The sequence below is a fragment of the Pygocentrus nattereri genome, chromosome 6, assembly GCF_015220715.1.
Source record: "Pygocentrus nattereri isolate fPygNat1 chromosome 6, fPygNat1.pri, whole genome shotgun sequence".
NCBI classification, from domain to species: Eukaryota; Metazoa; Chordata; class Actinopteri; order Characiformes; family Serrasalmidae; genus Pygocentrus; species Pygocentrus nattereri.
Window position 1 is genome coordinate 32602122 of NC_051216.1, and position 144179 is coordinate 32746300.

Here is a 144179-nt window from a genome sequence, read left to right on the forward strand (position 1 = left end):
AGAAGTTGTTTTGACTGAGTTCTCATTGAATATTCTTTCAACATGCTTGCAGATTCAGATTCATGCTTAGTGGGTCCGAAGCATGACTCAAATTACAAAATAATCTGCAAAATGTAATTGCGTGCAGGTACGCATTTCCACCACAGATGTCTCCAAATCCCCAAAGCTTACATAGTGCAGCTTTAAGTTCTGATTTGTGGCTGTGCCTGCATTTAGTTGTGGTCTGAACGGCACAGTTCTCTCAAGAGAACCTTTTTGAATAATTACAAAAAACTGTCCTCTATAAAGAATCCCTTCAGACGGATTGTTGTAGCGGTTCCTAATACAAAGCTGCTAATTTACAACGCGTATCAGGTAATTGACCATAGGAGTGAGTTGAACAAAGTGAGGGCATATCTTGTTGGACATTTCTGTTCCAGTAAATCCATATTAAAGGACATGCAAAGCCACACCCATTGCTAATAGGTGTATAAAATCAAGCTCATAGCCATGCAATCTCCATAAACAAACACAGAAATACAAGTTGAGAAGACCTCAATGGCTTTAAATGCACTATGATAGGTCACCTTCGGACAGTTTGTGAAATTTCTGCTCTGCTAGATCTGCCTTGGTCAACTGTAAGCGCTAAAAACAGCTCAGTCATGAAGCAGTTGTCTATTCAAATTCACAGAGTGGGCCACTGAATGCTTTAGCATGTACAAATCACCTATCCTCTGTTGCATCAGCCACTACAGACCTCTAAACTGCATCTGGGAGCAACATTAACACAAGAATTGTGCATGGGGATCTTCATGAAATGGAGCATGCCACCACTGGACTCTGGAGCATGTGTTTTCTGATATGAGATATGAGTCATGCTGGCACTCTGATGGACCAACCTGAGTTTGGAGGATGCCAGCAGAATGACACCTATTGAAGTCCATAGTGCCAGTAAAATTTGGTGGAGGAGGGATAATTATCTGGGACTGCTTTTCAGTGTTTTGGCCCGTCCCCTTAGCTCCAATGAAGGGTCATGTTAATATTACAGCATACAAAGACATTTTAGACAATTATACACTTCCAATTTTGTGTCAACAGTGTGGGGAAGCCACTTTTCTGTTCCAACATGATTGTGCCAATGTGCATGTAAGATGAATTCCATAAAGAGCCTGTTAAAAAAAAAAAAGTATCACTTAAAACCTCAAAGAGGGGCCAACTCCACATTAATGCCCATGGTTTTGGAATAGTATGTCCAACAAGCTCATGAAGATGTAATGGACAGGTGTTCACATACTTTTGGTCATACAGTGCACTTTACATTATAAGACTATCCAATGAGACATTAGATGTTGACCTGAGTCAATAGAACTTCAGTCAAGCAATTCTCTAAGAACAAGGATACTTGTACAATGAGCAATCTTTTTCACGTTATTTAAAGAGTGTGAGTTTCACTAGACTTTGCAGTGGCAGGTTAGAAGTTGACCTGTTATGATTAACTGCTGAGTTCAGAAATTATTTTGGCCAAAGTTCAGTTTTTCATGTTCACGTAAAAATAACATTTCTGAAAATATTAGAACTTCTTTCAGGCAATATTGTAGACTAAACCACAGCCGGTCTGTTGATCATTGTTAATGATGGTAACCATTTAGATCCAATCCTCTCTCATGGGCAACAAGAGAACAGCACTCAATGACAATTTGTCAGAAATAAACTCCAACATCAAAAACCAAAATACTTATGTGGTGCCTGTATCCAAATACTCAAATGATATAATTGATTTAGGCTCATATTCTGTCTAGTCTATCTTGGAATAATAATCATCATGAGTCTATCTGCTATAAATCGGATCCTGATTACAGTCTACAGAGTTTGTGTACAGGGTGAAATGTAGCCTTCAAATACAGCCTCATAAACTGATATTACAACAGACATTACAAACCAAGAAGTAGAGCTTAGAAACATGCAATCGCAGAAAAAAGTCAAGCAAAGCTAAAAGATAAAACAGCTAAAACATATTAATTGCCAAATGATTAAACCAACAATAATCCGGTTAAAGCACAGGCTACTTTTAGTTTTAACAGGAACCGCCATTAACAAATGTAAAAGTGTAAAAGTCTATTAATGGATTACAACTGAATAATACACACAGATAAAAATGGTCTTTTTTTTTACTCAAAAAAACAAACAAAACAAAAAAACAGTCTGCTTTCAGCTCAGTGTTTAGAAAGGATAGATATACTTTATTACATGTTAGCAAGTTTAAGCCTGCTGTAGCAGTATGACCTTTAAAGAAACAACAGAAATTGTTTTATAGTATTTTTATATTTATGCAGGGTTGAAGTACAGTATGTCCAGGATACGGTCTCTTTTTGAGACCTGAAAATTGCCGATATTTCCGAATTGCCAAAAAATGTCTGGGATTTGTCGTGCTCTGCCCTGCGCCACCCTACTGCCCCCAGTGTCTTCCTTTTTGAAAACCAAATTATGGTCAACCTACTACTTCTACTAATGCTGCTGCTACCAGCAGTGCTGCTACTACCCCTCTTATTTTCACTACTGTTACGATAACTACTGCTAGTAATACTGCTACTACTACTGCTGCCATTACCAACAATGCTGCTACAACTACTACAACTACTACTGCTACAAATATTGCTGTTACTGCAACAGACCAAAACAACTATTGTCTTAAGTGAATTTCGGCCATTGTATATCTTAACTGAATTCTGGTAGAAATGTCACATTTTTGAGTGTTTTGAAATGACTATTCATTTTCTTTAAATGTTGACTTATTATCTCTAAATAAAGTTTGAATCTGATGTCTCAAAATAGTGAATAATATTAAAATAATGACTTTCATTTTGAATTAAGGTGAAATTCCAACATCTCATGTCTAACCATTGAGCAGGTAATCATTTGGGGATAGATCACTTCAATGTAGTAAGTTTTATTTCTGAGAAAATAATTATTATTTCGATATTAGTTCGTTACACATTTGAAAACTGACTCTGCGGACAAGGCAAGTCAATATTAAGTCATTATTTCAAAATAATTGACAGAGTGGCCAGAAACAGAGAAGGGGAAAAGGCAGAGGTGGGAATGATCTTCAGAGAAATGCTTCATCTGAAAGTGAAAAAATCACAATCGTAACTGGATATGTAAATATAAATATACATAATATATTCAAATGCATCCCTTCAGCGCTCAGGGAGAATGTTTATGCTTTATTCAGGCGGCCGCTGTGTTTGAGCGAGTTCATTCAGAGGTGTTCGAGTGTGTGAAGTTCACAGGCAGAGTGTGTGGGTGTGTGTGTGTGTGTGTGTGTATACTGTGTGTACTGTGGTGTGTGTGTGTGTGTGTGTGTACGTACAGTGTGTGTGTGTGTGTGTGTGTGTGTGTTGTGCTGCTGTCTCCGTTGGGCTGGGATCTGAGCTTAAATATTCAAAATGGCGGACGGAGGAGCAGCGAGTCAAGATGAGAGTTCAGGAGCAGGTAATCATTACTGCATTTTACATATTCATATTCATATTCAAACGCTCTTTCTCTCAAGCCAGATAAGCGGAGCAGAGAGCGTAAACAAGCCGCTCTCCGGGCCGCGGCGGCGGCGGCGGGCCGGCGGCCGCTCGCTGCCTGTCGGCGGATCATTGAGCGGGTGTGAGGGGGAAAGCGGCGGTGCAGGGCGAGGGCACATTAAAGGCGAAAATGCCCTCCTCTTTGTGTGATCAGAGCGGCGCCGAGCGCCTTACATATTCATATCGCCGACTAGCAAACGCGGTTTAGCATATTTTATTAGTAATCGGCCGCATCGTGCCGGATTATTTATCCCCGTCTCCAGCCAGCGGTTTAGGATCGTTTTTTCCTCTTCAGTGTTGTGAGGAGCTGGGTGGCCGTAGCTAGCCGGGCTAATGCTAATGCAGCGGCGGCTTTGTGTTTTTGTATTGTGTGCTGGGAGCCTATGGCAGATAAAAGCTTTGCATATTCATTTCCTCGGTTGCGCGTAATGTTTACGGTCGTAAATGTGAGCCTGCCGAGCGGCGGAGGGCTGTTCGGGGTCAGCTGCATGGCTGGAAAGGCTTTACGGCTGGTTTTATGCCCATATTCCCTCTCTTGTGCCTTTGTGCCCCTCTGCAGCAGCAGCAGGCTTGTGGCCCCGTTGTGTGCGTTATTCATGCGGGCCTGTTGGAGAGCAGAGAAATGCGCCGTTCAGCATATTCACCATGAATCCGCCTCATTGTTGGAGCTCTGCACGAAATGTTTCGTGCTTATCTGCCTTAAAACGGCTCGGCTAACATTTCACCTAAACAAGCGCAGACATCGAAACGTTTCTCTTTGTGTCAGAGGATCTCGACGAGGCTGGAGTCAGCTTCTTGTTCGCAAGCTTCTTGATCTAATTTAGCCGTTCCACCTTAAATGGTGCAGCGGTTATTATTATAACGCCTCAGGCGCCAGAATGTAACTGCTGCCCCACTTAAGGTGGAACGGGGAAATTTGAACAAGAAGCTGGGATAGGTGGGCAACTTCAGCCTCGCAGGATCTTGGACGTCTTTTTCTCTATTAAAGCAGCAGTCCGTCTTACAGGACGGCCGTGTAACAGTCAAATAAACATGCATTATGCAGATTGTAGCCGCTGTGCTAGGCGTGTCCTCGGATACACTTGGGTTTTTAAGTTTGCTGCCGGCTTGTTGAATAGCTTGACTGTACTGTTTGACCGTATTGTAGCCGGACAGCAGCTGCTGATGCATATGTAGCAGGCCAGCTAGCGGCTGAATGCATTTCACTTCATTAGGCCAGACTAGCCGGGGCACGAAGCGGCTCCGCTCTCGGTTTCACAGCTATTGTCTTGTTATATCACTTTAGATAGAAGCCTTTTTAATCCAGAAATCATAGTTGGCCTGATTGGGCATTGTTTTTCACATAGTAGACTTGAACAGACTCCAGGCTGCTGAAACGCGTTGACGTCCGTCTGTAAAACGTTGTCTAGATGTTTTACTTTCACAGCGCGGACTACAATTCAACACTGAGCACAGCCGAATTTTCATTACCTCCTCTCTCGCCTTTTTAAAGGGACACTTCAGCCAAAATAAAACCATTGACAGTCACTACACCTGTTATAATCACGCCTCCTCTCCATATGCAGTGGTCCTTCAGCAGTTTCTACAGTAAGATTTTCCTGGTTTAAAGACTAGGACCCCCACCCCCTTCTGATGATGTATCTTGAAGGTGGGAATACAATTAAAAAAAAAGTGCTGGGGGGTAAATGTTAGGGGGTGGGTTAGCAGTGTGCATTACCAAAAGTTGTGGGATGTGTATGTATGCTGGGTACTGTAGTGAGCGAAAACTGAAATACAGAAATAGTGGTTTGTCAAACTGTTGAGGGGCAGAGCACTGCACTACTAATGATGGCTTTACACCGGAGCTTCCAATTACAGCCAGTATTTCTCTCCAACAGTAAATGTTTCATGTGCCATATGGGAGAGAGAAACTGATTTCACTGAGATCTCTCTCTCTCTCTCTCTCTCTCTCTCTCTCTCTCTCTCATATTTAAACTGGCTGCTTTAGCTGCATTGGGGGAGGTGTTGGTTTGTGATTAAAGAATGCACAGGCTTAGGCCCATTAGCCTGGGGCCTCATTAGAAAGTCTAATTTTGGGAGGTGTCGGGGGAAAAGAACCGCTGTCCTGAAGGTAACACGTAGATCAGCTCAGAGAGACATTATGTTGTGTTTGTATCGAGCTCGGCTCTCGAGAAGCTGTGGCAAGCTGCAGCACGTTTGTGTGCTCCGTTAATAACTTATTGCTGTTTGCACGACAGAGGCCGGTCTCATTCTTTATTTTTTTGTTGCATGCAACAGGGAGGGAGTATTTAAAGCTCCAAGGAGGAGTTGAAAACAAGTGGCAGGCCCAGCACTGAATGGTCTGAAACACTGAACAAAGGCCTCCTAAAATGAACAGACAGAGCCATGAATGCAACCAGTAGGCAGCAACAAAACCTCTAGCTTTTGTCAGTATGGGATAATGGCATAATAATGTACAGGCTTAGAAAACGGATTGCACTAAAGCAATTACTGTACTGTACTTGTGGTTTAACATTAGTTAGTAGAAAGTGTTTACATTTGATGCTCAATTAATGCTTATTTTCAACAAACATGCATGGAAACTTGGCTGTGTTTAATTAAAAATGTGCCTCACAGTTATAAATCTAGACTTTAATGGGGCGATTTATTACTTATTTAACAGGTTACATATGAGTTGCGCAAAGCTTTGGGCACAAACATATCCAAGCTCTGGTGCTGTTTGTTTGATATGTGGTAGACTTGGCCAAACGCATGTAGACACTTTCAGTTTGACCTGGATTATCCTACAACAAATTTCTTGACTTAGAAAGGATATTGTTCCTTATAATGCTAATCATATATATATAGGAGCTTCCCAAATAAAATATAGCCTTTAGAAGGCTGTTGAATGCCTTGGGATCCCTTTAGTGGCTAATGTAAAATAACTAGGAAGGCAGATGATATGGAAATTGGCCCCTGTCAATATCCTTTGTTTTTTTATGTACATATCTGCCAGTGCCCACACAAATATTTACAAAATGTAGATGTTGTAACTAAGTCAGCATTGCAGAGCAATGTAATAGTTATTTGTAGAGGATCACAAATGAAAATGGGCAAATAAAGTGCAGGCGTTTTAGCACAGTAGCCCAACATCACCTAAACATTCTGTTCTTCCAGATCACAATAAATACATAATAAGTATCAGTCAAATCTAAACATCTGTCTATTCAGCGTTTAGAATTTGCATGTCAGACTACTAAAACAAAGGTGTGTACCAACATGTCAAATTGACCTTTACATTATGTGCAGCCATCCTAAATAGATGCTAAATTATGTGAAATGCCAAAAATATAGCAATATTTGTTTTATGTATATTAGGCTTAAATGGTCTTGATGGCTATGATGTGCCCATCCTACCTTTTCCACTTGAAAGTGTCCTCTAAATTAATTCAAATGGAATTTGCATGTGATTAATATACTCTCAGCACTGTTTATCTTCTTTGTGGCATTCGTTCCTCCTTTCAGTAAAACACTCTGCTAATGAGTTTCATATTTAAAATTCCATATTTAAAATTCTATCAACCAAGACATTTGCATAACATCATTATGCTGATGGCTTGTGAAAGCGTGGCAGTTGGGAGGGTTATTTTCTGCTCGTTTCAATGTTGTTTTTCACTTTGGCTTTGGTACAGTTACTTACTTTGAAGCCTAACTAAAGATGTGTATTTGCTTGTCTTGCTGACGGTCTGCCCTTTCCCCCTATTTAGTCTCAGTCAGATATAGAGTGAGAAGTTAGTGTGTTGTTTAGATTTTAATCTGTGAGAAATCTGACACTTGGAGGGGATGAAGTCTCACATTTAGGGGTAAACGTAACATCTTTGAGACATCGAGGTTATCGTGGTACTCCAATTCACCCTTCGCACATTTTTTTTAAAGGCTCCAGTAATTTGCCTAATAAAGTCTATGAATAAACATACACTTACTGCGACACTCTGCTGGCAGAGTAAATTGCAAGAGTGAATTAACTTCTTAAAAGAACGTCTAATGGGATCTGAAGTTAATCTGGATATGCTAATCGCAATGCGTGTCCCATGATGGAATTATGCCTACAGAATTGGCTGGATTCGCTCGCTGGAGTGTTGAAGCCGTAGGGGGGCCGTGACGGCGGCGCGGAATGTCGACTCGTTGGACCAGCGCAGCGTTCCAAAGAGGTTCCTCTTGCGCTGTATGTGCCCTAATAGTTTTTATTTCCGAAATCTTCGCCTTTTAATGCTCGCAGGTACCTTGTTTACCTGTCCTGCTAATTGGAATGCCTGCACTCTGCAGGTAATTGGGCCTGCGTGGGCTCCGACTGCACTGTTGTGCTGAGCTGTAGAGGTTATTTCTTTCCCCCGTTCTTTTCCCTCCAAAGCCATCCAATTAATATGCTAATGAGCTGATAAATATTTATGAAAAATGTAAATTATGCAGAAAGCTTTCAGAGCGCTGTGTGAAATGAATTGCTTGCAGGACTTCAAAGTGTTCGCCGTGCTAACGAGGCAGAGGAGGATTTGCATACGACTTTAATCAGCTGAATACTGATTACACTTCATTATGGGCGCTGCCAGCTGCACTCTTTGTTTCTGTTCCATTCCAGGGGAAAAAAAAAAGAATAAAAAAAAAAAGTTTTTCACACTCGAGCTGTCGTGACGATCATGGCAGTAAGAGAGCGAGCGAGCGAGCGAGTGAGAGAAAAGGAGCGGCTGGGTGAGGAGAAGCGCTCTTCTCTGCAGGCTTTACTGTATGTTGGTGCGTTATGCAGCAGACCGTGCAGTAGTGCGCCTTTGTTGGTATTTCTTTCCTTTCGGGTTCTGTTGGCGTGAGTAACTCAAACGGAGAAGCCTTTGCTGTTCAGAGTGTGCGAGTGCGACTCTCTTTGCGGTGCGTGAGGTGAAAGTGTTGCTGTGGATGCTCATGGAGACCATGCTGGAGAGAGCAGGTGCAGCTGTGGCTGGTGAGTGGGACTGTAATGGTGCGTGTGTTCGTTCTGAATGAAATCTTTTGGTGAGGAGTACAGAAGGAAGAGTGCATCTTTGCTAAGTAACTTGAGCTCTTAAAAAAAAAAAAAAATTTTAATAATGGTGTTTGAGCTTCTCCGTGCAGAGGGATGCTGGAGGTGCTTTTATGCACGTATGCTGATGATCGTGTATAAAGCGGTACCAGTTTTGACTTTGATACCAAGTACAGTATTTCAGTACTTGATACCAAAATGATGTTGTGGCATTAGCGTAGGCGATAAAAGCTAAATGTAGGCTGCATGATACTAGAAAAAAACTGACATTGCAAAAAAAAAAAATTCTGTGATCTGAAAAAAATCCTGGAATTTTTTTACCAGGTGACTTGAATTTTATTTGAAATCAAATAAAAATGATAATTAAAAATTGCTTTTTACTCTGGAGTAAAGAACTTTAATGCTATACAGTTGGTTTCCATGCACCAAACAGAAAAGCAGAGCATTGTGACTACTTGTCTCCATGTTTCCTAAGAACCCTTCTATCGGAGTAAATTATGTTGTAGTAATGGAAAATGAGAACCATGTGAGTTTCCTTTTGTACCAAGCAGCGAAAAAGTTGTAGCATGATGTGTTTGATTTAATTTGCCTTAAATGCACGACCTGCAATGTGACTATAGTGCATGTACTCACATCGTGATCACGATGCTGAAACAATATATTGTGTCGCCTTGGCAAAAATACAACATTGTGATACTTGGAGACATTGATATTTCATGATATTTAGTTTTTCTCAGGTTGGATCAGTTCAAACAGACAAAGACACCAGTAGTGCCTCATTAAAAAAACTCTTAAGTACAATGTAAACAGTCAGGTTTTATTTGATGTTTCACTTGCTGTGCTGCACGAAATCCATTCAAACAGGACTAATTGTCCTCTGTGTAATGGCCAGTGTTCTTTAGTTACTCACTATACCCAGAAAAGCTTATTGTGATGTATTTTATCACCATATGATACAATATTGTCATATTGGCCACCTCTACCATGACAGACAATTCATCAATATCTGAATACTTAGTCTGTTGGACTTATTACAGTTTAATTTTCAAGTTCAGTGTTTTTGCCTCATTCAGCATTCTGAATGGTGGATTAAGTGAGGTGAGGATGTACAGCATCACCGTTTATATTATGTGTAAAACAAATATAAAATTGGTTATACGTAGTGTTGAGTTGCTGTTTCTGGGAGCATAAGGTCACGTGTGTTACTGAATACATCATGTTTTTAGTTGCACTAGTGGACATGTGTCTTGCCATCAGTGTCAAACTAGCACGCGCAGTGTGACTGTATGCACAATAAAACATCAATGCAGTGATGGCCTTCTATAAATAAAGACATGAAAGTATTGGGGGATATTGAAAGGGTTATGATTGAGCATTAGAGATGTATCAATACACTTAGCCTACGTATTCATTCATGACATTGGGCTCACTGTTTAGTGTGCTTATGAAAAAAACAATATTTATTATATAATGTTGCTGTCGAAATAAAAACTCATCTCCAAAAAGACTTTACATGAGGGGGAAAAAACTTTAACAGAAATGAATAGAGAAATGATTTATTCTTAATCATTTTGGACCATTTCCACCGGTCCCTTCATTAAGGAATTTTGACCAAATGTAAGAGGAAGCTGAGAATTTCAAATGTCTCGGAATGAAAAATGGCAAAAATGGAGATACAAGGTTTTGTTCTGACAGCTGTGATGATCATCTATGATCATGTTGTTGTTGTTAAGTGAATTGAAGCACTTCACTTAAGCTACTCCGACTTTGTGCAGAAAGAAATCACAGCCAACATCACATCACGCGTCACAGTGTGAGCGTGCTGTCTCAGGACAGGTTTGTTACAGAATTGATTGAAATTATTCACGTTCTCCCCTCTGAGATCTGATCCGGCATTTTCTTCTCACCAGTACAGAAATGACATCTTTATATTTGATACCTCTTGCAACACTGGTCATGTATGATGATGCATGATTCCTGTTAAATGTTTGTAAAAACAGGCAGCATCATAAACCTAAACTTAAGTAATGATATACTATTCTACATTAGCTAGAACGAGGTGATTAAGGACAGGTGATGGTCCAGTTCAAGTCTGTCTCTGTTTCTTCCAGATTCTAGAATGAGTAATCCGTCAGAAACGAGTAAATGTGCAATGGAGAGTGGGGACGGAAACACAGGTGAGTTACCTGGCCATTAGACTAGATCGCTGTTCACCTGGTTTTTCGCCTCTTGCTGTTTTAGTCAGTACAGGTAGCTTATTAGCTGCTGTTTTGATTAGAAAGGTTCTTCACACTCCTGCATCTCATTTACAAGATTGGGTCTTCAAAGAACCATGAAAGGTCCTTCAGAGAACCAAGGGTTGGTTCTTTTATGGCATCTCTCCGAAGGACTCACCTTTACTGAGAGTGTTGAACAGATTGTTCTGTATACGGTGTTGGTTGTGTTTGTCTGTTTAAATTCACATCACTGTTAACACAGAGCAGCTTTTCATGCTCATGAAGTCGCTACAGTAAAATCTCCTGTCATTAATGTATTATCTTCTGTGGATTGTGTGACGGTGTGATGTGGTTATTTGAGGATGTATGAAAGCAGGATGGGGGAATGCCTCTGAATATTTATCACAGAAAGCCTTTTGCTTCTGAAAGAGGGGCCACGAGGTGTTCCGTGTCAGTTGAAAGGGTTTTTTAAGGCTGTGATCTATTGAGCGGCTGCCTCTTTCTCTCCCTCCAGGTGCCCAAACAAACGGACTGGACTTTCAGAGGCAGACGGTGCAAACAACAAACGCAATCACCAACGCACACGCACAGGCCCTGCTCCAACAGGTACGCTTCATCTCTCTCTCGCTCCGTCTCTCTTTCACTTGCTCTTTCTCTCCGTCCGTACCTCTCACACTCTCTTTAGCATTGCTTTCTTTCTCTCTTTCTCTCTCTTTTCCTTTAACACTCAGACACTGTTCTGTCAGTTTAAGGAAACATGTATTCTATGAGATGTAACCTGAGGACTGAGCAGGGACTATAGGACTAAGCAGGACTAAAGATCGAGAGGAATGTAGCGATGTCCCCGGGGGTCATTGTTTTCCACTGACATGATGCATCCTGTCGGAGTGGCTAAACCGCTGTCTGACCTGCTCTATTATTATCATACCTGTGAATGATACAAAGTGCACATTAATAAGCTCTGTGTGTGTTTGGCACAAGGCTTGAACACTGTAAGATGAGTGTGTGTGTGTGTGTGTGTGTGTGTGTGTGTGTGTGTGTGTGTGTGTGTGTGTGTGTGTGTGTGTGATCAGTATGCTGGATTTGTTGAAAGTGTAAAGTCTACACAGACGTGCCAGTGAAAAAAGCAATGCTGCTATCTCCTTTTTACAAGGGAAATTAATTGTGCCCATATGCTAATTAGCTGCTCTGCAGTTGCTCGGAAACAGATGGTGGAGAATATGCAAATCTATGCAGAATTTGCATGCACTGCATAACCGTTTCTTTAATTAACATACCCCACCTCCCTCTCCCTTCACGTCTCGGAGGACCGCAGTGTATTTTTATCACCAGGGCCACTAGAGCATTTGGGGTTCACTCTTTTATTTCTCTCTCTTTCTCTCCCTCTCTCAGTCATTCTCTCACTCTTTATCTTGCTCTGATTTTTTCCCCTTGATCTCTTTCTCTCTCTGAACTTGTCCTTTCTCTCTCTTCTCCTCTCCCTGCTTCTCTCTCTCTCTCGCTATTTTTTCATCCCTTTCTTTTCATCCCTATTCTTTTTCTCTCTTTCTAATTTTTTTATCATTTTTATCTCTTTCTCTCTCTCTCTACTCTCCTCCCCCCTTCCTCTCTTTCTCTCACTTTCTCCCCTGCTTGTTTCTCTTCGTCTCCTCACTCTTTCTTGCTCTTTTCCCCTCTGATTTCTCTTCTTTTTCCTTCTATTTTCACCCCCTTACTTCTTCCCTCCTGTCCTTTTTCCTCTGTCTTCTTCTGTTTTTTTTTTTGCTTTCTTTGCAGCTTTTGAATATCTTATTAATCTCTCTCTCCCTCATTTCTCTTCCCCTCTCTCTTCTCTCTTTTTCTATTCTCTCTTAACTCCTGCTCTCTGCCCCCCCACACTTTTTCTCCCCACCCACCCCCCTCTTGTGCTCTCACCTCATTTCTCCCATCTCCTCTACCTGTAAGATGTGGAGGGTGGGTGTATATATGTATATAATGTACAGAATTTCTCTATTGTAAAAATACATATATTTTTGTTCATCGCTCTTTTGTTTTAACAGATCTTTGTCATGCAATATGACCACAAGCACGGTTCATTTATCAGTTCATTCGTTCCATTTCTCTGTCATACTGAAAGTTGCTTGGTTGCTTGCTGAAACCCGGCTGGTTATGGGCGTTAAAGCTTTTGCTCAATGCAGTTTTCTAGGCAGTTTTCGAATCCTCTTTCTGGAGTGTTTTCTGCTCTAGTCAGGATGTGAAAGCTGGGGGTCTGTGCTCCAGGCCTTGACCCTGCTCTATGTTCTGTCTTTAGTGTAAGTCAGAGGATTCGGCTGAGCTTCCAGCCTCCAGCCAGCAGGGTGCGCTGCCCCAGACTCAGATCATGTTGGCCGGGGGGCAGATAGCTGGAGTAAGTGGCACGCAGCCCGTACAGAGGGTGTTCATGCACGCTTGCTCGATCTCACCAACATGTCCCCTCATACCACACAGCCAGCTTCCCTTTTCATCAGAGCCTTTCTTTACTGTATGAAGTGATGGACTGCAGAGTCAGCACCTTGAGGATGCAGATCTTCTTTAGGCTGGGGGACAGTATAAGAGTTGCTCATGATTAGGACCTGACCAATATTTTTGTAAACAGTTCTGAATTTAAGGAGCTAAATTTATGTCATCAGTTGATTAAAGCAGACCCCATTAGTTTAGATTGATTAGTGTAGGCCTGTCACAATTACTATGATTGGCTGACAGCAGTTATTCTATAATTATTGCAATTATTTGAGAGAAATTATTTTTTGAGTGTGAGATGGGTATGTTTTCATTAGTTTGCTTGTTACGCAGGGTGCTGGGTATCGTCTCTTGTTAGCTGCAAAGTAAAGAGCTAGCAGAGCAAGATAAGCTAATAAGCCAGTTTAGTTGCTTTAAACTTCTATTTTATTAGTCACATTAAATGTACAAAACAGACAGCTGCATCGTGAATCAAGTTATTTATGCAACAAGTAATCATCAGCTAAAATTTCATGATCATGACAGGCCTAATAGTGAGTAACTGACTGAAATTGTCAGTTAACTGTGAGCTCTATTCATCCCTGACTGTTTTGTTACTGATATATGTACATGAGTGCTGTCATGATTGCTTGTCCTCTATTGTACTCCATCAAAAAGCAGTCCAAGCTGAAACACTCCTTATAACTTCAGTGTGTGTGGGTGGGCCTACACCGCTGTAAGCTGAATAGGCAGATATGTGTAAATGAGTTGGTTTTTATGACCACAAAAATAATGAATTCCAAATGTTTTTTCTGCTTCAACTTAAATATTGTGATGCATATTGTGTACATTATGTCTTCAAGCATTATAATATGTTTCTGCCATATTGCCCACCCCTAAGTGCACCACAGTATTGTCTGACATTATCAGCCTTCTGATGAACCACTGCTTGTAATGCATGTCCTGCACTGCAGTGTTGTACGGTCATGAGTCCTGAGAGGACTGTGTTGTTGATCTCCAGCATGCACTGTACAGTCTTTGTCGGTCGTTAGTTTGCTGACTTTCTGCATGCGTTCACCGAAGAATTACTCATGCATTCATTCTGTGTCGAACCTCTGAGTCCGTTACTGTCCTCCATAAAGGCTCAGTGTGCTGACCAGTGTAGATGAAGCTGTTTTGGGGCATTGGTGAAATACTGGTCACAGGTTTGAGGCTGTGTGGAGGAGTGCATGTTAGTGTGGAGTTGAGCATGTGGTTCTCAAGACCAGCATTGTGTCAAGGAAGTAGTGCAGTTCTGTTTTCATCCATGTGTTGAGCTTTTTTTTTTTTAATTAAGTGCGTCACCAGCTTTGAATATCATATTAATTATAAATGTGGTATGTGCTGTAGTCCGTGTAGTTTGACTGATTTGATTGTAACTAATAACTCTCTCTCTCTCTCTGTCTCTCTGTCTCTCTCTGTAGTTGACTCTGACCCCAGCGCAGCAGCAGCTGCTGTTGCAGCAGGCTCAGGCGCAGCTGTTGGCAGCTGTGCAGCAGCACTCGGCCAGCCAGCAGAGCAGCACCACGGGAGCCAGCATCTCCGCCTCCGCTGCCACACCGATCACGCAGATTCCCCTCTCCCAGCCTATCCAGATCACACCAGTAAGAGCCGCGTCAACTGTTGTTTTACTGGAACATCTAAATATTCTGTTTTCACATCTCTCTTTTGTATAGATGTGTATTAACATGCTAACGAATGGTGAAATAATAAATGATAAGCTATTACTCTGTATGGAGGTTGTGTTTAAAGGTCTGCTGGAAAAAAACACTCAGGAGAAGAAAATGCAAAGTTTTCCCCTAACTTCATCAGCCAAGACACGTTTGGTGTCCAATGTTTGCTTCTTTGGTTTTATGCTGGAGCGAATAGCTAATGTAATGCCTAATTCACCAATCTCAAATAGCATTGCTTATTTGTATATATATATATATATATATATATATATATATATATATATATATATTAGGCATCAACATCAGTCAGATTTGACCTAGTTTTAGACTGATTTTAATGACGTGGTTATTGTACTCTGAAAGAGAAGAATGTTTAGGTGACACTGACCCTGTGTGACTATAAATAAATGCTATAATTGTGTAATAATAATTGTGAGTTATAAATGACCAGTGAACCTACACGGACCTTCTGAGTTTTATAAAATGTTGATAGTGTTGTTTTTGTTTTTTTTTTTAACTTTTTGGTCTTTGTCTTATAACTCCCTTTATGTACCTTTTTCATGTGCATGTATTTAAAAAAAATACATCATAGGCCAAAAGCTTTCTATAAAACTATTTTCTGTAATAGTTTGTGTAATACGTTCAGGTAAGAGAGGTTTTACAGGCATTCAACATTTCAGACATCTGGTTCCCATATTCATTACTGTGAACAATTTTGAAGTTTCTCTACAATGGCCCATTTCCATCAAACCACACCGAATGACCATGATTTAAATTTTGTACAGAAATTAATTAAGGATTGCCCGGTAAAGATTTATAGCTATGCAGTGTACTTTTGACCTTTTCTGTGCCCAGACATTTGGAGTAAGGAAAAATAATTGAGAAAAAAATGACCAAGCTGTTGCTTGAAATGTAGAGACCGCAGCTTACAGTGTAAAGTGCAGTATACAGAGATCTCTAAAGCTGCCAATATGTTTAATGAGTGATGTGTTTCTCTTTGTTTGTCTGTATCTTGCAGCAGTTACAGCAGCTGCAGCAGCAGCAGCAGCAGAACCTCAACCTTCAGCAGTTTGTGCTGGTGCAGCCAGGCCACCCCATCGCCACTCAGCTGCAGCCAGCGCAGTTCATCATCTCGCAGACGCCGCAGGGCCAGCAGAGTGAGCACTCCATCCTTTCAGCCTCCACACAACACTGTGTACAGCCAGCCTTCTTCAACTTCTGCTGGCCTTTACTGATTTCCTTTTTTAATGTGTGTTTAACAGGCCTCTTGCAAGCCCAGAATCTTCTAACTCAACTACCTCAAAGCCAAGCCAACCTCCTGCAGACTCAGCCAAGCATCACCCTCACCACACAGGTTGGAAAACTTAAATTACATTTTACAAATTAAAGGCCTAAAATATTAACTTAAATTTACATGGTACAGACAGGTGTCCATAAAAAAAAAGTGGTTCTTCTATGGATTTTTCAAGCGTGCCTAATCTTGGTCTTGACTTTTTGTGCTGTTACTGTTTAGCCCGCAACACCGACACGCACGATAGCAGCTACCCCCATCCAGACCCTCCCCCACAGCCAGACAACGCCAAAGCGCTTGGACACCCCCAGCCTGGAGGAGCCCAGTGATCTGGAGGAGCTGGAGCAGTTTGCCAAAACCTTCAAACAGAGGAGAATCAAACTGGGCTTTACTCAGGTAAACCGCTACATACACACACATCACATGCGTACATATTGGCTTAACATGTCAAAGCGTGGAGCATTTAGTCTCTACTGGGATATGCACAGTCCTTGCCTTTTACCTTAAGTGTAGCTTAGAACTAAACTGTTATTGATTAGTAGCATAAATATACATAAAAATGTGAACAATAACCTATTAATCAAAGCGTTGGCTGAAGATTCTCTGGAAGGGAGGGACAACTTTTTAGCATTCACACAGCTTTTGTGTGTATCGTTAAAGAGAGGAAACCCACACCTACAGGATGTAGTGAAACTACATATATTTGCTGTCAAATTGTGTATGTAAAAACAACCTCTAAGTATACATAACACACCCTAATGCAGTTTTGTTTTCACAAGATAAATTTAGGCTGATCAACATACCAGATAGTGCCTGACTAACAGACTCCTCCCTTCCAATACTATATAATTAGGCTTTATAGCTTGGTTTTAAGTTGAAAAATTTACCAGAGCGTTCACTGTAAAACAAAGTAAAGAACGTGTTACTTGAAAATCTGCTACAACCGTCAAATGTCAGTATTTAAGGCAATAAATAAATAGCATTAAACCCGGTGTGGAAAGCATATTTATACTTGGAGCTGACAACATTGCAAATCTCCTATTATATATAATCTGCTGATTGTCTGATTAATAACATAATCAATACTGGTAGTAACAGCCCTGTTATCTTTCCCTTCACTACACTGTTTAGAGTTATTATGGATCTCTGTAATGAAATATCTCTTTGAAAGGGGGATGTCGGCCTTGCTATGGGAAAGCTTTATGGAAACGACTTCAGCCAAACCACCATTTCTCGCTTTGAGGCCTTGAACCTGAGCTTTAAAAACATGTGCAAGCTGAAGCCTTTGCTGGAGAAATGGCTTAATGATGCAGGTATGTCTCTACTCTCCCCCCCCCCCCCCCCCCCCTTCACCCCCCCCCCCCCCCCCTGTCTGTAGCTCCAGATTGACCTAGCATGATGTGAAGAATGTTGGATAGGATATGGAGCAGATTCCTGTCATAGCCATCTGTAGTTGAGAGTTTCCCGCAGGTCAGCTCACTGCTGAACTTGCATAACTGTTTCAAGTAAACACTAGAAATGCATTTCACTGCTTCAGTGCTCATTGCGGTGCATATATAGTCTGTGTCTAGTTTCAGCAGTTGGGTTTGGTTTCATATTATTTTTTAAATTTGTGGTGTATTAAATGCAGCGTTGAGTTGAGCTGTCTCAAACTACACATCCGGCCTGCAATACAGTTTTATACGACCTGTCACATATTTACAATTCATCCTTAAAAATATGTTTTTCCAGTTTTCTGAGGCTACAATATAATATTTACATGCCCAACAGGTAGATTTGCACCAGATACTGTGGCTGGTTATCAAACATAAGCTTTCAGGCTATTCAAATGAAACCTGAGCATGAATGCTGCACACTGAGTGAGGATGGATGTATTTAACCTCTAACTAACTTTAGTATAATTAGCAGTCGTGCATTCATTCAGGACACAGTAGTAAATACAATGAGGCAGAATTAAGAATTGAATGGAATTATCAATTGAATCCACTGGGAACACAATTTTAACCACTTCAACAATTTACTCATAAAAACTTCGCGAACATTTAGACCATTTAAGCTCCATATAATTCTACTGTTAAAATGAAATTTTCTGAAAACTAAAATATTTATTAGACTGTGTATTTGTACCACTGCTACTACGACTGCTAATAACAATAATATTGATAACAAACATGTAATTAAAACTCGAAAAATTATGCTACACTTTTTGTATCCCTTTTTTTTCTCCCAACCGACCCCTGTTAAGGAAGACTACCTGGTTACTGACCCCCATGTAATTTGAGTTTTAAGAGCCATGGAGGAATTTGCGCGACACCCCTGTGCATGATGAACTCAGCTTTCTTTCTTTCCAATGCATTGTAATGTCTCTTGCACCTCATGTCTACAGAAGCTCAGGATTGAACTGTAGCCTCAGGTACTTATATCCATCCTTGTGTGTGTTTGCGCGCGCTGTGTGTGCAGAGAACCAGACGTCGGACCAGGCCCTATCCAGTCCCAGCTCTTTGGGCTCCCCTGGGCTGGGCATGGAGGGCCTCAACCGGCGTCGCAAGAAAAGGACCAGCATTGAGACCAACATCAGAGTGGCCTTAGAAAAGAGCTTTCTGGAGGTGAGCGATATCTTCTATTAGAACCATTTGACTCAACAAAAGCTTTTACTTCATAATTTGATATGATACTTTTGTAGATGAATTCTGAAACTTTAGAGTAAGCCCTTAACATGGGAAAAGCCTTAAACTCGCAGTGACTGTCTCATATTGAAAGGGCATATCTGGTGTCTTTGCCCTCTTCAAGCAGAACCAAAAACCTACCTCTGAGGAGATCACCATGATCGCCGACCAGCTGAACATGGAGAAGGAGGTGATCCGTGTGTGGTTCTGCAACCGCCGGCAGAAGGAGAAGAGGATCAACCCGCCTAGCAGCGGCAGTGCCGGCAGCACCCCCATCAAAGCAATCTTCTCCCCCTCCACACCCCTGGTGCGTTAAACAGATAGATGCACATATATAATAAGTAGACATGTAATTACACATACTGTCAGTGTAAAAATATGACATGAAAAAGTGCAAAAAACTATATCATTAAACTGATGTTGGTATAGATGTCTTCATCTCATTCAGAAATTCTAAGTTTAACGTCTTCTGTTGCCTTTGTTTTCTCTAGGCGCCTTCCACAGCCAGTCTTGTGACCAGTACCACCCCGACTACACTGACTGTAAATCCTGTTTTGCCTCTCACCAGCACAAGTGTCTCCAGCATTGGCTTCACTGGTAAGCAACATCAGAGAACAGAAAAGTGCAGACTAGGACGCAGCTAATGTATAATTTGGCTGATAATATTGATCTGTATTGAAGTTCTGCACTTTTGTAGGCATCTAGGGAATCCCACCGATAAGTTGCTGAGTTTCTTTTTCTTTTTTTTTTAAATAACAGGTAATTTGTTTTGTGATTTAACTTGGAACATAACGGCATACTTTAAAGGGCCCATGTCCTAAATTTTCCTTGTATTTTTTTATTTATTATTTTTTTTTACCAAGGTCTTGTTTGTAATGTTTTTAATTCCTATTTAAATCACCATTTTCCAACCTTTCTATAACCTTTAGATTTCAACTGGCTGGTTTTTGTTCCTCTGCATTTAAGAAAGATATGTGTAAATGACTTCTTTTTTTGATTGGCTGCCCTGCATTGTGCCTTACAAAGCAGTCGAGGCTGAAACACTCCTTATAACTTATAACAGCATGAATGGGTTGCAAACTGCTATATGTTGACGGGTGCAAATGCATTGCTTTTTGTGATGATTCAAAAACAAAACAACAGATTTAGGATGTTTCCATATATGAAAAGGTACATTTTGAAGCTTTCAATTTTCCTTCAATGTTCCATGATATGGACCTTTTAAAATTGCTCGTTTGAGAGGTCAACATTGTGAGAATTCATTGTATCTACTTATTTTAAGGTTATTTAAAAGCAGATTCATTTTTCGTGTTTGTTTTATGTTACTCTGCCAATTTCTGCTGTTTTGACTTTAAGAAATTTGACAGTTGAGGCGTGACAGTCAGTAATTAAAACTGTTGGAATCTCTTAATTTTTAACCATATAAAGCTTTGATTGATTTTACTGGTTGTTGGAATTAGTGGTTCCTTAAAATCAGTATTTGGAACATTTTATAACTGCTTCCTATCAGTCAGGCCCTAGTGAACCCACTGCCTGCCCCGTTTTCCAGGCACGACTGTGGGCTCGGTCTCCTCCAACACTGCGTCAGTCATATCCTCTGTTCCCGTTGTTACGACTGCAGCCTCGTCTCCCTCACTCAGCCCCTCCCCCAGCACGATGCAGGCGTCCTCGGCTGAGTCTTCAACATCACAGGAGCCAGCGACTACAGTAACCCAGGCACCATCCTCGCTGGCCAATACACTGGGCACAGGGCAGGTGATGGTGGCGGCACCCAGCTTGTCAGCTGCACTGCAGGGGGCTGCCCAGCTTCCCACCAGCGCAAGTTTCGCCGCCATGGCTGCAGCTGCTGGCCTCAACCCGGGCCTCATGGCCTCCTCACAGTTCGCTCCTGGGTATGTAGCTGTGTGTATGTGTGGATCACAAATTAATACAATCACTTATATTACAGTGCTAATGTGGCCAGTAATACTCTATAATGTTGTCCATAAAAACACAATAGTATGTTAAAATTCAGACTTGAAGAGTGCTACTACTGTTTTAGCTATACATTGTTCATGTTTATAGATAAGAGTATGCATATAGTATAAAAAACATATATGAAAGTCTATTTGACATTACTTAACAACATGACACAGTTGCATACAGTGTTAATTGGTGGGGTATAAGCTTCTATTCTTTATATAACTGAAATTGCCTTTTGTCTTTTGTTTGTGCTGTGTAGTGGGGCTCTGCTGAGTCTGGCTCCTGGTGGTTTGGGCAGCGCGTTGAGTCCAGCACTGATGAGCAACAGCACCTTGGCCACTATCCAAGGTGTGTGGAGCGGCAAGTACACCTATCTTTTCCTTTCCAGAGTGCATGGCTTCAGCAGCTTAAGATTCACCTGTATCGCTAAGAGTTATGGTAATGATGCAGTTTGAAATGGGCCGTATTGATTAGTGCAATCTGAAATGCGTTCTGACATGGTGTTCAGGTCAAATTTACTCACATTTACTTTGCAGCAAATTAGTAAAATGTCTTTGAAAAACTGTACTTGCCTTTTGGCACATTTGGAAGATTAGGTCAGACCACCCTTGGCCTTTTTGTGTAGTATTTTCAAATCAAGAAGGGCTTGTTTATTGACCTATACATGCTCTGACCGCAATCAGAACAGAGCTCATTTACATCTATTTGACTTAAAGTCACAGTAACAAAAATAGCCTGTTCTATTCTAAGAAATAAAGAGATGTTGCAAAATGTTCAAGTCGAGAAGAATTACGATGGTTTTTAAAGCATAACTATTAGAAACACACAATAGAAACACAGTGTTGGGTAGCAACACTAGACCATTGTTGTTTCAAAAATATCCATGTGCTCATGAGTTTTTGACATAAAGCCTGTCGAACCTAGGAAAAGTCGCTATGTAGAAATGCTTTTGTGGACAAACCATAGATGAATTAGCTGATTAGTTGAATCAGGTGTGCTGAAGCAGTTTGAAATAAACATAGGTAATTTATAGTTGGTCAGTGAAGTAACTTTAATTACCTTCTACCGTAGCTCTGGCATCTAGCGGGACTCTGCCCATCACCTCTCTGGATGGCAGTGGTAACTTGCTGTTTGCCAACGCCAGTGCCGGGAGCACGCCCAACCTGGTGACGGCGCCCCTCTTCCTGAACCCACAGAACCTGTCTCTGCTTACCAGCAACCCGGTCAGTTTGGTGTCCGCTGGGGCGAGTGCAGGGGCCGCTGGAGCCCTCAACCTACATGTTGCCGCTGATACCCACCACAATGCTGTCACCACGGCAACCGTGCCCGCCTCCACAATCACCACCGCCTCTAAGGCCCAGTGAAGGCTCTGCCCATTCTCTTTCCTCTTTCTTCTTATTCCTTTCCCCTCTGCTTTTCCTCATCAATCATTATTTAATCCCTTTGCTACCACCAAAAAGAAACTCGAAAAGAGGTTTTTGTATTATTATTTTACTGTTTCTCCTTTTTCATACTTCCTTCATCCATTTTGTTTCAAACGATGTACTTTTTGGACCTAATTTCCTGCTTTGATTTTTCAGCAACAACCTTCACGAATGTTGGCATTACTAGAGAGCCTGGCGTAAAAGATAGCCGAAACATAACTGTCTCTGGACTGCACGCTTACTCGCTCGGTAATGCAAAGATGTGTTCGCTTTGAGTGAGCTCGCCTCACTCTTTTTTTTTTTTTTTGCATTTTTATATCTTCCGTTTTGGTCCTAAACACTCCTAACCAAAAATGTGTACTGATATTGTTTACTTGTCATATCATTGCTCCTCACTGATAGCGTTAATAGTCTTTGTTGTGATTGCCATCATCATCACCTGAGGAAGGTGTCTTGACACCTCACGATTTGAAATGTTTCCTTTTTAAAGGCGCTGCTTTGCAGGCCTTTTGGCGTTCATATCAAATCTTTCTAGAGCTTTTCCTTTGGCTTCCTGTGGTTTCTTTTTTATCTATTTCAGCTTTAGACTTATCATTCTCACTTGTGGTTACAAGGCTTTAAAGGAGTAATAAGTGGCTGCGATTACGGTTTCATTGCTTTAAGGAATCGTTTGACTGGTCTCTGGTCTGGAAACACTGATTTAACAAAGAAAAAAAATTCTCAATACTTAGTAGCAGAGTTTTTTAAGCATACTCTAGGGTGGGTCTGAAGCGTGGACCCTAAGTTGGGTGTATTTACAGAATACTAATAGCTTTAAAGGATTGCGCAAGCAGTCCATCAACAGAGGATGCTTTTTGAGCGGGTTACGGGTTGCCATGTAGATCACGCACTGAAAACTCCTGGAAACTGTTGTGCTACTGTATGTCATCGGTGCGACTGTGCGATGTCTAGACTGTGACCTGTATTCATCCAAAATCTGTCAGCCTCTTAAGGTCTTCCCAACAAAGGGTGTGCTTTCTGTGTGGTCTCCTGGGTTGGTCTAGGTGGTACAGGATGATGCCACCAATCACGTGGTGGGTGAATGTTCAGAAGGCAACCCGGCCCAGGAGAGAAGAGGATTTCCTCTGTCCAGGAGAATTTTTAAGGTGTTTGTTTTTCTACTTGTGCACAGTACCTGTACCAAAAAAAACTGGATTTGAGAACTGCAGTCTGCCTGTTATTTAAGGAAAAACTCATCACGCTTTTGAGGAAGAGGTTCTTTTTATTTTCGAGGCCTTTGGCAGGCCTCTCTGTCGAGATATACCAAAAATATTTGTTGAAAAACCTTGTTGCTGTATATTACCGTTGTAGCGTAGCGTAAGTCTAAATATTTATGAGTGGAGAGGCTCTTGACAGACCACAGGAAAATATGATAATGCAATATTTTGAAGATCATTTCCAAAGACAAAACTTTCCTTTTTGTTTTCTAGTTGAGATGGCTCTCCCTGCTCTCGTCAGTGCAGCTAACCAAAAAATAACCCGAGTGGATGGGGAGGGTGGAGTTTGTAAAAGGTTCGGAGGCGGTCAGGACACACATGCTGCAGCGACGACACCCCAAAGTAGCCTGTCCGCCTCCATGTGGTTGGTGAAAAGTCTTTGTGAGTGAGAGGGAGGAAACCGGAGCGGGTCGTCTCCCTCTCCCTAATAAAGTTAATATATTTGAAAGATGTTGGTGTGAGTGGATGGAAGCAATGCTAGTGCATTTGTTTGCCTTACAGGCTCTCTCTTGGTTTTCTTTTTTTAATCTTATTATTATTCGCTCCCCTGTGTAGCTGTGTTTTAATTGGTTTGATCCTTGGTAGACTGAAGTATCCACTATGGAGGCAGGTTGGGACCATTGTTTGGAGCTTTAGCAGGGCGGTCTTGTCGTCCCCTTCCCCCTTACCAATGTAATTCAGCCATGACGTAAAGCTTGAACCAAAGTCGTTTTCTCGCTAGCTGCTGTGCCTGTGGGGTCCAGCGAAGCGCTGGCCACACTATCACTACTCTACACTACTGATAAACTTCCTCATCTCTTACTTTTCACACCTACAGCTCATGGTGAGCATGGTAAAAATGAACTATGCGTTCAGCTTTAAAGTGAAATATATAGCATAGTGCAGTGCTGACTTGTTTTAGCCCTTGATATCAACGCATTTAGCGATCCAAAGACTAAGGAAGGGCCTTGTCTGTAAGTGCTATTCATTCTTATGTTCTAGGTTTGATGCAGTTATGCTGTAGTTGACAGGCTTTGCTGAATCTGCCCTCCAAATATCACACAGGTTTCACTGGATTCCACTCACGTTTTTAATGATCTTGCCACTGTAGCATCTGGAACCTGTGGAATGCAAGAAAACGCTCCACTATTTGCCTTCTGGGTATGTTGCTCTGAGCTTGGCACAGCACTGGCACACTCCCATAAGGCTGTAATGGTACATAATTGTGGTATACTGAAAGAGTAAACCACTCTCTTTTTAAGCATTCATATATAAAAGGTACAGTCAGGACATTTTATTTTGTATTTATTTTTTTAAACAGGCTGTTTTTAGGCTGCTGATACATCCTTGGTTCTGGTCTCCAAGCGCAATAGGCATATATGCGTCCGTTTCAGAGCACAAGTGCTGTCAACCAGACCATGTTAATAAAATTGAGCTATAAGCATGTACTGATTGTACCTCTAAAACCTCACTGGCCGAATCTGAATTTTTCCAGTGCTAGCTCCTTTTTATTTTGCCCCATTACTACCCTGAGTGCTATCCTCAAACTGTTCCTATTGACCTGTCGATTTCTCTCATTTTAAAACTTTTGTTATATATTTTTCTTTTTTTTTTTTTTAATTTGAATTACCTCATCAGCACTTAAAAGGAAGTTTCACTTTAAGCAAAATGGCACCAACAGACAACTCCAGAATGTAAAAGAGCTGTTAATTTTTCAACTGTCCTTTTTTTTTCTCTCAAAATTCTCAGCAATGCATTCTAGAAAAAAAAATACACATATAATAAATAACGTCGAGTCAAACTACTACTGCTATTTCAAGTACTACTACTTATAGGGTATCTCCAGGTTAACCAGTTCTTATTTTATTATCCTACTTGCCAAAGTAAATAGGCCTTTGTCTTTGCGGCTGGGTTGATGTCTTGTTGCTGCTCACTCCGCTGGTTCCGTTCCCGAGGCCTCAACATGGCCCTCACGGGACGTGTAGTTTTATGTGTAGGTAAAGTATCTCAGTTGTTTTAACGCAGTGATTTGGTGACCGGTGGTGCCGGGACCATGGGAAGTTACTGAAATATTTATCTGAGGAACGACTTCAAAGAATTAGAGAAAGAACTGTTGTTGTTTTTTTTTTCCCTTTCTTTTTTTCTAAATTCTATATATATATACGCATATGTAATATACTCATATTTTATATTTGAACTATTATCAGAATTGAATGTAGTGTTTTGTCATGCTTATTCACAAAAACTGAGAAAAAGGCAAAAAAAAAAAACCCTTCTTTTTATGATAGCAATTCTGAAAAACTCAAGACCAAAAATAAAGACCACACCCCTTGGAGGTGGGATGGCTGTTGTTTAGGCCCCTCCCACCCTGAGATACAGTCTGTTATTGGGAGGGGTTTGCTATGGTGCTCCCACCTTTTACTTTTGCTTAAGAAATGGACTCGAAAGCACCTGATCTTATTTTAGTTTATTTTTTTGTTGTTTTTAACAATCATTTGATCTTATTTACTTCTGTTGCCTTTAATTTGTTTTTTTTTTTTTTGTTTTGTTTTTTTGCATAGCATGAGGGAGCAACATCACTGGCTTTCTTAGTTTAATAAAATTAACTTATCCTTATCATTTATGCCTTACTGTAGTTTTTAGAAGATTGATGCATTGTAGCAAACTGTAGTGCGGGTGTGTCAATGTGAGTGGAGTTTATTTTCGCGTGAGCGTTTGTATGAGTGAACGAGGATACACCCTGGCATGCTTCTATGTCTAACTCACTCGGTGCATATTGACCGTTGAAATAACGCTGTGAGTATTGGACTCGTCGTTTTTTTATGTTTGGACATAGAAATGTTGCTACCTATTTAGGTGTGACTCAGGCAGGTTGGAGACCTGCTGAAAAAAGCTTTATTAATAACCCGACTCCAGCTGTTGTGAAGGCGAAGGGGTTATCTTAGTTCTTGGTGGTGGTGCACTTGCTTTCAAAGGTCATTCTGCAGAGTAGAACTGGTAACACTTTATTTAAAACTTGCTGCATAACACTGACGTAAACATGCCGTAAAAATGTCATATGCTGTTATGACAAATATAACTGCCACGTTACTACAATCGATAATTGTCATGAAGTGTCAATGTTTGACATCATGATGGCTAACTAGATTAAGCTACACTTTAACTAGAAATTTGCATGTGTGGAACCCAGTAATGTAATTTTCCAAATATTTATATTTACTATAATATTTTGTGCTCAACATGGTCAAAAAAGTACTGTTGTAAATGTAACAAAATGAATAATACTTTGTAAAAAAGTCTTACTTTGCAAAAGTAACACTCTGCTCATTTGTAGTCCATATTTACATTTTGCAGAATGCGTCAAACCATTGTAAAAGACCTTCAGGCTACTGCTGAAGTATTACATTATCCATTTTAGGGGAAAAAAAAATAAGACCAACTTGCGTAAAGGTCCAATAATGTAATTGGTAGAAAATATGATCAAGCTAAAAATGTTAAATTCCCAATAATGTAAGAAGATATTGCTTAAACATTCATTATATTATCAGTTTAGATATTGTATTATATTATTGGCTAAGTTGTTACATTATTGGGGTTTATTACATTTTTGACCAAGTTCAAAGTATTGTTACTTATCATTTATGGATGATATTACCATATTGGGGAATTACTACAATACTGGCTTCTACAACATGACATAAGCTGCCATGATGATGTCTGTGGGACTGTTATGTCGATGTTGTGTGTCAAGGTTCACGTAAAATGTTACCATGGAATTTCTTGATCAAACTGCTTGGAAGTAGAGTTCTAACAAAAGGCCAGCTGAAACATGTGGGACAAATGTGTCTTTTTTTTTAAAAAAAGAGCATTATAGCAGATTGATGCAATGGCAACCACTTGTATGCTTTTTAACCTGTGTGATTTAGGGTGGTATTCTGACGGATTGGATCGATAGCACTTCTGCAGCAGATCTGTTGCAGTGTTAGTTGCGGAGAAGTGGTCTGAGTGGGTGATTAGATGATTCCTTTGGCTTTCAGAATGACTGTTTGTAGCCGTGTAGTTTCTGGCTTGTGCTTTGCTGCAGTAGGCCTCGAGTCTGTTGCTAGGGGAAAAAAAAAAGACTGGCAGAAGTTGTCATGCACCAGATGGGAGGGCTAGCTGGTCTGGGTAAAGGAGCTGTTGTATACCTCATTTCTAACTCGAGACAGAGTGAAAAATTGCTTTAATCTACTTTGAAAAATGAACTAAAAAAAAAAAACAACCCTGTCCTAAAAGAGAAGCCTGCAGACGTCCATTTAGTGCACGGGGTGAGGATCTAGCTACGAAGACGACACGCGTGTACGCTCGTGAGCATTAGGACTCTTGGTTTGTTATGGTTGCAAGCCTCATATTTATTTTACCCCTGAACATATTTGTCTTTGTAGGTAACCTTGTAGTTTATTTTTTATGATTTGACAATCGTCTTGTTTAACGTCTTTCTTTTGTATGAATGTAGCTACAGGGTTTCTTTTGTATGTGAGCGAATATACATGCTGTCTGTCTCAGTCTGCTAGGCCTTCATCCTTTCTGTGGTAACCAAAGACTTCCAAAGTGATTGTATGGACTAAACTGTCTCTCCTCACTCCCTGCCTTTAGCAATGGATTCGACGTCACCTCTGTTACACCTTCAGCTGGGTATCGGTCAGGGCGTGAAGGACAGGGAGGGACAGGCTTCTCCAAAGGACTTGTAAAATTAACCCCTCATGGGCTGGGTAATGTTTGTTAGTACACACTGAAGGATGTCCTGTGCATACTGCAGCCTGCTCAGGATGAACTGTCTGTTCTCTGGACTTCATCGTCTTTATGGCTGTAATGAAAAGAAAAAAAAAAAGAAACATGTTTCTATACGTGTCGCTACCAAAAACACATCATTCTGAGGTCACTTTCACACTGTCCGGCGATTTCAGTGTGCTGTGTTTGTTTGTTTATCCTTCACAGTTTGTCTCTGTTTCCGTCATCTCGTTTTTCCTTGGTTTGACTGATCAGCTGTGCAACTATGCATCGTTGTCCTGTAGGCCACTGGGGCTGTGTCTGAGCGGCACAACTCTTTACCAAATGGGTCTTCGGCGTGTCAAGCGACAGCTTTACTCCGAGCGCAGGCTGTCGGCAGATGTTACAAGCTCTATCCCAAAGCAAAAATCCAAATATATGAAAACGTTTGACAAACGCAGATACCAAAGATTACTCTGTCTTTTGTCCTGTTTCTCTCTCGTCCTCTCCGAGTCCTTCAGCATGTGTATTAAGGAACAGAACCCAGCTCTGATGTTTTAGTCCTAACCTCAGTAATTCCAAAGCTTAGATGTATATTTTGGTATTTTTCTGAGATACTTAAAAGACGTAAAAAAAAAAAAAAAAAAGAAAAGAAAAGAAAAAAAAATCAAAAACAAGTTTGTCATTTTAAATTTCTCGTTCGTTGGATGTATTGCTCTTTTTCTGTCACAGCATGGAGTTAATTGCAGAAACTGTCTTACTCTTAGTAGGTTAAACAAATAGTATTTTTATATGTTTTGGGTGTGTCGATGTATGTGATATCAGTTTCACTGCCCAAGTTACCATTGTTTTTAAAGCAAAAGAGGAAAAAAATAGGAAAAGGTTTAAAAAAAAAAATCATGTACATACTGCTTCAGTCAAGCCGTTCTGTAAATGGTCATTTGCATTTCCTACAGCTAAAGCTCAAGGAATGTGTCTTGTTTTTTCTCCCCACCCTGTCACATACTGTAGATTGTACTCCTGTATTACAGTGATGCTGATTTGTTGGATAACTGGGTATCACTACGGACTCAGACTTCAATGACACTCGCTCTCTGTTACTTTATGAACACATGCCTATGACTGGACTCTAAAATGGCTACAACATGGTAGCTTAGAACTGAACGATTGTGTAGAAATATAAGTATGTGAATCAGGATACATGGTAGATTTGATGCATTTGTCTGCTGTATTTTTTTCCTTTTGTTTTTTTTTTTATAAATATATATATAAAGAATCTTTTACTGTAACTGTACAGTTCTCTTTTGTTGTAAACATCATTAAACCATTTTCCAAGTGTTTTAATATTGTAAGAGGTTTTCAGTCTTGCCATGTTTTGGGTGTATTTTACATTAACCTCTTTCAGCTGTTGGGGTGGAAATCACCCTGGCCTTAACAGTGTTGCTGGGTTAATGCAGGTGAAAATCCAATCAGGTGAACGATATAGCCTTCTGGCTTTTAGTCATGTTACAGTATGACCACCATCCAGACATGAGCTTTCCACAGTTCGGAACAGACCTGTTCGTGTCATGAAGCATATCATTTATGATTAAGGTACTGTCTGTCTATGAATTCTGTGGAAAACAAAACTAAGGCCCAATTCCAGTTTGTTTTTTTACCCCTACTCCTTGTTTTCGAGTGTCACCCTAACCCTTAGGAACTGAGTTACAAGGGGTGGTGGTTGAAATCTTGCCCTACGAAATGGGACGAAAGTCAAATGAAAAAAAAAACCCAAACATTACTTCAGTAACGGGCTACTAGCGGCGCTCTGCGGGCGACCCGGCCCGACTTCAGTGATCGCAGAGAAGGGCAAAGTTCAGCGACCTCACCGCTGGGTTTTAATTACATTTAGGGTAACATGCTTTCAAAGAGGGAATATAAGACAATTATTTATTATCGACCTCTTTCTTTGGTGATAGGAAGCTGAAGTTAGCTATTCTTGTTCGAATTTTCCCGTTGCACCTTAAATGGAATCCTTCAATACTGCTGGAATATTTAAGGTGGAACGGGAAAGTTAGCTAACCTAGCTATCTACCCAGATGTTAGCATACTATTAGCGTATTAAACTAAGACAATACTGTGTTTATCGTAATGTTTTAACGGAGAAAATACTCACATTTGTTGGTTTCTTTGGTCGCTCGCTCAGCCCTCTTGCTGGTTTTTCTTTATTTCCTCATAACAGTGTTTGGAGTGAATCCCTGAAAACCCTCCGTTTGGAGGGCGTGTAGCCCTACACTTTGCCCTACCCCTCACCCTACACTTCATCCTACCCTTCGGCCTACCCTTCGCCCTACCCCTCACCCTACCCTTCGTCCTACCCCTCACCCTACCCTTCGCCCTACCCTTCGCTCTACCCTTCGCTCTACCCTTCGCCCTACACTTCGCTCTACCCCTCACCCTACACTTCATCCTACCCTTCGCCCTACACTTCGCTCTACCCCTCACCCTACACTTCATCCTACCCTTCGCCCTACCCTTCGCCCTACCCTTCGCCCTACACTTCGCCCTACCCCTCACCCTACACTTCATCCTACCCTTCGCCCTACACTTCGCCCTACCCCTCACCCTACCCTTCGCTGTACCCTTCGCCCTACACTTCGCTCTACCCCTCGCCCTACACTTCATCCTACCCTTCACCCTACCCCTCACCCTACCCTTCGCCCTACCCCTCGCCCTACACTTCGTCCTACCCCTCGCCCTACACTTTGCCCTACCCCTCTATCTCAACTAAAATCGGGACACCCTAAACCTAGACATGATCGTGCAAAAAGAGGGCTTAGGAGCAAGTATTAAGTAAACAGAGAAAACATTTATTTTTATTACATTTATTAGCACAGCAAATATACATTTATGAAGATATATACCTAAGCGATTATGCAGCCTGCATTTAATAGACTGAGCAAGATTAATCAATAAAATCTTAGTGGTGAAATGTTTATAGAATAAGAATCAGCTGCAGAAATTCAGATGAATAAGAATAATCCTGGTCTATTTGCATGAAAAATTTCTATCTGCATATACAGCATTAATCACAAAACCAGATTCCTGAGCTGCTTTACATAAAATAGCCCTGAATTCAAAAGGCCTTTTAATGAGCAACCACCATGTGTATGTGTGTGTGTGTGTGTGTGTGTGTGTGTTGTGTGTGTGTGTGTGTGTGTGTGTGTGTGTATATATATGTATATATATATATATATATGTATATATATATATATATATATATACACTCACTGAGCACTTTATCAGGAGGACCTCCTTGGACCTACACTCATTGTCCATTTTATCAGTTCCTCTAACTACATAGGTGCACTTTGTAGTTGTACAATTACAGACTGTAGTCCATCTGTTTCTCTGCATACTTTGTTAGCCCCCTTTCACTCTATTCATTAATGGTCAGGACCCCCACAGGAACACCACAGCACTGGTATTATTAGGGTGGTGGATCATTCTCAGCTTTTGCTAGTGTGTGTTGCACTGGTATGAGTGGATCAGACACAGCAGTCCTGCTGGAGTTTTAAACAATGCCCAATTACTGACCACTCTGTTAGACACTTTCATCTTGTTGGTCCATTTTTAGATGTAAAAGTCAGAGACAGTATGATGCAGAGTTTGAGTTGGTCATCGTCTAGTCCTTCAACAGTGGTCACAGGACGCTGCTCACAGGACGCTGTTGGCTGGATATTTTTGGTTGGTGGACTATTCTCAGTCCAGCAGTGACACTGAGTTGTTAAAAAACTCAAGCGGCACTGCTGTGTCTGATCCACTCAGACCAGCACAACACACACAAACACACCACCACCACATCAGTGTCGGTGCGAAGAATTTGGGGGTGCGCCAAACAAATAATACCCGCTCCGTGGGTGTCCTGACCACGGAAAAACAGTGAAAGCCACTATCAAAGTATGCAGAGAAACAGATGGACTACAGTCTGTAATTGTGGTGAACCTATGTGGTAAGTGGAGCTCATAAAATGGACAATGAGTGTAGACACAAGGAGGTGTTTCCAATAAAGTGCTCAGTGAGTGTAAATGGTTCCTTGCAAATGTATTAATTCCCCTCAAAAGTCAAATTTACAAATGACCCTTTGATATTTTGTGCAGTCTTAAAAGACTGACCTTCAAAATTCATTGACTTAAAGTTGGTTTCATGTAAGAAAATTTACATGACAAAAAATTACTGACTAAAAGTGATGTCTGCATAAGTATTCAATCCCAGTGCTGTGGAAGCACCAAGTTAATTTTTTTAGAAAACGTACTTAATAAAAGCATCTTGGTTTGCAATATAAATACTGACTGGAACAATCTGTGTAAGTGTCTTTTACAATCCAGATAAATCTGATGACTTGTAAGGGGCTTAAAAACTTTTGCAAGGCAGTGTATATGTATGTACAACTCCATACTTACTGGTATCTTTTGTAAATATAAAAAAAGATCATGAAAAATGCTTTTGTGATTAATTAGCTCAACCTCACTGGAAATATGATGTGTACCCTTTACATCTGTACAGCTGAGCGTTCATTAACTCTTAAGTGGTTATCCACGACTTCCTGTTTCATTGGGGTCTAAATATGAGGTGACAAAATGGCCAAATTCGCTTCATCATTCATCAATATGGGGAAGATTAGAAAACAAAGGAGACAAAAGTTTGTAGTCGTTTGTAAATTAAGCTATGACCATATTCACTGTTAGGGCAACAACTAAGAAATTTAGAACCATCAGAGGAATAGTGAACCTAACTGAAAGGGAACACAGGTTTATTTTATCCACAACCATAGCAAGGAGAGGCAAAACATTTCTCCAAGTTGGAGATTTGCAGAAGATGGAAGCATTCTGGAGTCACAAAGCCTGTTTGTCACCTCCATAACAAAAAACTATCTGGAAATCATGCCAGAAGAGTCATGACATGAGTCATGAGAACGTAAGCGAATGAACTCAAATTTTCAACATGACATTAAATCCATCCACCTTCTGCCAAAAAACTACAACTATGAGGTATGGCTGGATCTCCTGGAAATCCAACATACATCTAAATCCACACAAAAATGGTCCTTTAACAGCACCATCCCATCTGTATTGTCTAAAAAAAAAAAAAATATATATATATATATATATATATATATATATATATATATATATATATATATATATACATACATATAAAATGCATGGGAGCCATTGTCTCTGAACAGCAGCACCATCTTCTGGACCAGCTGAGTAGTTTTAAATTTTAAGTCATATTCTTACAACTAAAATTCGTACACTTTATGAGAGAGCTAGATTTGTATATCCTGGATGACTGCTTGGTAAAGTGATTATGTTAACAAGTTACATGACTTTACAGATAAACCTTCACCAACACTGCCTGGCATCCTATCTGACTTTTTCCAATGCATGAAATGTGTGAAAAGGGTTGCATTGGATTGGTGCTGTGTGTACTGGCTTAGGCCCGTGATGGTAAAGGAGGAATGGGTTCCATCTCGATGGCCTCGGCTGCATCCTTCCTGCTCTCAGCGCTGGACTGAAGGGAGGAAGCAGTTAACAGATCAATGTTAAATTAAAACTAAGCCTATAGAATTCAAATACTGAGCTGGACTTCAGGGCTTTACTCTAGACTTTTTAGCTATACTGCAGCTACACTCTGGAATGTTGACTTTACAGTGTTGGACTGCAAAATATATATTGTGTGGACTCCCATGGGCACAGTGTATGTTCCACTGAAGGCAGCCCAAACTATCACTTTCTTCTGATTACCTGCTAAAATGACTTGCAGAGACCAAACCATAATAAAAATTACTAGAAGTAAACAATTATCCAAAAAATGTTGACTGGTCAGCACAGTTTTACTGGAAACTGTCAATCAGACCATGTTGGTGGTTTTTAAAAACTAATCTCAGCCACATTTTACCTAATCGAGACCAAATTTAACACAAAAGTACAAAATACAACTCTGAAGAAGCATGCCGATTGTGGTCTGAATCAGCCTCCAGGAGAAATTTACAAGCTGCAATCACATGTAAGCAAAGTAGAATTAACACTACTTCTTAATCAGTTCAAAATAAAGAAATATAAATGGTGTCTAGAGACTTAATTCCTCAGGCTTTACAAATATATGTGTTTTACCAAATTGTACTTCAAACTTGTAAATCTGGCATTTTTATTTATAGATAATTCCTCTGTGATGATGCAGTGACAGGAATACAATGTCCTGTGGGTTTCCAAAGGAAGAATACTTGCCCATTGTATCAGGCTGAAAGAACTTACAGAGCGTTGTATGCGGATGTATGTAAATAGGAGGCACTATAACGTTAATCTGAAAAGTTGGGCCTATTACGAAACTCCAAGGATTGCAACTTGAAGCTGTATTTATTATTTTGAACCTAAAAACTCAGGCATTATTATGCATTTAAAATATACAGTGAAGTCTAAAGCTTCTGTAAATACACTCTGGAAGCCATAATGCAATCAATGAACAAACCCAATATGATAAGCCTAAAAATGAATGTTTGCTTTACCTGTGACACACCAAAAAAACATTCACCTACTCCTACTACAGCTCAAAATGGATAAATTCACTGTTATTCACCTCTTTGGTTTTGCTCTTGCTTTTGCGGGGCTGTGGAGAGATACAGACATAAACACGGTGTTTATCAGCTGTGAATGAAGGTTCATTTTTAAATCTTATCAAGACTGAGAATAGTCAGGTATGTACCTTGCTTTTTGCTTTGATCTCTTGGTATTCGTCATTCGTTGGTGATCTCAGTGGCTGTGGAACAGAAACAAACTGGTGTCTCTTCTTGAAAGGACCATTGCATTGTCACAAACGACCACCAGAGGGCCCCTCTGTCTACACTATTTTACATTTATCAAACAGACGTCTAGTTTTACCTTGATGTTACGTGGAGCTTCTTTAGACCTTTTGTACAGTATTCATACATTTTTGGTGGTTCCTCAGTTTTCTCTGTAGTAGCATTGATGGAATATGTTTTGATGGAAATGTGTATGATGTAGAAAATTGAGCCACCAAGCCAACGTTTATAAAAGTGTTTTTAATGTGTTTAAAAGCCATTTTGTCATTGTGACAGTTCTGTATAGTTTTCTGATCTCATGACAGCTGCAGCTGTACTGACCCCCCTTTTATCTCAGCAAGGTTGTCTTTGTGGAGAGGTATGTATTGTTTTTACCACAAGGGGTTCTTACCCCACCATTTTTCACCCCTTTTTGCTCACTAGCAGCACAAACGCAGTCACATTTCACACACAGAGAGCTAACAGTGTTCTAGTTAACCCTCTGGGGTCAACGAACGCACTGAGCATCAAATTACAGGTTTCTCAGTGTTTCTATTAATATCTTGGTGATAATACAGCACAGAAATACAGTTCAAACTGTTCCTGAATTGTAGAGTCTGCCCTTTCCATTCCATTTTATCATGAGATCGTTGAAATACACCATCTGCCTCTCACTGTGGATTTATGTGTCCCATTTAAAACACTAAAAGGGTGTCCCATTTAAAGCACCATTACGGAGAGAGCTGAGATTGTTCTGAACATTTTGGTATATAATATGTGGGTATCATGTCATATGCAAGTGCCTTTAAAGGTGAATTTATGAACATATTTAAGAACATATGAAAAAATCAAGAAAATGACCCCAGAGGGTTTGTCTGATGACAGAGTTATGGGAGAAAATATTTTACTTGGTCATATTAGTTAAAAAGAGTTGATGGGGGGGGGGCAGCAAAAAGAGGTTACACCCCTTTGAAAAGGTTCTTCACACTCATGCAACTCAGTTACAAAGATGTACTTTAAAGAACTGTCACTGAAAGGCATCACTCTGACGGCATCACTCCAAAGAGTCCTTTTGGCACCTCTACTACTAAAAATGCACAGACTGCCATGGCTTTGTGAACTTTGTGAAGTTTTTGTACAGCTGAATGCATTGATACCAAAATAATGGAGATTAATGGATATTTAGGTCGGAAATAAGGCAGACTATGAATATGACGCTGAGTATCAGTGTTTCTGCACATTTGAACTTAATGAAGAGCACAAATACAGCACTTCTAATGATTAATTGTTAAATGAGGTTTCCTGTGTGATCTATTTAACCATACCAATCAATCAGTTTCAGGAAAAAAACTGATTTTTATAAAAGAAAAAAATAAAATCATAATAATACACTGGTGAATAAGTCATTGAATGTGTTTAGTTTGATTTTTAAAAGACTATTCATTACTCAAGAATGGAATTGTTGTGAAATCTCTTTTTTCCTGATGGTTATTTTTGCAGTTATACTGTTTACAGATTATACAGATTTCTATTTTCTCCAAGATAACAGTTACTAGCTGCACTCCAAAGCCTAGGCTGCAGCTGAGGTTGTGTGGGTCCTCAGTAGGACTGTCCTATGAAGACTCCTCCCTAGTAATCTATTGGTCACACAAATGGAAAAGTTCTAAAATTTGTGAGGGAACTAGTGAGAGAAAATGGCGGCCATTGCATTTTGTTTGTTGCTTTTTTATTTCTTCACAGAAATGAAGGAGATGTTCTTATGTACTTCGATAAATCCCAAGCATACAAATACTTCTAAATAAAATAAGATGTATGGACGATATACGATATAGTTGACTGCTTTAAGTAAGTGCCTAAGTCAAATTCAAGGACGTGAAGAAATTTTACTTTTAAAACAAGCTCTGCTCCAACGGTTTCGTTTTCCGTCATTTTTGTGGTTCTGTTTTGTGACTGAAGGCCTGGAAGAATATATCTGTTGCATCTTCGCAATCACTCCAACTGTAGGCTGCATTTCTAGGCTGTATATGAAGTGCTATGCTACTGCTATGACACAGAGGCCGAGATGTGCAGCCTAGGCTTTGGAACGCAGCTACTGTTTACATCAATAACAGCAAGTACAGGCCAGAACTATCAGTTCATCATTGCTGTTTGGAGACTGCAGACTAATGGGAGGCTTTGGCAAAGGAGACCTGATGCTTCATGCACTTTCCTTGGTGTAAACCAAACTGGCTTCTTGCTAAACCACATATTTCCACAGGCTGCTTTTGCAGCTTTATAAGTGAAGGTGAGGTTGAACCTGTGGTCACTGCCAAAATTTAATATGAGAGAGAATGTGCTTTCTCTACTGATCAGACAGACTGTGAGTACACTGTGTATAGTATATGCTAATCTCTGATAAAGCCTTTATCTGTATTATCATCATATTTTTGTATTTTGTAAACCAAATTCATGTCAAACCACAGCTCTGCATGGTTAGACTACTTCACAGGCCTGATAGAGAGAAGCTCCTATGTGAAGCTCTGTCAGGTAGCTGACTGAGCAAAGCTTTCTTAGTCTCACAGATTCTCAGCTTTTTCGCCAGTTAACTTTCCACAGCATACTAGGCCAAGATGAGTTGTGCTATTTATATTTAAGATACAAACTTCAACAGATCTAAAAGCGCTGATGGCACAGTTTTGGGCCCAGCTTAAATAGGCTGCTACACAGCATGACAACACGAAACTTCAACAGGCTCTGATGGAGGCCAGATTATAAAACAAGAAAAAGCATAACCATTAAAGAAAAGACTCAGATCAACATGAGGAATGATAAATGCCTGTCAGGGTAATGAATATGAATCCAGCATGACTGGTTTGTGCACGACTGCTCAGTGTATATGTTTGTTTTAATTTCTAAGTGAAAATAAGTATAAATCATCTACAGAAGATTTACAATTACTTTTTATTTGCAGGATTTAATATATTGGGGACAAGCACATAAATATGGGCTGTGCAAAAGTTATGACACATTTTAGTATATTTTGTACTTTATTTTATTTCCAATGTTAAATCTAGCAAACAAATTGAAATTGTGCACTAAAGTTTGTGGCATTTAAGTTTGTCCCTTGTAACTTATTTATGATGCAACTTATTTTCACCTAGAAAATTAATAAAACATGCAATTAAACCAATGTAATAAAACAAAACACGATGTAAAGGGGGCCATCAGATACTAGCAGAAATTAGTTTGATTTTCAAAAAATATTGATTAGGTATTTATAATTTATTAATTGATTGTTATTAGTATGCTATTTATTTATGCTATTTATTTTCTAATTTACTACAACAAATCCTGTGCAAAACTAATTGTAGAATACATAACCAGCAAAAATCATAGACATTTCTGTTTGTGTGATGTTTATGAAAACATAGTTGGAATGTTTTTCATGTGTTTCAAGAGTAAATGTAACTTGAGTGCTGTTTTCTTTTCAGTTCACTACTTCCCCAAGACTTCCCCAAAAGTCTTTTACATGTCAACATATGAAAATAGCTTTGATTATTGATAAATGTATGAACAAGCATTAGAACCAAATCACAAAGTAGAGGTTGTCTATTAGTCTGCAGCTCTGAATTTAAACTAATCGCTGAGTATTTGGTGATGGAGTTTTAGATGACATGTTAAAAATGTCGGTGTCGTGGCGTTGCTCTTCATTCACTTTGATATTGCTCCTTTTTTGCCGTACTACAGAGACAAGTTCTTTGTCTTTGTCACAACTGTAAAAGTGCATTTTATACAACTGTCTGTATAATGAAAACTGGCTTTTTTTGTTTGAAGCTAGACTATGAAAAGATAGGTATAACAGATTATGATAAGTTTTGCCCACACTCGCACTTATATTCACATTAAAGGAGGGGTGCTCCTGAGGCCGGTGCTCGGCACAGTTTGGTGAGTTACCTGTTAATTGCCTTATCTGTTAATTGCCAGGTTAAGAGATTGTGTTTGAGATGTGTATATCAAGTATTTGTTCTGGCCCTCCAGAACAAATACTTGATATATCGCTGCTGATGGAGCAAAACCTCGTAAATCCATTTTTGACATTTTTCCGTTTTTGACATAATTTGAAAACACTAGTTTCTCTACTCACCTCATACTGGCCTTCCTCCTGCTGTGCTCGATTCTATAATTAAAATTATACAGGAGTTAAATTTAACTACATGAATGATGTAAATGGAATTCTAACGAATATGGAACAGAGATCATACAGTATGTAGAGGTCATATATGATACCATGGGTGGTAATGTGTTCAACATATCAACAATTTTTAAACATATCCAATGTTTCAGAAGGAATTTAGACCAATGACTAGAATGAATAAATATGCAAAGCTAAAGAACTAACATTCCAATCCATAAAAAAGTTATGTGCAGTAAAGTGAATTGAGAGAGGAGAAAGGTATTGAACACTATTAGAAAAAGCACTAAACCAGCTGATGCTAATTTAAAACAGCTGGGTTAGTGCAAGTTTGATAGGTTAGTACTTCACTGTTAGAAAAACCTCTGAATGCAAGAAACAAACCATTTAGCACCAAGCTGTCAAGGCAAGGCAAGGAGTTCTCCCTTTGCAACAAGATAGAAGTGTCATGGACATAGAAGTGTCCAGTGTCATGCACTGGAGCTCCTTACAAGATTTCAACAGAGCAGTCAGAAAGTTAGTCAGAAGAGCAGCTCAAGTTTGCTACCGAGCATTCGGAGGAGCCTGTAGAGCACTAAGAGAAAGTAATACGGTCAGATGGGAGAAATATGCATATGCAGTCTCATGCCATGATGCTTCCACCTCCATATCAAGTTTTGATTTCTCTTTTCGTGGTACTGGTCAGAATCCATATCATGGTGTACGGAGCCATGTACCAAGAAATTCTTCAGAAGAATGAGGATGACATCTTCCAGCAGCGTGGTGATCCATACAGTGACATACTGTCAAAGGAGACAATCAATTCATTCACAAATAGGAAGAAAATAAAGGTGTTTGAATGGCCCAGTCAGTTACCAGATTTAACCCCAAAAGTAAACTGGTGGAAGGAACTGAAGACCAAGATTCGCCTTCGTGCCCTCAGGAATCTTCAAGATTTAAAGACTGAGTAAAAGACCGGGCCAAAATCCCACCTGAGCACTGTGCGATATCACATTCTTCATACAGGAGGCTTCTTCAAACAGTCACTGCAAACAACTTCTTCACCAAGTATTAAACAAATTTCAGTTAGTTCACTTTGTCATTCCACTTTACAGCACAGAATTTTTTTATGGATCGGAATGTTACGATTTGTTTAGCTGTGTCACTTTACTGAGTTAATAGCGATGTCTGGTCTAAATTTCATGTGAATAGCTGCAATTAATCTTTATTACAATTTTTTATAGTTATTTCACCCACTGTGTGATTTAAAATGCAATATATTTGCTAATGTTTATAGCAAGAGGTGCAAGTAATCAAGAGTCTTGTCATGCTTCATGATGACAGAGTCTGTATGGAATGCATAATCACTGAAGTGGAACTGATTCTATATAAAATAATATGTTGATCTTACAAGAAAAAAGTGATTACTGAATTTATGTGAATTTATACCGTATTTATGAATATTTAAGAAATGTTACATCAGCACAGCAAAAAATAAAGACAAAACTATGTATGTAATGATGTAATATACTGTACTGTGCAATAGTCAAAGACCACCCTTCATTTATTTACTTTCCTGTCAAATAGTCAGTAAGTTTTTCTGTCCACTTGTATATAGAAGGAAAAAGTCAGGTGAAAACACGTGAAAAGAAAAGAGAAAATGCAAATATACCAAAAGGAAGAAAACTTCAAAAAAACAAAGAAGTGTCATCTTGAACTGCCCACCTCAGGGTCTAGACTGTAACATCACTGAATATGTTTATGTGGATCCAGAGAAGCAGAAAATACAACCAAATTCTAAGACTGAACTTTGGAGGTGTGGGAAAATATCCCTGCACATTTCTTTGAAAAACTGATAGTCTCCTGAAAGAATGGATTGTTATGAAAGTAAAGAGTTGACACATTAAATAATGAAAAATAAATTTCATATTTAGTTATTGAAGCTTCTGTAGTGTAATTTGCTCTTAAATGTTTTCTACATATTAACTGGAAGTGTAATAAACAAAGCATGGTCTCTAACTTGTGCACAGTACTGTATTTTATTCATGCAGAGACGATGTACATCAAGTAAATTCAATGCATTCCTGTACAAACTAATACAATCTGTAGTGATGATGTGTTACATTCACTAAAGACATAAAAATCATCATATTCAGCTCACCCGTCTAACAGGCCCAGTAGCCTGGCTACTTTGAGGCTCCAGTGTTTGATACTCATCCGTAATTTCATCAGTTTTCAGACCCTGATGAGCACAGAGACAGAAAGTAGAATAACAAGAATAACACTCACACTCACACACACACACACTGCATATTGTCATAGCCTTATATTGTCAAAATGGTAACTTTATACAAGAAGGAAAACAGTTTTGTTATTTTAATATATGTTAATGTAACAAGACTTTATTTCATATCATTTTGGAACATTTCTTTTGGTCTGTCTGTTGTGAAACGTTCGCACAACGTAAAGCAGCTAGCAAAAACAGAAAATAATGAGGTTTCAGTGTGAAAGCAAAGGTATACAACTAAACATATGGCAGGGAATCTGAATGCACTGATAGCAAACTATTGTTTGAATATTAAACAAAAATATACAGCTTTGCAGAGCACCTGCTGCACCGAGAAAACCACATGAACAGAAACTCACCTCATAGAGAGGCTCGGCTGGTGCGGAGTTATCAGACTGTAGCCTTGAAAACTAAAATGTACAAGAGAAAAATGTTTTCGAACACATCACGATACATGCCGCTAATGTTTATCCTCTATCAGTGCAGGTATCCATATGACAGTCTCACTTTTATCCTGAAGTAGAGCGCAGTGAAAATGATGCAGTAAAGCAGCAGAACTGCATCCAGGACGTAGCAGGTGATGGGGTCACTCAAACTCATGGCTTCTACAGAGAGAGAAAACAGAGGACGCTATTGAGATAAACTAATTACCTAGACTAACTAAGTAGGCATGAATAAGATGAAAATTGTCTCTAGCTTCCTTTGGTAAGGGACAGTCTGTGCTCTGTTACTGTGTCAAAAATGATATCCAAGGGTGTCCAAGGCACTGACTGTACTTAAGTTAATGTATAATACTTACTCAGCTAAAAGTGGAAATATGAGACAAAAAGTTTTCTTTAGTGAAAGTCAAAAAGCAGCTACATTTAAACTTACACAATAGATAACAAGCGATGGCATTCTTTTGCCTTGTCAATCCTATTTATTTCCTTTGATTTTTCAAAATGTCCCTATAATTCAAAAGCAGAGTTGTAAACAAAGTATAATTCAAAAACAGAGTGGTCTGATGTCAAATGTTTAAGTGCAGAGAAATTTACTCACTCATATTTCTTAACAGGATTGTGATACGAACAAGATGTTGCTATGTCTATGCAACACAAATATAGCTATTAATTTACGATGAATAACAACCAGAGAACCTACATGTGTCTTCCTCTTGTATGTAGTATTAATGATGGTGAAACAGTAGTAAATCTAAATCTATTATATTACTATTTATATACTATTTATATAGTATAATATATACTATTTTGCCTTACAATAGTTTAAAAATATGTTTTAGGCCACATTTTATCTCAACACTATCGTTTCATGCATCAGGCAGCGCACCCCTAACCACTACATTTTGGTGAGCTAGCTTTTAGAGATCTTTTGATGTCTGGTTCTTTTCACCACCTCTGTGAACAGATAAGTTTCTCTAAAGAAGCACATTTCACATCAAACCATTATTAATGACTCTGTTCTACTGACGTTGTCTTAACAATTTATTTATAAAGAATATTATAACAACTGCTGGAATTCCCCATAATATTTTGTAAAATTCAAACACATTTATGTCCTAGGCTGAGCTTGGCATGCACGCATGTCCTACTGGATTGCACAACATTATGCTTCACTCAGTCTCCTGCAGTAACACTCTGCACTCCTGCTCCTCATCCTCCTCAGCAATGCAAGGCATGACTGTGCTCTGGTCACTAATGGGTAATACTGGTCCACAAAAGTGAATTAGCGCAGTTGTGGGTTTTATTTTACACTTTATTTTATGTGCATTTAATTGGATGTATTAAATAAAAACTGAGGAACTTGGCTGATTGGCGAAAGAAAAATACAGAAAATCTCTTGGCCTTTGAGATTCGTAATGAATGCTTTGAAGATCTGAATGAATGAATACTTAAGTGTAGTAACATACAGTTATACAGGCAAAATTTTAAACACTGTATTTACGTGTTTTGTTGATTTTCTAAGTAAAAATAAACACAATAATAAATAATAGTAAATCTTTTAATAGTATAATAATTCTTGTAATAGTAAGTCTTTTCCCACATTTCTGTTTATTTGAGTTTAACACATTGGGAAAAAACACAAATATTAAATGTGCACTATAATGAGCAGGAGTGTGTTCTCTGTGTGCTTACATATTTTTTCTTAGTAAATCAGCAAAATGTGTAATTTGACCAGGGGTGCCAAAACCTTTCATACAGCTGTATGTACTAATGTACAATTACTCAAGTAACTTCCAGTCCTGAGGAGGATCACACATATCAAATACCCACTTTTTACTTTATAAGACCAAAGCAATAATAAACCATAAATAGTTTAATAAAAACTATAACTGAAAAAGTTTACTCAAGCCACAAGAACCAGCTCACCTGGTGAAGCTCTGTCTAAAAACATTTTCTGATTTCAAACCATCAGCGCCACTTCAGCACTGGTTTTGAGAATGGCACAAAACTAGACGTCATTTATAAAAAATTATAGTCTTGCAATTTTAAGATAAAGTTTCTTTAGGAATTGGGTGGGAAATTATAACATCACAACATTTAAAGACATTTTTATGACACACGATATTTATCATGATGTTTAGTTTTTCTCATGTTCAAGTTAAATGAACAAAATGCAAAACAAAAGTGCAAAAATCCACTGGCAAGCTATGAATCCAATGACTTTCAAATACATTCAATATTTGCAAAAGGAGAAAATCAAACATGTGATAAAAAGTAGAACTGGCTGCTGATCTAAACTCTGCTTAATGATACATGCAGTTGTTTTGTATAGAAGTGGGGCGCAACCACAAGCGTGATAAAAAGTGGAATGTGCTTCTGATCACCTTCCTGTATTCACACATTTCTCAAAATCCTTAACACTGTTTTTATACCATGAAAGTAACGTTTTAGATTACAGATGTGTGTATCACTGAATTCACACCTTTGCTGCAATATAGGACCATGTGAAGCATGCCAAAGACTGAGTCACATGCCAGGGCTAGTTTTAATATGCTGTTACAACTAAGCCTCCCAGAGTAACCAATGGGAGCAGTCAACATCTCCCATGTAAATTCAGATTTAAAAAAATCAAAAACAAGAAAAAATAGAGATACAAAGTTTTGTTCCAACAGCAAGAATATATTTAAATGACTGCATTCAAATATTTACTCTTCTACTTTGTGAGGAATAATACATTTTCCAATGTTTGACGCAAACTCTTTCATGTTTCACCTAATCATGAACTAATAATGTTTATCTAATTGCATATCTATATTTAAACACTTAGTGTTTACTTATCTGGTTCAAACAACATAGAAATATCTTAAATTAATTTAGTTTGCAAAAATGAACTTTTTAGTGATGTTTGCTGCTAATAATCCCTCAGTGTGTTACAATTAACTCCTCCTGTGGTGTCAACTGTAACAAATGCATTCCTACTACTGTCAGATGAATTCTTTATGTACGTTCTTTATACTTCCATTTTTCGCAGAGATCTGCAGGTTGCTTGTATTGAATTGAATTGTATTAAAAATGCTGATCTTGATAAAACAATTAAAAATGGTGTGTTGTGGCTTTTTTTCCCCTCCCGATGAAACATGACGCTATTATGATAAGGATATTGCTCACTCTTGCTCAAAATACTGAAGTTCTTCATCTAAACCAATGTAAACCAGGGCAACCACACCCATTACACGGCACTCTTGAAATAACCGTTTCAACATTCCAAATCAACTTAATACTGAAAGATGTGCCCTGCAGAATTACAGCCAGTAGGATTTTGGGAAGAAAAAAACTGAGATGAGCAGAAAAAAGTGGTTGTTTTCTCTTAGTCACTAAGTGACAACAGCAGAGACAAAATCTCTTCCTGTTGTTATGAAAATCACACAATTACGCTGAGACTCCAAAAGCACCGGCAGTAGAGCACTTAGCACAAATTCTATCAGTTTTCGTATTAAAACTACACTGAAATTGAGAAGCAAAGGCTCAGTATGTGATGAGAAATAAATAACAGCAGTGAGAGAAAAGTCACTTTACTGGTAAGTGTGCGTGTCTTCCTGTCAGAGGCTTGGCTGGGGCATGTATCTCTGTGGTCAGAGCTTGAGTGCACTTCGGAATCTAGTTCAGTGGTTTCTCTGTATGAGGTGCGTGGTGCAGCGCTTAAGGGGAGGGGAGAAGATCCTGGGGGGTCCTAATCCGCTCAAAGTCAATTTTAATAGTGGCTGGAGGCTGGCGGTTACAAACTGGCCACATACTTATCAGTAACATAATAGAAGCACACAATTATGCTTTTCTCACATGCCATTAAAAACACAGATGACACAAAGTATCAAGTTTGGGAAAGTGCTGTCGCGCTTTGGTTCCATCGTTCTGAATGTAAGCGCAAAGGCAGGTTAGCAAAAAATGTTCTGAGAGGTTGTGCAGTAGTTCGCATTTAGATTAAAGAGGAATTCCACCAGTTCTTAAAATTTCTTCATAACTCAGACGTTATGATGTAAACAAAGGAATTCAGAATGGTTTGATATGTGAGATTTTTCACTGCAGAGAAACTTGCCTGCTCAATTTTCTTTACAATGGTAGTGGTAGAAACAATGTCCACAATGCCCACAATGCCCACAATGTCCACAATGTCCACCATGTAAACACAGACTTTTTTTTTTTTTTGCTATCAGTGGACCTACAGGTGTTACAGGTGGTACAGGTGGTACAGGTGGTCTTCTATGTTTTTACACATGATGTTAATAAATACAAACTTACTTTGGTCATTTTGGTACATCTTTGCTATGACTATTTAAAGCACTTAAGATATATGTCTTTCTGTTGTTTGTTGTGTTATTTGTTATTTATGGTTATTTGTTTTTTTAGTTAGTTAGTTTTGATATACAGGGATGCACTTTAATAAACATTTTTGTGCACATTTAGCCAACTTGGCTAATTTTCAACCCTAGCTCTTAACCAGGTACAAGAAAACGATTTTAAAAATTTATTAAATTATATACAAATTGTATACACTGTGGTGATACATGCAGTAATACATGACAACTTATAATTCAGACTCAATGACTGCTTTTAGCCATGATTTTAAATTAGCTGAAGAAGAGCAAAATCTCTTGTCTGTACAGGCAGCTTGTTCTAACTGTGAGCTGCTCTCACTGTCGTAAGGCTGTCCAAAGGTTGACTTCCTCACAGGTATCACTACATCTTTGTCACTGATCTAGTGAATCTATTTTCAGATATTTTAGCAAAAGCAGTGATGAGGTGCTCGAGAGGAGAGCGGGGCATAACCTAACACATTTTTTGCTGTTTTTTTGTTAAGAAAAATCAGTCATTTTATGTTCTACAGCAAAACATACACACCTCTGCTACAAATGATTTCATTTACAGCATCTACTATTTCTTGAACAATTTACCTGAAAGAAGCGTGAGTGCACACGTTACAGCTCCGCACAGATGGGATTAATTGTAACGGACAGCAGCTAGTCTTAAAAGTCTGGTAAAACGATGAACAACACAATTAATTCAACAAGACAATCTTTTGAACCTAAATGTACAAATAAATATACACATAAAAATAAATATGATGAGTGAAAAGAGGCTGTGTCAAACATAGCGAATCTATTGTTTAAAATTGATTTATTTAGCAAAATAAAATTGATCTACAGTGCGCTTTTGAGGAATGTGTGCATAAAACATCCAAAATATGTGTGTGTATATATATATAAAATGGACTGCTCACAGTGCACACTACTTAGCATCTTTCCATTACTACATTAACACAGAAAGCCACAATCCATCATACGTTGCATGAATGTATGGAGAAAATGCAGTCAGTGAAATGCCAATAGCCTGTTACCAGCGAGTCTGTGAAAAGGTAGTAACCTGATACCAAGTGTGTTAAGTGACACTGGAAGTTTTACGTCTTTAAAATTATACGAGTAGGGTGTAAGAATGAACTTAAGCCTGGTGTTTCATCAGCAGACTCTCTATACCACCTGCTCTGCTATGTGACACAATGCAACGCCGCACTGCATGTATAGTTGTAACACTTTGCTAAAAGTGTTAGGCTGCACTTTATCCTGGCTTAACTCTCTCTGAGTTATTTACATGCTTCAAAACAGTGCTGTACACAAACACCAACAAGAGTAATTACTTTTATGGTTCAGTCTTCAGGCCGAATCTTATCTATCACAGACATAGAAATTCCCAGATAAAGTTGCTAAGGGAACACAAGAAGGTGACCAAAAGCACATTCCACTGGAGATGGATTATCAAGATGATAAACTGAGTGTATAGGCCTAAACGTTGCGCTAAATGTTGCAAAGCTACAAAAGTACTAGTCAGCAGCAAGAAGCCAGAGAATGAGAACTATGGCTAGTGATGCAGGACAACATCTGAAGCCGAAATCAGAAAGATATTTAAAGCAAATAAATGAGTAAATGAGAGGCAAGTGAGTGTGTTACCTGTGTGGTTGATCTGAGCAGAGAAATTGCAAAAAGCTGCTAGGGAGGGTTTTATTAAATGGAAAGACGCACACACTGTCAGTGCATTAGACCACAGACTTGTGGTTAGAAGACACTGCTGTGAACATAGTTAATGAGTTTAGTTTAAAAGTTAAATTTGACATTTATTATATATTATCATAGACTATACAACACATTTATAATGAGAAATGAGTGTGATTACTTTTATTCAATCTGTTTCAGAATAAAATCCCTTATTTATTCAATACATGGTTGTAATAAAAAAGTTTTTGGCGCTATGCATAAAGACACTTTTTTCTTTTTAAATGAAATACTATTGGAAATTTCAATTTAACGGAACGAGGAACTGAAAAACACTGGTTTACACTGTTTTTGAGGCACGCTTGAATTATAAGTCATATTTGTATTTGTTTTGGACCTCCCCAGACAGCCACACCCTTTTTACAGCACCTTAAACAACACATTAAAATATAGTTGAGATGCAACCAATAAACGGCTAATTTTTTTGAGTGAGTTGTGCAAAAGATGATACATAATACAGTTACGCACTGCAGCTGCATTGCTTTATAGAAGTCATTTCACTTCAAAGGCACTCCAAGGTAGAAGTTAGTTTTTTTTTTTTACAATGGCAGCAAAAGGAGTTTCCAGTGTGAGGTATTCAACAGAGAAATTATTAACAGTCGGCAAGGATGTAATCTAAGGTGGCCTTTGCCCAACTAGGCCATCATTTTACAGCTGTGTGCTGCATTCATTTTACTAACATGCACATTAAGCTGTATTTCATGTCTGAAGTGAAATGAAGAATAATGTAGAATGAGTCAAGAATATCATAAATGCAGAATCATTCTAAAAAAATAAATGAGAATATTGTGAAGAGTTGGACTTTTTCACAATACAGAAATTGTTTTGCATTTTATACATCGTACAAAAAAGAGGATCTCCAAAACAGCAACAAGCAGTTTTGTTCCAAGTAATTTTAGGCCATTTCAATTCATCTATTCGTTAAGAACACACAATGTGAAAGGCTGCTGGTGTTTTCAACACATCAAAAAATGAAAAATTACGAAAAGGAGATATAAGGTTGAAGGCTGAAGTACAATGTTGTTTCTAACAACCTAATTAATAATTAAAATTATTATCAGTATCAGTGTTAAGCAGTTGCTAATTAGTTCCAACTGACATATTTGTGCTTCTGGGCCTAAGCTTATGGTCCCTTGGTGAGGACCATAGCCACCCCTATAGCAGGAAAAATGGCTGACTGCACTGCGTGTTTTGGTTCTTTGACAACAATACGCTCAATGTTTAAAATCATTTGATCCAAAGAAGGAACAGGTTGGCAGAATTGCTCCTTTAGGTGATATACAGTGCGAGGATTTTCACAGAGACATGAATATGAAGATGAATACACACATACACATCATTTGTCGTGACAATCCTGCAATTTGGACCCCCTGGTGATGCCTGGCCTTTGAAAGGGTCAAACAGATGCAACCCTGGTAACCATGTTTGGTGATATCGAAATGAGTGGAACTACCAATCAAGCATTTCTAGCCTCTATTCCACTGACTGTAGGTAACTTTCTCTTTTACCTCTTGTACAGTGGAAGGAAATAACAAAGGCTTTTGTTCAACTCAACATAAAAGCTAAAAGCAACATCAGATCACATGTGCTGTGATATCAGCGTGACAGTTGAGACTCAGGGTAACTGTGTTGCAATCTCTTCATTTTATGGGTTAGACTCTTTTTTCGAACAGCTTCTAGCTGGCTGTGCGGAAGAGACTTGCTTACTCCACAGATTCAGAAGCGGAAAGCTCTTTCTAACACAAACCATGTCCAACATTAAGTCCTGCAAAGTTCTCCGTATGTAAAAGAACTAAAAGTGAACAGCAAAAAACAAAAAAAATTTAAAAAGGTACTCCTTAGGATTTCACATACAGAGTAAGGTGGGAGTGAATAATAAGTACAAAGAAAAAGACATTTTCTCTGACCTGAGGAGGAGAGCAGTAAGGCCAGGCACAGCAGGGTCACTGTCCTGAAGACTGCCATCACATTCCCCTGGGATTCCAGAAAGATATCAGGTGGTCTTTATCCTGTAGCTTGGCCTGGCTGAGGGGCTGTCTAGAAGTCTGCCTTGCGCATACATCGACTTGTAGAAGCCCCTTTGCTAGCAGGAAATGGCCCCAGCTGCCTAGTGGTGGTTCTCTAAGGTCTTAAAGCTCCCACCTCAGCACCTTCGGTCCTCTCATCTCAACTCCTTTGTTGCTAGCACTTCCTGTGTATTTGTAGACCAGTTATACAAGCACACAGTGTGGGACTCTACTCAATGACAGATGGAATGTAACTTCATAAAGGTCAAAATCTGGAGAAGAGGTACGTAACATGGTATATTATTTATTTACTTTTTAAATGTATTTGTTTTGAATGAAATTACTCGTTATTTATACAGAAAAAATAGTCCTTGCAAAGATACTGTATATTTCAACTGTCTAGTTATTGCAGCCCAAACCTGTGTGAGGCTGATAGGTACAATAAAATGAATATTCAGTTAAATTCAGAAAAGGTCTAGATCAAAGCTACAGGTAAAGAAAGAAAAGCCTCCTGAAGAACTATTCCATTATATACTGTGTAAAAACACACACACACACACACACACACACACACACACAAACAGCATTTCTGCTACTTCTGTTTGTTGCTTATTTAACACACTGTGAAAAAACAAAACATAAGCACTCATAACTTTTGCACAAACCAGTTTATGTTGTTGTTTTTTGTGTTCAATTAAGCAAATAAACAGTAATTACCCATTATAATGTGCAGAAATGTGTTCTCTGTATGTGTGTTGACTTATTTTTACTTAGAAAATCAACAAAACAACTCATTTGAACAGGGGTGTCCAAACTTCAGCACATGATTGTGAACAAGCTGCCACTTTATTAGGTATTACACTCTAGCTGTACCTTATAACTGACTGTAACATAAATCGTAATCTTTGGCCCCACTGTAGTATTCAGAAATGGCTTGACTGACAGTCCTGTACCCAATATAGACTTTATTCCTTTTTACCTTCATTGGCTTCTTTCATGAGTTGACTATGACCAAAGAAATGGTGTCAGGTGGATGTTTTTATATTTATAAGTGCATTTGTATCAAGTTTATTTATTTGCTAGGAACAGAGTCCCTAAAGCAGTAGTTTTTATCCTCCTTTAAATAACTCCCCTACCTAACTCAGATGCAGCACATCACCTCTTAGCGTGGACACCTGAATATGACACCTATATGAATTTGTTGTATTACTCACTCCAAAACTATGATTATTAATAAAGGGACAGAGTTAGTGATTGTGGGGCGCTAAGCAAAAGCTAGGAATGGAGCCCCTGGGTACAGAATTTCAAACTACTGAGCTCCTGATTGCTGCAAACATCTATGCTGCAAAAAATGCGCTCTTAAATCAAGTCAATATATCCAAAATTTCTCATTTTGAGACTGTTGTAGGATATTATTAGTTTATTTAACTTATCTCAAGAAAGTTTTACTTAACTTTTACTGAAATGATCTCAGTATATGTGTAGTTAATTTTGCCCCTCTGTGTATGCCCGTTTCTTCCCTTGTGTTGTAACCAAGTGCTTTTGTTTTTGTTTTGATTTCCTTGCTCCACCCCTTTTCCCACCTTCCTTATTAGGCAGGATTCCTTCCTGTTTATAATTCCTGTGTCCTCCCTCTGTCAGGTGTTCCTTGTTGTTTCTATCTACATCTCAGCACTTAGTTTCAGCCTTTGATTTTCTGGTGTACGTTGTTATATGTAATAAACTGCCCTGGATTTGGTTTGCTCTGTGGTTCTTGGTTAAAAGCCCTGTAGTTTATTTAGTATCATTCTCAGTGTTTGTTCAAATTTATTTTTGTTTATTAAAGTTTGCTCATGTTTAAATCCTTATTACTCTCCATACAGGAGAATATGCTTGCAAAATTATTTGTCAATAAGATGAGAATTTGGTCTGGATTAATGTGGTAAAGTAATGAGATCATGTTTTCGACAATAAGTAATAAGTAACGTAATCCCACTTCAATCACTACATTTTGAGAGTAAGAACTTGTAATAGGTTATTTTTATGAATGTGTCTGAATGTGAATGAATCTAACAATATGTATGGCCTGTTGAGAATGTTCAGCTCTCTGTTCTGATTGTACAAATGTATTTAATGTTTGTTTTCCTCTCTATTTTTGTATTTTTTTTCTTCTGCACTTAAATGACTTTGCTGGATTTTCTGCAAATCACACTGAAGAACCTTTTCTCAATTATGTAGACTATCGCCTAATTGTCTTGTTCATACCAGTATGTCTTTCTTAATTACATAAAAACATGGAATAGCGCATTGTAGCCATGAATGGGGGGCTGCATTGAAATTAGTGAACAGGATCATTACAATCATCCATCCATCCATCCATCCATCCATCCTCAACCGCTTATCCGAGTCCGGGTCACGGGGGCAGCAGCCTAAGCAAAGAGGCCCAGGCCTCCCTCTCCTCCACCACCTCCTCGAGCTCTTCTGGAGGGATACCAAGGCGTTACCAAGACAGTCAAGAGATATAATCCCTCCAACGTGTCCTGGGTCTTCCCCGGAGTCTCCTCCCCGTCGGACATGTCTGTAACACCTCCCTAGGGAGGCATACAGAGGCCATCCTTGCCAGAACCACCTCAACTGGCTTCTCTCAATGTGGAGGAGCAGCGGCTCTACTACGGGCCTTTCGCAAATCACTGATCTTCTCACCCTATCTCTGAGGGAGAGCCCGGTGACCCTGCGGAGAAAGCTCATTTTGGCCGCTTGTGTCCGCAATCTCGTTCTTTTGATCACTACCCAAAGCTCGTGACCATAGGTGAGAGTCGGAACGTAGATTGACCGGTAAATTGACAGCTTCGCCTTCTCGCTCGGCTCTCTCTTCACCATGACGGACCGGTATAGGATCCGCATTACTGCAGACGCCGTGCCAATCCACTTGTCAACCTCTCGCTCCATCCTTCCTTCACTCATCAACAAAATCCCAAGATATTTAAACTCCTCCACTTGGGGCAAGGATTCACTCCCGACCTGGACAGAGCATTCCACCCTTTTCCGACAGATTTATGGGTGCTGCTTTTTCATCCCAGCCGCTTCACACTCAGCTGCAAACTGGTCCAGAGAGAGCTGGAGGTCCCGGCCTAATGACGCCCACTTCATTCGCAAAAAGCAGACATGAAATCCTAAGACCACCATACTGGACACCCTCCACCGCTTGGCTATTCCAAGAAATTCTGTCCATAAAAGTTATGAACAGAATCAGTGACAACGGACAGCCCTGGTGGAGTCCAACCCTGACCGGAAACCAATCCGACTTACTGCCAGCTATATGAACCAAGCTCCTGCTCCATTTATGCAGTGACTGAATGGCCCATAACAACAAGCCCCTCATCTCGCTGGAGGCTTCCATTTGATCCAGTCAAAAGAACAACATCATCTGCAAATAGTAGAGACACCTCCATACACAATGCCTCCCTTTCCAGAACCGCACCCATTCACTCCAAGAAGGCCGAATACTCCGACCTGTTGTTTTGTGCATAAGTGGGGTTTTCCTCTCTGCAATGTTAATTTGCATTGAGGCGATCCTCTCATCCACCGGGACAAACTCCAACTGCAGAGCTGCCAGCCGGGGACTCCAGAGTATCCCTACACCCGCCTGGTGCCTCTCACCCTGTGCAACCCCTGAGCAGGAGAGGGACCAACCCCTATCCAGGAGTTTGGTTCCAGAGCTGACACTGTGGGTATAGGTGAGCCCAAGTATATCTAGTTGGTACCTCTCAACCTCCCGCACAAGCTCTGGCTCCTTCCCCCCCAGTGAGGTTACATTCCACGTACCAAGAGTCAGTTTCTGTTGAAGGGGCCTAGACAGCCAAGGTCCTCCCCGCCATCTCCCGCTTTCTATACGGCACCACACTTCTCCCCCTATGCTGGACCTTGTGGGTGGTGGGCCCACATGGACTCCCCACATTGTCTCTTCAGGCTGAGCCCGGCCAGGTTACGTGGGCTGCCCAGCCACCAGGCGCTCGCTGAAGGATGCTATCCCCAGGCCTGGCTCCAGGGGTAAGTCTCGGTGACCCTCTCCCAGGCAGGGTACATGATTGTCTGTATCCATTTGTCATGGAGGGTTTTTGGATCGGGTAAGTCTGAGTCTTCACTCCAGACCTGTTCGGCCTGGGAGACCCTACCAGCAGCGTATTGCTCCTGACGACTTAGCTCTGAAAATCCCAACACCACACAAGCCCTTCCGCCATGATAAGGCCCTGATTCAGGAAGGGGTAGCTAATGTCTGTGTTATAAATGGCTTTTTAGCTAGCTTAGCTTTTCATGAGGTCCGTGTTATAAATCCTACCTCACAAAAAGCTAGGCTAGCTAGAAAGCAAATGATAAAAGTCTCAATAGCCAGGTTTATTGGCCATACTTTGATAAAAATTTGTTTTGTATTTGGATATCTTAACTCTACTACTTACTGCTTCATTCTCTAGCTATTATATATTTTGAATAAGGCCTATTGTTTATTTCAGCACACTTTCAGCCTAAATCCTGTCACAACTTCAGTGGTTTCTGGATCTTCAGCATAGAGAACCTTTCAGATCTTCAGATGATTAGCTTACAATGATTACGTTATGAAAAGTTATGAGGTCTGATATAATTGGCTGAGCAGGGTGTTACACTTTTCCACTGCTAAGCACCTCATTCTGCTCTTATGTCATGTTAGAAAATCTGAGGCAGGCTCTCTCTGTTTGCGCCCAGCTATAACAGCATACTGTGAATTTGAAAACAAGTTGGCCCAGCTGAATAATGAAGAATGAACAAGAAAAAAATACTGATGATTCTAATTAATAATGTACATCTATTTAGGAACAATGTTGTTCAATCACATTGTGATCTTATCAATGGGTCGTGTGCATGTAAGCACCTATTAGCATTTGAATGGGGAGTCTGTTTGTATATGAATCAACGATGTAATACAATGTTTTATTTTTCCAAATCCAATTAAAAACAAGATGAGTTACACATACTTAATACAAAGATTTATTTGAGTACATTTGACCTAGGGAGGTGAACTTTTACATTTCTAAATTTTATATATTTTGATAGACTTTTTTGGTTTAATGTCATAAATGTGCAAAAATATATAACAATCTCAGTATTGGAACTTAACTCAAGTGTTAAAAGCCAAAATCATAAAAGCAAAATTGTCCTCAAAAAATCAGCATAGTATATATAACATATAGGGAGCCTTATTGTTGGAATGTAACAAGAAAACCATAAGATAACAAATTAGGTCACAAAACAGACCCTTGAGGACCCTCGTGGCTGGATATGCAGTGCAGTAAGTCTTTGGAATTATTAGAAACATTCACTTTTTCACTAAAACTTGAGTTTAAGGTCAAATGGTAAAAATATGAGTTCATGTCAAATTTTAATTGAAATAGAAACGTCAGTTGGTTTAATAAGTTATCCTACTCACTCATCACAAAACGCCTTATAGGAAGCATATTCTACATATAAGCGGCCATGCTACGGATTAGCTTCTGATTGTACTCATCATTGGGCCCCATTCACTAACCATTCTTAACAAGGACCTTCTTCTTAAACCCACTTATGCAGTTTTTTAAGATCATGACATTCACTAGTGTTTTCTTTTTGGTATGAATTCACAAGGTGAAACAGAATGGCACCTATTTTGTTCATGCATGTGTTTGGCATATCATCTCTGAGTCATCTGGGTCCAGGTCCTCTGAGAATGATGAGACATTTAACTGGACAGTGACAGTAAGTGGTGTGATGGTTTCAGTTCACTTTGAGTCCCTGTTCTTGTCTTTGGACTCAGGTATGAACAAATATGGAAACTGTCTGCGCAAGAGCAGCAAGCTCTTTATTAGCCTTCACACTGTTAGCCCATCATCAGGGCCCATTAAAGAGGAATTCAATTTTTCAAGACCTTAATTTCTCATACTTTTAAACTTCAGCAGCCACTGACAGGAATATGAGCATCAGCAGCTGTGGCATAAAACATCAGCAATGTGGAATATTTTGTAAAACAGCTGAACTAAAACACTGGCTACTTCACTCCTAACAAGCCTAACAAGATTATCAGTCTGCTCTGCATCGTGTTTGGTTTAACAGAACACAGATAACACTTAAAGCAGATAATAAAAAAAAAACAGCCCACAGTCTTCTGCTTACATTGCGCAATCACTCCTGATAACACTTTTTCAAACACAGTTTAGAAACACAGTCCTTAAAAGAGAAATAAGAAAGGTGATTTGGTATTTGAGTGGATTCTCATAGAAAGCAAAACATCACGGAATGACAGAACGAACTCAAGAGAGTAAAACCGCTAATCAAAATGAGATAAAACAGGGCTTAGGAGGAATGCACTGCAATAACCTTCTGAATGAAAGTATTTATATGAATTAAATGCAAGTTAAATGAATCTGGAATACTTTTTAACCTATCAGTAGGTTGTAATATATGTACACACACAGAGTTACTGCACAGACTTTTAGCCTATTTGGCTATTTAGCTTCATAAAGTGCAAAAGATGACTGTATAAAATCAATAATGAATAATAATGTAGATTTTTTCCCCCACTAAACTGTGCAGAGAAAACTGGTGAGCAGCTGATTTGAGGCTTTCGAGGTATAACACTCCACCCTGTGGCAAGAATATGTGATTACATATTTCTATGTTCTTCTAATCATTTATTTGTCATATCATTTATTTCATATGACGTTTTCTATTATCTATGTTATAAAAATCACGGATTACATTTCTATTTCATTTTTAATACAAAGTGAATAGTACCTAACAAACAGGTGTGATCATAAAAACAAAGCATGGGCAAGGAATAAATGTGCCAAATGTCTCTCAGACCATTTCATGACCTGAAAACTGAGTTTTCAAAATCTCATCATAACTATATTTAGATGCAAACAAAGCCATTCCAAGTGCTTTGGTGTGAAATGCTCCTTTCAAAACTTAACAGTGTCAGAAATGTTATATAAGGCATACATATATATATTTTTTCTCTCAACTACTTTACCATCAACATCGCAGAGGACATGTGTAGGTCCATGGGTGATATTGGATGATAAATAAAATGGCCATCTAAAGAAAGCTCTGTCAGTAAGAATCTCTACAAAGCATCATTTCACATCAAACCACTCAGAATGACCGTTGAAATCTCAATGACTGAACTGGGTAGAAACTTTGAACATTTTTCAGAGAACTTCCCTTTAATCATACCAACACCTGAAACGAGGCTGGAGTAGCGACTGAATGGGGTAAAGGGTTAGATGGCACAGCGCTGTGAGGGTCCTCATTAAATTTTGGAGCCTTCCTGTCAACTATGCATGTCATCTGATTGAGGCTTTTGTGCCTCCATGTTTTGTTCTCACTCACGTGATTCCTGCTGCTGTCAGCCATCTGTGAAAACATGCTGAATGTGGCTTAGGCCTGACTTATTCAAGCAGACTGTGAAAAACTACTGTATTATTATTACTGTATTATTACTATGTAATGATGTCTTAGTTATAGTTTAAACATCAAATAATACATCTCAGGAATTAGGTAACAAATTATTTCTAGTAAAGCCTTTACACTTCAGCAGACAAATAACACTTCACTTGTACGACGCATAAGGATAGATGACAGCTTTTCATGACAGCCGGCATAACCCTACATTACATTACATAAACGCTTATTCCAATAGACGCCATCTACCATAAGGGCTACTTTAGCTAGCGTTGAATAAAACTGGCAAAAGTTTCCTTTAGAGTGAATGACACCTGTTGGAATAAGATTTTATGAACATAAATCCTACATAAATGTTTATAAAATCTTATTCGTTATGAACACTGCGTTATGAACACTGCCTTACAGCAGTGTTACTAGCAGCCACTCACAGGAGCGCGATATGAGCGTTTGGCAGCATGTTTACAAAAGTCTCACCACACAATTACTTTAAGGTTTGTCTTCAGTCTGCTGTGAATAACTGCTTTGACAAGTAAAGACTTTACCATGAATCCAAGCCACAATATAAAACGTAAATGGACAAATCATATAAGTACATTTTCATTACTGTAAAAACTGAAAAAAGAGCTGTAACGTTTTAGCTCAGAGTGTTTATGATAGTGTGAAGTAGTGAAGGTGAATCGATTCCAAAAGAGTCGATTCTTTGACGCCGACCAGGCTGGCTGTGGATGCCGACTCTTGGCCAAGTGAGTAGAAATGCTTGGAGTCTACTCTTATGGATATTTGTTGAAGCCTTAATTAACCCGAATCCGCTGACATTCCATTGTATCACTAAATTCTGTAGCTACCCAAAAACAGGGTAAACTATGTTTGGGATGGTTTAATCTCTGCGGTACCACTTCATCACCGGCTCTGGAGCAGTCGATGAACGGACTCTATCGATTTCAGCAGCAGGAGTCGAGAGTCGGAGTCGATTCCAGATAATCCTGAGTGGTGCATCACTGTTGTGTAGCAGTGGTGCGCAACTGCGCATGCTCAGGGTGGTCCTCCACTCGCTCACATGACTCAATATTTCTTCCTGGTGCGTTGGTGGGGATCCATCTCCGGCCATGAAAGCAAAACAAACCAGGGCAGTTAGAGCAGCGCGTTTAGCCGAGCTGGATTTGGCCCACTGATAATAACACAGAGGAAGCCGCCGAGGCCGGTCTCAGCGCTGTAGCAGCCGTCGCGGGCTTGTTGTATACAGCTGTGTAGCTGCCTCCCGTCATCCAGGCCCTGAGTGTTGAGATTTAGCCTCTGCTGGGACGTTAACCACTCTTTCTCCTCGAAACATGATCCCTCGCCGCCCAAAACAACCTCTGCCAGCTGCGCTAACCTTCCTGCTGGTATTGGGTAAGTCATAGTAACGCTTGCTAGATAACAAGACATTCACTTGCCTCTGAATTTCTGCTCTCCGTGTGATTATTTGGGAAACGTTGCCGTTATGTAACAGTGTTGGAAGGGTAACGCAGCTGGCTACAGAGCAGTGTAAGCCTCTCTGCTTAATAGTCATGTTATTTTGAAACAGGTTTGCCAGTTGTATTGTTGCAAGATCTGGGTCTCTCATGTGATAATAAACCCAGCCAAGATGACCTTTCTTTCATTCTGCATTGTGCTACAGTATTTTTCCTGCCTTTCCCTTTTTATTCATTGTACTACATTACAATGTGCTTTGTTAAAAAACATTTTTGGTAACATTTTGATAGTTGCTCACTTTGTCTTCAGTTAACATTCAATTAATGTCTATTAAATGCAAGAGAGCTTTAAGATAACACAGAGATTAATCCTAGTCCTAAACCTAACCCTAACCCTATCCCCACACCATATTGTTTAAGGGACATTTAGGCCTAAAACTAGTATTTTTAATGTTATTTTTTGTGTTGTTTATTATCCTGCAGCACAACACTGAATCCCCCAGCCTCGCCATTTGATACAGTTCACATTGTTGTGTCTTATAACAAAATTCTCTTACTACATTACTCAGCATGCATTGCCAAAATACATAAGGCAACCATTGGAACCCTCCTGACCCAATTGGGATACAGATGCACACTGATTTAGAGGCTAATAAATGCAGCTTATTAGCAGTAATACTGAGGAAAAATAAATAATTTAACTAGCCTTCAAACAGAGCTTGTAGTTTTTCAGATGTTCCTCCCACCTTCAAGATATGTCATCAGAGAGGGATTTTCTCAGTCTTTTAAATGGTAAAATCTCACTCTCTGGGCTGTTGTGGCACCAATGTAGGCAATGAGTAGACATGTTTATAACAAATGCCCCTTTAACAAATTTGAGCATGCGTATATAATCACTCTGCATTCCTCAAAGCAAGACATGCCTTTGGAAATATCAAACTTTATATCATTGCTGGAAGGACATTGTGTATCACATGAGTGAGAGAAATGGTGACGTCAACACTATGATGTTGTCGTTACAGCTGTAACACTACGTCCGAGTTTATCCAGTGATGCACTGGCCACCACTTCTCCTCCAGCTCCCCCCTCACCTCCCAGCAAACCCGAGAGAGGGGACTACAATGTTACCAACAATGGCACCGCCTGCCTGATGGCACGCATGGGACTGCAGCTCAACATTACTTACCTCTCTCGCTCTCAGGGCAAGGTAAGTTCATGCTCTCTTAACTGCTCTCTCCTCACCAAGTAAATGTCATCAGCTGTCCAACGTACCAGGTCTCTGAGATGTCAGTGGAGTAAATCTATTGTCGCTGTCCAAAGAAAAACAAGTATTTTCAAAATGGTAACTTTAAAGAAGAGGGCAAAAACACCCTTAATCTTTAATGTAAGTTAGCGTAAAGAGATTTTCTTCTAATTGTTGTTGGGGCATGTCTGTTGGTCCTATCATCATTCAATTTTCACACAATTTAATGGAGAACTACCCTGTTCAAATGAGGTAGAAAAATAAAAACTGAAAAAAATTGTGAAAAAAAATTTGTGATTTTTTTTTTTTTTTTTTTTTGGACAGTGAAAATATGTAATATGTATAATTGTCCAAGTACTATATGTACACAGTTTCAGTGTGTTTTTCCTATCATAGCAACCACTAAAGTACACTACATGGCCAAAAGTATTCATACACCGCTTTTACTTGAATTCAGTGAATTCAGCTTCTTTAAGGTGCACCTATTGCTTACAACAGAGCACACAGCTTGTAAAATTTCTATAGAGAAGCATTACCAGTAGAATGGGTTGGGAGTCTAAGGTCACCATGCCCAATGCCAAATGTCAACTAGGGGTGCATAAACATATGCAGCATTGGGCTGTGGAGCACTGGGACTGTGTCCTCTGAGAGATAGAGCACCATCATCCAATACCTTTGGGATAATTTGGAGTGGCGTTTGTGATCCAGAGCTAATTATCAGAAGCTGAACTTACTGATGGCTGAATGCAATCAAATTGCAGCAGTGTCCCAACATCTAGTAAGAGTTTACTGCAGTAAATGAGACAATATTATCCTTGTTTTTCAAAAGAAATATTGGGTAGGCAGGTGTTTAAAATGTTTTGGGACATATAGGGTACGTTTATCTGTCTATTTATATAACCAACAGCTGCCTTGTGCTGTCTGTTGTGGCCACCTGACCATGTCGCAAGAACTTGTAGTGCAAGGAAAAAACTCACTACCTAATAGATAATGGGACTTGATAACAAAAGAGGGCGACTCGTATGGATTGAAGTTTGTTTTACTTTTTCTGAATTTTTGGCCTGGCAGACTGAAATGTAGTCAATTTGGTGAAACAAACCATGTAATAATGACTCAATATTCCCCTTTTTCAGTTTGTTTATTGTATTCAGCAGTGAGTTCCATGTCATCTTTTTTCAATCTGTTTTTGTTTGTGTAGGCAGTTCAAGAGATCATAAACATCCATCCGAACCTGACAAAGCACTCTGGATCTTGTGAGGCTGAGACAGCAAGCTTAAAACTCACAGAAGACAACACTAATCTCACTTTCATCTTCTCTTTGGTCAGTTGATTCTACTTGATAACTGTGTGCTGTCTTTATTGCATAATTGGCTAAGCACTTAGTCTTCTCTTTCCTACTTGTCCAGACATGATGTCATCATTACAATATTTTAGGGGATAAAAAGTACCCTCTAGCTGGTAGGATAGGGCTTCTATACATGGCAGAAGCATATGGAAATATTAAAGAGAAAAAACATTTTGAGCCTCTGAGCCTTGTATCTTGTTGACTACAAAAGCTATAATAATAACATTAATTCTTGTATCATGTTATCTTCATTATTACAGAATTGTGTCGGTGTCAAGAATATGCTAGCAGGCTGTATAGTGGACACATATTTCATGTGGTGCTGTTTGCCTTTCAGAATTCTACAACTAACAAGTATCACCTCAGTGGACTGGAGCTGTCAGCCAAGTTGTCAGACATGGCTCGTAAGTTATTACTGTGATTAATTGGATGGCTGTTATTAATCATGGCCAGTTCAATGTATTTAACTGAATTATCTCTGTATTCCCTTAGAGCCCCTGACTCTCAGTAACACTAGTCTGGACTACCTGCAAGGAAATCTGGGGTACTCTTACATGTGTCAACAAGAGCTGACTTTGAGCGTTGGGCAGAATTTCTCCCTCAACACCTTTCAGCTGCAGGTGCAGCCATTTGGTGTCAGTGGTGATCAGTTTGGATCAGGTAGCCTCATTTTTTATGATGTGCCTTCTTTTCACGTCCATTTTCAGTTTACTCACACTACAGTTGCTGTTTCTGTTTTTGTAAAAACTCACAGGAGAACATATCATTTATAGAGCTTAATGTTTTTGACTTGATCTTGTTTTAATTTCTTTCTCAGCTGAGGACTGTGAGCTGGATGAAGATGAAATGTTGATCCCCATTATAGTGGGCGCTGCCCTGGCTGGCCTGGTGCTCATTGTCCTCTTTGCCTACCTTATTGGCAGGAAGAGGAGTCATGCTGGCTACCAGACCATCTGAACCTTCTCACATGAATCTTCCAAGCCAGAATGAGCAGCCACCACTACTTCTTGGACTCAACCACATTTACACTTAAACCTGCTTATTTTCACCTACCTTTCCCTCTGCTACTCGTTCGCTGCCATAACCTTTATTGCCTGAGGTGGCCCAGTGTCTTCTGGACTTTCAGTTGTATAATAATTAGAAAATAGTGTTAGGATATATAATCTTGTGCCACTGAGACTTTTTGAAGTGGCTGACGTTTAGCATCACTACAAGGTCTAGTTCTCCTAGATGAAGCACAGCCTAGGACTAAAACTCGCTGTGAAGACTCTCCATTCAAAGCATTGTTTAGCCAAAGGCTGGATTTCATCTAAGCTGGTCACACAACTAATTAAACTGACAACAGTATGTAGGAGGATTATTTAGGGAAAATAGCTGCTATGGCTAGTTTTTTTCAGCACATTTAAAAGGGAGGATGCTTTCCTTGCTCCTGATTTAATCTATGCTGAAAATCAGGATGGTGAAGTTACAGCATTGCTGGACTGAGGTAGCCATGTAAACAGGTACAGGTTTGGTAGCTTATCCTAGCTGTTACCTTAGGGTCTGGTGTAATTTTTGTTACCAAGTGAAATTCAACAGGCAGCATATTTTATGCTCACTGAAAAGCAGTTTTCTGTGGCAGAGCAGGGTTTATGCATAGTTGTTAAGAAGACTTTTTTCCCCACTAGACTGAAAACGTCCAGTAACCCTCAGACCCCCAGCCCTCCACTTAAAGGGGCTTCATGCAAGATTAAGCTTTACTTTCTAAAGTACAGCTGTTGTTTATAAAAACCAACTTCCAAGGAGCATAGAGAGCATGAAGATTGGGAAAAAAACAAGGTGACTTGTGAAACATATAGATGAATTTGGCATGAGAGTCAGCTTGACAAATTTTTTGAGAAATCAGTTTATGACTTGCAAACAATTTATAAATATAATGATCACTAAACAAGACATACATTTTTGCTGCTTGGTGTGAACATTAACCATCTTGACTGCTTCCTTCCATCCAGCATGTTAAGGATTTGTGCACAGAGAGGAAATAAGAAAGGGAGAGATATAGCACTGTGGTAAACGAGGGTTTGTTATACACTAATATTACGCAGGCTTGATGTGATTTTTGCATTGAGTGGGATTATGTATTGTTTAACTCTAGTTACAGAGAGTGGATATAATCTGTTACAATGGACGCACTGAATATACGAAAGGAGTGTTATAATCTGCTTTTGCTGGTGTGTTACTGTGTTATTTCTGCCAGTTAAGGTGCTATGGGATAGGGTAATATGAATGAGAATGATGTGTTGCAATCCATCGCTGTTAGTTATTATTGTTTTAATAGATAATGTTTTCATTTCTAAATGTAATGACATAATAAAAGGGAATAATAAAGCTTGATTGGTCTAATGGTATTCATAATGTATCTAATAGTTATGAGTACAGTACTGGGCGAAAGTCAGAGACTAAACTTCATTTATTTCATTTCCAGTCAAAACAGCCATGAAGTGCAAGTTATTCATTTTTCAGTGTCGGGGGGGGGAGGGGGAACTAAACAAACTTAACAGGAAATTACACAAAAGCCCCAACAACTACACGGTGGCGTGGTGGGTAGCGCTGTCGCCTCACAGCGAGGAGGGCCTGGGTTCGATTCCCCGGCCGGGTGACCGGGGTCCTCTCTGTGTGGAGTTTGCATGTTCTCCCCGTGTCTGCGTGGGTTTCCTCCGGGTTCTCCGGTTTCCTCCCACAGTCCAAAGACATGCAGTCAGGCCAATTGGACATGCTAAATTGCTCCTAGGTGTGTATGTGTGAGTGACTGTCTGTGTCTGTCTGTCTGTCTGCCCTGCGATGGACTGGCGACCTGTCCAGGGTGTATCCTGCCTTCCGCCCGAAGACTGCTGGGATAGGATCCAGCACCCCCCGCGACCCTGACGGAGAAGCGGCTTAGAAAATGGATGGATGGGATGGATGGGCCCCAACAACTAAATATATCAGTATTTCAGTAATTAGTATTCTCTTCTTTACAGGTTTCATTCTTTTAAGATGACCTGATATCAGTTTGTTAAAGAAATCTGCAGGGATGTTTCTCCACACCTCCAAAGTTTAGTGTTAGAATCCCAAACACATTCAGTGATGTCCATTTTTTTCAGTAACTGCTTCTTGACCACAAAACATCCTTTCAGACTCAGCGTTGAATTATCTTCTCACATTGGAAAGATAGACAGACACACCTGTGGATTTTTCAGCTCTCAAGCAAGACTGGAGCTCGATTTTCTCCTCTCAAAATGAAAAACTTTGTGTTTATCTGATGGTGAGCGTTTTTTTTTTCCTACTTACATTCTTTTGACTTTCCCCTTCCATGCAAGTGGATTGTCTTCTATTTGAATGACCTCCAAAGTATAGAGGTGTATAGGGCTTGTACTATATAACTGTTTTGACTGTACTTAATGAAGTGGCCAGTCCGTGTTTTTTTGTGTGTGTGTGTGTGTGTGTGTGTATGTTTATTTATATATTTGCCACAGTATCTTAACCTGATTCAACTCAGGACTTTGACTTGGCTACTCCAAAAACTTAATTTTATTCTTTTGAGCCATTAAGAGGTAGACTTGTTTGTGTGCTTTTGTCCTGCATAACCTTGAGCTTTAGGTCACAAACTTTATTTTATACTTTAGAAAATTACAAGATGATTGACACAAATACAAAACAACAGTGTTAGTTACCAGTGATATTCATTACTCTTGTTAAGGGGGAAAATTCTCGATAGCTTAATAATGTCTGTGTGTGAAAATGGCTGGCTTGTTATCCCTGTTAACATCCAGACTCCTGAGCTTGTATGCGATCACGACATGTTTCCCTGAGTTTAGTGATGGTTGCCATGGAGAGGCTCCCAGGCTCCGTAAAAATGTTCTGAGAAGAAATGAGGATAATCAGAGCACTACAGTTATCACTCAGCACGTAGCCTACTTATCTCATAGGCTACACAACAAAGCTTTGTCAGGATATCTACAGATGTTACCTGTATGAATGCATGACAATCTTCCACAAACTCCCCACGGGTAATCAGTTTGAAACGCTCACATATGTCAGGGAGGTTCTGTGCCTGCTGGATTAGGTTCTGATGGTGACGAATCAGTGTGAGGGCCACACGGAACAATATCTTCGAGCCCTCGTAGAAAAGACAATCCCATATTCGCAGCACTGTCTGACAGAACATAACACCACAGGGTCTACAGGTCTTTTTATTAATTTTACATGATTTCAAATGTAAACAACAAACAGACAACAAGAGTATTTTAGCTCAGTTTGAAAGGGTAAATATGTTTCTCACATACACGTCAATCCATAAGTCAGTGGTTCTCAAACTAGTCCTAGGTCCACCAGATCACATTTTTGTGGACAGTTTGGGCTGCCCTGAGGACTAGTTTGAGAACCACAGCCAAAAAGATTTCAGAATAATTCAATCATTAAAAAAGTAAAGTCATTCAGAGTAGTTTGATGTGAAATGAGTCATTGTAGAAGAACCTACAGTCCAAGCTTTCTTTACAATGGTGGTGGTAGGAACCAGGGTTCATTATATGTACAATACAAATACAGCTACTTACTGCCCAAAACAACCAGTGAACCTCCATGTGTCTTCTGAGTTTTTATATGTATGCTCTGCCATGAATGGATTTAAAAAGCATATATTTTAGGCCAAAAGCTTCTCAAAATTAGAGAAAACAATGCATCAGGCACCAAACTGTATTCATAACTATTTAATGTAATAGCTTTCTGTGAAGGAGCTTTCAGAGGCATAAAAGTCTTCAGACAGCAAGTTCCCATCACCAGCACTGTGAACTATTGTGATTTAGCAAGTTAAGCATTTCACATTGAACCACTTTAAATGACTTTGTTTACATCTTAACTGTTTAATTAACACAGAAATTCCATTGAATTCCCCTTTAAATAATGTTATTTCACCACTAAATGCCTTATGAGGTTTCTGTAGTCTGAATTGACAGGTGTTTTGTTCGTTCACCTGTCTTTTACTCACCTCCATGGGAAGGATGTCAATGTAAAGGCAAAGAAACCACCGGGAGACCACCAGGGTCCACATTACATTGTGTTGAGTCATGGCCTGCCACACACCAGGCACCTTAACCTTCACCAGCTCTCCCAGCACCTCCTGATCTGTCTTCAGTCCCAGCATAGCAGTGGTGTAGTAATCTGGGCCACAGAGAGCACAGAGTTCACCTCTCTGTCATCTCTTCATTCCTCACTTTTGTTTGGGAGGTTAACAAGGATGTGTCTTTTCCTCACCAGTTAGCACTGCATGACTCATCACACATGCTTCAAACCGTGCTAAGTTGTTATGTGATGTGGTTACTGATATTGATTCATATTCGTAGCTAAGCTTCCATTCCATTATTCCATTATTTATTAGCTGTATTAGGTTTGTAGCTTCGGTGCAAACTTTGAACACCAAACAAGTCTTGGTTGATCAACTATGTTTTGGATAAGAAATAAGAAATTTCATCTGATTTTCCATCAAACACTGTACACTCTCCCAAAATGTCACAGAAGACTTTTTCCCTGAAGAACGATGTTTTAAAAAAAAAGATGTATAAAAGTAAAATTTCAGTTTAATTTCTCTCAAAACCTTTTTGAAAATTTTGTAGAGATTCTTTACATTTGAAAAGCTTCTTCACATTCACACAACTCATTTAGAGAAATGGTAAGCTTTTAGGGAACCAAAGGTTTTCAGGGAACCAAACCGGACATAACAAACCCTTTTGGCACCTTTTTAAGGAACGTATATAAGAAGATGATTTGATTTGATATTTGCAATAATGTTAGCTTTCCTATATGGAAAAAAGCACAAGCGCATTTTTTTTTCTATGTGAAATCCATTTCAAATGCATTGTTTTATTCCAAAATGTATTCCTAAACACTAACGTTCAAAATATGTTTTGGCCATTTTTAAATGTACTTGATAAATACACTTTACATGTGTTCCTTTTCCGTTTGGGTTCTGTTCACATAAAGCAAGGCTGTAACACATGGGCTCAGACTTGTAGATTTAGTCCAGGAATGTAAAAGGACCTTCACTGGGAAACTTATTTACTTCCCTTTAACAGTGATGTTTAGTCTCAGTTTTCACTTCATTAAAACAGGTCCAGGTTTAAATCACACTGTCAGTTAGGCTGGTTTATCAACATGTAAAGAAATTTTGCATCATCAATCTAATTACTTACAGCCCTCCAGGAGCCGTACATGACTCCCAGACTCGGGCTTACTGAGATGAGCTCACTTTAGTATCAGTCATAATAATGTTAAGGCTTCACACTTTCTACTGAATAGAGAGTCTTAGAAAGCTGTAGTCTCTAATGACCGTAGAAGGTATAAACTATCAGCAGTGTCCACTGACCTGCACAGTCCTTCTGCTAATAAAGCTGTAATGTCTGATATCTGAGCTCATAATTAGCTCATCTTACATCATAGCAAATCTAAAACATCCAGCCATCCATTTTCTAAGCCGCTTCTCCGTCAGGGTTGCGGAAATCTAAAACATCCATCCATCCATCCATCCATCCATCCATCCATCCATCCATCCATCCATCCATCCATCCATCCATTTTCTAAGCTGCTTCTCCGTCAGGGTTGCGGAAATCTAAAACATATTTTTTATTTTTTAATAAATAATTACATTTCATTTAATTAATAAAATACATTTAATGTAAATAAATAATGTATAGTTGCATGCAAATGTGTGGGTGCCCCAAACAAATGATCTAAAAATGATTTGATTTTCTAAATGGAAATAAGTACTATAAGGCCCTGATATTACTTGGCAATTAGTTGTTATCATTCAATCCAGGCAAGTTGTTTGTATTGTTGGATTAAAACTTTAAGTGTACTTATTTATATGAGAAGAAGAAACTCCACATAATGAGAGAGTACAGGGTGGAGTCTTCCAGAATTCCTATTTACTGACTCTTATTTTTCCTTCAAATGTTTTTATATTTTTTTAAACAAACATCACATTCACATTCACAAATATAGGTGGAATGTGAGTTTGGATGCACTTCACATGCTTTAGGTCTCTTAACCATGAATGTGTTCAGTGTCTCTGTCAGTTTGCTGGTAATAAAATGACTTAAATTGCTCCTAAGACAGTCGTTTTTATCAAAGCTGGTCTAAGAGTATGTAACTCCTAATAAAACTCATATTGAAAGAATTTTCTTTCACATTTCAGCTTGTGATCCTAAGCATTATATCAATGTAACATAGAATCTTCTGCAACAGAGGAGTTTGTGTCACGTTTGCTTGTACATTGTTAAAAGCTTGAATGTATTTAGTTTGACACACTGAGTTTCAAAACTCAATGATTTACTTTGGATAGTTTAAATAAACTAAACTTGTCAGGGTTTACAGTGTATGGAGCACACAAGTCTGCACATTTTAATGCACAATTACAGTTTATTTGCTAAATTTAACGTATTGGAGAAAAAAATTAAACAGAAAATGTGTCCTTTGCAAAAGTTACGGCACATTTTGTATTTTAGTTTTTTTTCTTCTTTCTTTCAAAATGTTAAACTCAACAGATAAATAGAAAAATTTTGCATAATTTAGCATAAAGTCATAATTAAGTTTGTTCCCTGTAGAGGAGGTGTTAACTTACTTTCACTTGGAAAAACAACTTGTGGATGTTGAAATATTTGCACATAACTATATAAACAGTAGAGAAGTAATGTAGGCCTCGTTTTACATGTATTGAATTACAGAACTGTAAACATAATGGATGAAAATAGAGACTGACCAGGTAAGATTCTGCCCAGCAAAGCATCCATTAACCAGAATGACTTCTCTTCATCTTTGGTTATGATAAGGAGGTATCCTGCAATAAAGTTCATTCCCTTAAAAAAAGAAAAAAAAGGCATAAAGGTAAACTTGGGATGTTGGGAGTGAACTGCTCAGAAGATCTGTGGTGGAACAGGTTTAGCCAAAGTACTGACAGAGCAAATAGTCAGGTAACAGCCTCAGGTAGAACTTAAATAAATACATAGACTAGAAGCTGTCTGGTCACATGGGCATACAGATCAAAATAACAACATAACTTTGGCTATAAAGCTAAAAAACTGAATATGTACAGTAAATATCCTGGAGAAAGAAGTCTGATGCCAAACTAGTGCAGTACCTGACAGTAACCAATGTCCTTGTTGTGGTGCCCGTATGCCAGAAGCACATTAAACAGAGCTGTCTGTAAACACAGCTGGGAGGAGTCGCGGAAGTGGATGTTGTCTGGGAAGGTTCTGTGCAGGTCTGAGACAGGAGAGAAAAACTCTGCTGAACAGACTAATTTATTTTCCCTTGTGGAGAAATTAAATGTGCAGACAAGGCGCCTGTGTAGTCAACAATAATATTACACAGCACAGAAAAGACAGAGAACACGCAAAATATGGCAGTTTCCTACCAATATTTGAGTTTAACATATTGTAAAAAATAAAACATAAAATATAAAACATGGCATACCTTCTCTAAAATGGGCACATTTGTTCTATTTTTTAAGTTAAATTCAGTAAATAAATAATAATTGTACATTAAATGCACAGAAGTGTGTTCTCTGTGGAGTATGTGTTAACTTATGTTCACAAATCAATAAATTAAAACAAATGAACAAATCATGTCATTTGACCAGGGGTGCCCAAACCTTTGCATGTGACTGTATATTGAGACACTGTTGTTTTTATACTTAGCTCGCTGAAAAGCACTGTGTCAGCCGCAGTTTGTTACAACGATGCTGACATTTCATTCAATTCAAGTCAATCCATTATTCGTGTCTAGTGCTTTTTAACTGATATTGTTCCAAAGCAGCGTTAGAAATACCCAAACCCTCAAACGAACAAACCACGAGCGCCAGTTGCTGGAAAAACTTCAAGAGAGCATAAAGACAAAACACTGAGAGGAACCAAGACTCAAAAGATGACCCCCACTGTCTCTGGGCTGCTCTGAATAGTGGAGCTGTGATAAAAGTACTACAAGTTTGCAAGTAACAGAAGCACTTGGATGAAGTTCTTCCTGTTTCTTTACTCTGTGTGTGGAGAAAGCCAGGAGAAGAATTCCAACCAGACTGCACTAAGGCTACTGTACAGCACAGAAGCGGAAATGTCAAAGCCTGGGGCTGATTACTCACAGTGGTGTTGGTGAGCTTGTGTTGATGGGATCATGAACTCGGAAAGTGACACAAAACTGATGAAGTGTTTTAAGAAGAAATGATCTGAAACAAACCAGCTGTCTTTTGCAAGAATTCTTTGCCAAAAGTAAAATGACAGTCTTGGAATGCTGTGTTTAAAATGAATACCACTTGGTTTGACACTTTGTTTTCAAACACCATGAACTTTTTAAGTGTGGCACAAATGTTCAAATGTCCACTGCATACAGGACAGCTATGAGGACAGTTCATAATGAGTAATAATAAAACTAGACTTGGGTATTGGCCAAAATGTTTTGACCAACTTTGGAACTGATACCTGAATGATGCTTTAATTTAGATACCTGCTTTTAATGAACTTTGAAGCTTCGTAAATCATCCAGAATTTTTTAACCCTCAGTTGCGCCAACGTAATTAGTTTGGCACCACTGAATTTCGACATCTAGTCCTACCTACAGCACCAAGAAACAGGTTACAGTTTACACTTTCAAACGGGCGAGACTGACCAGTGCGTATAGTCTGCTCCAGGTGGTGATCATGGCGACCTCTCAGAAGAGAGTCGTAATAGCCGTGGTTCATCTGCAGATGCTGCTGGGCTCCACTGGCTGCCATCCAGATCAGAGCCCGGTATTCATTAGGGACCCCTTTTCTCACGTACCGCTTCACTGCCAACCACAAACACACAGGAGCACACTATAAGATGTAAGCATGTGTGTGTGTGTACAACAACAAAACTGGGTTCTGTGTGTCTGCGGTGGGGGGGGGGTGTTGTGTGGGTGTTGAGCCCACCTTTCAGATTCTTCTCCACCTTGGTGTTCTCTTTTAACAGTCTGGACCACTTCACCGATCTTCTGGACAGCAAGGTTAAGTACTCAGACATCATCTCCTCATAGATTTCGTGGTTCAAGTCATCAGGCTGCTCAAATCCATACTGGTCTACTCTACATTGTGAGGGAAAGCAGAACCTCGTAGTCTTTTGAAGCAGAAACATTTTTGGCATCTAATTGTTTCAGTTAAAACTGCATCATTTGTTTACATTAAAAAAAAGAAAGAAAGACAAGTATGTGCATTAACTGTGGCGTAAAATTTTTTTTTTCCGTATACTCTTAAAAAAGATAGTTCTTTAAGGGTTCTTTAGTAAAGAAATGGTTCTATATAGAACCATGAACACTCAAAGAACCCTTTGCATGATTAAAGGGTTCTTGACATCATGAAAGGGTTGTTCAAATTGATGCAATATGATCATGAATGTGCTACGAAGATAGAAAATTCTGTGTAGCACCCAAAAGGTTCTTCTATTGTTATAAGCTTGACATTGCAACAGTAGAAGAACCCTTTGTGGTGCTATAACCCTTGAAGAACCATCTTTTTTAAGAGCGTACATTGAAGCACTTTCATGTTAAATAGTTCTTTGCATGGGAAAATGGCTCAATTCAGATTGGTGGAGAGCATATGTAGGTTCTATATAGCAGGTAAAATGATTCTGATACTGTTGCAATGTCAATCTTGTAAGAAGAGAAGAATCCTTGGTATTAGGAGCTTGGTACTAGAGCCATAGTTCTTTATAGAATCAAATACAACACATTCTCTATCAATCTGAAGAATTGTTTCATCATGCAAAAACCATTGAAGCATCAAAGGATTCTATGTAGTACTCATGGTTTTAAATAGAACCACTGTCTTTACTAAACAACCCCTGAAGAACCATCTGTTTTTCCAAGTGTGCAATCATCAAAACAGCACAAGGCCTAATAAAAAGCTGTCAGAAGGATATGAGGATGGAATTTAAAGCGACAACAAGTAGGTAATGGTCTGTTGGTCATGAACACATCATCTGACGCACAGATGATATTTACTCTGAGTGCTCTGAGCTCTGCTGGTGGTGATAAAGCCATAACAGGGTTAAAATGGAAGTATTGAAACTTAACTTACCTCTGACAATCATTTCCATGTAAAATTCCATCTTCAGCAGATTCATGATCACCCAACAGACTCATCTCCGTTCACATTAGCCTCCTTCCCTTCCACTCTATAGCTTCATTATGATGAAACTCTACCTGCAGGCTGCTGAGCTGTCGGTAACTTATTACACAAGCCACACCTTTTATGGAGATTTATAGTGCTTCTCCAAACCCATATAGACGGCAGTTTTCCTCTGTCATCTTAAAGGGGAATTCCGCAGATTTTTCATACTTTCTGAATAATTCAGTGGTTGAGATACAAACAAAGTCATTCAGATTGATTTGGTGTGAAATGGTTAATTTGCAGAGTAACTTACAGACTCAGATTTCTTTATAGTGGTGGTGATTAGAACCAGGGGTCAGACGTTTGCAATGCAGATATAGCCTTTTTTATTAACTATTCAAAACCACCTGTGTGCCTACACGTGTTCTGAGGTTTTATGTAACATTGACAGCAATGAGAAAATCTGAAAAAAAAAAAAGTTTTCTTTGGGTTTTGCCTTAGAACACCACTCATATATTCCTCCACCTTGAATGCATTAAAATAAATGGAATAAAATGCATTTTAGATCAAAATTAGTAGATCAAGCAACTAATAATGTATTTGCCAGCTTTGGTGAACTATCTGAGTTCTATGGGTTACACAGACATAATCTCTTTAAATATCTACAGGTCAGGCATTGGGTCAGAAGTCAGTCATTAGGGATATTCCCAAGTAAACCAGAGGAAACCTTACTTGAAATGTGTCTGTTGGATCCCAAACGTATTTCCACTAAACGCCTTACTTCTTGTGTCTATAAGACTGTTATTGATAACTTACCAGCTTATGAGAAGTGTTCAAAAAAATCAAAATGGGAATCAGACCTAAGATGTACGTATGAAGATGATAGCTGGAGCAGATTACGGAATTTATCTCAAACTCTACTGGTATCTACTAAACTCAGACAAATTCAATTTAACATTTTCCATCGTACATATTATACTCCATATAGGTTGAATAAACTCAATAATGGTATCTCTGACCAGTGCCAAAGGTGTAAAATATTTGTTGGGGATCTTGTTCATATGTTTTGGAATTGTATGCAGTTGCAGACCTGCTGGAATAGTGTGATTCCAATAACCTCAGAGGTGTGTGGACTATGTCTGGACTCTGATCCTATGATCTGGATCTTGGGAGATGTTACATCCCTGGAACTACTTCCTTGTAAAAATCACTTTATTCTGCTGGCATCCACCGCGGCAAAAAATGTATACTTAAAAACTGGAAATCTACAGAACCTCCAAGCCAGAAACATTGGATTAACTGCTATCATACTGTACTCCTGAAAAGATCCTCCACTCAGTACGGGGGACTCGTTTGATCGGACATGGACTCCCTTTTTAAACATTCTAACACGACTGGACTTGTGAGACTGATTTGCATCACTCTTTACTGGGGTCTGTTTGTAGATCTTATATTTTATTTTTAATGGCCATTTATGTCCAATGCAAATGTCAAATTTAATTTAACTGTATACACCGGTTTAGAGAGAGGGGTGGGGTGGGAGGGTTTTTCTTTCTATTTTTTTTTTCTCTTCTTTTTATCTTTTCCTTTCTAAAAAAGAAATGTACTGTTGTTATGTTCACTAATTGTTAACCTCTATTGAAGTTTTGTACATTTTCAATAAATATATCCATCCATCCATCCATCCATCCATCCATCCATTTTCTAAGCTGCTTCTCCGTCAGGGTCGCGGGGGGGTGCTGGAGCCTATCCCAGCGGTCATTGGGCAGAAGGCAGGATACACCCTGGACAGGTCGCCAGTCCATCGCAGGGCAGACAGACAGACACAGACAGTCACTCACACACTCACACCTTCGGGCAATGTAGCATGTCCAATTGGCCTGACTGTATGTCGGTGGACTGTAGGAGGAAACTGGAGAACCCGGAGGAAACCCACGCAGACACGAGGAGAACATGCAAACTCCACACAGAGAAGATCGAACCCAGGTCCTCCTTGCTGTGAGGCGACAGCGCTACCCACCACGCCACCGTGTCACCCTAATAAATATATCTATACAAAAAAAAAAATAGATCAATCAGTGTATTCACAACCATTTCATGCTGTGAGGGAGTTTTTGGAGGCATTAAACTCTTCAGACGTCTGGTTCCTATCACCACTGTGATTCTAACTCTCACACCAAACCACTTTGTTTGTCACAGCACACACTTTGTTGACATGTTAACTATTTAACCATGGTTAGAGCCTAAGACTCTCTTTCTTAGTTTCTTTCTTTTTTTCTTTCTTTATTCTTTTTTATATTTTGGAAGCCTGGAAATACACTAGAATAATTGTGTGGTATTAAAAATAGACCATCATGTTTTGCACAAATATACAGATGTACCGGGTTCTGGTAGACAGTTGGTTCTGGTAGATATTTAGTTCTGGTAGATGGATAGATCTGGTGGACGGTTAGTTCTGGTAGATAGTCAGTTCTGGTAGACAGTTGGTTCTGGTGGATGGTTAGTTCTGGTAGATAGTTCTTGTAGACAGTTGGTTCTGGTAGATATTTAGTTCTGGTAGATGGATAGATCTGGTGGATGGTTAGTTCTGGTAGATAGTCAGTTCTGGTAGACAGTTGATTCTGGTAGACAGTTGGTTCTGGTGGACAGTTAGTTCTGGTAGACAGCAGGTTCTAGTAGATAGTTCTTGTAGACAGTTGGTTCTGGTAGATATTTAGTTCTGGTAGATGGTTAGTTCTGGTGGATGGTTAGTTCTGGTAGATAGTCAGTTCTGGTAGACAGTTAGTTCTGGTAGACAGTTGGTTCTGGTAGATAGTTAGTTCTGGTAGACAGTTGGGTTTGGTAGACAGTTGGTTCTGGTAGATAGTTAATTCTGGTAGACAGTTGGTTCTGGTGGATGGTTAGTTTTGGTAGACAGTTGGTTCTGGAGGATGATTAGTTCTGGTAGACAGTTGGTTCTGGTGGACGGTTAGCTCTGGCACGACCCTGTATCTCATTCATTATTACAGTATGTAGAGCGGTGTGTGGACTCAGCTCGAGTCTAAAGAGCGGAACTGAAAAACCCCAGACAGCAGGTGGCGCTACAGGCTCAGTAAAGACACGACGGCAAATTTAAACAATGAAGAGTTTGAGCAGAATTAAAAGGGTTTGATGCTAAAATGTATAAGTTTTAAGAACTTAAACAGAAAGATTAAGCCTCGTGATTAAATTGCAGTATCACTGACGATTGATAATTACACAAAAAATGGGACACTGAAATCACGTTTTCTCTTCATGTCCGTTTCTAACATGTTTCATTTCTTTTAGTCTACACGTTCTGAGTCTGCCTCAGCACAAACCTTTCTAATGATCAAATGTGGCTAAAAGGTGAGGTTATATCAATTCATTTATCATATTAATTCAGTCCTTTGACATGACACTGCGAATATGAACAAATCAAAACTGACCGCGAAGAAAGGTTCGGCTAAATGTACTCAAAATGGCTGCTGCTCGCCGTTCTTCCGAGCTAATGTGTACAAAATTTCAGGATTTTGGTCCAGACCTGTCCATTTTAGTCCAGAACTGTCCAAAGCTGATCAGTTTGATTTGGCCTGCCAAGTTGCGCAATCACCCACCAAATATATATTTGTCTAATGTATAATTTAATACATTATTCTTTTTAATTCACAATTGTATTTGAAGTATTTCAATAAAGGAAAATATAATATTATAAAATGCTTTTTTTTTTTTTTTTTTTTACCATTTTGTGTAGTGTCTTATATCTTTTGGAGTGGACCACCCCAAACATTGCACTTTGGCCTTCCAAGACAAGAAAAGTGGGGACCCTGTTTTAGGAAATGTTTCTCTGTAATTTCCTGATGTTCAGTTCATGTCGGACATGAATGGGTTAACAAGCGCAGAGCGAGCCGCTCAGAAACCAGCCAATCAGCGAGGGACGCGGTGACGCATGCGGAAACAGCAGCTGCGTGCGTTGTTAAGATCACTTGTTTATCTCTTATTTTAAATTGATCTTATTTTAAATGATGGTGTTTGCGATGTGAAAACGAAGCTCCAACTCGGAATACTCTGGACTCCTAAAACTCTCCAGTCTGTAATCGAAAGCTGACTCCAGGATTGTTTTTTTCCGGAGTCAGATCAGTCTGATCAGTAAGTTAAGCTCAGTCTGATCAGTAAGTTAAGATCAGTCTGATCAGTAAGTTAAGCTCAGTCTGGTCAGTAAATTAAGCTCAGTCAGCTCACTCTGGTCAGTAAGCTCAGTCTGGTCAGTAAGCTAAGCTCAGTAAGCTCACTCTGGTCAGTAAGCTCAGTCTGGTCAGTAAGTTAAGCTCAGTAAGCTCAGTCTGGTCAGTAAGCTCAGTCTGATCAGTAAGTTAAGCTCAGTCTGATCAGTAAGTTAAGCTCAGTCTGATCAGTAAGTTTAGCTTAGTCTGGTCAGTAAGCTCAGTCTGATCAGTAAGTTAAGCTCAGTCTGATCAGTAAGTTTAGCTCAGTCTGGTCAGTAAGCTCAGTCTGATCAGTAAGTTAAGCTCAGTAAGCTCAGTCTGGTCAGTAAGTTAAGCTCAGTAAGGTCAGTCTGGTCAGTAAGCTCAGTCTGATCAGTAAGCTCAGTCTGATCAGTAAGTTTAGCTCAGTCAGCTCAGTCTGGTCAGTAAGTTTAGCTCAGTCAGCTCAGTCTGGTCAGTAAGTTTAGCTCAGTCAGCTCAGTCTGATCAGTAAGCTCAGTCTGGTCAGTAAACTCAGTCTGATCAGTAAGTTAAGCTCAGTCTGGTCAGTAAGTTTAGCTCAGTCAGCTCAGTCTGGTCAGTAAACTCAGTCTGGTCAGTAAGCTCAGTCTGATCAGTAAATTTAGCTGTCAGCTCAGTCTGATCAGTAAGTTAAGCTCAGTAAACTCAGTAAGCTCAGTCTGGTCAGTAAGCTCAGTCTGGTCAGTAAGCTCAGTCTGGTCAGCTCTCTGCAGGGATGACTGGAGTGGATCTGTCGTCTGGTGAGTTAATATGAAGAATGAACCTTTAAGGGTATTTATTACATGGTTTGTAGCGGCTGTGCAGAGAAAGCATCTCCTGATTGCTAACTTGCCTGCCGAACATGAACGTTTGATAGACAGATGCAACCGATCAGCCGGAGCTTTGTCCATTTTATCAGCTCCACTTTTACACATAGGTGCAGTGTTATTAGTTCTACAATTATAGACTGCTATTCATCTGTTTCTCTACATAACGGTTCTTTGTTAGAACGTTTTTCCTGTTCTTCAGTGGTCAGGACCACCACACGACCACCACAGAGCAGATATTATTTGGGTGGCGTTTCATTCTCGGCACTGCAGTATTACTGACGTGGTGGTTAGTGTGTGTTGTGCTGGTCTGAGTGGCTCAGACACAGCAGTGCTGATGTAGTTTTTAAACACCTCAGTGTTGCTTCTGGACTGAGAATAGTCCACCAACCAAAAATATGCAGTGTCCTGAGGGCAGCATCCTGTGACCACTGATGACAGACTAGAGGATGACCAACACAAACTGTGCAGCAGCAGATGAGCTATCACCTCTGACTTTACATCTACAAGGTGGGCTGACAAGGTAGGAGTGTCTAATAAAGTGGACAGTGAGTGGACACAGTGTTTAAAATTTCCAGCAGCACTGCTGTGTCTGATCCACTTGTTCCAACACAACATACACTAACACACCTCCACGTCAGTGTTACTGCAGTGCTGAGAATGATCCACCACCCATATAGTATCTGCTCTGTGCTGGTCCTGTGAGGCTCCTGACCATTGTAAAACAGGGTGAAAGAGGGCTAACAAAGTATGCAGACAAACAGATGGACTAGACGGTAACTGGAATGGATAAAATGGTCAATGTGTAGAAACAAGGAGTTGGTTTCAATATTACGGCTGGTCGGTATATATAATCATAATTCAGTTATTACTGCAGTATTATTAACACTGTTCTTATTCTGTTTAATAATTGCATTGCATTGTTCTTTTTTATAACTTCTATGAACCTTTTATGCAACTAGTCATTGACCCTGAACTAAACAAACATAGACATTTATCACTGTCACATCAACGTCTTCCTAAAAGTTCTAAAATGGTTTATTAGTTAATCTAAAATGTTCATTAGTGTCATTGAAGTCTCTTAAGAATGAGCTGCAGTTTTGGAAGCTGCAATGCTATCTCAGTGATTAACAAAGCAAAACCACCCTGAAACAGCTAATAAAAATATTTCCTTCCAGATGTGGATACAGTGGTTGGGAACATTGGAAAACTGCCATCAGACGTATTTGCAGAAACAGTAAGAGCTGATTGTGTTCTGTTTGGTCTTTTGATTTTAAAAGAGTGATCTTGGTCATTTGATTTATTATCTCACAAAGCCTGTTTGGCGTTGTGGGTAGGCTTTTATTTAGGCTACAGGTCTGATTATGATCTTTTAACCTTTCCAGTGTCATGAGATTCTGCTTCATCTTCAAGGAAAGAACAGTGCAGTAGATCTGGTGGAAAACTGCCAGGTACATTTTTGCACAACAGTTAATTTTTTCACTGATTTTCACTGAAATTGTAAAATGTTCCACAGAGTGACTGTTCTCTCTTTTCGACAACAGAGATTTCAGAGAGCTGGGATAAACCTTGATTGGAAGTCAGTTCAGGATATTATAAGGCTGTTATCATTTAATTTTAGGTAAAGTGCCTTTCTATTTGTTAAATATAAAATGTGCCATTATTTTTGCATGGGCCACATTTATTGTTCATGGTTTTTCTAATATGTTAAATTCAGCAAGTAAACAGTAACATATTGCATATGATATAGGTTAATAGTGAATAATGTTAAAAGGAATAAAATGATTCTTTATATTGTGAGGTCTGTAGAAAATCAAGCTGTATGACAGGCTATACATTATATGACCATAAGAATGGAGAACGCGTCTTACACAATATCAGACGTAGGGAAAGTGAACCTGCTGAGCATATGGCTCATGGCCTTAGAGTTGTTAATAGAGTTGTTTGTGCACGTTATCACTCAAATGTGCTGTTGCTTGTGACATGGATTATCATGGTTTCATCGGCAATGGGTGTTGTTGATAAGATTACGTGTTGACTTCCTTTTTCATTTGATTTTTTGTAGATCAGCTGCGAAGAGCAAGCTCACGGCTGATCTCCTGATCAGTAAATTAGCTGAGGCGAGCTGTAAATGGTCCAAACCAGCACTACAAGTGGTGCATCAGCTGTGGAGTGAAAATGGCTCTCTTGTACAAACATACCAAGAGGCCCAAGCCATGGCAACCATTGGACAGGTAAGTGACATGATTAAAATTATACTATGTAAAATGGATAGTTCCAGTTGTGACATCTGATTGGCCGAGTCATGTTAAAAGCTGAATTATGTGCCAAGTTATTAAAAAGACATTGTGCTGATAGTTTGAATAATTTTAGGCTATTTTATATAGATTCTTTTGGCTTGGCAACAATATCCTACAATTAAAGAGAGATTCTAGCTTAAAATAAGCATTTAATATGATATTTGAGGTTAAGCAGTATTTTGTAGTGGAGCATTGGTTTGACAGAATTCATAACATTATATCGTTTTCATGTTTTCACTCACTGGTGTTCTTTTACTACATTGACAAATATGCCATATGCAAATACCTCATGTATTTATTGTGATAGAGATGGACAATATGACGACAATTTATTGTTATCCTGATAAATTTTATTATTGTGACACACAATATGCATATCATGGACATCCTCAGTACTTAAAGAACACCAGACAAGTGCGTTTCTTCATCAAAAACATTTAAGAACATCCCGTTTAAATGGTTTAAGTGCTGAATAGTACACTGCATAGTAAATTTTAAATGAAAATCATTGTGTCCAGAGTTTTTAATGGTAGTTTTTAGGCGCTACTTGTCAAATCATATTGTGGCACATATTGTGTATTGTAAAAATGTCTTTAAGTATCATGATACAATATTTTGGCCATATCACCCACTTCTACACTGTGATGTCAACCAATCCAGGCTGCTGATGACTCCTAATCACTGAGCTGTAGGCTCATAATACCTCTGTAGGCTAATATGTCCCTCTTGGCTCAGTTGTTGAACTAAAGCATAAAAACAGAAAATGTTTGTTTCACCTTAGAGAAAATGGTTCAAAACATGATACGACATCAGAAAGGTGTTTTCCTAGTCTACAAAGTGGAAGTGCTCACTCTACATGCTGTTGCAATTCTGCTGTAGGATGGTAATATGCATGTTTATAGCAGATGTAGCGATAGTTACTTTTTTCATTTTTGGCCAATGTCCCTTTAACAAACTACGTTGTTTGGTGGAGGAACAGAGTATTGCAATTATTATTATTACTAACAAACTATTGAATTTCAATTTTCATCAGTTTTATAAAAGGAAATCATCAAGTACAGTGATGTTAGTATGTTTATGTGAGAATTTGGACTGTGCCGAATGTCATTAAAACCACAATAATGCAGGGCGGCTCATGGCTTACTGCTTTATTTTGTTCTGTGTACAGTTATAAGATCATCTAACAACCACACCTCTCTAATCTTAGCTGGTGGATATACAGTGGAAGCTGGGCATGGCTGTGAGCTCTGATACATGTCGCTCCCTCAACTCCCCATACATCTCTATCTTGATGAAAATTGCAGACACGTCTGGAGAAATTTCCTACAAGTCCTTTGAGATGACGGTGCTTCAGTTCCAGGTTTGCTACAGTCATCTCTGTTAATCAGTTACTTAATCAGATGAAGACTGCCTGCCAAAAATGTATTTACCTTTCTTGTTTGCTTCTTATTCACTTCAGAACTTCTTCAGACAATTCAAGGAAATGGCGTCTGTTTTGGAGACTGTGTAAGCACTCAACTCCAGGTGGCCACTATTTTTATGGTTGCGTGTGGAAACTTTCAGTATTGATCAATTGTTTACATTCCATCTGCTTCCTTATTTATTTGTGCTATTTGACAGCCCTGTTGTGGGTTATTTGGCTAAAGTATGTTTGCACTTACAATAATCTACTTTGCTTTGCATGCTTTTCTAGAGCAGTTTATAAAGAGCAGTGAATAAAGATCTTTGCATGAAACTACTGTTTGCCTAAATTATTTTCAGACATAACAGCAGTTCTGCTGTCAACCCAAACATAATAAACAGTGCTTGAATTTATAATATAATTATGCTATTGTAGCTGATCTAAAACATCATCATGTGATTCCTACTTAATAATTTCCCTTGTTTTTCTCCAAAGGGAGCACTGTTCACATGAAAGCTTTTGACATATTTCTAGAGACGGTTTAAACAGGAATAGATGCACAAATGCAGTACATCTTTTTGGTTGTTGGACTTTTTTGAAAGAGCATTCTTTTCCATCTCAAACATCCCTGATTAACACATTCAGTACAGATATCGCAACATAAATACAAACAGTGCAACATTGTGTTTATAGTGAATCACATAGTCTGACTGGATGCTGTTATTGCTTTGTCAAAAGCCAAATATATTATCTGACAAATCATGCATTTTCATTGGAGCGTGCTGTGAGACTCTATTATACTAATATACTAGATGTACTAATTACTACTAATTACCATTCCTGCAGTTGCTACTATGTAATCAGTACAAAACACTGTGCATCCATAGAGTACAGTAGCATGGAATTTTCTTATTTAATCTTTGCATTAATCATAACTTTGAAAAATCAAGTGCTGGACTGAGGGATCCACTGACCTCACATTCTCTACTGATACTAGACTTGAATTCTGAAAATCGGACGATACTCGGTAGCAATCTGATACCAGTGTTTGTTTTTTCTTCTTCACTTTAATATGTATTCAATTATAAAGTATACCTTGTTGTATGGAATTGCCTGGGATCATGTGTAATGTGATTTATTTGATGTGTAAGGTGGTACTCTAGTACTTGTGTCCGGTCTTGGCCTTTTATTAAAATTTGTTGTGTAATTGCAGTGTCTGGCATTGGTCTTACTAAATTTAGTCTCTGGTCTTGACCAAGACCAGTGGCCTTTAAAAAAAAAAAAAAAAGCATTTGTTTGTATTTCCTTTATTTTAACTGTCACCAATGGCAACTGGCTTGTAGTCAAGCAGCTTCAAACCAAGTTGCTGCAATGAGTCACCCTTCTTCTTCTTCTTCTTCTTCTTCTTCTTCTTCTTCTTTCGGCTTCTCCCTTTAGGGGTCGCCACAGCGGATCATCTGCCTCCATTTTGCCCTATCCACTGCCTCCTCTACTTTTACACCAACCATCTCCATGTCCACATTCACTACATCCATAAACCTTCTCTGAGGTCTACCTCTTCTCCTTCTACCCGGCAGCTCCATCTCCAACATTCTTTGCCCAATATATCCACTATTCCTCCTCAACACATGTCCAAACCATCTCAACCTGGCCTCTCTGGCTTTATCTCCAAACTGCTCCACCTTCACTGTCCCTCTGATCTGCTCATTTCTAATCTTGTCCATCCTTGTCACTCCCAATGAAAATCTCAGCATCTTCATCTCCGCCACCTCCAGCTCAGCCTCCTGTCTTTTAGACAGAGCCACAGTCTCCAAACCATACATCATAGCAGGACATACTACTGTCTTGTAAACCTTTCCTTTCACTCTTGCTGCTATCCTTCTGTCACACATCAGCCCTGACACCTGTCTCCACCCACTCCATCCTGCCTGCACCCTCTTCTTCACCTCTTTTCTACACTGTCCATTGCTCTGGATGGTTGACCCAAGATATTTGAAGTGATCCACCTTTACGACTACTCCTTGCATCTTCACCTTTCCACCTGCCTCCATCTCATTCACACACATGTATTCCGTCTTGTCTCTACTGACCTTCATTCCTCTCCTCTCCAGTGCAAACCTCCACCTCTCCAGATTCTCTTCCACCTGCTCTCTACTCTCACCACAGATTACAATGTCATCTGCCAACATCATGGTCCATGGAGCCTCCTGCCTGACCTCATCTGTCAACCTTTCCATGACCATTGCAAAAAGAAGGGGCTCAAAGCTGATCCCTGATGTAACCCTACCTTCACCTTGAAACCATTTGTCACTCCAACTGCACACCTCACCACTGTCTCACTATCCTCATACATGTCCTGCACCACCCTAACATACTTTTCAGCTACAACTGACTTCCTCATACAGTACCACAGTTCCTGTCTTGGCACCCTATCATATGCCTTCTCTAGATCCACAAAGACACAATGTAGCTCCTTCTGACCTTCTCTGCACTTCTCTACCAACATTCTCAACGCAAAAATTGCATCTGTGGTACTCTTTCTGGGCATGAAACCAAACTGCTGCTCACTGATCTGAACCTCTCGCCTTAGCCTTGCTTCAACAACTGTTTCCCATACCTTCATGGTGTGGCTCATCAACTTTATACCTCTGTAGTTACTGCAGCTCTGCACATCACCCTTGTTCTTAAAAATGGGGACCAGTACACTGCTTCTCCACTCATCAGGCATCCTCTCACTCTCCAGGATTTTGTTAAACAACCTGGTTAAAAAGTCCACTGCCTTCTCTCCTAAACATCTCGTGAGCCTTTGCCACCATTCTTTTCGCTATGCGACTAGCCTCACAGTACTCCTGCCTACTTCCTTCATCTCTCTGGTTATCCCACTTTTTCTTAGCTGCCTTCTTCTTCTGAATACTCTCCTGGACGTCCTCATTCCACCAACTTTCCTTGTCTTCTTTCCTCTGACCAGATGAAACACCCAACACATTCTTGCCAGTTTCTCTCACCACCTTAGCTGTATTTTCCCAGTCCTCAGGTAGCTCCTCACTGCCCCTAAGGGGCTGTTGCAATTTTTCCCTGAACTGCCTGCAACCATCCTCCTCCTTCAGCTTCCACCATTTAATCTTTGGCTCTGTCTTCACTCTCTTCCTCTTCTTTGCTTCTAATCTCATTCTACAGACAACCACCCTATGCTGCCTTGCTACACTTTCCCCTGGCACCACTTTACAATCTCCAATCTCCTTTAGGTGGCATCTCCTGCTAAGGATATAAGCCACCTGTGTGCACCTCCCTCCACTCTTGTATGTCACCCTGTGTTCTGCCCTCTTCTGAAAATACGTGTTCACCACAGCCATTTCCATTCTCTTTGCAAAATCTACAACCATCTGACCTTCCGCATTTCTGTCTTTCACACCATACATACCCAGCACCTCTTCATCCCCTCTGTTCCCTTCACCAACATGTCCATTGAAGTCTTCACCAATCACTAATCTCTCCTCTCTAGGGACACCCCTACCACTTCATCCATCTTACTCCAAAATTCCTCTTTCTCCTCTAACTGACAACCAACCTGTGGTGCACATGAACTGACCACATTCAAAATTACACCATCAACCTCCAACTTCAGGCTCATGATCCTCTTTACACCCAGAACACTTTTCCCAAGCTGTTCCTTTAGGATTATCCCTACTCCATTTCTCTTCCTATCTACACCATGATAGAACAGTTTGAATCCACCTCCAATGTTCCTGGCCTTTCTTCCTTTCCATCTGGTCTCCTGGACACACAGAATATCTACCTTCCTTCTCTCCCTCATGTCTGCAAGCTCTCTGCCTTTACCAGTCATTGTCCCTATGTTCAGAGTCCCTACTCTAACCTCCACACTCCTGCCTTTCCTTCTCGCTCGCTGCCTTCTAACCCACATCCCTCCTCTCCTCTTTGATGGTCTGTGACCTACAGTAGTCCAATTTCCACCGGCACCCTGCTGGTCAACAGCACCGGAGGCGGTCGTTGTTAACCCGGGCCTCGACCGATCCGGTATGGCAATCATATTTGTGATTCGCATGATAGTTGTGCAGTGAGTCACCCTGGAAAGTGTGAATTGATCTTTGAAAAGTCAGGGGCGTTTATTCAGTTTTTCGGACCATGTCATATCGTTATGTATTAACATCACACACACAGACTCAAAGAGAACAGATCCCAAATGCAAAATCAAAATACATCAATCAAATACTGATGACGATATGATGTCAATAGTAGATCATTACATTGTCAGAAGACCTGTCCTTCACCAGGTTTTCAGCTGTCTTTAAATGATCTTTCAAAGCGATCCTAAGCATCAGATTCATCTGCTTGGGGAGGCGGGTCGAAGCTCAACTGACATTATAAAATGTTCATCTGCACTGTGTAAAGATACAAATTTCTACCACAGAGTTATCCAAATACCTGAATCTTACATACTGTAGCTTTTCCCAAACAATTAGGGGGAAAATTTTGGACAGAAGACGTGTGGATTTGGTCTTGACTCTGTCTCATCTAGACTGACTTGGTCTCAGCCCCCTTTAGACTTACTCTTGACTGGGTTGATCTTGGTTGGTCGTGGTCTAAGACTTGATTTGGCTCAAAAAAGTTAGCTAGGTAATGCATAATGTTATAATTTTATAAATGATAATTACTAAAAAAACAGTATAGACCGTAGATTGTTCATGTCCAATTCAATATGTCAATATCTAGTCCAATTAATAAGTTCAGTATAGGTGCTGTTACTTATCCAGTATACTGAATTGGTGCATTCCTAGCAATTGTCTGTTGATGGTTGGCAATTGTGCACTTTTAATGGTAATATACAGTATGTCTGTTTAAGCCCTTAATAGCTGAAGTGCCTTTCCTTTACTGATTGCTGACGTGTATAGCTGGAGTGAGAAAAAGTGTATGTGTGTGATATAATTTGTTGATTTTGATTGTGTTAATCCAAAAGCATGTACCTGGAAGAGGAGCTCCTGCAGATGTGGTAGGCCTCAAGGCCACAGGGTGGCTCTGATGAGGTTACATGTACTGCATATTTGATCTATTTCTGGGACTGAGAGAGCTTGCATCCATGGCATCTTGTTACATGCAGAGCACTAGCAGCAGTCCGGGCTAATTCCATTAGCCTTGATAAAAGCTGCCTATGTTTGGAGTATAAAGAACACCTGGCAGTTTTATGAAAATGAAGCTGAAACATCATGTCTTGGTTTATTCAAGTAAATGTAATATGAGTCTAATAATGTTGAGCTTCAATGTGGAGAAAAAATATTCAACTGACAAAGATTTTTACTTGTGGAAACAGTAAGGCACAATAAAGGGATAAAAAATATATAAAATAACAGCTGCCGGATTACAAAACCATTCAAATATTAAAACTCTGTCCTGCCCTTTTGATTTGATTGTGTGTGCTGTTCATGACAACATGCTTCACACTTCCTGAACATACACCACTACAAAGAGCTAGGTGGAAATTAATAGATACCAGTTATCTCCTGTCAACAAAGCTGTCCAATTCATGTAATATAATTATTAATGTTTTTCCACAAGAATTAAATTAAATTTCTACTATATGCCATACAGTGTTTATTGGACGTTAACAATGAATAAGCCTAATATAAGCAATTGTTTACATATTTGCATCTGAGTCAGTGTTAATGAATAACACTACCGCTCTGTATAAAGCATACATTGTTTTCTTCTTTTCTCTGCCGTGCAGCACACCTGCTCTACGTGCATGTTTACAGGTAGCTTCTGTTCTCCAGGGTCAGACTTACAGGCCTGTATGTCAGTGTGTGTGTGTGTGTGTGTGTGTGTGTGTGTGTGTGTGTGTGTGTGTGTGTGTGTGTGTGCGGCCATGTATTTAGCTCTTTGTTGGAACCAAATACCCTGAGGATGATTGGGAAACATACAGATTTTCAATGAAATGGGGGCATTTGGCAAGGAATCTCTTTTATCTGAAAGGGGTGGAAAACTGTACTTGTAACTGTAATGTATCAGTACTCTGTTACAGTCTTACTTAGAGTGGAAGTGTGGAGCTAAAGATATGCATTAGTGGAAGACAATATAGAAAGAGACTAAAATTTTAACAATTTAACAGTTGAAAGGGCAATGTTTTAACACAATGAAATAGAAAAAGTACTCAACTTTTACATTAAATTAGCTCTAGTATTTTGATGCAGGTGTGTCCAGGCTTTTTGGCATGAGTGGCCAAAATATATGTGGAGAGCCAAAGACCAGAAATGCAAAACAACTGTTTGAAATATGTTAGGCTTAGATATTTTTGTGTGTTGTCAATGTATGTGTAATGGTGGTGGGGGGGGGGGGGGGGGTTTATGGGGGCATTGGCCCACAGGCCCATAGGCCCCATTTGGGCAGCCGTATCTTGATGCTAGACACCAGCTGACACAGTCTGCACAAATTAGCATAGCTATGGGCAGGTCAATTTAATATGGATAGGAATTTGACTAGATGTTTTAATGAAATAAAATGTGGTGGTCAGTGGTTTAAAATGCTTCATTGTAGAAAAACTTGGTGGTAGTGATTGAAACCAGAAGTCAAAATGCCTAAAGTATAATGTTTTTTTTGTAATACAAAATGACCAGTGAACCTACTGTTTTAAATGTAATGTTGATGATGGCAAAATAAATGTAAATCTGTAAATATGCTTTCTTTTGGTATTATTTTGCCTTATTTTCCTCTTCATGTATTTACATAAATAAGTTTTAGCCCAACATTTTATCGCAAACTCTAAAACAGTTTCTCGTGCATCAAGCAATGCATTCTTAACCATTTGTGTAATAACTAAATGCAGAAGTAGCTTCAAGAGGCATTAAACACTTCAGACGTCTGGTTCATATCACTACCACCATGAACACTTTTGACTCCGTAAGTTTCTGTGCAGTGACATATTTCAAGTCAAACGGCTCTGAATGACTTTGTTTGCATGTTAATGATTACATAATTCAGACATTTTGAAAAACGGAAAACAACCCTTTACGTTTAGTAACAAGTATGATCATGTAAGAGATTTCCACCTCACAGAAATACAGAACCAGTTTTATTCCAAAATGCTGTATATCTGTTGTTAACAATTTTGAATATAACACCCACACCCACACACAGCCTATCCCAGCAGTCATTGGGCAGGCCACCAGTCCATCGCAGGGCAGACAGACATACATTCACACCCACACTCACAGGCAATTTAGCATGTCCATTTACCCTGACTGCATGTCTTTGGACTGTGGGAGGACACTGGAGCACCCGGAGGAAAGCCATGCAGACGGCTAGGAAATCAAACCCAGGCCCTTCTTGCTGTGAGGCGACAGTGCTGCCCATTGCCTGACCATGCCACCCAATTTGAATATAACAAGTTTTTAAAAAGAATGACTGCTGATATATAAACACATCTATTTTTCTGCAATAAAGGTGATAATTGTCATATACTCCTAAAAAAAGATGGTTCTTCGATGGTTCTAGTGGTTCTATATCGAACCATGAAAACTTAATGTTTTGTTTAAAGAATTCTATTGTTAAGATGTCAAACTTGTAGCAACAGAATATTTATGCTGAATAGAACCATTTTAAAAAAGGTTCTATATATAACAATATGCAACACATTCATGGATCTATAAAGAGCCACTGGGCCTCACTCATCAATCGTCCTTAAGAAGAAATTTCTTGTATATGTATATATAATACATACTTTTTTGGGGGGGGGCACAAAGGTGTGAAAGTTCTATGGTTGAAGAACACGTCATGAATCCGATGTACACTTTACTCTTAGGACTTTTCTCAAGAACAGATTTAAGAAAAGAAACTTAGGAAGATATTGGTGAATGAGGCCCATTGTCTTTGATAAAGAACCCTTGAAGAACCTTATTTTTGTAATTTTGTAATTAGTGTAATGTAGCATTGATATTTCTTACATGTGTAAATTTCTCTCCCAGCAATGAACATCTTTAAATAAAGAAAATCCTTTGAAGTGCTCTATAATGCGTTTAGGAACTCCACGTAAATACGCCACTAGGATAGAAATACAAGCCTGATCGTGTGTGATAGGGGCGGAGCATGTTCAGTCACGTGTGGTGGGAGGGGCCATTCCTCAATCCACATGCCATCAGGTCAACGCCTCCGCCACAGCCACGCCCACTGGAGCTGAGGAGCTGAGCGGTGGGGGAGGAGAGGACGACACTGGGCTGTTGTCAGAAACGGCCAAGAATGAGTTGCACAGGACGAAAGAGCGAGAAGGAAAGTGGCGTTTTTAAAGGATATTCGCTCTAGTTCACCATAACAGCTCCTGTATGTGTGCGGAGAGGAAAGGAGGAGAAGAGAAGACTGGAGACTCCCTCCTTCCTTCGTGCTGCTGTTTCTGTGTGTGTGTGTTTACACCCTCAGACGCCACGTTTCGGTGCCTTACTGACTTGACCGCTGAGCTGGAGCTGCAGTCCGTCTGAATGGACGCTTATTTACTGAAGCTGAAGTCTTCACTGTGTCTGAAGAAGGACAGACACGGCAGTGTCTTGAAAAGAGAGCCTTATTTCTTCTTCCAGCTTCGTAAAGGACGAGTCCTGCAGTCGCCGTGTTAGTGTTAGACTAACTTTTCCACTCTTTTACCAAAGACCGAGTGAAGCGCAGAGCTCAGTCTGCAGCCAGGAAAAGGAAAAGCGGCCAGTTTCTTTGTGCCTCGCTCCACTTCCACACTTCCCTTCTTCCCCATGCGCCGCTGAAACTCGGCCGAGCGAAGAAGAGCAGAGCAGCCACGACGGGTTGGTCCTTCTTTGTCCTCCTCAGCCTGAAAAGGAGAAGAAGAAGAGATGGAGGGACAGAGTAATGACACCAAAGGCAGCAGTCCGAAGCCTGAGAGGAGCTTCTCTCTGTTCTACATGGGCTGGTGCACCCTGGACAGGAGGACCACTCTGCCCATGCTGCCGTGGCTGGTGGCTGAGATCCGTCGGAGAGGCGAGAGAAACGAGCCCGGACCCGCTCAGGCCCGCCAGGTCCAGCTGTCCCTCTGCCCTCCCCTCATCCGCTGCGTGCCCGCCAGCAGCAGCAACGCGTCCGTCTTCATCTTCGAGCACAAGGCGCAGTTCATATCGAGGTTCATCCACAACAGCCACGACCTCAGCTACTTCGCCTACCTCATCCGCAGCCAGCCGGAGGACCCCGAGTCCGAGATGGCCTGCCATGTGTTCAAGGCTGGAGAGCCCAACCAGGTACGACCCCATTAGTGAATGTGAACGGCACATCCACTTTGCATTAAACGCCGTGACCCTCGTCCTCTGTCACTTACATGCATACATATGTGTTTTTTCTTTAATTCAGTTTACAGTTCATAAATGCCCTAAATATGAATCACGGTGCATTTCACTATTCTGAGTCACTATTACTGTCCACTCAACATTTGCAGCAATTGTCAGTACACACTGCTGGTAAAGATTAAAGAGAATTTCCAATGATTTGTCAAAATTTACTGCATAATTTATTCGCTGAGATATAAACAGTCATTCAAAGCATTTTTAGGTAATAAGGTGCATTGTCAAAAAATTGTCAACTCAGATTTCTTTACAGTGGGGGTGATGGGAACCAGGGGTCACGATATCTGCTATGCAAATCCAGCCTTTTATTGTCTATCCAAATCCACCAGTGAGCCAACATGTGGCTTCTGAGTTTTGCATGTGATATTTGTAGTGATGCATGACCGGTGAATCTGGGTGAAAAGTTTTCTTTTTTGTTGTATTTTGCTGCACAATGTCCTGCGCATACATGTCCAATATGACTAGCTTTTAAAGCTATGTTTCAGAATAAAAGTGAATCACAAAACTATTGTACAGCAATGTCCTGCATCAGGCAGCATATTTGTAACCTTTTTATGTCATTGAGCTCAGTGACGCAGCCTCTGGGGTCATTCAGTGCTTCAGACGTCTGGTTCCTGTCAGCACCATAGTGAACAACTCTGATTTACTAATTATGCGGACATTTTTGAAAAATATGTGGAATTCCTGTTTGAAGGCCAGTGCTTTTGAACCCTGCTTTGGAGATATTTCACAAAGCAGGATTTCTCAATTGGCTGGATGTACTAAGCACAAAGTTAAGATTGTTTCGCCTCAAGTTGTCCAGCTAAATACCCTCTAAAGTACTTCTGTCCTGTGAACTTTAACACATGGATTAGTTTTTCTGCCTTAATCTACACATCCCACCTCAGGAAGGACTTGTTAATGAGCTGATTCGGTATGTTAGAGTATTGAGTGAGTGTCAGTGTAAATGCATATGAGGGCCAGTGCCATGAAGTAAGAGGTATTAATTGGTTCGCGTGTGATTCACAGGTCATCATCATCCCTACTACACACGCAGAAGATGAAGAGATCTGCCAAACAGTTAGCACCTAATTGGCTAAAGGCTGAAGGCTTTATTATATTTGGACTAATTTAAGTGATACCTGTAGCAGTTTGAACTTCTTATTCGTCCCTCATGCTGAGCTGGCAGACTAATTGATTATAGGTCCTGCTACAGTGTGGCCTGTTATATCATACCGTCTGTGGCGTTCTATGGATTTTTGATACTCTATTCAGGACTGTAATGTGGTGTAACTCTTACAGAAGTGTGAGTGTGCAGGATGTGCATGTGGGAGGCATGAGCAGATCTGCATAATATTTACAAGTGAAAGGCCATCCTGTTAGTTTTTTTTTTTGACATTTTGAGTTATGCACGTTTCCTGTTCTGCACATATTCTTTCGATCTTGCTTCTTATTTGAATTAAGGTTTTGGCTGTTTTGAAGACTTGAGTGATTGCATTGTGCATGTACAGTTGTATATGAAATACACATGACAAACTTGGCTTCTGTAACGCTGTACACACTGTGGCATTATGCAAATATATACATTTCTGCTTTCATTGGACAGCACTCTCTTAAGTTCCTCCCACAAGCTTTACTTCCTGAATTTGACAGGTTTTCCTTAAATATGCATTATAAATGATTTAACTGAAGATATAACAGTGCTCATTTTACACAATGTAACTACTATGACCTTCCCATTTGGAGCTGAACAGTAAACCTTGATAAACACTGAGCTACTAGTACTTGTGCACATGGAAAAATAATTTGTTTCTAGCTTAAGTTTTAAGCTTTGTCAGTCTATAAGGAGAAACCAGTTATTCTGGTGAGCAAGGATTCGCTGAGCACATGGCTGCCATGCTTGAATGAAGTGGTTTGGTGTGTGAACATGAGCGAGAATGATGTTCTGTTCCTGGAGTGAAGCGTGGCGTTAGTGCATGCAGCACTCCTTAAGGCAACATGAGCACCTCATGGCTATGTCGTTACGCAAGAAAAACTGGCTGGATAGCAACACGTGCCAGATGGACCATGAGGAATTTCTCCTCACTCACATCTCTCCTTGTTCTCAAACTGCTACTGAACACGACATCGGATCTACTGTTCAGGCTTCAGTAGTGCTGACATTTGTAGGCTTTTGTAGTTTTAGCTTATTCTCAAAAACACAGGAAAGTGCCACAGTTTAGGCTGTCTGTTCTTCCACTACAGAACAGTTATTAGTTGGAAAGCACCTTTTTTTTGTTCCACTCTGTTTGAGTTCAGTTATGCAGCCTGAACTGATTAGAGTAAAAAGATAAGCATCTCATCAGTTAAAAGGCTATATTTTATTCTTGCACTAAGTAATGTCTATTGCCTCACCAAATAGAAAGCAGTGCTTGACTTGGGAAATATTTGCAGTGCCTTGGGTCCTACAGCTGCGTTCTGTCCTTCCTTTTTTAATCAAGTTAAGATGATTGAAAATGAGTCAGAGCCAGTTGACCACTTTAGCAAACTCAATCATGTTCAGGCATATTCCTGCACAGAATATGCAGAAGCTGACAGCACATTACACAAAATGGCTTGGAAAAAAAAAAACTAGAGCTGCACAATAGAGACAGTATCCTAGTATTGCAACTATATTGCTATATGCTGTGATTGTGATATGAATCATGTATAGGGGAATCAGTAATGTGACATTAAAAATCAACTTGTGTTATTTGGACCAAAAGAACTTACTTTTGTTGAATTACATGATGACCTTGATTCATCAAAAAACCCACGGAAACAGTCACCTTTAGGTGTGGTTGATTAAAATGTTCTCAGAACATAGTAAAAAAAAATAAAATAAAATAATATGGTGGTTGTTTAGAAGACTCATTTGCAGGTACATCTTTCTGCCATATCACTATTGCAAAAAGGAAATATTGTGATAACAATTAGCAAATGATATATTTTGCAGTCCTGGCACATTAATTATACTGAGGCCCGGGACACACCAAGCTGACTGTTAGCTGGACGTATTCAGGCCATTGGCAGTTGCTTGTTGTCAGTGTGGTGATGATGGCTTTGTTGACTCCAGTCGGTCTTTGGTAGTTCTTTTTTGGCTGTTTCAAGATGTTATTTCAACATGCTCAACATTATCTTTCTTGAACAAGAGCAAGAAAGAGAGCAACGTAAGAAAACTGCACTTTTTATAAATAGAGTAGAGAATAGCCTAAAGGAAATAGCAAAGTTTTAGCACTAGGAATGGCCATTTTAAATTAGTTTTTACTGTTCAAATGTACACATTTTAATGAATCATGTGCGGTTGTCATATTCCCAATGATAAAACATTATTATTATAAAATACACACACACACACACACACACACACACACACACACACACACACACACAAAAAAGCTTGCGTGCAGGTGCCTTATGTATGTGCATGTTGGCTGTCAGCTGTAGTGTTAAGCGGTGTGTTTGAGTGCAAATTTTCACATTAGGCACATTAGTGACTGTGAGCTGAAGGAAGGCAATGATCAGTTGGACAAATGTTGGCATGGCGTGTTCGGGCCTTAGGTCTTAATTACAGATTATCAAGGGTGTAAGCATCTCGATACATATCAAAGAATCAAATTTTAGACATAGTATTGAAAATCGAAACTGTGTGGCCAACACACCTCTCAGTCTCTTCTAGGCATCTCTTTTACCATCTGTTGATTGAAACCGTAAAGGCTTTATATAAATCATAAAAAAAATCTAGAAGTTATGAGTTTTGGTGTTTATTTTGGAGGAGGATGGTGCATCCAGTGTTGAGAAAGTTCTGTTGGAGAACGTCTGTTTGTTGGAGCGAAACAAGAAACTATTGAAAAATATATTCAATTTTGACTTAAGAATTAAAATCGTATTGAACCTGAAAATATGCGCATCGTTATGCTCCTAGTGTGCATGTATGTACGCTCTGTGCATGGTGAGCATGTGAACATGAGGCACATACTCAGGCGCTGCCAATTTTTGCTGAATCAAAACAAAATTGTTTGTATTGTTTGTATGACATTTTAATGTCATAATGAGAGACCACTGCATCACGTCAAATCTCTTTAATTTGTTTATCATTACACCCCTAAATAATTTTGCAAGAGATGTGCATTTTGACTAATGTTACTTCTCAAGTATCTGTAAATTGGTTATTGAACAGATATTTGTGGTGCAGATAACAGGGCAGAAAAAAACAAGGGCAAAAATGGATGGAGTTGCAGGAAATCAGTAGGTTTTTGTGTTGATTAAGTAGTGGATGCTACCTCTTCAGATGAGCTAATGAGCTATCAGTGATAACTGGTACAGCACTGGATGTGATGAGGACTTGTGGTCTTCGTACTTGTGGATTGTCAACATGTTAGTTTGCTAACTACTGTAGTTCAGCTACAGTAGGTAGCCTAGGTAGTGAAAAAGTCATGCCAGCGCTGACCGTAAGCTCTCTGCCTTCTCAGTCGCGTCCTTAACGATATGTGCTTGGCAACATGTTCACATTCGGGTGCACATACTTCATAGTAGCAATAATACCAGTGAACTAACCACATTTTATAGTCCTGTTACAACACAAAATTAGAACTCAGTACATTTAATTAACTATCTGTCTGCTTATGTAAAATGAAAATATCTAAGTACTGGCATCTTTAATCATAAACCTAGTATAGGTTACATAGGCCTGCATGTTTCACACCTTTGCACAGGTCCTTTGGGGAGATTATTGTAATATGTTTCGATCTGTACAGTCTATGCGATTCGCGTAGCGTTTAGCTGGTTTATGCTTAAAATGATCTCAGAACTGGTGGGATGAACTGTACATAGTATTTAGCTATAAACAGCCGTTTTGAATAATGGCAGTTGTCTTGGTGTCTGTAAAAATAGTCTGTGAATTTTGTGCCAGCCTGAGTCATGTCTGGACAGTGACCTTTGGCATGGATTTCAGAATGACCACAGTGTGGTTGGAACCTGCATCAGGCCTAGAAACATGAGACATAGACTACAATCGGGAAACGACAACAGAGTATGAAAATAACACTGTCAGAACCCTGCCCCAGTTACCAAACAGCAGCTGTTAACGCTCAGACGGACTGTGCAGATGTTTAGTTAGTTGCATACACTGATATGGGAATGATTTGCTGCGTTGTCATCTTTTAGGTTTAAATAGGGCTGCTGTTGTCATGGACCATTCTTCTGCTGTGTGTGACTCTCATTACTTATCAGACCCACTCTGGGTCAGCCCCCTGCTGTCGTTGCTGCTTAGTAATTGCAGATTTACCAGAGACCACCTTGACAGGAAACATGTCAAAATGTACACATGTCCACAAATCCACAAATATCCATGAAACCAAGAGAAAATTAGAGATGCAGCCTACCACATTGGTAGCCAGAGAGCTATATATTTCTATTGAATAGTGTTGATGCTGTCTTACATTATATCTGACTGATTCACTTTCCTTGAAACTGTTTCTGGCAAGCAGTGGAGCTTGATTATCTGCCCATGAGCTTGTACAGAATGACTCTCCAAGGACAGTCCTGTGCCATGTTTAGGCCTTAGGCTCAGTGCAAATGATTCAGATTAAATCATGGTGTTCAATTACATCACACCTAATTGATTTCAGTGGAGTAAAGGTATTTAGAGGTGTTCTTCTAAAGTTGTCAGGGTAATGCAAGACCAATATGTTTAATTGCACCAAGTTTTAAACAGGTGTTGGTGCAGGAACCTTGCCCTTCTGGATGTGTGTAAGACACATTGTTTGTTACTTTACTAAATGCATTTGCATTCAGACTAAAATGGAATCATACACCTTTGTGTTAAACTGCCTATAGAAGACTCCTCATTCAATCCAAACTCCTCACAGATTTACATCATATATAAACACTGTTAAGGTTTCAAAATGTGTCGTTCACTCCCCAGTCCATGCAGCCCGTATATGGAAACTAAGCAAAAGCAACTTCTTTTGAATCTGTTGTTTTTGTGATCTCACACATAATAAAGCATGTGAAGATTGTGTATATTAAATACATTCACACTGTTAGGAGCATTTCAACCTAGACTGCTTTTTGAATGAGGTACAATACAGGGCAGCCAATTAAAGCATAGGTCAGTTAAATATATCAGTCTTAAAGACGTAGTTACAGAACAGCCTGTTTAAGTAGAAGGGATAAAGAGGGGTTGAAAATTTGTCATATAAAAATGAATAACTGCTGTTCTTGGTGTATAAACCCACACAAAGCTCAAAAGCGGATCTCAGGGGGAAATAAAATAGAAGAGAAATGTAAGATGTGGGCCCTTTAGCACAAGTTTCCAGTTAAATCTGTTTGTTGCTGATGAATTGAAAGGGTTGGATATGGTCCTTTTTTTTCAGTGGGCTGTGATTTGCTGGAAATCTTCATGTAGTGCTTGGAGATGTGCCAGCTGTCAGTTAAAAAAACAAGGCGGCCGCGCCCTTTCTCTTGCTTCCACAAGTCAGCTATTTTGTGAGAGATATAACATGTCAAATGGTGTTTGCTTTTTGTCCTGTCTTCAAGGAGGCTTTTATATGAGGAGCAGCGTAATCTTGTCCACGGTCATCCTTGGGAACTTAAATTGTGTACTCATATAGATCTGCCTGTCAATATGTGTAGTTTCCTTTTTAGTGTCAGCAAAGTAAAGAAAACAGCTGAGCTGTAGTAGTATTATGATGCTGTATGACTGACATGCTTTGATGGATGCAGTGCCTAATTCTGACAAACCTTTAGTGAAAAGTCTTTTGTGAGTCTCGTAAACATTGTTGGCATATGCTTAATGGGCATGGGCTCTAAAGGTTGTCATGGTTCCCCGGGTTGTGCTACTGAACTGGATAATGTACTGTTTACCCACTGCAGCTGAGATCCTTTAGCCTATATAGCTGAATGTCTTTTTTTAATGCATAAATACATTTGTCAACCAAGTCTACTGAATCTTATCTTCAGCAGTGATATGAGTGTGTGCATAGCGTGCAGTTCTGTTTGGTGTACTCTCTAGCACTGCCTTGAGCAAGTAATCCATTTGACCTTGGTGTCGACTGGAGCCTTGTGGTTTTAAACCTTAAGTGTGCCAGTAAACATTACAGTATGCTGTTTTTTGCTAGTTGCACATTTGCTGTATTCATTAGGGTTTTCTAATCAATGCTTCTCATTTAAACCTATTTAATGAACATTTGTCCAGATGGGCACTTGGCACCAGTGCACAAAATCTTTTCTTTATTCAAAGACAGCACAGTCTTTACATTAGAGGTGTAATGATATGCATATTTCATAATACTGATTATGGCTTTTGCACCATGATACAAAACATTTAAATGCAGAAGTAAAAAGCAAAATAAATCTTTTATTTTAGTGGGTTGAAGGCCTGCGGTTAATGGGTTAATGATCGGCGCTCTGATTGGCTGTGTTTTAGTGTGCTTTGTTCAAAAAGCAGTCTGAACTGAATCACTCCTTACATGGATGGGTGGAGCCAGCCTGCTGAAGGCTGAATAGGTGTGTATATGTAGATGTTTTGTGTCGTCACAAAAGCAATGAATTCAAAATTGTCTTTGTATCTTAGTTTCATTTAGTTTTCATTGTGTCTTAGTTGCATTTATGGACCATACATAATGGGGAGTAAACAAGTGTACATTTTGAAACTCTTATCATACTACTCCACACTTTCGTTTACTTCAGAAAAGCAAGGAAAATTCTGTTTTGCATGAAGTTGGCCCTGGTATGCATTTTTTCTGGTACAATGAAAAGTTTGTTTTTCTTTTTTTTTTTTTTGTGAAGATTTCTTTTAGGAATATCACTGAGCATTTTTAATCAAGCAGTGGAAAACATTTCAGTATGTATGACATCATGAGCATTTTTAAAGCATAACATTCTACTGCATTTGATCCAAAGAATCTTATGAAAAAGCATTAATAATAATATGTAAAATTTTCGTACTGGACATTGGGCCAGGGCAAAATGATATTATCATGATGTTTCAAGACATTTCTTCAATACACAATATACATTACAATACTTTATTTTTCTGAGATTTGATTAATTGGAAAAGACCAAAAAACTAAAAAAAAAATACTATAAAAAACTGTACATTGTTTCTTATTTGGTGTCTTGTACTGCCCTGCACTAAATCCAATTAGTAATAATAATAATAATTATGTGCGCTTTGTAACGAAACATGCAGTTGGTCAGTTTTCTGACACACTTTGATATGATGTGGTGTAATTTATTACAATATAACAATGTTGCCCACCTCTTGTGTAAATTAAGGGAACCACTCTATTCACTCTGAGAGCTATCCTGGTGTCTGTTTGGTGCTGCTAGGCCTGCATTTATATCACCTCTGAGCCTCCCTGGTGCTTGGCCCAGTTCTGTCACCCAAGCACTGTTTGTGTTCTCTTGGCAAGAGCTGGCTTGCTAATGTAAATCAGTTTAATTTTGTTTGCAAAGCCGTCCATGTACTTCACTTCGAGTGAAGTGACAGGAATTTTCCGAGCCTTTGAAAGACAGTTGAACTCAGTAGCTGTTCACAAGCCCTCAGTAGAGTGATTCTGTTTGATGTATTTGCTCTTTATGGGAAAATCTGACTTTGGGACCCAGGAATGTCTTGGCTGCTTGCTCTCAGATTTATGTGAATATTGCATACCGATTCCACTATTAAGCAACCTAGAGACAAAGGGCACTATACCAGGCTTCTAAGACTGTTATTTTTTTCAAATCCATTTTCGAGTTTAGTTTTAGGTTTTACTGTGTATTTAAAGGTGACAAATTACAGTAATCACTGTCAAAGTGCAAGTAGTGAAGATGGTGTCTGTGGTTACTTGTAGGGCGTTATGTCGTCGTATAAATATTGTTTTACTGATGTGATGTAAGGTCCATTTTGCAGAATTTTGAATATAGTGATTTAACCTGAGTGCTGTATTTAGATATTTAATTGGGGCTGTATTGTGTTAGCTTTAACTCCTTATGTCAGGCTTATTGAGGCTTATTCAAATTAGTGTCATAGCACTATCCGTTTGTATTATTGGTATTGTGATAATTTAATTAAATATCCGGATATTGGCACTGTCCACCCACTGCAGTGTTATTCCTTGACCTTTGTAGCTTCATTAAGGAGACAAATCTGGGCCAGACATCACTCTGCATCTCAATTTGTTCATTCTGGGCTATTAATAGGAACCATGGCCATGTTTGGCTTTTATCAGCTCTGAAGAGTCAAGGCTGTTTTTCTCTCCACCCTGCAGGTTCCTGAAGTTATCAGTAGCATCAGACAGGCCTCTAAAGTTGCACATAAGGAGGACAACAGGCCCAAGCAGGAGGGAGAAGAGTCTTTTTACAACTCCCAGAAGTTTGAGGTGCTTTACTGTGGCAAAGTGACAGTCAACCACAAAAAAGCCCCCTCCACCCTTATTGATGACTGCATTGACAAGTTTCGGCAGCATGAGGTGGAGCGCAAGCGGCTACATCTTCTGAATGGGCAGCGCAGCTCAACAGAGACCTCCGTGGAGTTCATCGTTGGGGATGACCCACTGAGCGCCTCGCTCACTGAGGCTGCAGGGGCAGAGTCAGGAGCTGGAGATCAGGCCAGAGTGAGTAATGGGAAACTAGGCAGCAGCCTCAGTGTGGGCAGCCTGCGTGGAGCTTTCCCTGAGTGTATCCTGGAGGATTCGGGGTTCGAGGAGCAGCAGGAGTTCCGCACGCGCTGCAACAGCCTGGCTGGCGGCATGCAGAGCAGAACGATGCAGGCCGGGGCCATTGGGCCTGCACGCAGAAGACATGCCAGCGCACCCAACAATGTACAGCCGTCAGACGCAGACAAGAACCGCACCATGCTGTTCCAGGTATGAGCCTACACAGGCAAGCGTATACACATAACATAGGGCTAAACAAGTGATTGTGTGTGTTAGAAGTGTGGGGCTTTTACTGTATTTGATTTATACATCATGCCTGCTTTAAAGTAATAGTTCAACTAACCTGCACAGATTTCCCTTTGTACCAAATGTAGTTGAAACACCAATTGAATCCCTTAGAAATCTCTCACTGAGAAATTAAAAAAATTGCTTGTGTTTTCATATGTTGTGTGATTTTGGCTTTGGTTGGGTTAAGGGTTAGGGTTAGGAGTTTTCATTTTTATAGAGGAGCAAGTTTAACAAGGTCTGCGTTAACATATGACACTAATGACACTTTGAGCTTCTGCACTTGGGTGCAGGAGTGTATGGATTTAAAAAAAGGGTGAGAAGCTGCCAATTAACTGTGTGGACTGCAGCGTTATGTGTGCTGATTAGGTTGAGCAAAGTAGTAACTAAAGTAACTAAACATCATCATGTTGATTAATTTACAACCCCAACTCCTATGAAGTTGGGACATTGTGTAAAGCATAAATAAAAAACAGAATACAATGATTTGCAAATCCTTTTCAACCTATATTCAATTGAATACACTACAAAGACAAGATATTTAATGATCAAACGGATAAACTTATAAATTTAATAAAATTGTTTTTTGCAAATATTCACTCATTTTGAATTTGATGCCTGCAACCCGTTCCAAAGAAGTTGGGACAGGGGAAACCAAAGACTGGGAAAGTTGAGGAATGCTCAAAAAACAAATGTTTGGAACATTCCACAGGTGAACAGGTTAATTGGTTAATTGGTGAGTGTCTTGATTGGGTATAAAGGGAGCATCCCTGAAAGGCTCAGTCGTTCACAAGTAAGGATGGGGCGAGGTTCACCACTTTCTGAACAACTGCGTGAGCAAATAGTCCAACAGTTTAAGAACAACATTTCTCAACGTGCAATTGCAAGGAATTTAGGGATTTCATCATCTACAGTCCATAATATCATCAAAAGATTCAGAGAATCTGGAGAAATATCTGCAAGTAAGCGGCAAGACAGAAAACCAACATTGAATGCCCGTGACATTCGATCCCTCAGGCAGCACTGCATTAAAAACAGTCATCATTCTGTAACGGATATTACCACATGGGCTCAGGAACACTTCAGAAAACCACTGTCAGTGAACACAGTTCGTTGCTCTGTCTAAAAGTGCAAGTTAAAACTCTGCCATGCAAAGCGAAAGCCAGATATCAACAACACCCAGAAACACTGCCGGCTTCTCTGGGCCCCGAGCTCATCTGGGATGGACTGACGCAAAGTGGAAATGTGTCCTGTGGTCTGACGAGTCCACATTTCAAACTGTTTTTGGAAATCATGGACGTCATGTCTTCCGGGCCAAAGAGGAAAAGGACTGTCCGGATTGTTATCAGCGCAAAGTTCAAAAGCCAGCATCTCTGATGGTATGGGGTTGTGTTAGTGCCCATGGCATGGGTACCTTGCACATCTGTGAAGGTACCATTTAATGCTGAAAGGTACATACAGGTTTTGGAGCAACATATGCTGCCATCCAAGCAGCGTCTTTTTCAGGGACGTCCTGCTTATTTCAGCAAGACAATGCCAAGCCACATTCTGCACGCATTACAACAGCGGGGCTTCATAGTAAAAGAGTGCAGGTACTAGACTGGCCTGCCTGCAGTCCTGACCTGTCTCCCATTGAAAATGTGTGGCACATTATGAAGCTCAAAATACAACAATGGAGACCCCGGACTGTTGAGCAACTGAAGTTGTACATCAAGCAAGAATGGGAAAGAATTCCACCTACAAAGCTTCAACAATTAGTGTCCTCAGTTCCCAAACGCTTACTGAGTGTTGTTAAAAGGAAAGGTGATGTAACACAACATACCCCTGTCCCAACCTCTTTGGAACATGCAGAAATCAAATTTAAAATGAGTAAATATTTGCACAAAACAATAAAGTTTATCCGTTTGAACATTAAATATCTTGTCTTTGTAGTGTATTCAATTGAATATAGGTTAAAAGGATTTGCAAATTATCGTATTCTGTTTTTATTTATGTTTTATACAACGTCCCAACTTCATTGGAATTGGGGTTGTATATAAAAACGCTCTAATCTGGCTATTTAGAACGTGATCCTGTGCAAAACAACATTAGACATGGGTAATTAGGCAGTGTTAGACAGAGGAAACTGTAAAAATGACCCAAAAACATTGAGGTATTACTAATTATGTTAACTTTACTCCTAACCAGCATAACATTGGCTATATTCTGTTAAACATTAGCAAGTAAGTTTAGCTGACCTTGTTGGGTAACTTAAGATCCTTACCTTTGTAATCATGCAGATAATTCTCGAAGAAAAATTTGTAGCCCTTGTAAATCAGTCTGAGAATGAAAACTGCTCCACCAAACGTCTGTTCTGACAAAAATTGGTAAATACATATAAAACAGTCCTCTATGTTCTCATTCATAAACACTATCACTGCTATGTTTTCCGTATTATGGCGACTTCCACTGTATTGTAACCAGAAGAATAATAAGGATCTATTATGGTGGTATAAGCTTCCATTACTTGTTGGCTACTTTAGCCTCAGAGTGCAAGTGCAAAGCTATACAAGTAAATTTCAGACACTTACTGTATCTTGGCTGATTGACTACGTTTTGACTCGGAGGAAAATTCTGTAAATGTAAATTTCACAACTTTTTTTCCAATTAAACATGTTATATTGACTATTCTATTAATTAAATGCTACATTGCCAAGTGGACAAAACTTATTTTGACCTTTTCTAGCTATGTATCCTAAAGTGGTCTAGCCTCTGTTAAATCACTCTTATGTGATAAAGCTGACAGTTTTAAAAGCTAACCCTTATTGAATAGCTTCACACGGCCTTAGTGATTATCAGATTTCTTAGTAACTATTATGTATGCTAGCTAAACAGTCACTGAGCCATTCTCCACATGGTCACCCAAGGTTGTTTTCCATGAAGAGCAGTCACAAGAAATTCTATTAATATAGTTTCTTTTAAATGAGCTCTGAGAAGTCACTCGTGTGGCCTTGCGAATGAGTATTTTTGCTGCTGAAATTGCTTTCACAAAAGCCATGAACTCTATTATGAGGCATCAAAAGACGTGTGTGTGTGTGTGTGTGTGTCTGTTTGTATGTGTGTGTTCGTTGATGTTTTGCTTTTTTGCTCACTTTTGAAACCAGCTGTCTTTTGTGGCTTCAGGTGGGACGTTTTGAGGTGAACCTCATCAGCCCTGACAGTAAGACGGTAGTTCTGGAGAAGAATTTCAAAGATATCTCATCCTGCTCTCAGGTTTGTGGTCTGGGATTTGCCCCAAGAGTTTGTTTACATGCAGGCTGATCTTATCCAGGTTTAATGTCAAGGAGCTTTCCCAGCATATGCCCTTCATACTGGTGAATTTTCAGGTTTGAGGGAGTGTATAATGGCTACAGTCTGTCAGGCATAATTTACTGTGTTGATATTTGATGTTATTGTATGGCTTGTTAACAGCCTAGTGGAAACAAGGCCTTTTTGTTTATGTTTTATGCTGTAAGGCTTTTTAAAGAATTTATATGTACAGCGCACTGGCTGAATTATATCACATTTCTTTAGCGATATTATGAGCAGTTGTATGTCTTGATTTACAGAAGTCATTTTCTTTGTATGTTATTGCATTATATTTCTTGGCACAATTTATGTTGCCACGTGGGACAATTGCAGGGAGTGAAACAGACAGATCACTTTGGCTTCATCTGCCGGGATGCAGTAGAGTCTGGACCCAGCCAGTACGTGTGTTACGTGTTCCAGTGTGCCAGCGAATCTCTGGTAAGCAGCTCATGCCGCCTTCTATTCTCCCTTCGCCACATGCACACATGCCACTAATCCATGATTTATTATTGGTTAGAAAGGGAACAATGACTGTGCCTTCCCTGTGGTGTGAACATTATCTTTGACACACTTCTGGCTGCAGACTGAACGGGTTTAAACTGATGCTGTTTTAAGGGATGTGTCCCTTATCCAGATTAACTACATTACCAAGTTGAAGGAGCACAAAGTTTACAGCTAATGCTTTGCTTGTGCTACTAGTTCTTTTGTTTGTTGTCCTTCATGGTGTATGTGGGTTATTAATGTTTTGGTATTACTTTGGATATGGGCATGCAGGTCATTTCAGGGCAGCAGTGTAGCTAGGCAATAAAAAAGTCAGAATTGAAGGATACAGCCTGTAATGTGAACATATTGTATTTTAACCATAATATAGTCTCCTTTTTGCCTTGCCATCTAGTGCATTCTCCCTCATGACAAAATGCAAAAAAAAAAAAAAAAACTTCACGTCAAATGTGTGACACGCTGTTTTAAAAATCTTTTAGGTTTTTAAAAATCATAAAGTGTACCCCTGGCTTAACAGTTCCTCTGAGAAAAGAAGAAAGTAAGTGCACTGTGGCATGTCATCCTCTCAGGTAGACGAGGTGATGCTGACCCTGAAGCAGGCCTTCAGCACAGCTGCAGCACTACAGAGCTCTAAAACCCAGGTCAAACTGTGCGAGGCCTGCCCCATGCACGACCTGCATAAACTCTGTGAGAGGATTGAAGGTACGTCCACTGCCTCCATCAGCACCCCCTCTATACACTCTCCGTGGCTTGGTTTCCTCAATGAAAGCAGTGTTTTCCTGTTGTTTTTTCCTTTTACATGGCTGCAGGTTTGTACCCTCCCAGGGCAAAGCTGGCTATTCAAAAACACCTCTCCATGCTGAGCGATAATGAACAAGCAGACATTTTTGAGCGTGTGCAGGTAAGCATGGAAGGGGTGCAGTCTAACAGCAATGAAACAAAATTAATATTTTTTGCTGTATCATATTTCCTTTTCTGTCAATCAGAGGTTGAAGCCGAGCTCAGATCAGGAGGAGAATGAGCTGGTAATTCTTCACCTCAGGCAACTTTGTGAGACCAAGCAGAAGACCCACGTTCATATCGGAGAAGCTCCTCAGGTACCACACATATTTTCATATAGTACAATAATAAAGGCTAGTCCCACCAATCCCTCGAAATCCACCACACATCTCACCCACCCATAGTGACTCACAGCAACTGGGACAGCTCAGGCTGTGACCTGCTTCTAATTGGATAAGACAGATTTCAAATGTCATGAGAATGGATTAGAACATGGCTCCCTATGCAGTTATGGTTCTGAAACTGAGAAGAAGCATAGCACATTCTTGATGCAACTCATTTAGCTCAGAGAAAAGTATTGAATGCCTCTCTTTTTTCTTGACTCTTGTCTGACTTAAGGAAGAGCAAAACTAGCAAAAACAAGCAGAGCTTTTCCAAACATAGCACTCTTATCAGGCTCCAGGCCACCCGCTGGGAAATAGTTGTACATTTCAAAAAAAGCACTTCCAGTAGTCCCAGAAATCCAGACACAAATTAAGACTAGTTCTGTAGTTTCACTTTTGCACAATGTTTCTCTGTTGAAAAGCCCAAGGATAGTTTAATCTGTGTCCAGAAAACTACTGGTCAGTGTAGAAGAGTCAGTGAAACTGTAATATGTTTGAACAGATCAGTAGATTGATTTTTTTTTTTAAAATAGCAGTACCTGTATAAGAAATAAATAAAGTTAACAAACTTTATTAGTTGTACCTGTTTAAAATGACATTAACAGAAAACTTTGTATTTATTCTTTATTTACTGTCCTTCTGTAGCAGAATGCTCCCAATAACATGGCCTCAGACAACTCTGTTGGGCGCAATAAGCTGGATGTGCTGAAGAACAAAGCACGCAGCTCCCTCACCAGCTCTCTGGAGAACATCTTTTCAAGGGTGTGTTTGTGTTTTTGTCTGCGTACGTCTGTTGTTTTCATTTACAGGAATAGGGATTGACCTATTTATTCTCATGTGGTAGCTTAATAATATTTTTGTGTACATTTTTTTAGATCTATCTACCATCTGCTTTGTTTTTTCCACAAAGGAGTGTGTGCATGTCAGTGTGTATGGTGTGTGTACTAGGGCTGGGTGATGCATTATCTACTATCTACTATCTAATTTTTTTTTTTTTTTTTTTTTTTAACTAAAATACAATCTTAAAAGGAACATAAAAAGTTTATTCTCTTATTGGATGGTTAGGGTAACTTTCTTGCAGGACAAATCAAACATCCTCACAGGCCATGATCTGTATCAGTATATCTGTATACATTCAGTATTAGTATATTTTAAAAGACAAATATATCAGCTTTGTAAGATGTTTCTTTAGCCTAATATACTGCTACTCAAAAACAATTAAGTTCATAAAATTGATCAGTGCTAATTTAGAACCTGTGCAAAAGTCAGAGACCACCCATCATTTTAAAAATTTCCCGTCAAAAATGAAATTAACTTACAAATTTTTCAGGAGATATTTATGAGGAGGTTTTATATAAGCTGATCCGCTTGCATAAAAGGAAAGTAACTGAAAAAGCACGATTTTCTAAAACTGGAGATGAAAAATCATTAAAAGATCTAGAGAATTTCATCTCTGTCCAAAGGAAAAACAGTGTCTCCAAATTGGCAGCTTTACAGGAGAGGGCAAAATGTTCTTTAGTTTTAATGGACGTTAACATAAAGAAATTTTATTCCAAGCAATTTTTAGTTTCTTTTAGTCCCTCCATCATTACACTTTTACACAATGTAAAGGGTAGCTGCTGTGCTCAAATTATCTTAAATGGAGAAAAATCTGGGAAAAAAATGGGGATATAAAAAAAAAAAATAGACAAAATAGAACTTTTGTTAATCAAACAAATAAGCCCCCAGATCCCAGACTGCGACATCGCTGAATTTGTTTGGTATTACTTGGATCATAAGAAGCAGAAAAGGCCATCTTCATAATTTCTAAGACAGTATATTTAAAGGCGTGGAAAAATGTGTGTGTGTATGTATGTATGTATGTATGTATGTATGTTTGTGTGTGTGTGTGTGTGTGTTTGTAAATATCTTGAGTGTTTACTTGCCTGTAGCTGTATCATTACTGTTTCTCTCTTAGTTTATATGCTTAGGAAAATGAGAATCCTGACAGATTGTTACTCTTTTGTAAAGTCATCTGAAAAAATAATGAAGTTTGGTCTCTTTCCTCCAGGGGGCTAGCCGAATGCGCATGCGTCTGGGAAGCATGGGCAGCTTTGATCGGGTGAGTATCCTTTCTTGACTCTGCTCCCCCTCATGCACTGAGTGTGAATTCCTGGTGCTTGTAGTTTACTCTCAGTTTAGCCAAGGAACACTGTCTGCTGCACAGTTTGTATTTCTCTGTGGCGAGTCTTAACAGTATTTGTTTGCCAGTATCTCTTAGCATCCACATAGACAGGCATAAGTGGCTAGATGTTTGCTGAGTCCTGTCTGTGCTCAGGCCTGTGTCTCTCTCTGGGACCTAAATATTTTCTGTCTCATCAGTGTGTGAAATGTGAGGTAAGTGTGTGATCGGTCCTTCAGGGTGTTTTTTCCACGTGAACTCTCACATGGACCAAGTAGGGCTGTCAATGTGAGGCCCTGTAGCTCATGCTGGAACACATGGTGTCTCTGCTATCCCACATTACAGACACTCAGGCCTTTTGCTGAAGTCTCCTCCCATGCAGTGAGGCCTAATAACCACCCCTGAGAGTAAGGTGGGGTGTACAGACTATGTACATGCCTTACTGGAAAGTTTGTGTTGAAGAATTTTGGTTGATTTACTGGCTGCTGAGTTATGACTGTTAAATATTGAGACATCCACACACATTTCTTAATACACTGGTGGTTGTAACTGAAAGCGAGTTTTTCATAATTAGAATATTATTACAATATGTAGTTTTAGCTAGCTCCAGAATGAGTGAAAGTGTAATTCTTTGACAAACTAACATCTGTAAGAAGATGATGACTTCCTATTAGCATCCAGTGTTGTATCAGTTAGCTGTAGTTTTGGCTAATTAGCTCACCTGAAGAGGAAACCTCTTTTACTTACCCAACACGAAAACCTACCAATTTCTCTTAGCTGTCTTTTCAAATGTATTTATTTTCATGGTGTTTATGTATTTATTTATTTAACACCACCAGTTCTTTCACCTTAAAGGAAGCCTACAGACCTGCATTTATTTATTTATAATTAATTAATTAATTAAATCCCCCTTAAGCGATTATCTGTTCATTAATCTTTGTGGATGCTCGATTATCAAAATTGCTTGGAATGTACATCCCTACAATGTATCTCGTGTTTTGTCACTTTAGACAAAAACTCCCACTCAATCTGCAACATGTATGTCCTACTTGAATCCTATATTCTCCTATCTACATAACATATATATTAGTTTCATAGTATTAACCTAAAGATTTACTAAATAGTAAGAATAATAATAAGCCTTAAGAAGAATAACTGAATAAGAAGCCTACAGTTAAGGGCGTAAAATGTTCATGCTCTTAAAATGAATGTGGCTTAACAAATTGTTATTTTTGTCTTCTGCAAATGCCCTTTGTCTGATGTCTCCCCTTCAGGGCACTCTCTTAAAAAGCTGCCAATGTAGCTTGTTTTCTCCCACTATGTAGTGCAGATAATTAGTGTTTTTCCCAAATTTAGTCTTGGCAGTGGCTGCCCGGCCAGGGAAGCTGGTTGGAAGGGGGCCGGGGGGAGGTTGCCATACATAAATAGACTCAGAAAATACAGAGGGACAGCGTTGTACAGCCGTTGCTCGTTTCCTGGCCTTTCTGAAAGCCGTGTAATGGGAGAGCATGGGTTCAGGACCCACAGCACAGGGACAGGAAACAGAGTGAGGAAGAGAACTAGAGTGGGCCCTTCCTATAGCCAGTGCAGTAAACACGCTCAGATTCTCCATTGTGTTCAGGTGCAACTCCACTGACTCATGCCTGTGTGATATCGGCGGTCACAGGACACGGTCCATTAGCATACAATAGATCACAGAGCATGTGTTTAGTCATGCTGCCTCCAGCCCTGCCATTTCGGACTGTGCTAGTGCCCTGGGCTGCACACTGAGCGGGTTGAGAAAGGGCTGTGGGTGAGTGGAGACAGTTCACTACTGTGCAGCTGGCATTCAGTCAAGTGTTTTTGTGTGTTTGTGGCTTGAGGGTGGTCATCAGTACTTGCTTAAGTAGACTGGGCAGTAAGAGAGTATGTATATGTATGAGAGAATACTCTGAACTAAAGGTGGACAGTATGATATTTGTTATTGTGATACATTACAGTTGATAACATCAGTGCTTAAAGAACACGGACCTATTGCATGTTTCATTACAAAGAGAATTATTAGTCCTGTTTAATTGCATTTATTACAGTGCAGTGATATATTGAATAAAAATCATTGTGTTTGATGTTGTTTTTTTAGCAGTGCTGTTTTTTTTAACAGAATATTGTGAAATGTTCAAATTCAATATTATTTGTATGATTAAAACAATTTGTATGAATCCTTAAATTCAGTCAAGATGGTCACAGAAAACAGTAAACATTAATAATTTGTCTCATGTGCATGTTGAAGCCTTCTGTAGTATCAAAACTACAAAGGCTGTTGTGAAAACAGTTAAAAAATGATGTATTGTGCAACCCGATTACAAGTTGGTAACTATTTACTGGAGCCAGCGGGAATACAAAGCTCAGTCAGGCTTCTGTTGTTTATAATAACTTAAGGGTTTAGTTAATTTACCTGACTGCACATGACCATGTTTCTCCTTTTAATAAACAGCTCACTGACCAGTCTATCCTGTTTCTGACCATCCAGCAGGACGACTCTCCTGGTGACTCTCCTCCAGGGACCCCTCCTGCTTATGCGGAGGAGGACCCCGATGCCCCTCAGTTTCGTCGTCGGGCGCATACTTTCAGCCACCCGCCTATCAAGAAGAGGATTTCTTTCACAGACGTGCCGACTCCGGCGAAAGCCCCCCTGCGCAGGCAGCAGTCTGTTGCTCCAGAGCTGCTTCAGAGCAGGTAACGCATCATTTCCTGTCTGCCCCTCACATGATCAGCTCATGACTGCATCTGTTTATCTCAGGCTTGGTGGAAATGGATTAAACGTGGATTTAATCTTAATCGCTGACCTCCAAATTATTAGTGTACATATGATGTGTTGATCTGCACAGTGATTGCTGAACTCCAGTGAGCACAGACATGTAGCCGATATGGTAAAGACTGAAGGTCTTAGAAAGGATACAGCTATCTTTGGATCTTTGGGTTTACACAACTGCTGAGTTTATTTCCTCTTGTTTGAGAAGGGCAGACTCTGCAAAAGATGATCAGTAAAAGGTTACTGACTTTAGCATGTGTGCTAACATGTTTACTGAAGAATGAGGCATGTCGCTGTGTATTGCTAAATTTTATACTAATGCAAACAAATGACCAAATCACTGTGGCACCAATTCTACAGCTCTTCGGATGCACTTTTGATTTTGGTTGAAATCCAACACTTATTTAGACCATTTAAAACAATCAAAATGGGAGTGAACATATTTAAAAGGAAATCCCCCATTTTTAAATTTCTGTGTTTAAAACATTAAAGATGTAAATGAACTCATTCAGAGTGTTTTGATGTGAAATGGTGCAATCAAGAGAATCTCAGCTTTCCTTACAGTGGTGATGATGAGAACTAGGGGTCACAAAGTTTATAATGTAACAGTAGCTGTCTTGTTTAGCATTTACAATTACCAGTGACTTGACATGTGACTTCAGAGTTTTTGTATGATGTTGATAATGGTATAATAGTATCAAATCTGGAAAAAAGTTTTCCTTGGGGACTGTTTTGCCTTATAACATCAAAAGCCACAAACATTGTCCTAAAACTGTCATAAAACAGTGTTCTATATATCAAGTAATGTATTTGGTACCATTTCATGTGATGATTTCATGTGAAGTAGCTTTAGAAGACATGAAACACATCTGGTTTCTTTTTACCACCACTGTGAAAAATTCTGACTCATAGGTTTCTATAGAATGGAAAAATTTCACATTAACCTACTCCGAATGACAGTAGTATATGACAGAATATTGAAATTTTGGTAGAGTTCACTTTTTCTTTTAAGATGTTTGTAACTTCTAAATACATTTGAGCTGATAGAAAGCTGTTCATTAGCTAATCATTAAAGTACTGAATTGTTACCAAAGCAAGCACTGCAGGATTTTGTTCCACTTTACAGTAAGAGTACCCTTGCAAAGTGTTATGAATGTTTATTAATAGTTATTAATTAGGTCATAAACACCTTAAAATCATTATATAGTTATAACACAGCATTGACTCAGTGCTTGCCAAATGAGGCTGCATTCATCTGTACTATTAAGCAGATCTAGCTAGTTTTTCTTCTTTTACTTTATATTTTCCATCAGTGTTAAACCAGTCAGCTTCACCATATATTCATATTCATCAGATGTAACAGCTCACTCTTGTACTTTTATTCATTTATTTATTTATTTGAACAACTTTTTAAGGTGTTTATGACCGAATTAATAACCGTATTTAAACCATATCTGTCATAAGGATACTCTTATTGTAATGTATCAGTATTTTTGCCTTTGAAGAATATTAATCTGTCTCTAAATAGAAAACCCTCTTTCGTCCCTGACCATTCTGCTACAGCAGAGTTCTTTTTCTTGCCTGCAGTAATGTATGTTTGTTGTGGGCCTTCTTTTAGCCCGATCAGCGTCACAAGAAAGCGCAGTGTGTCTGAGGGCGAGTCCTCCTTCAGCCTCCCCTCCTCCTTCACCACTCCCACTTTCCTGAAAAGTTTTTACCAGGGCTCCTTCAGCTCGTTGGCCTCCCTGCCGGACAGCCCCAAGAGGTGAGAGGGGGTGCACGTTGCCCCCCCACTACCCCGGGACAGTGCAGTAATGGTGCAGTAACACTGGCACCCCGGGTTTTAGCGCTGGGATGGCAGCAGTTTTCTTTTTGTCTGTCTGATCCTTAACTCAAAGGCTTCTGTCAGTATGCCTATCTACTCCCCGAGAGGAACTGCTTCTCTGTTTTTCTGCACTGCTGAACTATTTGTCAGCAAAAGAACCAGTCAAGCCGATACTTGCATGACGCTTCACAATCTTTTGTACAGCTAAGTGCACAAAATGTATAAAATAACTACAGCACTAACAGTACCAGACTACAAACAGCATGTTACTACACACTGGTTCTGCTTTCTACTAATCTAGGCTTCACTGTGTACAGTCTTTAGCTTTCTTCAATAACTTCTTAAAAAACTGTAATAATTGAACTTCTACTTATCAAATGATGCATTGATTTTAGTTTAATACAGGCATTGATTTTTACACTAATGAGTTAATTCAAATTCTAATTTACACAAAGTGTATGTTTTGCTATCATATAAGACTGTTCCCTGAATAGATGCAATTTACTGGCTTAAGGGAAAGTTGGTTTTTCCCCAGATGTTTACTTGTTTTTGCTTTATGACTTGGATTCAGAACACTGGAATAGATGTCTTGTTGACTAATGAAAAGTTGCTTCCTATTATAAAGTTAGTACTGAGAGCATTTAGAAGTTCATGTAAGCTCTAACGGTTAGTGATTGGTAAAAAGATAAGGCTTCTGTAGATGCTAGATGCATTGATTTTACATTGATTGGCTAACTCTTCCATTTGTACTTTATAAAGGAGCTCCTGCCATTCATATTTGCTCCAAGTTCCCTTTTCCCATGTCTAAACAGCCTTCAACAGGTGTGGGTAATATGATATGTTAGTATTATAGTGATAATTATGAAATTATATGCTTTTCTGAGTATATTGTGGTTGTCTTGAGTACTCCTAGAACACTGTGTGTCTCATAAACCAATTGAGATGAGTTATACAGGGACTATAAACAACAACCACTGTATGCTAACTGTAGTAGCAAGTAATTAATTGGATGTCGGTGCATATTTTTTATGTTATTTTATTAGTTAACTTTGGCAAATTGTTTGATGTCTGTTTTTATTTTACAGTATTACTGAGGGAGTGTTACTGTGTTACTAGTGCAATTAGCCTGTGATGCAGGTTGTTTATTGTGGAAATGAAGTATCATGCTGTGCTTTTTTCATCACCCACACTAGAACATGTTCTCTTCTTGCATCGAAATCCCTGAACATCACCTCATTCCTTAATTTAATGTTCAACCTTAACTCAATTCAGCATTTCTCACATTACTTGGTCAAAGTTTGACCTTTGACTTTGAGTTTGGTGTTAGCTTTCTCAGAATTTTTGAGACCTTTCAGAGTTTCAGTTGGTCTGTGTGTATGTGTCCGCCAAAGACTTTGTGTGTCAGAGCAGTGCTGATTAGGTTAACAGAGGTAAGTGGCATACACCTGGAAGTTAATGTGAAATTGAAGCTGGCTGGCTTGACCTTGGAGAGAGCTCTAAATGGATATGTTAGGCATTGGGTCTTTTGATAAAGTCTGACATTAACTCTTTCTATTCTGATAATTGGTTGTTCTAAGGGTTAGGTCAATTTTCAGAAATTATATTCTGCTGTTTGCTTGTTATATGTGAGTAAGGAAGTTGGAAGATCCCATTTCCGTTCCTGAATTTTCAAATAAAAAAAATTTGGTTAATTTAACTTTGGATGTAACTGATTGACCGCCTAATCTCATGCCTACCAGTGAATACAAATTCCAGGAGCGGTATGTGGATTCAAGGTCCCGATTTGAAGAACTGTTCTTTTCTAAACACGTCCCTGCTTTTGTATTTTTTTTCTTAAGAGTTGACATGGTTGTTTAACTTGTTATTCATGCATGACAGTACTTACTTTCTCAGAGTTAGTTTTTATTCCTTTTCTGACTAATAATTGCATTGTAGGCTTTTGCTTTCATGTTGTATGTCATTCTAAACTATTTTAGCTAATAGCTAATTGTGAAGAGCTCTTGACTGCAAAAATATGGTCTTCTCAATGTACTGCAGTTCTACCCAATAGTAGAACATTTGCTTTCTTGTTTGCCTGAAAATGATGATGGGGAAACTGATATTACAATGCTTACTTCATAGTTTTGTCTAGCTAGATGATGCACAATGTATAATTTGGCTAACCAGATAACAAGCCCTGTTTGTCTATTAATTTCAAGACTGCGAATATGTGGAAGTAAATCAACTTTTCCTGTCATCATATCAGTAACATTTTCAAGACAAAGATGTATTTGCTGACCCTGTGTTTGTATGTGTGACAGTAATGGGGAGGGCAGGAAGAGGACTCTCTCTGGCTGCAGTAGTGACTCGCTGACCACTGTGACTCCGCGCAGAGTGTCTTGGCGTCAGAAGATTTTTCTGAGGGTGGCCTCACCGATGAACAAGGCCACAGCGTCCATGCACAAGGCTGGTATGTAAATGAACGTGTGTACAGACACAACATCGCCCCATTTTTCCCAAACATGCTGTTTATAGTCAACATTGCAGGGTAAAAATTGTCTGATGTTTTTGTTGAAATGCTGCTTGTGTACACCATGTGTCCAAAACTATCCAGGCACACCTTTTAATTAGTGAAGTAAGCTATTTCAAGGTGCAGCCTTTGTTGACACAGGCACATAATCTCCATTAAAAAAAAAAGCACTGCCAATAGATTGGGACACTCTGGAGCGGCTGCATGAGATTAACACCTGTTTCACTCATACTACTTCTGCATGACAAGCAATGGCAGCAAGACTTTTACAACTCCCAAATGTCAGCCATTCACACTTTTAGCACGCCATATTTAATCATAATTTGATGTGATTACATTTTGAATTGTATCAAAATACTTTTTAGTTAAATGTGACCGTTTACACAGTAGTGGACTATAAACAGTGCCTTGGTCTTATGTTTTCAGCATATTTATTTTCAGGAAGAGTGATATTTCAATAAAACCTATATTTAAATGCTTAACCGAATGCCACTATAATTGATTATAGTTGATTTTAACAGTATGAAACTGATGGAGTTGAATCATCTTCTACTAAATAGCAATTTTACATCCCTATTGAACGGGAATTCTATGATTATTTTTTGTTTGTTTGTTTGTTTTTTAAGACATGGATGGCCGGGAGCTGCTGCCCCTCTCTCCTCGTGCCTCAGACCATGGCCATGATACTCTGGCCAGCCTGCTTCCCTCAGAGAAGGGCACTGGAGGGGAGACCGGCAGCCGCACTCCAGCAGATTACAGAGCATTATGGAGGACAGCGATCCACCAGCAGATCCTTCTCATTCGCATGGAGAAGGAGAACCAGCGCCTAGAGGGTTAGTGTCATAAACATGCATACAAAGATACTCATTTCCTTCTTTCTCCAATCTGTGAGACTCTTTCATCCATGCATGACACAGATTATTTTCCACAGTTGTTTGTTTCATAATCACATTTACATCACAACAAACAGAATGTGAATTGCATGTGTTTTCATCAGATAAGTTGAAGCAAATACATAGAAATAAAAGAAAACACGCTGACTTAGGTATTTCATGGCTCTTACAAAAACAACAGAAGTTCTATCTGCTGATTGGTGCTAGAATACCTTTAGAGGGCAGCAGTGATTAATGTTTGTTTATTTGAGCTGGAGCTGTGTCAAGGTGTGGGGACATGATATAATACATGTCAAGCTCCAGTCTTTGTGGCCCTAAACCGTGCAGACTTCAGCATGCTGCTTTATTACACACCTGATTCAGCTCTTCAGCTATTTAGCAAGGCCCTCATGAACTAAATTCAGCGTGTTAGATAAGGGTAAACGCTAATCTCCACAGCTCTTTGGCCCAGAGTGTCCCCATTTTGACATGCCTGATGTAATAAATGTTGTATCTGTTATGTATGTACCAACATGTAATAATATATGTAATATATGTGTATAATATTTATGTAACTTCCTATATAATGCACCAGAATTTCGACCAATTAAAATTTCGACCAACAAATTGTCAAATTCTAAGAGTTTACAATTAATTTTACTGCCTTTGAAAATGAAAAATAATAATTACGATGAATGTCAGTAACAATGAAGGTTACAGGCTTATTACATACTAAGGCTTATTATTCAGTAATTACAGGGACATTTCAAACTGGTTGAGCTATTCTTAGGTTATAGAGGTTTGTAATAAAACTTGCCTGCCTGTGACCCTGGTCTGGTCTCACACACACACACACGCGCGCACACACACACACACACACTCTTCAACTGCTTCATGCTGATAATGTTGTGCAGTGTGTTCTATGACATGCCTTCTATACACACGCCTGTGCCAATATTCCCCCTCACATGCACACCCTCAGGCACACAAACACAAGATTAGCACTTGATTCTATCATTACATGTTTATCTGGGGTTTGACGCATGTGCTGTTATCATTCTAGTCTATGTTCTTCCACATGCTGCAGGAGGGGCACAGAATGGGTGCACCCGCATTAGCTCTAGTTACTTTTGCTTAGATGTTGTTTCACCTGTTTTTAGTGGGTCAACAGCTATTGACTCTGTTTGACATTCTAGGACAGAGATATATTTAGACTGGAATGCCTGGATTAAGTTCAAGTATATCTAATAAATATATTTTGATTTCAGTGACCTTTTAACTACAGTGGACAGTTTGTATAGAAAAAGGGTTTTCAGTGTGTTAGTGTTAAAAGTTAAAAGCTGACAGTTGTATATTTAGCTGTAGCTTAAACAGTTTACCTTGTGTTTAAGGTTAACAAAACACTTCTAACCTGTGAAATATTGCCCTCTGTTGGTAATATTTCACAGTAATATTTGTCCTTAAATAACAGCTGTGTTCTCTTTAACTCCCTTCCTATCTCTCCTTCATGTGATGCTTTATGTGGCCACTATGTGGAGAATCTGCAGTACCTGAAAATACTTGTTTTTAGCAGAAGGTAAGAAAAGGCCAGAAAGGCTCGACTCTGGCTAAACAGTCTGTGATGCCCGTAGTTTGTAGCATGCTGATGACCTCACTGAAAAATAGAGAGAAAGAGACTGCATTTTTTTTGCATCTTTATAAGCAGATAAACTAACCAAGTTCTAAATATGACTAAATAAAATTTAAAACGTGTTCTGCAGCCACTTGCTTGTCTGTTGTTCATCTTTAGCATCCCTAATGGCTAGAATGTCTTGTTGGCCAGTTTGTCTTGTGGTTTAGTCTTTCATCTTGGCTATGTAGATTGAATTTCTTTTGATTAGAAGGGTAATGCATTTGTAATTGCAGTGCATAGTGTATAAGCTGGCAGGGCTGTTTCCTGTTTAGTTATTTAGTTACTCCCTTGTGCACTTCTTGGGTGTGAGTGTTGTTTTGTCTCATTGATAGAATTGAAAATGTCTCAAAGCAGCCATACAACAGTATCTGAAGTTTCTATTGCATCTCTAACTGCACTGTGCCTGTGGTTACAGCAGCATAATGACTGATCCTCTTCTGTCTGCCCCTTTACTGTTTTACTCTGCTCTCTAACAGATGGTTTGAGAGGCTTTTTCTGCACATTAGCCATGGAAGAACAATATGTTGTTTGTTTACCATTATTGCAATGTTGGCTTTTGCAACAATTTTATCACAAAAAGAGACCATTTGTAAAGGAGTTCTTCAATACATCCCAATGTTATGAACATGATGAACAATGTCAGGTGTTCCATATGCATTCCTGAGGGAATTCAAGTGATCCAACAAATGTAAATAATTTTGATCAAAAAATTGCAGGGAGATATTTAAACAGGTTATATCACAATTGCAGATGTCACTAGTGATTATATTAGCAGGTTAGTACCTTTTAAAAGGTAGAACAATAAAACAGTCTCAACAGAAGTGTTATAAACCATATGTAGCCTTTCACAGATTCAAACATACTTTAATAGAAATAAATAAACTATAAAGCCCTAGACAAGACTTTAAAAAATAATACAACACCATATGCCAAAACATCAGGATGGTTTCTGAATTCTTCCTGACCATAAGCAACATCCTGTTTTGAGACCCCCCCCATGCATCCCAAAATTGTGTTTTGTTGAGTGCAATAATAGACAAAAAACTAATAGTTAATACTAATCATCATTTTGAAATGGAGAAAAAATAAAAGAAATCTCACTGTGCTTTTTCTACAATCAATACTGAATAAATTTTACAAAATCCAAACCCTTGAGGACCTTAAGTGAAGGTTTACACCATTTATAGCAAGAAAACTGCCCTGTAAAAAGTGAAAATAAATGTTGTATCAGGCTCTGATTTTTACTGTATTAGAGATGAGTAGGGTTGTTTAAAATATGCGTTTTTGTCCTAGAAATCACCAACTACTCATTCTTGATTTATTGACGAGTTTGTTTTTTAAACAGAGTAATTAAGTTTAATTGAATAATGAAGACAGCTGTTATTACAACATGCAGCAGTAAAATTACAATAATACTAGTCTTGTTCAGCATCATCCAGAGATTAAAAGATAAGACCAGTAGCTCATATTATGTGTGTCTTCTGCATTCAGCCAGTCGGGATGAGCTGCACATTCGTAAAATGAAGCTGGACTATCAGGAGGTGGGCGAGTGTGCTAAAGAGGTGCAGGCTCTGTGGGAGAGGAAGCTGAATGTGCCCTGCTGGACCAAGGTGCAATGGGATAAAGAGGAGATCCAGACTGCTCTTTGCCAAGGTACCAACACGCTCCTCTTACATGCTAACCCAGCTCTGTCTTATCTATAGTTTTGTTACAGCTGTAACAAAACAGTGTAAAGTGTACAGCTAAAATAGTGGTGTTCTAGAACAGTTGTTATTGAGGATAATAACACAAATAGAGCAGTGTGCCATGTTTCATCCAGTGTTCTTCAAGAGAAAGTGTGATGCACGATAGAGTGAGTACATTACAAGTGCAAAATCGTAGAGAAGGACAGAAAGAGTCTCTGAGGTACATTTTAAGATGTTTTATTTTGGCTTGGACTGGTAGTGAGTGGTCAGTGTAACTTTAGAATTTTATAATATTGTAACTTTTTAGTTTTTGGTCATATCATATAGTTTTGGCCCCTCAGCTTTCACACGATCAGTACTTACGTAGGGTGTGTTAATAATGTTTTGTGTCATTTACTTTGTATACATGCTAATGCCTGGCCCCACGTATCAGTACTACATTCTGTGGTCAATATAATAAACAATTTTTCCATCTCAGTGCATAAATATAAACTTAATACATAACTCACTTGAGGTTTGTGCTCATGTGCATATATAAGGCATTTTACAGCTTCTTTGAACATAGCTGCACCAATGAAGTTTTGACATTTTAATGGGCCACATCCTACATTTTAGGCTTGCCTAAAATATGATTAGATGACTAACGATGATCTGTTATCAGTCCAAAGAATTTGGCTAATTAATATCCCTGTGTTTCTCTTTTAATTCTCCTTTAATGCATGTGCATATTTGTTTCTAATCCATTTAAATGTGTTAAGCTGTGCTGTATAACGTTGCTTTCTGAACATAAATTTTGTGTGTGCGCGCATGTGCAGGTGTGCCTAAGAGTCGTCGTGGTGAAGTGTGGCTGCTTCTCTCCCAGCAGTATCGCCTGCGTCACCGCCTACCTCAGCGACAGCAGCCTCCCGACATGCCTTACCAGGACCTTCTTAAGCAGCTGACTGCCCAGCAGCACTCCATCCTGGTAGACCTAGGTCAGTACACACCCCTGACCCGTGCTCCAGGACCCTGAAATTTACGCAATTTTTCCTCATATTCCAAACGTAGTTGTGATCAGCGTAGACATGTTTGATGAATTTTTTTTCTTCGGATAGGTTTACATGGTGAGACTTTTATGCAAGTGTATCACAATGATAGCAGACTAAAGTTTCATGAAAGCTTCTCTATGTACAGTTTGCATTGTTTCCACCAGTTAGCATTATGCAAGTCTTCACATGCTTGCCTCACACTGTGTCAGTGTTAAATAATCTCAAATAAACCTTTTTATATATGACACTAAATGACAAACTGTTATGTTTAAAATTGGACAAAAATGTATTCCCTAGTAAAGAGCTGCTGCTTGAAGCCTGTACTCCCACACTCACATGCACTAGACTATACAAAGTGTACAAGCACAAGAGGATTTTCCTGGATATAATGTGTTATAGATCTGGTAGTAAGTAAACAGAACTGCATGTTAACTATTTTCAGCGTGTTACACTGATGCTGGAAAAGTAGCACAAATTAAAACAAGCAATGAAATTAAATCAACATAATTTCAAAATTAGAAATTAATAAATGCATTATAATAATTCAACTCAAGGGTCCTAATTAATGAAACAATTTGTTATTTCAACTGCAGAAAAACAGAAGCAGCATGTAAAATGTTATAATGTTCAATTTGTGAAATTTTCTGCATTTATTCTCTGGAATAATTCAGGCTCCCTACAACAAACAATACTCAAGAAGTCTGTTTTGTGTTTTGCTAAATAAGAAGAAACCCACACATGAACACCAGAAGGATGTTGAGTATGGAAGTCATTACAAATTTAAAAACAAGAAGCAAAATAATTTATTACCTGAAGGGTAAGATTTAAATTTTTTTTCAGATCCAAATTCCTTTATTGATCCCAGAGGGAAATTGCAGTTGTTACAGTTGCAACCATTTATGTAAAAATAAACACGTTACTAATAATTTAAGACAATATAGAGAAATTTACAGTATGTACACAAGACTTAAGTACTTATGAATATAGTAAGGTGGCGGTGATTGTGATGAGTAATATGAAACATCAGGTATAAAGCAGTTACAATTATTTAAATTAAGTTAGTGTCCCTCTGAGTTATTGCACACACAATAGTTATTATTGCACATATAATTGTTATTATTGCACATCGTATTGAGTTTTGTGAATCACACACTGAGGGAGGAGTTATAGAGTTTGATGGCCACAGGTAAGAATGACTTCCTGTGGCGCTCTGTGGTGCATTTTGGTAGAGTGAGTCTTGAGCTGAATGAGCTCTTGTGTCTCATCACTGTGTCATAGAGTGGGTGGGAGCCATTGTTCATAATAGCCTTCAGCTTAGACAGCGTCCTCCTCTCCGACACGGCCGTCAGCGAGTCCAGCTCCATACCTACAACATCACTGGCCTTGCGGATCAGTTTGCTGAGTCTGTTGGCATCTGCCACCCTCAGCCTGCTTCCCCAGCATGCAACAGCAACATTTTTTAAACTATTATTTGAGTTTTAACAATCAGTTAACTCTGAAAAGGTGTGCAAGCTAAAGATAGCAAAGACAATACTCACAGCAGGAGGTGACTATTCAGTCTGTGTGTTTTTGGACTGGCTAATTGTTTCAGCAGGCAAACTGTAAAATCCTAAATCTTGGCCAAATGACTTGTACATTTATGCATTTCTAAATGTAACATTTTATAGACATTTGAATTTGTTCTATAGTGTTGGAATTACCAGATGTTTTATACTTCACTTTCCATATACTGAGAAAAGCTCACCAAATACATTATGGACTACCATTACTAGGGACTCTAGGACAGTGCGACTGTTCTGTATTTGCACAGGATTAATTTCTTCTACTACGTTCTTAAGCATAGCTACACTGGACAGCCTTGATAAAGGAAGGCATTATGTTTTTACTTACTTACTGATGATTCATCTTTGTTTGGCCATTTTCTCTTCTCTCCTGTAGGCCGCACTTTCCCTACGCACCAATACTTCAGCGCTCAGCTGGGTGCGGGTCAGCTGTCCCTCTATAACTTACTGAAAGCCTACTCCCTGCTGGACATGGAGGTGGGCTACTGCCAAGGCATCAGCTTTGTAGCTGGTGTACTCCTGCTGCATATGAGCGAGGAGCAGGCCTTTGACACGCTCAAATTCCTAATGTATGACCTGGGTCTACGCCGCCAGTATCGTCCTGATATGATTTCCCTGCAGGTGAGGAGGACTCTGTGTGAGAAAGAGAGAGTTTGCATTCTCTGTTCCTCTATGCCATGTTTTTAAAGGTATTATGAATCTAATGTGTTTGCCAAGTACACCATTGTCATGAAAAATGTTGCCAGACAGGTTTTTTTTTTTTTTTTTTTTTTTTTTTGAAGACTACAGGGGAACAATAGGTGAACTGTGAATAGGGCTTAATGTTAGATGAGAAGTTAGATAGTTACCTTGTTAGCAACAATATGATTCCAGTTTAAAAAATTACATATTTTAATGTTCCAGACCACCCTATTGACTTAAAATGAGCTATAGAATATTTGGTAACACTTTACTGAAGGCAGTATTTGTAAGGCTGCATGATGCCTACAAAGCCTTTGACACCTAATATAAACCTGTTAAGCTTATTCCAAAATGCTGTTATAAAGGCTCTTTTCACCTCAGGCAGTGTTATGATAACTGGCACTTAATAAGGTTTTATAAATATCTGTAGGTTTATGCCAGTTGTCATGAAAAGCTTATGTAGGTGTCCTGTAGCTTTGTGAATAAAGTGCACCTTTTTATGTTTTTAGGTTACATTATCAGATTGTTACATTTTTTTCTTTTTCCTGTAAAGTTAGAATTTAGAGGATTTTCTACGACTGCAACAAGTATTCTTCATTAGTAAAGCATTAACGGCATGCCAACCTAACCACCAACGCCAACCCCCCGCCACCCCCCCCCACCCGCGGTGGTACGCCTCTCAGCTGTGTTCTCTCAGCTTTCAAAAGCAAACAACATGCACTTACTCATTTTTACCCCACCTCTTCCCCAAACCTCCTACACTGATTCCTCTGTTAGCCTTCCGTCTTCAGCTGTTCCTCTCTGGTTATTCATCAACTGCGCTAATGTTTAATCCTCCAGGCTGGCAAGAGAGCCAGAAGCATAAGCAGCCCTCGTGTACTTCTCCTGGACAGAACTCATCATGCTTAGTGTGGGTGCACTCACACTCTCCCTTTCTCTCTTTTTGTAGATCCAGATGTACCAGTTGTCGCGGCTGCTGCATGATTATCACCGTGGCCTGTACTCACACCTGGAGGAGCACGAGATCAGCCCAAGCCTGTACGCTGCACCCTGGTTCCTCACGCTCTTTGCCTCACAGTTCCCCTTGGGCTTTGTCTCCCGTATCTTTGGTATGTAAGCCTGCTTGCAGCTTGAGCGATGTGTACAGTGCACATTAAATCTTTGGGTGTTCACAGCCAGGTGTAAAGAATACTAAATTAAAGTGCAGTCAGTAGGGATGACCCCTGAGAGAAGACTCTAAATGGGACCAAGTTCTAAACCAGTAGGAAACAGGATTGCTATGGTCCAGTGTAAATGATTCTACTGTCATGTACGGAAATCAGTGCTGGAGAATTTAAGGAAATGTCGCAATCTGACTGTCTGGCTTTGTGTGAAGGGGTGGGGCTGATCAGAGACAATTTTTTTATTTTTCAGGAGACATGTATCTAAGGAGAATTAGAGAATTAGATATAAAATTACCCAATTGTACAAGGAAGGTGAAGTCAAAACGATACGTGAAACCACCAAAACTGTCATCATCAAATAAATAGTACTTAAAGCTTTTAATCTTTAAGAGAGAGGAGAAAATAAAGCTCCACTTTTGCTTCAGATCTAAAACATTTCAGAGTCTGAAAGGATGTGTGGCTGTCAAGAAAAGAAGTAGACAAAATAAGAAAACATTGAAGCTGCTGGTGTTCTCAGAACAAAGAAGTTACTACCTCAGAGTTCAGATCTCCGCATTATTGAATGTGAAGCAGAAAATGCAACCAACTTCTAAGACTGACCTTCAGAGGGGTGCAAAATTTCCCTGCAGAATTCTTTGAAAAACTGAATTCTCCAGAAATAAATGGAAACTGCAAGAAAGGCGAAGAGTGGAAACATTCAATAATGAAACTTAAAATTATATTTAGTTGTTTAAATGTTTACTTCTCTGTTTAATATGTTTTCCTGACACTTCACTTAATAGCCTTTTGACTGTAAATTTAAAAAAAAAAAAAAAAGGAATGGTGGTCTCTGACTTTTGCACATAACAAGTTAGGGAAATGTGCAGGAACCACACTCACTTATGTCATAAGGAGTGAAACAGTCCATATGAGTATGGTAACATTTTTTGGCAAAGTAATGAAACTTACTTGTTACTGCCTGAATGTTTCTCATTATGTATATATGCTGTGTTTGGTAGACCTCCTGTTTGTCCAGGGCACGGAGGTGATTTTTAAGGTGGCCCTTTGTCTTCTGAGCAGCCACGAGGGAGAGATACTGGAGTGTGACAGCTTTGAGAGCATCGTTGACTACCTTAAAAGCACCATCCCCACCCTCACACGGAAGCAGATGGAAGAGACAATCGCTAAGGTAGAAAGCCTTTGAGAACTGGGGCCAGTATCGCAAAGCATGTTTGACTGAGTCGGGGTTCCTGACTAATGTTTCAGCTTTACGAAGTCCCGACAACCTTGCAGCTGTGGTTAATTCATTTTGCAATAGTGGTTAACAGCTTTCTCTGTGAACCCTGGATTAGCTATGATTAATTTCCATGTGCATGCACATAGAAGCAAGAATGTTTCAGTGAACAATCGGTTGCATTAAGAGTTGAGACTAAGTTTTGAGTGGGGGACCAAGTATTGATATTACATAAATATGAAAAAAGCAATTATAACAGCAGAAAGTAATGTTGTTGTGCTGCCCATGTATTAACAGGGTTGCTTTTTGGCAGTTGCTTTAGCATATCGATGTTGTCGGAACAAAACCAAAACAAAATCTCCAAACAGGTAGCTTTACAGGAGAAGAAAAAAACCTACATTACTTTTAATGTAAGTCATTGGAACCAATGTAAAGGCATTTTCAAATTATGTTAAGAACTGAAAAATGACAAAAATAGAGATACAAGGTTTTGGTTCCGACAGCAGTGATATATTCTTCCTATTTGTGATTGATCTTATCTTAATTTATGTGTACTATAAAACAAATGAATAGATCAAGTCAAGAGTCGAGAGGCTTTTGTTGTCATTCCATCTATGTACAAGTACACAGTGGAGTGAAATTACGTTCCTCCAGGAACAACACGGTGCAACAAGGAACAAAAAGTACAAAAAAAAATTATAAAATGCAGCAATTTGTGAAATATTTAACCAGAGGGATCCACCTCTGAACTAAGTTTAAAGTTAGCTGGCTGAGTAATAAATCCTGTGAAACTAAAGCACTATTGGAAGTAGAGTAGTTTTATCAAGGGAGGTTCTGTAATGTAAATTGTAAGTTGATTATATAAAAAAGAAAAAAAAAAAAAAAAAAGAAAAAAAAAATTTATATATATATATATATATAAATATATAAATATAAATTCTAAGTTGATGTGGCTTAAATCAGAAAACCACACCTTGTTTTCAGCATTTTGTCACAGGAACAAGATTATAAAACCATGTGACTGTTTGCTGAACAAATATAACTAAAGAGTGCCTTTAAAGTAATCCAGAGGTATTGCCTATTATGTGTCACTCAAATCATGTAAGCCATGTCTAAAGTGATAAGAGGAACTTTTAGTTCTCTCTCATTTTACTGCACACTCCTCTTCTGACCATGAGTTTTGTTTTGTCTTGGACTTCTTGAATACCATGGGATTCTACAAAGAGTGATATGTCTTTCATCACTCATAGTAGGCAGATATATTTTACTGATCCCTGAGGGAAATAAACAAATGTCTAGAATGCTCTGTTGTTTGTCAGGCTTTAGAGATGGACATCTCCAAGCAGCTGCATGCCTATGAGGTGGAGTACCATGTTCTTCAGGATGAGATGATGGATGGCCCTCCAGTTTCAGAGGACTCAGACAGACTGGACAAGCTAGAGAAGACCAATGCCCAGCTAAAGAAGCAAAATATGGAGCTTCTGGAGAAACTACAGGTGATTTTTTTAAATTAAATATATTTTAAAATCATCTATAAATGATTCTTCTATGTGATAACTTTTTGGAAAAATAAGTACTTGAATTTATTTTTATTGTAGAAATGTGCAGGAACCATAGAGCCCTTGTGTGTATATCCCATATGCCAGTAGGTGGCAGCATTACACAACTCCTCGCTGAGTTCTTCAAAACAAACGAGCACAATTCAAACGTCACTGCCAAGGCATGTTCTGCCAATGATTCTTCTCTTGAGCCAGACTTTTGGGAACCCTTGCAGATATATTCACTTGCAGATATGGTAGTCTATTTTTGTTCCATTCTTTTGGCCAGGTTTTAAGAAGCAGCTTGAGATCTCCTAAATTTATGTGTAGCTACTTGAGACTTGGGTTTTGTTTTTCACTGTTAGTTGTGAAGAACTAAAGACAAGAAATGGTGCTATGGATCAGAATTTATTACAGAATGGCAAAGTGTCACTGAACAGTATAGGGCTTCGATTTACACACTAAAAGAGAAACCTTGACAGATGATCTTAATAAAAGAATCAGTCTTCAGCCAGACACCATCCATCTTAATGTCTCATTCTCTCCACCCTGTGGTTGCTAACGAACATGAGTCTGGTCTCAAGTGTCTCCACCTGACTGCAGACAGACCTGCAGATAGTCCAGTAATAGTAGGGACCTACAGTTATCTTGAGACTGAAGTGCCTTTTACAGAATGTGATTGAAACGGGCAACAAAAGCATGCGAAGCTTTATTTTATTTCGTAATCTGATTAACTAGCTAATAGCATGGGGCCTCATTCACCAACAGCTCCTAAGAAGAAATTCCTTCGTAAAGCCTACCTGTTAAAAATAACAACATGATGTCAATCAGTGTTGCATTTACTCAACATACAGGTGTTTGGGTAATTAAAAACTAATACATTGCAAATTACTCTTATATCTCTCAGACTGCAATGGGATTGCTCTACCTGTTATGTTCTTAACCTATTAATTACTGTATAAAGTAATCTAATTTCTCATTACTTTACTTCAGGGTTACTCTCTGAAACCAAAACAAATCTCTGCCCTTCAGGAGATTTTTGGGGAAAAAAAGCCAATCCCAGTAAATTTCATTTCAAAGGACTGTCACTGTCCCTGCCATTTCACATTTACAAAGGCAAATAACCACCAGGACAGACACCAGTATTCTATGTAGAGGATATTTATGAATTCAATGCATCACACGTAATTAATATTACTTTGTTAGAAACATGTAAGTAATATAATTAATATAAAGACACTAACTGCAGAGTGATCACAAGAACTTAAACTGTAATGTGTTAGTTACTACTTTGTTACAGGACACAGTAATCAGATCACTTTAATGCATTATTTTGTACGAAATCACCCCCAACACTAACAATAAGAGTAAATGGAGCAAGATAAAAGGTTACTTTATTTATCTAGCACATATTAAATGAAGGTTTAACTTTGGTAGTTAAAAGTGATTTGGTTTTCTTTAGCGCTCTGTGAAAAACATTGTAGCAGAATATGTAGCATTTTCGTTCCCTATTAAGTATTTCTAACACTTGATGTTTGTGGCAGGCGGCGCGGGTGAAGATCCAGAGTTTGGAGAGCAGCGTGGAAAGCTTTCTGGCCCGCGAGAGTCAGATGAAGCACCTGATCCGCTCACTGGAGCAAGAGAAGGCTTCCTACCAGAAGACCATTGAGCGCATGCGCAGCAGCCTCCCTCAAGACGTCGCCACCAATGTTGAGATGACCCAACTGAAGTCCAGCAGTAACAGCAAAACCAAAGGAGCCGGCAATAAACCGTGATTCGGCCTGCACGATGAGGAACTTGCACACTGGAGTGTCAAATCTATTGATGGAGGAAAACTGAGGGTTTGAGGTGACTACCAGGTGGAGTTGAGCAGTCTTCCCAACATACATCTCCATGGTTCGCCATCATAGCTTTTAGGGGCTGATGCATCCATATAGACTATGGAACTTTAGGCACCTACTGGTATGACCATGGCTTCGGTGAGAGGGTGTTTTTGGAGTGGGAGTGTAACCAGTATATGTAGCCTTCTGCAATTGATTCAGTCCATGTCAAACAAGTATATGGAGTATACAAACTTCCATGGCCATAAAAAATGCCTCTAAGGAAACGAGGGTGAGAAATGAGAATTTGCTCCAGTCCACTATGCTTTATTCACTGCGTTTTTAATGTAGGGTGGTGGCCTCAGTGTAAGCTTTGCTACAATCTCAGCTTGTGTTGAAAATACTTGAAAACGATACGAATGTATTTTCTTTCCAAAGAACAGCATGACGGTGTGCATATTGAGGAACACTGCCTTGATGCTGGTGTACGTTTTGGGAGCGGCAGACAGAAACACTTTTTTTTTTCTTTGCGCTCACTAAAGCTTATAAAGAGCTGATGGAACACAACAAAAGGGACAGTGACTCAATCAACTGAGAGAAACCAAAATATTTAGCCCCGTCAGATTGACAACTGTGCTGAAAGAGCTTAACCCAAAGTTCAAGGAGGAAATGAAACTGCCTCTGAGTTTCCGCTCTGACTTACCAGTGTCATCGAAATTTAACCTGCTCTCCAAACTGTTACGCCTCTCTGGCAGTTCACCTGTTACTTCAAGGCAAATTAATCGGGTCAAAGGGACAAAAAGTGAGTCCGCTGGTGTGCTAGTTGCATAGTGCGATTCACCATCTGAGAGTATTTCATAAAGATGATAAATCCTGCAGTTATGCTTATAGAAATTCAGAAACAAAACCTATTCTGACAACTCAAAAAACGTCCAAAAGCTTGTTTTTGTGTCCAGGAGTGAATTGCGTCTTGTGTTATGTGTGAATCCAAACTCCAAAATTGTGCTTGACATTTGCACAAATATTATGTTTAACATCATGTGTGCGTGCAGAGTGCATGACTTCTCGTAACTCTCCTCAGTGTCTTAGTTGCTGAAAAGCCTCTTGCTTCAGAAGTAATCTGTCAGTGAAGCCTTATAAATGATTTATGTCAATGTCACGCATTGTTAATGAATGCTCAATAGCTGTTGTAGCTATGCAAAATGTTGTGCCCTTAATTTGCAAAAAATCTTGTTTTTTTTCCCCTGTTGATAAAGTACTTCAGTATGCAGCTTGTCTCAGAGAAGGACCCTCCAGCTGCCACCATGTCAGTGGAGTGCAGCTATTTAACATGGATCGAGTGAATCTGTGTAAAGCTCCCTCCCGTTCTCCCTGCCCTAAAGGGTGTGATGAGCAGACATTTTTTCTATTAAATTTTCATAAAATATTAAGAGGAATGAACATTACTTAACGGTTGTAGGTGTGGAGTGTGATAAGTTCATTTGTATGCTGGTACTTCAGCTTAGTAAATGTGTTTTCCAGAGTCACTTGCTGAAGCAATATGTAGGTTTACTAAGGTCAAACATGCAGGTTACTCTTTATTCTAATGTTTTCATAAGGCTGGTTCAGCTGAATGACCAGCAGAGAACCATTCATGTGCAACTGTTGAGCAAGAGGTGAAAATGTTATATAGTGCTATTCATGTACAAATGAAATTGAATCATGGTGTATATCTCTCTCTAAGTGATGATGCACTGAATAGCATGTGATTGTCTGATAAAACACTCATTGATTTGTAAGATAATTTTCTGTTTCATATGTTGCAAAAAAAGACGTGAAATTGTCTTAAATCTGGGCAGTATGTCTATTTCTCATTTTGGGATTATTTAACTTGTTTCTAGACATTTTTACCTGTTTTAAGTCATTTCATTGATAGAAATTGTCATTCCATTGGTGTTCTTTTGGTTTTACTGGGTTCAAGTATTGTTTTTTTTGTATTAAGCAAAATTGACTGCATTCTATCCTGAAACCTACAACAAAATAAGAATATTTCTGTAGGTAAAATTACTTAAAGCATTTAAGACATCTAGAAATAAGTTAAGTAATCTTATTATACTTTTACAACCATTTCATAATGAAAATATTAGGTATGTTGACTATGTGCCTTCCAGCTGTCCAATATGCTTTTACCTTCAGTGATTTTTGAAGGTAGAGTTGCTTCCATTGTTGCTGCCATAGAACTGAAATGTTGCAGGTGGGTTAGTTATGGTTGTTTTTTTTTGTGATTATAAAGAAACTACGCAGAAAGAACTACATATCTTTTGAGAAATTGTAAAACTTTTTTCTTTGTCTGTTTTCGTTTGTTTTGAAAAAGAAATGTGTGTTGAGGAAGGCCAACAGTGACTTTTTTGTGCTTTAAACACTCAGAGGTATTACAGGTGTTGGTCTGACGTAAAAGGCTAGAAACAGTTGGCTCCACTTCATCCTTTGAAGCTTGGAACAGAAGTTGCCTCTTATACTGATATTAGATTATATATCAGCTCCATCTTAATTGCCAAGGAACAGGCAACACTGCAGTTCAGCTTACAGGAGCAAATTGGTGCACAATCAAGGAGGTGTGCTGGTGAGAGGCGAATTTAAAACGCATTACAGAAGATAATTGGAATGACACTTTTAACTTGATGGCTTTCAGAGCCACTTGTTACCATATTGATAGCAAATAATTCCACCCGGAAAGATTAACGCAATTTTTATGCAGTTTTGAGTCTTTGTTTTGGAATCCCTCTGGTACCCTTGGCTGCTGTTCTACACAGCTGGTAAGACATTCTGTGTCTCCTACATTTCTCATAGAAAGATTCATTTCAATCCTGAAATGTCTCCTCGCATTTACTGCAGGTTATCCAAGTGATGCGTGTTTGCCCAAATGTCACAGTTGTCCTTTAATCAAGGGCTTAGTTGTTGTTATTGTGATTCATTGCAAATTTCAACATGAACCTACAGCAAACATGGGCATTCTGTCCTGTGTCAGTCTGTCCATACCACTGTGAGTGGGTGTGCAAAACTGTTAAAGGGGAAAAATCCTCAGATTTTCAAAGAATTCTGCTTATGACAGTCTTTGACAGGACTCTACTTTTTTTGCAGTGGAGTTAGATGATCTATACAGCGGAGCGAAATTCCTCTTATTTCGTATTCAAAACAGCTAGTGAACCTTCTTAATGAGTTCTTAATCTTTCTCGCTGTCCAAAGAAAAACAAGTAGCTTTACACATGAGGGCAACATGTTCTTTACTTTTCATCTAAGGTATTGTAGCATTTCTGTTGGTCTAATAATGAAATTTTCACAGGCAGCTTCTGTGCTCCAATGAAGTAGAATAAAATAAAAGTAGAAAAAAAACAATCACATGAATGCAAAAACTGTTTTTGGACAGTGGCAATTTGTAGATAAAATAGTGGTTTCTTTTGGGACTATTTTGCTTTACAAGGTCCTCCATGTGCTTCTCCACCCTGAAAAGAATTTAAAAACTATATTTTAGGCCAAAAGCTTTTTACAAAATTATCATTTAAAAATAGCTTTGTGTGAGGCAGCTTTTAGAGGCATTAAACCCTTCAGGTGTCTGGTTCCCATCACCACCGCTGTGAACAATTCTGACTCAAGTTTCTCTGGGAGCCTCTCTTGTAAACATATTAACTGTTGCAAAACCATGTGGAATATATGGAAAAAATCTGTGGAATTCCCCTTTTAACCAGTTCACACATTTCTGCTCTTTCTGTGAATATGTGAAGTGTTACTTTATATAGGCATTGAAGTATGTATGCTAATTAAACTAGCATAATGCTGATGTTAAATAGAGTACATCACATGCCATGAGCTGCAGTGGTGCACTGACATGTTAAGTCATGCTTTCTGTTGCTTTGTATAGACGGTGCCAAAATACAACCTGTTTTTGTTTTTCATAAAACTTGATACATGATCACAGTGTGAAGGTCCATATTATGGTCTTTTTTTCCTCTCTGTCTAGTAGGTGTATGTGTTACACTGTCACTGTTTGCACTGCTTCATGTTTATTTTTTGATTACCATTACAGTACAATCAGCACACTCCATCTACTTGTGTGTTAGAGGGTCATGGACTCAAGATGTCCATCTTCTGTTAAGAATGTCCTTCACTCTTTTCATACTTCAACCTCTTTGCCAAAGTTTGGAAAATGTCTTTTGAAAATCAAAAAAATATTAAAAAATGGAAAACTGGCTGCCTGGAAGTGTAATGGTGGTGTTCAGAAAAGGCTGTTAGTTTTGTTGCTTTACAGGTTCATGCATAGAGGACTGCCACAGCCCCTGTATGTTAAATACTCTGTGCTTGGTAAATGTGAAGTATATGCACTTCTGGTTGAACCTTGATTTGACCAATGAAGCAGTCACAGGACTTTATCATTACATTAATATAAGGTAACGGTCACACTACATACTAAGCTGTAGCATTTAATGGAGAAGTCCAAATAATTAGTGCATGTGATGAAAATGTCTGTAAAACTCATTTTCCGCAAGACTGCTAAAAGTTTTTTCCCAATACTAGCTAACAATCTGTAGGTAGCATGTAATGCTAATAGCTGATTGCCAGTGAAACGCCAGTGAACAAGATTGTATTTGTGAAGAAAATGTATTTATGGCGGTATGCTAAAGGGGGCCTTTTGCCTCTTGTCTTTGGGGAGATTTGTCTTCCCTTCTCAAAGCTGCATGTATTGCTCTCTCTACAGCTCCCAAGCACATATTTTTAAAAACGATTTTCGTCCAGTTTTATATAAATGCATAGATCACTATTATCCAATGACACCGCTGAATTAGTTCTGTTTTCATTACACTGTAGCCATTCAGTGAATATGTTGAGATTAGATTTGGCTTCATCATTTGATCATTGCTGTGAAACACACTATAACCTGTATCAAATCATCGTTACCAGTGTCAGCTTAGGTGAACACTGTGCAATGTTTGAGTATGATTATATGGTTAAAAAGGATCATGTCTGTCTTTGTGTTGTGATTTACATTATTGCATGTGGTGTCACAATGAGATCATGAGTTTGGGGTATAAATAATTGTGTAGTGCATATGGGCTGACCAGGGAGTGTTCTGTGCTTCTCAGATGAATTTGCTCTGATTTACGAAAAAAACATAAGTGCTTTCATAAGTATAGATTTATGAACGCGCTGAGCTGTCACAGGTTGGAGTTTGGTTGAGAAGGTGTAGGGGTGTTGTCTCAGAGGCGGCTGGAAAATAACGGCTGACTTTACAGCAGGGAGTTGAGCCGTGTGAATCATTAGGCCTGCCCTGAGATCTGGAGACAATGTGCTGCTCACCCCTCTGTTTAGATAAGCCTCTTTTTTATTGGCGAAAGCTCGAAAGTGCCGCTCGGCATGCAGCATCCCGGCGCATATCGTACTCTAAACAAAAGGTTACATTCCCTGCATATTCCTGAGCGAGGGTGCTTCCTGCGGAAGGGAATGCCTGGATGGATGCTGGAAGGATTGCCGTACACGCTTCCTCTGCATGGCCTTATCACTGCTGTTTGTTTTGTACCATGTCTTCACTCCCCACCATAGAAATATACAATGGAGTAGCTAATGTCAAAGGCCAGTAGAGTGCTTGGGAACACTGTAAACTGCAGTCTTGTGAAGGACATGCTTTCCCTGTATGGATTTTTTAAAGGGCCCATATCATATAAAAACATTTTTTTTAGTAAGTAAAGTTTGATGTAGTATGTAAACATTATTACAGATGTACCATTGTACCATTCACTCTCCTTTCAATGCAGTCTAGTAAATTGAAAAAAAACCAGCCTGTTTTAAAGTTACTGTTTTTGTGAACCAGCACATTCAGCCTATTCATCCTACAGCAGTTTGGATGTTATAGGAACGGTTTCAGCTAAGACTGCTTTGGGGATTGCATCCTTTTTAACAAACTTTATAAATAAAAATCTTTTGTTTTAGTTTCTTGTACATTGATTGTAATTTTAAAGTATGTTAGTTGATGTGATCATGAAATGTATTTTTGCTGTTTTGATTGACATTTTCAACTTAGTGCAACACTTTCACAACTTGTTAAAGCACATGGCAATGTTGGGACTTTCAAGTGAGTTGCAGGAGGCTTTACATCAGTGGTCTCCATCCCTGGTTCTGGAGAGATGGCTTCCTTCAAACCTGTTTCCAACAGGCTGTGCTGTCCTTTACTTAACTTTAATACATCTGCTCCTGCCAGTCAATAACTTGGGAAGAGGTAAATTACTTGGAGTAGGTGTAGCAATGGTAAGAACGATGGTATGGTCAGAAGCAAGATTCTAGTTTCTAAGTTTCAAGCAACTAAAGTTGCATAAAAATAAAACCAGCCTTAAAGGCACCACAGCAAAACAGCCTGTTCCGTTCTAAGGGATAAAAAGAGATTGGAAAATGGTCAAGTAAAAGTAAATAAAGGCAAAACTCTTTTATTTCATGGATGTTAATGTAACAGGACTGTATTCCAAGCAAATTTAGACCATTTCTATTGGCCATTCATTATAAAATATCCACATACGTTAAAGGGCTTTTTTGCATTTATGGCATTTGACAGACTCTTGTCCAGAGCGACGTACAATTTGATCATTTTACACAGGTAGGCGAAGGTGGTGTTAGGAGTCTTGCCCAAGGACTCTTATTGGTATAGTCTAGGGTGGTTACCCAGGCAAGGATTGAACCTCATTCTACAGCATAGAAGGCAGAGGTGTTACCCACCACATTACACCATTTTCAAATGCTGTCAAATATAACTAAATTGCATATATTATGTTATAATGTAATTAATGAAAGATTAATTGAAAAATACTCTAAGCATACTTACTGCTACTTCCACATTACACACAAGGAACAACAAGAACTTCTCAAATCTTTCTTTGTCTCTTTGTGTTCTCTTGCTTATTATATTCTCCTGTATTGAATTTATCCTTCTGGTTCTCACTCAGCATTTACCTGGACAAAACTTACTCCCTGCAGTTATAAGCCTGTGTTTGAGGGCAGGGCTGGTTCAGGGTCACCGTCATGGAGCTAGACTTAGAATCTGGCGGGCGGTGCTGGTGAGGTTAGATGGCTGTGCAGGGAGGGAAGTTTCCCTCCTGCCTTATAAGGTGATTCTCACTGCATGGCTTGTGGCAGAGAAGACTGGTATCTACTGCAGAGAGCAAGAACAGTTGGAAAAAAGAAACCAAAGACTCGCCCTCAGCAATGTAGTACCTTGCGTATAAGCTGAAGTATGTTGTTGTAATGAGTCCTATAAGGCCTATATAATTCTCAGTCTGGCTTCTTAGCTTATATAACCAAGCAGGACCGGTTTGAAGTCCATACTTCCACAGTTGGAGGAAGCATGGACTTCTGTATTCATCCCAAATGTTGCCGATTAGTCATTCAAAGTTCACTTTTTTCTTTTTTGGATTTGCCATACAGCTAAGAGGCAAATGTGGATAGCAAGTAATGCTCTGTTGTCAGAGCAAAACCTTGTATCTCCAAACCAGTAACTTTACAGGAGAAGGAAAAAACCTACTCTACTTTTATGTAAGTCAATGAGGCAGAGTTTTTCCCCAGTTATTTTGGCTCATTTCTTTTAGTCCATTCATCATGAAATTTATACACAGTGTAAAGAGTAACAGGTGTTTTCAAATCGTGTAAAAATAGAGATCATCAAAAATAGAGATACAAGGTTTTCTTCCGACAACAGCGATTGGAAGCTTGTCACCAATAGGTTTGCACTGAAAACTTTATTCCTAAATCATCACACCCTTGCCTCAAACCACATAAATTAATCTGAAAATAGTTTATGCGTTTTATGACACTCAAGTCTTATAAATAGCACAGCTGAAACAGTAGTAGCAGCCATTTTGAAGCATCATTTTTTATCTGTTTATTTGTTCTGATTTGCTGCCATGTATTGTGGCTCAAAACCAGCAGTGTGGATTGAAACACATAACTTCAGCATGAATGGGTGGAGCTAAAATGGCGTAGACGGGATGCATATGTAAATGGTTGTAAATTAAAACTTGTAGACTGAATTGGCACTCTTTTCTTAAACCTCCATTTTCATAAATGGCAGTACGTTACACAGTCTCCTTTTAATGAAATGGGTGGCGCTAAAAGGTAGTGCTGTCGCCTCACAGAGAGGAGGGCCTGGGTTCGATTCCCCGGCTGGGTGACCAGGGTCCTCTCTGTGTGGAGTTTGCATGTTCTCCCTGTGTCTGCGTGGGTTTCCTCTGGGTTCTCCGGTTTCCTCCCACAGTGCAAAGACATGCAGTCAGGCCAATTGGACATGCTAAATAGCCCCTGGGTGTGAGTGTGTGAGTGACTGTCTGTGTCTGTCTGTCTGCCCTGTGATGGACTGGCGACCTGTCCAGGGTGTATCCTGCCTTCTGCCCAGTGACCGCTGGGATAGGCTCCAGCTCCCCCCTGCGACCCTGACGGAGAAGCGGCTTAGAAAATGGATGGATGGGTGGCGCTAAAATGCTGCAGGCTGGTTATATATATATATATATATATATATATATATATATATATATATATATATATATATATAAATGTAATGTCGACTCAAAGGCACTGTTTTCATGGAATGAATTCCCCATTTTTATAGATACTACTAGGTTATTAGTTAGTGTTTGAAACCACATAAGCAAGTGTAATTGAGATGATTTAAGACCTCTATATGCTTTTAGGAAGTGTGAATGATTGAAGCAGGCAGTTAGCATGATGCTAATAGCTGATACTAAGCTTTTATTACTCTTTAGCTACATTAGCCTAATAGCTGAAGAGCAAAACTAAAGAAGCAAACTTTGGACACTGAACCTGTGTTGGCTAATGTATCATCCTTGGGTAATGGGACAATTTTGTAAATTTGATTGTTAGATTTGATAAACACCCTCCCATCGACCCACCACCAATGGGAGGGGCAGTAGTAGGGGTTCGGTGCTTTGTGGATCGGGCAGTGTCCGAAGGCGTGGGCCTTGGCGTTCTGATCCTCGATTGCTGAAACTGGCTTTTAGAACTTGGAACGTTACCTCACTGGTGGGGAAGGAGCCTGAGTTGGTGCGCGAGATTGAGAGATACCGGCTAGATATAGTCGGGCTCACCTCAACACACAGCTTGGGCTCTGGGTCCAATCTCCTTGAGAGGGGCTGGACTTTATTCTTTTCTGTAGTTGCCCATGGTGAGAGGCGGCGGGCAGGTGTGGGCTTTCTCATAGCCCCTCAACTCTGTGCCTGTATGTTGGGGTTTTCTCCGTTGGACGAGAGGGTAGCTTCCCTACGCCTTGGGGTTGGGGAACGGGTCCTAACTGCTGTCTGTGCTTATGCACCGAACAGCAGTTCAGAGTACCCAGCCTTCTTAGAGTCCTTGGAAAGGGTGCTTGAAAGTGCTCCTCCTGGAGACTCTATTGTCCTACTGGGGGACTTTAACGCTCACGTGGGCAATGACAGTGAGACCAGGAGGGGTGTGATTGGGAGGAATGGCCTCTCTGATCTGAATGCTAGTGGTGTTCAGTTTTTGGACTTCTGTGGAAACCACAGTTTGTCCATCACGAACACCATGTTTGAACACAAGGATGTCCATAAGTGCACATGGCACCAGGACACCCTAGGCCGCAGTTCAATGATTGACTTTGTAGTCGTGTCAGCGGACTTGCGGCCATGTGTTTTGGACACATGACACATGGAGAGGAGCTGAGCTGTCAACTGATCACCACCTGGTGGTGAGTTGGTTCAGGTGGTGGGGGAAGATGCCAGTCAGACCAGGCAAGCCCAAACGTATAGTGAGGGTTTGCTGGGAACGTCTGGCAGAAGAACCTGTCAGATTGATCTTCAACTCACACCTCCGTCAGAACTTTGACCAGATATCGGGGGAGGTGGGGGACATAGACTCAGAATGGGCCATGTTCCGTTCCTCCATTGTTGAAGCGGCTGACTGTAGCTGTGACCGTAAGGTAGTTGGTGCCTGTCGGGGCGGTAATCCTCGAACCCGGTGGTGGACACCCCAGGTGAGAGATGCCGTCAAGCTGAAGAAGGAGTCCTACTGGGCATGGTTGGCCTGTGGGACACCAGAGGCAGCTGGCAGGTATCGACAGGCCAAGCGATCTGCGGCTTCAGTCGTCGCCAAGGCAAAAACCCGTGTATGGGAGGAGTTTGGTGAGGCCTTGGAAAGTGACTTTAAGTCGGCTCCGAAAAGATTCTGGCAAACCATCAGGCGACTCAGAAGGGGAAAGCAGTGTGCCACTAGCACTGTATATAGTGGAGATGGTGTGCTGCTGACTTCGACTGAAGACGTCATTGGGTGGTGGAAGGAATACTTTGAGGTAGTTAAGAAGCTCCTTGGTGGCCAGGCTCCAGGGGTGGATGAGATCTGCCCTGAGTTCCTCAAGGCTCTGGATGTTGTGGGGCTGTCTTGGCTGACACGCCTTTTCAACATTGCGTGGATTTCGGGGGCGATGCCACTGGATTGGCAGGCTGGGGTGGTGGTGCCTCTTTTTAAAAAAGGGGACCGGAGGGTGTGTTCCAACTACAGGGGAATCACACTCCTCAGCCTCCCTGGTAAGGTCTATGCAGGGGTACTGGAGAAGAGAGTCTGGCTTATAGTTGAACTTCGGATCCAGGAGGAGCAGTGCGGGTTCCGTCCTGGTCGTGGAACACTGGACCAACTCTTCACCCTCTCCAGGATTCTGGAGGGTTCATGGGAGTTTGCCCAACCGGTCCACATGTGCTTTGTGGATCTGGAGAAGGCATTCGACTGTGTTCCCCGGGGTATTCTGTGGGAGGTGCTTCGGGAGTACGGGGTACATGGCTCTTTGCTACGAGCCATTCAGGCCCTGTACAAACAAAGCAGGAGTTTGGTTCGCATGGCCGGCAGTAAGTCAGACTCCGATTCTATTCATAATTTTTGTGGATAGAATTTCTAGGCGCAGTCAGGGGATGGAGGGTGTCCGGTTTGGTGACCTCAGGGTCACATCGCTGCTGTTTGCAGATGATGTGGTCCTATTGGGGACATCAGGCCGCGAACTTCAGCTTTCGCTGGATTGGTTTGCAGCCAAGTGTGAAGCGGCCGGGATGAGACTCAATACCTCCAAATCCGAAACCATGGTTCTCAGGCGGAAAAGGGTGGAGAGCCCTGTCTGGGTCGGGGATAGGCTCTTGCCTCAAGTGGAGGAGTTCAAGTATCTTGGGGTCATGTTCACGAGTGATGGTACAAGGGAGCAGGAGATTGACAGGCGGATTGGTGCTGGGTCAGCAGTGATGCGGGCTCTATACCGGTCTGTTGTGGTAAAGAAAGAGCTGAGCCATAAGGCAAGGCTCTCGATTTACTGGTCGATCTACGTTCCCACCCTCACCTATGGTCATGAGCTTTGGGTAATGACCGAAAGAATAAGATCGCAAATACAAGTGGCTGAAATGAGTTTCCTCCGCAGGGTGTCTGGACTCTCCCTTAGAGATAGGGTGAGAAGTTCAGTCATCCGGGAGGGACTCGGAGTAGAGCCGCTGCTTCTTCACATCGAGAGGAGTCAGCTGAGGTGGTTCGGGCATCTGGTTAGGATGCCTCCTGGACGCCTCCCTCGGGAGGTGTCACAGGCAAGTCCACCTGGGAGGAGACCCCGGGGAAGACCCAGGACACGCTGGCGTGACTATATCGCCCAGCTGGCCTGGGAGCGCCTCGGAATCCCCCTTGGAGAGCTAGTGGAAGTGGCTGGGGAAAGGGAGGTCTGGGCCTCATTACTTAGGATGCTGCCCCCGCGACCCGAACCACGGAGAAGCGTAAGATAATGGATGGATGGAGGGATGGATGGATTTGATAAACAATCATGTTAAATACTAACTGTCCAGGGTGCTGCTCTGTGATAGTTAGCTGCTCGTATATTCAGCAGTCATGCTCTATTAGTGCAATGTGTGCTCAGAGTTTAGAGGGCGGGTGATGGAGGCAGCTGCAAGGCACTGGAGACCCAGGTGTGAGGCATGGGCTCAGGAGATCTGGACAAGGCTGCCTGCATCCCAGAGGGGCTTTTGTCATCACTTCCTCCCTCAGTTCACTGCCATAGCTCATGCACTCTGCAATGGCTTGTCACTGCCAGTGTCCAGTTAACATAAGTGAAATCTTCTGTGGACTGAGTTGATTCAAAGGACCCATATCAAGCAAAACCAAAACTTCTCTTACCCATAAAACAGACGATTTTGTAAACATTGCTCAAGTTTCAAATCCATTACCAGGACTGTTCACTCTTCAGTCCATGCAGTCCATACATGGAAAGTAAGCTAGAAAAAAAAGAGCCTGTTTTGAAGTCTTTGTTTTTGTGATGTCACAAAAAAACAACACATTTTCATATATTCATCTAGTCAGCCTACAGCAGCTTACTCGCCCATTACATCTTAATACTTGTAAGTTATAAGCATTGTTTCAGCACAGATAGTTTTTTTAAATGAGGCCAGTGAGAGCTGAAGTCACGTATCTTAGTTGTAAAGGCACAGTACTTAAAACATCCTAAGGGCTCCTAAGGCATAAAGAGAGGTTATGAAATGATCATAAAAAATGAATTGTAATTATTTTTGGGATATAAAAAAACACCAACAAGCAAGAAAAACAAAAGTAAGAAGTTGTTTGAAAGTGCCTTTAAAGGGGCCCGTATCCTACATTTTTCCCCCCTCCATGCCATGTATGATGTATTGTACCCTTTAAAAGCAGTGCAAGCTGAAATAATATGCATAATTTCAGCATAAATGGTCAGAACTAAAATGCAGTAGGTTAACTATATCTGAAAATGTGCTGGTTTTCATGACATCACAAAAACAGTGTACTCATGTGAGCTGTTTTTGCAGATATATGGACTGAATGGACTGGGAAGTGAATGGCAAGTTTTGAAACGTTAACATGGTAGATGAAAATTTCAAAAAAGGGAGTAGATTTAGTTTTTCCATGGTATAGGCTGTTTAAATTGGATAGGTTTGGGCACCGTTATGAAGCTTGGTAAAATTCAGGCACTATTTTTCTTTTTCTTCTTTAGAACACCAAATGTCAAACAGACATCAAGCATGCATGGTGTCTAAGCCAATCACCAGTAATGGTCCATTGTGTCACATTTGACACCAGGGAAATTGGATGGAGAAGGCAAGAACACAAAACATGAGATCTTTGCTTGATACGAATCGTGCCCGACAGTGGATTTTGAATGCAATCAGTGTTTGTCCCGGTGTACCTGTCAAGGCTCCTCTCCTGCCTGGAGGCCATTTGCGAGCCACACTTCCTCTCACACCCCCTCCCAACTGCCTGGCCAGCTCGACACTAATCCCACAGGAGCGGCTCCAGCGTCGCTGGAAAAATCACTGGCTTTACCTGATCCAGCGCTGAATTAATCTGCTTTCCTTTGGGAGCGGAACAAAGTGCTGCTTCGTCTGGGGGTGGGGGGTGTCCACACCCTCCTCAGTTGCTCCCTCTGGCTCCACATCCCCCCCCAAAGACTCCTCCAACAGGCACAGCTGCCCGTGGCACATTGCACCTCTTCCACAGTCCAAGATTTCCAGAAATGGAGCTTTTTGCAGCTGTTTTTTTTCCCCCACACCCCTTTGTCCTGTGTGATGTGAATTTCAAGTGCTCATAATGACCAAAAGGACAGACCATTTCAGATGTGCATAACATTTTAGAAAAATAATACAGCAGTTGTTTTAAAATCATTTCAGAAAATATATAACAGCTTTAAGGAAATGATGCAGCCAACAGATTTACCCTGATTCAGTAAAATCATTGCACTAAATATGTTAAATAACATTAAAAATTGCATATAGGTAAAATAATTTTTTACTTGCAATAGAATCTCATAACATTAACACATGGAAATTAAGAACATTTTTGCCTGATAAATAGATTTTCAGATGCAATTACAACAACGACATTTGATTATTCTGTTTGATTAAAGATACACAATGTGTCCAAAAGTTTGTAGACACCTGCTCACTTGCAAAGTTGCATTCAGACACAAGAGCACTAGAACAGAACCCTGCTGGTGTCATCCCTTCTTCATGAAAATACTACATGGCCACAATTTAAGGCTAGCTGGGTAAGTATGGCTGAAAGGAGAGGGCTGCAGCTTCTCCAGATTTCAGGATTATTTAACTGCAACTGCTAAAAACAATAGCAGAAGAATAACAAAAGAACAGAACAGTGCAATCAAGTTGACGCTGCATTTTAGAGTGAAGTGAATCACTTCCCTCACCAACTGTTGGGCGCTCTGGGGATGTGTCGCTAAAACACATGCAGTAGTTGTATGCGCTGTCTGTGCCTCGACGCAGCCGTATAGATATAAAACGTACATTTTTTTTGCAAAAAATACTTATCTCCTTCTCTCATTCATTTTTATTCAATCACATCTGCTGCTAGATGTGCTTGTGTAGCTTGACTGTCGACATGACAAAAGTGGTTTCCACACCCATATCAACCATCTGATTGGGTGACACTCATCATATTTGCATAGAGTACTTCAAGGATGAGAGAGCACAGATAACAGGATGTGCGTCAGTGGTTGTTGTGTAATCATACGTACATATCTCCTTTGCTATCTCTCACCACAAAGATATGTTTTGTGTCATGTTTTCCAAATAATTCAAAAATGAAAAAAATCGGCATGATGTCATGCTGTACATCATCTTTATGGTGCTAAGAATTTTAGCATCCACAACTTCCTGCATCCATGGATCCTAATGCAAGCCCAAGTCATGCCCACAGCTTATCTATAATAACTTAATTATCTCATTCACACATCTTACTAAGTCATGCCCACAGCTTATCTATAATAACTTAATTATCTCATTCACACATCTTACTAAGTCATGCCCAATGTTTAATCATAACAACTGAACTAGCTCATTGCAACCACTTACTAAGTTGTGCCCACAGCTTAGCTATAACAACTCATCTCGTTCCCATGCCTCAGTAGGTCATGCCCATGGCTTAACTATAGCAACTTAATTCCCTTGTTCACATTCCCTACTAAATCACACCCATGGCTTAATTATAACAACTTAACTAGCTTGTTCCCACATTTTACTAAGTCATTAACTATTAACTGAGACATAACTATAACTGCTATCTTGTTCCCACACCTTACTAAGTCATGCTCTTGGGCTTAACTATGACAGCTATCTTGTTCCCATGCCTTACTAAGTAGTGCTCACGGGCTTACCCATGACAGATATCTTGTTCCCACGCCTTACTAAATCGAACCAAGCACCGAGGCATGCAGGCTGCTTCCACAAACATTAGTGAAAGAATGGGTCACTCTCAGGAGCTCAGTGAATTCTAGCATCTTATCGTGATAGGATGCCACCTGTGCAACAAGTCCAGTCGTGAAATTTCCTCACTATTAAATATTCCACAGTCAACTGTCAGTTTTATTATAACAAAGTGGAAGCGATTGGGAACGACAGCCACTTAGCCATGACATGGTAGGCCACGTAAAATGGCAGTGCGGGGTCAACTTTCTGCAGAGTCAATGACTACAGACCTCCAAACTTCATGTGGTCTTCAGATTAGCTCAAGAACAGCGTAGATAGCTTCTTTGAATGGGTTTCCATGGCGGAGCAGCTGCATCCAAGTCTTATATCACCAAACACATTGCAAAGTGTTGAATGCAGTGGTGTAAAGTGCCACCACTGGACTCTAATGCAGTGGAAACGTGTTCTCTAGAGTGATGAATTATGCTTCTCCCTCTGGCAATCTGATGGACGAGTCTGGGTTTGGCGATTGCCAGGAGTACGGTACTTTGATTGCATTGTGCCAAGTGTAAAGTTTGGTAGAGGGGGGATTGTGGTGTGGGGTTGTTTTTCAGGAGTTGGGCTCGACCCCTTACATCCAGTGAAAGGAACTCTTAATGCTTCAGCAGACCAAGAGATTTTGGACAATTTCATGCTCTCAACTTTGT

General features: G+C 39.7%; 6 protein-coding genes across 22 annotated transcripts; 4 read left to right on the top strand and 2 right to left on the bottom strand.

The window, feature by feature from the left end:
* Window positions 1-3400: 3400 nt before the first annotated feature.
* pou2f1b (POU class 2 homeobox 1b) lies at window positions 3401-28987 on the top strand. Of its 8 annotated transcripts, none has more exons than XM_017695200.2 (14): window positions 3402-3471; window positions 10692-10757; window positions 11311-11402; window positions 14717-14896; window positions 15984-16122; window positions 16228-16319; window positions 16479-16652; window positions 17428-17569; window positions 18708-18862; window positions 19047-19229; window positions 19414-19519; window positions 20472-20814; window positions 21144-21244; window positions 21956-28987. In XM_017695200.2, the coding sequence occupies exons 1-14, from the start codon at window positions 3426-3428 to the stop codon at window positions 22246-22248; spliced, it is 2112 nt and encodes a 703-aa protein (XP_017550689.1). In that variant the 5' UTR covers window positions 3402-3425; the 3' UTR covers window positions 22249-28987. The 8 variants fall into 8 exon arrangements, with proteins under 8 accessions (XP_017550695.1, XP_017550689.1, XP_017550692.1 ...); XM_017695203.2 differs by having other exon boundaries at window positions 21144-21232; XM_017695205.2 differs by having other exon boundaries at window positions 20544-20814.
* A 4512-nt stretch (window positions 28988-33499) lies between these two features.
* Window positions 33500-50245, bottom strand: cd247l (CD247 antigen like). Of its 3 annotated transcripts, none has more exons than XM_017695154.1 (8): window positions 50001-50245; window positions 42060-42157; window positions 41912-41962; window positions 41427-41507; window positions 39239-39271; window positions 35040-35093; window positions 34914-34943; window positions 33500-33848 (listed from the first exon to the last, which is right to left on the bottom strand). In XM_017695154.1, the coding sequence occupies exons 1-8, from the start codon at window positions 50056-50058 to the stop codon at window positions 33771-33773; spliced, it is 483 nt and encodes a 160-aa protein (XP_017550643.1). In that variant the 5' UTR covers window positions 50059-50245; the 3' UTR covers window positions 33500-33770. The 3 variants fall into 3 exon arrangements, with proteins under 3 accessions (XP_017550643.1, XP_017550644.1, XP_037395546.1); XM_017695155.2 differs by lacking the exon at window positions 50001-50245 and adding an exon at window positions 46942-47020; XM_037539649.1 differs by lacking the exon at window positions 50001-50245 and adding an exon at window positions 45569-45607.
* Window positions 50246-58599: 8354 nt separating this feature from the next.
* lamp1b (lysosomal associated membrane protein 1b) lies at window positions 58600-63963 on the top strand. The gene is made up of 6 exons (XM_017695199.2): window positions 58600-58940; window positions 60025-60209; window positions 61444-61566; window positions 61928-61994; window positions 62083-62250; window positions 62408-63963. The coding sequence occupies exons 1-6, from the start codon at window positions 58880-58882 to the stop codon at window positions 62545-62547; spliced, it is 744 nt and encodes a 247-aa protein (XP_017550688.1). The 5' UTR covers window positions 58600-58879; the 3' UTR covers window positions 62548-63963.
* Window positions 63964-65274: 1311 nt separating this feature from the next.
* grtp1b (growth hormone regulated TBC protein 1b) lies at window positions 65275-72790 on the bottom strand. Its single transcript, XM_017695153.2, has 8 exons — window positions 72686-72790; window positions 71543-71694; window positions 71260-71418; window positions 69740-69864; window positions 69362-69458; window positions 66596-66768; window positions 65579-65764; window positions 65275-65469 (listed from the first exon to the last, which is right to left on the bottom strand). The coding sequence occupies exons 1-8, from the start codon at window positions 72748-72750 to the stop codon at window positions 65371-65373; spliced, it is 1056 nt and encodes a 351-aa protein (XP_017550642.1). The 5' UTR covers window positions 72751-72790; the 3' UTR covers window positions 65275-65370.
* A 3860-nt stretch (window positions 72791-76650) lies between these two features.
* On the top strand, window positions 76651-82677 carry commd6 (COMM domain containing 6). Its single transcript, XM_017695197.2, has 7 exons — window positions 76651-77702; window positions 78947-79005; window positions 79154-79219; window positions 79313-79389; window positions 79834-80002; window positions 81276-81428; window positions 81528-82677. Exons 1-7 carry the CDS (start codon window positions 77678-77680, stop codon window positions 81576-81578), a joined length of 600 nt encoding a protein of 199 aa, XP_017550686.1. The 5' UTR covers window positions 76651-77677; the 3' UTR covers window positions 81579-82677.
* Window positions 82678-89607: 6930 nt separating this feature from the next.
* On the top strand, window positions 89608-132471 carry tbc1d4 (TBC1 domain family, member 4). Of its 8 annotated transcripts, none has more exons than XM_017695191.2 (21): window positions 89608-90709; window positions 100063-100659; window positions 103897-103986; window positions 104395-104499; window positions 105132-105264; window positions 105372-105463; window positions 105549-105659; window positions 106371-106487; window positions 107776-107826; window positions 110399-110601; window positions 112296-112442; window positions 114803-114951; window positions 115638-115844; window positions 117457-117459; window positions 119047-119208; window positions 120056-120214; window positions 122207-122451; window positions 123461-123620; window positions 124673-124842; window positions 126207-126383; window positions 127970-132471. In XM_017695191.2, the coding sequence occupies exons 1-21, from the start codon at window positions 90311-90313 to the stop codon at window positions 128198-128200; spliced, it is 3708 nt and encodes a 1235-aa protein (XP_017550680.1). In that variant the 5' UTR covers window positions 89608-90310; the 3' UTR covers window positions 128201-132471. The 8 variants fall into 8 exon arrangements, with proteins under 8 accessions (XP_017550680.1, XP_017550682.1, XP_037395156.1 ...); XM_017695189.2 differs by having other exon boundaries at window positions 90311-90709; window positions 110396-110601; XM_017695192.2 differs by having other exon boundaries at window positions 90311-90709; window positions 106374-106487; window positions 110396-110601; window positions 127970-128200.
* The last annotated feature ends 11708 nt before the right edge of the window (window positions 132472-144179 follow it).

Excerpts from the sequence above, each read along its gene's own strand:
- pou2f1b (XM_017695200.2), top strand. The coding sequence starts at position 3,426 with ATGGCGGACGGAGGAGCAGCGAGTCAAGATGAGAGTTCAGGAGCAG. Across the intron at positions 11,403-14,716 it reads CACAGGCCCTGCTCCAACAG|TTGACTCTGACCCCAGCGCA; the intron begins GTACGCTTCATC and ends CTCTCTCTGTAG. Across the intron at positions 16,123-16,227 it reads GACGCCGCAGGGCCAGCAGA|GCCTCTTGCAAGCCCAGAAT; the intron begins GTGAGCACTCCA and ends TGTGTTTAACAG.
- cd247l (XM_017695154.1), bottom strand. The coding sequence starts at position 50,058 with ATGGCAGTCTTCAGGACAGTGACCCTGCTGTGCCTGGCCTTACTGCTC. Across the intron at positions 41,508-41,911 it reads CAGCCGAGCCTCTCTATGAG|GGTCTGAAAACTGATGAAAT; the intron begins GTGAGTTTCTGT and ends TGTGCTCATCAG. Across the intron at positions 34,944-35,039 it reads AGATCAAAGCAAAAAGCAAG|CCCCGCAAAAGCAAGAGCAA; the intron begins GTACATACCTGA and ends ATCTCTCCACAG.
- lamp1b (XM_017695199.2), top strand. The coding sequence starts at position 58,880 with ATGATCCCTCGCCGCCCAAAACAACCTCTGCCAGCTGCGCTAACCTTC. Across the intron at positions 58,941-60,024 it reads AACCTTCCTGCTGGTATTGG|CTGTAACACTACGTCCGAGT; the intron begins GTAAGTCATAGT and ends TTGTCGTTACAG. Across the intron at positions 62,251-62,407 it reads TGGTGATCAGTTTGGATCAG|CTGAGGACTGTGAGCTGGAT; the intron begins GTAGCCTCATTT and ends TTTCTTTCTCAG.
- grtp1b (XM_017695153.2), bottom strand. The coding sequence starts at position 72,750 with ATGAGTCTGTTGGGTGATCATGAATCTGCTGAAGATGGAATTTTACAT. Across the intron at positions 69,865-71,259 it reads GGAGCAGACTATACGCACTG|ACCTGCACAGAACCTTCCCA; the intron begins GTCAGTCTCGCC and ends CTCCTGTCTCAG. Across the intron at positions 65,470-65,578 it reads ATTGTCATGCATTCATACAG|AACATTTTTACGGAGCCTGG; the intron begins GTAACATCTGTA and ends ATTTCTTCTCAG.
- commd6 (XM_017695197.2), top strand. The coding sequence starts at position 77,678 with ATGACTGGAGTGGATCTGTCGTCTG. Across the intron at positions 79,006-79,153 it reads CAGACGTATTTGCAGAAACA|TGTCATGAGATTCTGCTTCA; the intron begins GTAAGAGCTGAT and ends TAACCTTTCCAG. Across the intron at positions 80,003-81,275 it reads CCATGGCAACCATTGGACAG|CTGGTGGATATACAGTGGAA; the intron begins GTAAGTGACATG and ends CTCTAATCTTAG.
- tbc1d4 (XM_017695189.2), top strand. The coding sequence starts at position 90,311 with ATGGAGGGACAGAGTAATGACACCAAAGGCAGCAGTCCGAAGCCTGAG. Across the intron at positions 104,500-105,131 it reads AGTGTGCCAGCGAATCTCTG|GTAGACGAGGTGATGCTGAC; the intron begins GTAAGCAGCTCA and ends TCATCCTCTCAG. Across the intron at positions 105,464-105,548 it reads ACATTTTTGAGCGTGTGCAG|AGGTTGAAGCCGAGCTCAGA; the intron begins GTAAGCATGGAA and ends TCTGTCAATCAG.